Source organism: Rattus rattus, chromosome 5 (genome assembly GCF_011064425.1).
Source record: "Rattus rattus isolate New Zealand chromosome 5, Rrattus_CSIRO_v1, whole genome shotgun sequence".
Classification (NCBI taxonomy): Eukaryota; Metazoa; Chordata; class Mammalia; order Rodentia; family Muridae; genus Rattus; species Rattus rattus.
Window position 1 is genome coordinate 440358 of NC_046158.1, and position 134092 is coordinate 574449.

A 134092-nucleotide genomic window follows, 5' to 3' on the forward strand; every position below is an offset into this window, starting at 1 on the left:
CTCAGCGGTTAAGAGCACTGACTGCTCCTCCAGAGGTCCTGAGTTCAAATCCCAGCAACCACATGGTGGCTCACAACCATCTGTTATGAGATCTGACGCCCTCTTCTGGTGTGTCTGAAGACAGCTACAGTGTACTTATGTACATAAAATAAATAAATCTTTAAAAAAATTTAAAAGGCTTACAGAAACCGAGTAAGAAAATGACTTTTGGATAGTTTTTGGTGTGTAATAATGGTTCAATAACACTGAAAGGTTTCACTTCAGGTGACAGAGAGAAACTTTCTGGTTAGGTATAAATTCATCCCCGAGCAAGCAGTGACAGTTGATGCTCAGTTTTCTCCTGTAGTTATCAAGGCAGAAGCAAAGCAAAAAAAGTGTTTTTTACCTTTGGCCTTGTTTAAGATGGAACTCACAACCTGGTGCATACTGGGTAAGTGTTCTAGGACTGGCTAGAAATTTCCTTGATTTAAAAAATGTCAAAATATGCACACAAGTATAAAAGTGTATGAATGTCTTAGTCATTGCCAATTGCTGTGAAGAGACATCATGAGCAAGGCAACTCTTATAAAAGGAAGCATTTTCTTAATCATTTAAATTTTATTAGTTAGAATAATAACCCCGGAAAAGAGATATTCTCATCAGAATGCACAGCAGGGATCCAGGAATAACTTGTTAGACTATAAAGGATATAACAAAGCTAAAATTCACTTTCCTTACAGTTTTAGAGGTTTAGTGTATTATCATTATGGCAGGGAGTATGGTGGCATCTAGGCATGTGAGAGCTGCATCCTGTTCCTTAGGTATGGAGGGGGGGGGGACTGGGCTGACATGGGCTTTTGAAACTTCAAAATGCACCCCTAGTGACACACTTCTTCCACAAGGCCAAACCTATTCCAACAAGGCCACGCCTCTTAATCCTTCTAATCCCTTCAAACAGTTCCAGTCCCTGGTGACTAAGCACTCAAATCTATGAGCCTGGCGGTGGGGTGGGGGTGGGGGTGATTCAAACCACCACTTTTCATTCCCTGGCCTCCTAGGCCTATAGCCATGTCATAAAGCTGAAATACACTCGGTCCAGTTTCAAAAGTCTCCATAGTCTCCTACAGTCTCAACACTGTTTAAATGTCCAAAGTCTCTTCTGAGACTCTTGGCGATCAAAATTAAAAAGCAGGTCACAGACTTCCAGTATACAATGGCACAGAAGATGCATTACCATTCCAAAAAGAGAAAAGGAAGCACAGTGAGGAAATACTGGACCAAGGCAAGACTGAAAACCAGCTGGGCAAACTCCAAATTCTGCATCTCCATGTCTGATGTCAAAGCACTCTTCAGATCTCCAACTCCTTTTAGCTTTGTTGACTGCAACAGACTTCTCTCTTGGGATGGTTCCACATCCAGTCTGCAGCTTTCCTTGTCAGGTATCCCATGGACTCTGGAATCTCCAACATCTTGGGGTCTCTAAGGCAATCCAGGCTTCACTTTTGCAGCTTCATGCAGTGGCCTCTCTAGGCCTCCATGCAGGGACATCCCTGCCACATTCCTGGCTTCAGTGGCTTTCCTTAGACACGGAGGGTGATTCCACAATCCATTTCTTGTATCCTTGACTCTAAAGCCAGAACCATGTGGCTGAAGCTGCCAAGATCGTCTATTGGCTGGGGATGGAACACATTTTGAACCCCTCGTTGAAACACATTTTTACCAGTTTTCTTGCTTTCTATGGTTTCCTTCACTGTTAAACTTTTCTTTAATTCCTCTTGACAAACTGGAAGCCTTGCTGGGTATGCCTTGCCCTGAGCCACTACTCCGTTTATTCCATTTAGCATCAGGTTTTTCTTTAAACTTTATCCAGAGCACTGGACTTAGCTCTTAGCTCCATTATAATTCCTGGTCCTCCAACTGTGCATTCTGTATTTCTCCCTGCCCCACTTGCTTCTTTTCGTTGTAGATCTGCAGAAGAGTAACCCCTAGTCACCAGGTGACACAGTCAACACCAGGCTGTTTTGAAATCTCCTCTGCCAAAGCCATTAATCCATTAATTCTTCAATTTATCCTCCAGGAAACTTTTAGGACAAAGTGTCACAATGTCACAGACTTGTCAAAATGTCACAAGGATGGACTCTGGGCCACTCATTCTTCCCCTCTGAGACTCCTTGGGTGGGTCCCCATTGTTCAAATTGCCCTCAGCACTGTTTTCCACGTTCCTACCAGGATAGCATATTAAGCCCCACTTAAAAATTTCCAGCCATTTTTCTAGTCCAAAGTCCCAAAGTCTTCCATATTCCTCCAACAAATGGAATGGTCATTCCTGTCACAGCAATACCCTAGTCCATGGTATTATATATGTCACATGGGGTCCATTCTTATTTAAACCACCACCACGAATTAAACCACTGACCTCCAGGATTGCAAGCGATCACCTTATGCTTGTCATATAATAAATGTCCCGTTGAAGTTATTATATGCCAGGAATTTTGTATGTACTGTCTATTTAATTTTAACAAGGAGTCATAGGAATTACACATCACATCCTTACTTTGGAGAAAAGACAGAGAACCTGGGAAATTAAATGTGTATAAAAATGATGTCTATACCGTGTATTTATTAAAACAAGAGACTTGCAGACTGCTACGTATTTTTCCAATGGCATCTCACTTTCCTGAGGCAGAACCAGTTTACAAAACGTTTTAAATGTTTAGAACTGCGACTTTTCTTTGGGGGTTCTGGAAAGGGTCATTTTATCTATTAGGCATGGTAGGGATAATGGTTACAGTCCATAGTCCCTTTGGAGACACACAACATATATACCAAAATCCTTTAAAATCATCGGGGAAAACCTGGGTGTGGTGGCACATGCCTTTAATCTCAGCACTTGAGGATGCATTGGCTGGCAGATCTCTGCAAGTTAGAGGCTAGCCTGATTCACATAGTGAGTTCCAGAGGGGCCAGAGATACTGAAATCCTGTATCGAACCCCACCCCACCCCACCCTATCCCTCAAAAAAAAAAAAAAAAAAGAAAAAAAAAAGAAAAAAATCAACTTCTATGCTGAAGAAAATGCATTGTTATACGTTATTAACCTATCCATCCTTGTGGCGATGTAATTGTAAAATATAAATTAAACGTAAATGTAAAACAAACCCTCATCCAGGTTCTTCAAGGCAAAAAGGCTTAAGACCAAAAAAGTGAAACTGTTACTTTCACCAAGGTGTCTTGGGAAGGTGGTGGCCAAACAATAAAAATGTCAAATTTCCCTCTTCCTGAAGGTTAGGTTAGACAAAGATGAAACACAAGACAGAAAGGGCCACCTCCTAGCTACATGATTATACAAGTGGGTTGGTCAATATGAGCCACCCTTTTCGTCTCTGACCGCACCAGGAGAAGCGTCTCTGGGTGTTGGCCAGCCTTGTTCCTGCTAGTCTCCAATTGGTCGGTAAATGTTGAATAAGTGCAGTAAATATGTGTGTGTCCCAGAGATCGGTATACAGAGGCGGTCCAGTGAGAAGCGGTTACGCGTATTAAAAATAGTTAAGTCTCCAACTGGGATAATTCTGGACACCGGCAACCCTTAGAAAACAGCGTGCGAACCTGCGCAGTAACTCTGCCGGGAGGCGTGGCACACATCTGCGCTTGCGCAGACCCCTTTCCCCGCCCCTTCAGGCGTGAGGACCAGTGGGACGGGCTGAGGCCGAGGCGGGTCTACTCCAAAGGGGCGAACTGAGGAAGGGGCGTGGCCGTCAGGTCGGTCTCCAACACCCTCTTCCGGGCTCCGCTGGCTGCGCGCGCATCCTCCCCCCTTCTTTTGTGGTCCGGCCCATTGCGAGGGTGACAGGAAACCCTGTGCAGGGAGCGCCGCCATCTTGGGCCAGCCCGAGGAAGATCCTGAGGGAGCCGCAGGAGCAGCCGCCGCCACCACCGCGACTACCTCCCGAGAGTCTGCACCCTCAGGCCAGCCCGCCTTCCTGCCAGGGCCTTGGCCGACGGATTCCGGCCGCCCTCCCGCCGCGTCCGCCCTCCGCTTCCTCGTCCTGACGTCCCCCTCCCGTCCGGAAAGCTGCCCAGCCACCAGCAACCCCCCAGGTAACCAAGGCCTTCCGCAGGGGCCGCCCGGAGCCGGCCTCCCAGCCCGGCCCTTCCAAGGGGCGGAGGCGAGCCGAGAGGTAGGCGGGCGGCGTCCCGGGCTGGCCCCGCAGGCCGCGGCCGGCCCGAGGGTCGGCGGAGGGCGCCGGCCTGACAGGACTCTGCGGGGCGAGCTGTCGCCCGCGCTGCCCCGTCGGGCTCGCGCTCCCTGCCCGCACCTCCGCTCCGAAGCGTGCGGGGAGGGTGTGTTCCCACCTCTTCTGTCCGGCCTGCGGCGCACAACCGTGGCCTCCGCAGGCCCGGGTCTCGCCGCCTTTGCCCGCAGCTGCAGACCACCCCCGCAGTGTTTCCCCACGCGTGTCGCGCCGTCCTGCCACCCACGAGCCCCAGCCGTGGCAGTCCCACCTTACAGGGCCTCATCTTACAAAAGGCCCGGCATCGGCATCTCGGGCTGCCTCCCGTGTCCTTGTAAGCAACCGCTCTGTAGTCCCGCCTGAAGATTGGGTGTGTGGGATTGACTGTTTCGCGAGGCTCTCCGAATCCATGTAAAGTCCCTGGCCAGCCTGCACGGGGTTAGAACCTACAAAGTGTCCAGAAATAACGAAGGGGAAAAGTTTGGGCATCTCGAGAATTTGAGAAAAGACGATGGAGTGGGAATGCTAAAACTCCAGTGTGTGCCAGGCACGGGTTTAGGTGTCTTCACACATAGCTTGCTTCAAGTGCCTTTTGAGAGTTTTCCGCATTTTTTTTTACTAAGGGGCGGGGGACGGACGACGGACTGAAGCCAGAAGTTGTCCTGTGGCTGAGTAATGATGGCACACACAGACTGGCTTTTCCCCATACAGGCTGGTATGTTTTGTAGTACAGCATGTGTTCAGCGAGGGCTGAGACACACAATACTGGATCGGTTCAGAGAAGTGACAACCGAACTCCATTTTTTTCTCTCTTTACTCTGGGTGATAACAGATAAGACCCAAACTCTATCATGTCAGCTGTTACTCTGGCAAATGCTCATTGGAGGAGAGGTGGTAGTAGGATTTCCTCTTTATATGTAAAGAAAGCTGTGTTCGAAAGTTTACTGGTCATGGCATGTTGTTTCAATGACCTTTTATGTAAATGTGACTAATGAGTACAAATTTGACCCACTAATAATGCAGCTCCCCCTTTTCCCTTCCCTTCAGCAGGGAATTTTCTTGGGAATTCTGTGTAACTGGGAAATGGCAGTACTAGAGTGAGATTCCAAGGCATCGGGACTCCAAAACCTTATACATACTATGCATGGTCAAGTAACACTTCCTAGTTACTTAGCTGACCCTAATCAAGTTAGTCAACCTCTCAGACTCAGTGTCCTTATCTATAAGGACTCCCTGTCCTTATAAATTGTGCCCACATTTCAGAGTTATTTCAAGGATTAACTAGAATTTAAAGAAAACTCGGGTTTGGCATGTAAGTGCCTGTAGTTTTGCTAGCCATATAATGGGTGTTTACTGTGTTGATCGAGTCCTGTCGAAATAGACTCTGGCTTAACCTAACCTGCCTAATTTGTAGTATATAACCATCAGTATATCACTTCTGACCTGGTTTCCTTATTTGTAAGATGAATGTTTAGGATTAGAGATTGTTTATAAAGTAGCTAGTTTACATTAGGGGCTCAATAAGTGGAGTTATTATAAAGATGTAAAAAGTTTAGATTCTAATTGCTATTGAAAATTCCTTGGAATTAAGGGTGTTTTTTTTAAAGTTCTGCTTTCTGTTTTTCATGTTAAATTTTATATTTGTAAACTTAAGCTTTACAACAGAGCCTGAAAATTTCTTGCAGCCAGTTTTTATAGGTCTTATTTGCATACTCTTAGCAAGATATGTAAGATAAAAATGTTCAGACTATAGCTCTGGAGGTGTTTATGTCATTAAAATGTTAGCATGTGGGCCTGGCAAGATGGCTCAGCAGGTAAAGTCTTTTGCTGTCCCGCTTGATAACCAGAGTTAGATTCCGAAGCCCACCTAGTAGAAGGAGAGAATGGATTCATGTTAGCTATTCTCTCTGATGTCTACATGTATACCCACATGTGCACATACATACAGTCATACACACAAAAGTATTTAAAGTATTTTAAAAGTATGGCAGGAGATAAATTATTAATATTAAGAGATACTATATTTCAAACTTTTTAAAGTTTGCAAAATAAAGCATCAGTATAGTGAACATTAATACCGAATTACTGATGAGTGTCTGCAGTGAACACTCTTGGTTTGTCTGCACTGCTCCTCCCATACCCATCTGTATTTCAGACATATTATTAGTAAACTTTTACTAATCCTTTCAAGTGCAGGTATCATTGTTTTTTCTGTTAAATACTTATGTGGAAGTCAGAACACAGATTTGGGGGCACTTTATTTCTTATTCATAGCACACTATCATTAGTGGTAAGGTTTTTTTTCTCTTTGGACGTTGTTAAGTAATCTGGTATTTTAAATTTTTTATTTACATTAATTTACACAAAAGTGCAACCTTAAATGAGTTATGAAAAGTTGGTTTCAGAAATGGACAGATTGTTTTCCAAAGTTGTATTTCTTTTTTTTTTTTAAAGGTTTATTTATTATATGTAAGTACACTGTAGCTGTCTTCAGACACGCCAGAAGAGGGCATCAGATCTTGTTACAGATGGTTGTGAGCCACCATGTGGGTGCTGGGATTTGAACGCAGGACCTCTGGAAGAGCAGTCAGTGCTCTTAACCTCTAAGCCATCTCTCCAGCCCCAAGGTTGTATTTCTATTATGGAAAAAAAATTGACCATTTTAATTAGATTGGCTATTAGATTGAGTATGAGAGTTTTCTGTCCACCTGACTGACATGTGGCATAGCATTCCGGTTCAGGGGCCTCTAAGCAAGGATTCCCCCACTCTTGAGGTCCGTGAAGGTAGAGACAGTGTTACTCCCTTTTTTGATTATTGTTAAAATCATTCATAGTGGTTTGTGCTTAGTAGAGATGGGGTGTTTTCATGTTGGTGGTGTTTAATCACAAAAGTGGTCTTGTCTCCAGTGTTTATAACAAAGTATATACATAAAGCCTAAAACCGAAGAGCAGCATTCAGACTCCCTGGCACCAGGACTCTTTAGTGGGTTGCTCCCCTGCTGTTGAGTTAGCTAGATAGAGATTGTGCAGTGATTGAGGCAGAGACCACAGCATCTATAAACAGTGAACGACAGCGTATAGACACACGAAGAGTTAAACAATAAGCCTGTGGAAATGCCTGGTATTGAGTCTCCGTGTTTTACTCTGAGGAGGCCTCTACCAGCACCTTTAGAACTAGTTATTTGGGGCTGAAGCGATGGCTCTGTGGACAAAAGCACCCACTGCTCTTGTAGATGCCCCAGGTTTGATTCTCAGTATGCACAGGGTAGCTCACAACCATCCAGAACTCCAGTTTTAAGGGACCTGACATTGTGCTTGACCTTTTTGCCCACAGACCATGTGGGTGGAGCATATACTATACATGTAGGCAAAATGTTCATACTCATACAATACTTTTTATTTATTTTTTTTCTTTTTTCTTTTTTTCGGAGCTGGGGACTGAACCCAGGGCCTTGCGCTTGCTAGGCAAGCACTCTACCACTGAGCTAAATCCCCAACCCCAACAATACTTTTTAAAAAAAAAAAAAAAACTCATTTATATAATCTTATTCAGGGAGAGATCTGATTTGGTTTGGTGTGACAATAACTACCATGCAATATATCTTTAGTAACCATTTAAATATAGATATTTTGACTCAGGAATATGTCTATGATTTCATTAAGTGAAAAAAACACGTTGCATGTTTTATACAATTGGTATGTAAAGCTTATATACCTCCTTAACGTGGTATGTTTCACATTAAGGTAAAGTTGAAAAATACTTTGTTAAAGGAACATTAAGGATGCTTAATATTTAAAATTGGCCACTTGATTACATAGTGCAACAATCATCAGTGCTTATAGGTTAGTGTGTGAAGGTTTCTTTTGATAGCCAAGGACAGTTATTGTCCACCTCGTGTGTCTTCAACAATTAGTTAAGTAGAGAGCATTGTGCTCTTTGGAGTCAGGCCTCTGAGCTCAGGTTCTAGGTCGGCCATTTACTAACTTTAGAATAGTGGCCAAGGGAGTGAATTTCTCCAAATCTCAAGTTCTTCAGTTTTTGCATGAAATAATAGCTTTATAGAGTTGTAGGAATTAAGAATTCGTGTAGGTATTACTGTAACACAGACCATTGTATGATTTATTCTCAGATGTTCCTTATTACAGTGGATAAATAATAATAAATCAATATTACCAATCATCGATAGTTGTTTCTTAAATTTGTGTTTACTTCAAATGTAATTATTTAATTTTTCTTATTCAGAGTATTAAATTAGAAGCAAAGAAGTGAAAGGTCTGTGCCTTAAAGCATCACCTGGAGGAGGCAGGCTGTGCCTGAAAGTAGTCATGCAGATGGCAGGATGGTGCTGTTTGTGAAAGGGAATTGGTATTAACTGTGCTGGATACAGTATAGGTCTAAACTGCCTGAGCTAGATACTCTGCTTTCCTCTGAGATCATTTCCTCTTTTGTAAAATGAGCAACCTAGTAGCTGTCTTATAAGGACGACAGTCAGATGAAGTAGCACTTAGAGTACTGCCTGGTACTTATTAAGTGCCCCAAAATGGAAACATAGCAGTTGTGCTACCAATTTACAAATTGTTCACCACACTTGTTTTCATAGATGCAGCAGTCTCTTTGTTTTTCTTTAAAAAAAAAAAAAAGGCATTAAAGGCATCTTATATCAGTTTTATCCAAGTAATTTTTATTTATAAAAAGAAATAGAAGAAAAGGTAGCACTTGAGGCTGAGGCAGGAGTATTATAAATGGATGATGTAGTGAGTCCCAGGCCAGCTGAGATGATATAAGGAGACCCCATTCACAAAACAAAATGGGAAGAAAATGCATTTTAATCACACGAGTTATATAGGATATTGCTAAGCTTTTTTTTTTTTTTTAAATCAGTGGATACCGCAGGGTTGAGTGACTTGTTCTTTCAGCGTGAACTAACCAGCATTTTCTCCTCACATCCCCCCTCTGCCTTTTTTTGACCTTTGAGCTTTAACAAACTTGCCCTTAAATAACAGAGGAATATTTTTTCTCTTTCCAAAGCTAGGCAAACATATTTTGTTCACTTTTTTGGTGGCATGCTTTGAGAAAGTATGCCTGGCTTTCTTCAAGCAATGGTGGGCATATTTAAAAGGAGCCCCTTACATATGACTTGTAAACATGTAATTTTGACTGAATAGACAGACTATGAAATTACTTAAAATTTACCAGTTTCTTATTTTTTAAGAAAGATGTTTTCTGCCTTTGCAGAAATGAATAAATTTGGTGTTTTGTTTGTTTGCTTTTGAGACAGTGTCTTATGTAGCTAAGGCTATCCTCAAACTCGACATGTAGCCAAGGATGATCTCAAACTTCTTCACTGGTGCTCTTTTCTGAATGCTAGATTATGGGTCTTGTTTATGTGTGAAGCTGGATCTTGGTACATGCTAGTCAAACACTTATCAATTGAGGTACATCCCAGCACTGTCTGCCTGCTTATGCTTTTAGGGTTTTTATTTGTAATTATAAAAGAAACTTGAACCAAAAAATTATTGTGGTTAAGTAAAAACAAAGCATCAGTGTTCATCCTGAAATAGTGATTATTTAGAAAACTACTGTATTAATGCTTATTTTAAAAAATGTCAGGGGGTTGGGGATTTAGCTCAGTGGTAGAGCGCTTGCCTAGGAAGCGCAAGGCCCTGGGTTCGATCCCCAGCTCCGAAAAAAAAGAACCAAAAAAAAAAAAATGTCAGAATTCATCATTTTAGTTGACATTTAGAGGATGCTGTGTGTTGCAACTAGCATGTACACAGCTCAAGTAGAATTGAATTATAATTTCACAGTTACTCCTAGAACACTTGAAGTTTATTGACTTTGGAACTGTTTAAAGGCCATAATTTTTGGGTGTTGTGTGTTGAGGCTTGAAGCCAGGGCCTTGTGCATGCTAAGCATGTATTCAACACTAAAATACACCACAAAGCCCTGTAATTACTTGTTTGTCACCTGCCTGCCCGTCCGTCTATCCGCCGGTCCATCCGTCCGTCTGTCTGTCCGTCCATCCATCCATCCATCCATCCATCCATCCATCCATCTATCTGTCTATCACAAGGTCTCTCTTGCTGTCCTGGAACTCACTATAGAGGAGTAGGCTGATCTCAAACTCCCAGAGATCTGCCTGAGTATGCCTCCTTAGTGCTGGATTTTAACATAATAAAATAGGAAACAAAGTATATACAAAAAATTTTAGTCAAAAGATGGGAAGAAAATAGGAAAATCAAGGGGAAGAGTGCAAGAAAACTAGTTTACAAATGACTACTTTGGAAAGGAGTTAGGAGTTAGAAACTAATTTGAGGAAAAGAATGTACTGTTTCCATATAGAAGAGAAATTAATGTGTTAGGAATTTAATCTTAAAAGTTAGTTAAACAATTAGATCAAGTTTAACCTTGAGGCCAAGTTGTTGTGGGTTTGCTTGCTTGTTGCTTGAGACAGGGTTTTTTTTTTCTCTGTGCAGCCCTGGCTGTCCTGGAACTCACTCTGTAAACCAGGCTGGCCTTAAACCCAGAGGTCCACCTGCCTCTGTCTCCTCTGAGTGCTGGGATTAAAGGCGTGTGCCACTTCACTGCCTAGCTTAAGGCCAAGTTTGAGTGCCAGTAGTAGCTGGAAAAGAGGTAAGAGAAGAGTTACCGAGTCTAGGATATCAGCTGATCCAACTAGAAAAACTCCTCCTGAAAGAACTGGTTAAGGGAGTTTTCTGCAATGTTGGAGGACTGATTATAAATGTGTCACAACATGCTGGGTACATTGGGAGCAAGGCATAGACTTGTGTTGATTGTTGTCTGTACAGCAAAGTAAGGTGACTGCAATTATGTGATTTAGTTTTCTGTATTAAAGGATTTCTTTTTCTTTGATTCTTTTTTATTGCAGATGTTCTTCCTATAGATTCAGTTTTATTATGTTGACATTTTATTTGAAATATAGCATAAGTTATCACAAAATATTTATTAAAACCCTAGAAAGCACACATTTTTGGACAGTTAATAAGTCTTGGTATGTATGATTTTTGTCTTTCCTTAGTTGAAAACTAGTGAAAAATAAATTCATTAGATGATAACGGTATTAGGATATGCCTCTCTAGAACCTAGCACAGTGTTAGATACATTGAGACACAGCTACTCTTAATTATTTAATTATGCAATTATTGGTAAGTTTATTCAACATGTATGCTTGTCCTCCAGAGAAAGCTAGCACATGAAACATTTATATAGCATGTGGCTTGCTTGGGAAGATTGTTGTTGTTGAGACATAGGTCTCTGTTTTGTCCAGACTGACCTCAAAATCCTGGGTTAAAACAGTTCTTCAGTCTCCAGAGTATGAGCCAAGACTAACGTATGTGTAATTGTGCTTGTGAAATTGGAAGCTTAGGAAAGAAATTGGGATTTTTCTTAGGTTAAACCTACCTGATGACTAAGCAGTAGGCTATGATCCTTGGAAGCATCTTGATAGTAAGCTTTTGGATTTCATAAGTGTGAGTACAGCTTTATAGCATTTTTTTCTCCTAGAATAGTGTATAGAACTCAATTCATGTGTTTTTTAATGTATTAAGTTGAGTCATATGAAATTGCTAATTATGTTCTTTTTTAAAAAATCTATAGGAACAACAATTTTGTGTGATAAAATCTAATTTTGATGTCAATTTGATTTGGATACATGATTGTTCTAGACGTTAGATTCTTTGCTAAGTGTTGATTTAAACTAGAAGAGAAAGTTATATTTATGTTAGTGATTACTTTGATATCACAACTTACTGATCAGATAACAAGGAAAAGAACCTTAAAGGGAGAAGGAGCTATCTAATGATGTTTGACTTAAATTTATAAAAATTTTCTTCTTTGAAAGATTTCCAGAATAACTTTTTGTTGATATTACTCCTTTTTTCGTATATTTCCTTGAGTAAAAACTTGGAGTGTTTTGAAACAATTTTTTCATATTTTTGTGGATCACTTGAGAATATTAAAGTAACATTCAAGAGAGTTTGTGATCAGGTTGGGAATTTTACTGACTTAGATCAAAATTTTGTTTGTATAGTCAGTGTGTTTTCGTAATATGTATGATATATTTAAATTATGTGTATGTATTTGTGTGTGTGTGTGCGTGTGTGTGTGTGTGTGTGTGTGTGTTTGGAAAGTGCGGCAGTCATAGGTTTCTATAACTTGTGAACGTTTGCTGAATTAACATAGTTTTCTTTGTTTTCAGTGCCACCATGGCAACTGCACCGTACAACTACTCTTACATCTTTAAGTATATTATTATCGGTAAGTTTACTTAACGTGTATGCTTGTCCTCCAAAGAAAGCTAACACATGGAACATTTATACATCAGTACCTGAACATACTACTGCAGACGTGCATGCTTTTGATGACTTCAGAACTAAAGCTTTTTGATGAAGACACACATGCCTTTTCCATCATGGCCCCGGGTAGTGAAATGATGGTGGTTGTTCTTCAGGGCCACCTGCGAACATGTTAGTGTTGGGGTTATAAAATTAATTTCCTGCTTGTGCTGAAATATCCCAATGTCATAAAAGTTTCAGGTACTCTTGAATTCCAAAATAGATAGAGAGCACCGATTCAGAATTGGTCGTGAAACACACACACACACACACACACACACACACACACACACACACACCCATAGTTTTGTTTCTTTTTAAATGTCAAGACCTTGCTCAGATTGTCTTAATGCATTTATCCATGAGTGGTTGTAAATAACCGGAAAAGCCCAGATGCTAGGCTGAGTCGCAGACCAGTAGAAAAGCTCTTACAAGCTTATCCTGGCTATGGACTTGTGTTTGATCTCCACAATGGAAAATAAAACACAACCTGTAAATAAGAAAAGACAAGAAAGGCCATGTCAAGTTTGTATAGCTTTGTGAGATGGCATCTACTGTAATGTAGAGATAAAACGAGACATAGTGAGCCAAGCTTCCAAATTTTAATTTGTTATTTATTTCCGTTTGCTTTTGTGATAGTTCGTTTGGATAGGCCAATGAATGCACTTGGGATACCCATTTGGAAACCGTTCAGATTACAAGTACTGTTCAACCTTGTTGGCTGTTTACTAGTCTATCCTGCTAAAGTTAGAAGTGCTCAGTTTGCCTTTTGAGGAGGAAGATGCAGGGGCTGCAGTGTGCTGTGAGTGCTGTTCTGTTACGCAGCAGTTATTGCGTACAGTGATGCTGTGCACGAAGGCTGAGAAGTATAACTGTGTCTGCTTTCTTTACACAGGGGACATGGGAGTAGGAAAATCTTGCTTGCTTCATCAGTTTACAGAAAAAAAATGTAAGTTCAATATGAAAGGTAAAAAAGACAAGTAGCTTACTTTATCCTCATGTTCTCTACATTTTAAAAAGCACTATTTTTAGTGTATTTTATGCATTTGATTATAACCTGTCTCCATATTTACACTTGGGTTTTTAAAGTGCCATGATTATTTTTCTACAGTTTGTTTTAAAAGATTTATTTTTAAGTATGTGTGTTTATGTGTGTGCTTGTAGGGTTACGTACATGTGAGTGCAAGTGCCTTAGAGGCCAGAAACAACAGATCCCCAGGAATTGGAGTGACTTACAGGTAGTTGTGAGCCATCTTGATGTGCTGCTGGGAACCAAACTTGGGAAGTCTGTAGGATCAGTATACACTTTTAACTGTGGAATCATTTCTCTAGACCCATGATTTTCTAATAGGTGCAGATAAAATACAGTATTATTGCCAATTAAATTGTTTGTCTTTTAAAAAAATTCATGGTGTATGGTTATATTCATGTTGGTTATACTTATTTACTTATATATAAATAAAGACAGGGTCTCACTGTGTAGCTCTGGCTGACCTGGACTTGACTGTGTAGACTGAGTTGTCCTCAAACCCAAGGACATCTATCTCCTGAATGCTGGGATTAAAGGTGTGCCCCATCATGGCAGCTTGTTTGGATTTGTTTATTTTGTTTTTTTGAGACAGGATTTCTCTGTGTAGTCCTAACTGTTCTGGTACTCACCGAGATCCACCTGCCTCTGCCTCCAAAGTGCTGGGGTTAAACATTGTGAGCCTCCACTACACAGTACGAATTAATTTTTAAAAGTGTAGAATGTTAAATTTAACCCTATCTTTTCTTTTACTTTAAATGTATTTTTTTATCAACTTGTTTGTGTGTGTGTGTGTGTGTCTGTGTGTGTCTGTGTGTGTGTGCATGATCATGCATGTTGGTATATATGAATGTGTATGTTACATGTGGCTAGTACACATAGAGACCAGAAGAGTGTGTTGGATTCCCTGGAGCTGAAAGTTATAGGCAGTTGGGAATTGTTCAGTGTAGGTGGTGCAGGAAACTACACTCTGGTCCTCTGGAAGGACAGCAAATAATGTTCTTCACGACTGTGACATCTCTCAAGCTTCCCACCCCCAAAATCTTAGACACTTTTTCTGTATGTATCATTTTTTCACTATAATCAGTTTTGAAATAATTAATAGAATTTTTTCTGTCTTTATCACTGGCTAAAGTTTAGAATACAATTCCTATTGAGGGTGGTGGAGAAAAAGGTCAGTATGTTGTAACTGATAAGCAAAATACAACTGAGAACATGGCATTTTTGTGCTGTGTTCCACACAAGTTTTCTGAAATTTGGCTATTTTCTTTTCTCCAACAGTTATGGCTGATTGTCCTCACACAATTGGTGTTGAATTTGGTACAAGAATAATTGAAGTTAGTGGCCAAAAAATCAAACTGCAGATTTGGGATACAGCAGGACAGGAGCGGTTCAGAGCTGTTACACGGAGCTACTATAGAGGAGCTGCAGGTGCGCTCATGGTGTATGACATCACCAGGTAAGATGACATCCTGCTTTGGAGTAAACCACTACTTTAGGCAGTATGGTTTCTTTTTTATTGATTTGGGTCTCCTTTAGTTTGTAATTGGATATCCGTAAATTTATTTATTTGGGTTTTATGACTTCTGACTTTTTAACATGCTGATCTTCTCTAGAAGTTGGTGAAAGAAAGACCATGGGATAATGGGGCCTAAAAGAAGAACACAGACTGCAGAGTTAGCTGTCTGAAGAGAGGCGGCTTTATATGAAACTTACACTTCAGGAAGGCAAGCCAGTGCTGAGGAATTCTATTCGGTGTGTGTTAAAATCAACACCTCTGTGAATAGGAGCAGTGAGGCATGAGACACTTAGTAGACTGGTTCTCATCTAGAGGCCAACAGAGGCTCTGTTTTTTTTTTTTTTTTTTTTTTTTTTTTTTTTTTTTTTTTGAAGCTGGGGACCGAACCCAGGGCCTTGCGCTTTGAGGGCGCTCTACCACTAAACTAAATCCCCAACCCAGAGGCTCTGTTTTGATAGGTTGACTTTGACATTTTGGTGTTGGAGTATAATGAATGTTTGAGTATTACTCATTTACTTAAATTCACTTTTCTACCACGAATTGAAGTGACTTAAAACCCTACATCAAGATTCAATTCATGACAACATGGTGTTTTCTAGAAACTCAGCATTTGATATGAGGTCACAAAACAGGAATATAAAGGTTTGACTTTGGAGCATGTAGCCAAACTGCCCCTTACTCGACCTGAACAGTTCTTTCTCTGCTGTGAGATAAAAATGAACTGGTCGCCTCTCATCATGATGCAGAGTCAGCCAAAGCACTCCTAAGAAGAGCTCCTCCCTCCTGAGGGGACAGAGACAGTGAGTGGGACCAAGTGAGAGCTGGAGACTGATTCCGAGAAAAAGCTCTGTGCTGGCTCATTTTGAAGAGTCAGAGAGGCTGAGCATAAGAAGCCTGAGCTGTGCACAGGGAAGGAGCCCCTTGCTGTGTGACTCCTCTGACTCTGACACACTCTTGAAAATGCCGCGTTAGAATATTTATAGGGACCAATAGAATTATATACATAAAGCCTCAGTAGATTTTCAGCAAATAGTAAGGTAAGTTTTAATTTTCTTCATTGTATGGGCAGTTGGTACATGATCAGTAGATGGTCTTGTGGGGAGATTATAAACCTGGCTGTGGTACAGAACTGCCTCATTATGAGTTATTACTGCATTCCTGACGACTTAATTAAAGGTCCCATCCATTACCAATACTCTGAAATATGATGTGTGCTTAACATGCAGTTTATTTTGCTTTTAAATATATATTTTAAGTATAGTAATATTGTGGTAAAATTTATGTGTATTCAAGTGATCAAAAGCACTTCATATGGAAACAGCAGAAATGTCCATCAGCTAAAGGAATGGATACACATCAATCAGGTGGCATGTCCACACAGTGAACTGTTTTTGAGCTGTAAAAAGGATGACTGATACATATCAGATGTAAGTTAAAAGGCCACAGGTGATTCTCTATACTGACCTAGAAAAGGAGGAAGATTGCAAGGGCATGGCAGCACAGACTTTCTCTTCTGAGGGTCCTGTGAATGGTCTAGAATTTGATAGTAGTGATGCTAAAAGTAAATTGTATTTTTAAAGGGCTTATGGTGATTGATTATATTTCAATATTTACTGAAAAAAGTACTTTGGATGTTAGGTTCTCAGTGACTTTAGACAATTCATGGTCTCAGGTTGCTGGAAGAGTGATGACACTTTTCTACCAATTATTTCTATCAATCCTTAACATTTTGCAACTTAGAAGTTCCCGCTTTGATAATAGTTTTTATCTTTGGTGTCAGCTATAACTGTTACAAGGCACTTTCCTGAGCTGACACCGAAGCTTGTTATGTCAGTAGTTTTGCCACAGTCAGAATGCAGTGAGTACGCTTGTAAACGTAGTGTGAAGTCAGGAAGTAGAAAGCTGAGCCATCCTAGCGTGGAGCCTGTCTGCGTGTGGATTCGTTGTGTTAGGGTAAGTTAGATTAGTGCAGATGACATCATGCTTTTTAAATTTGCTCAGATAAAGTAGACATATACCACAGTCTGAATCTCCAGATGCTTTAACCACCTTGCAAGTAAGAGCTGCAAGATAAACAGCTTTCTTTCTGGTAGCTGAGGTCTTGAATTTCTAGATGAATGCATTAAATGCCCTTTTTAAATGCAGTTTTTAATCTCTGTATTAACTCAGTCCAGAGTAGTATGGACAAGGAACTTCTAGCATTTAGGAGGTAGAGGAAGGAAGATCACAAGTTGGTGGCTGGCCTGGGAAGCATTTTAAAAAAAAGGGAAGTCTAGGGAAGATGAGTGGTGTACTGATTTAGTGTGTCCGCCTTGTCTCTGACTAGAGTCGTAACTAGAGGGTAGGTGCAGAGGTACTGAGTGTGTTGTTGGGTACATGTTTGGTACTGTTCTCCAATTTGTGACTAGACCATCTGGATGATTTTAGGGAATGTTTTGAGTCTAAACTGCAAATCTTGGTTCTGAATAGTTTGTGGTTTGCTTGCATATTAGTGTGTTTATATACATTTGCCTTAAATATTTCTGATATCCTTAATATAGTTGGATATTGAGCTATTTAAAAATGAGTTGGTGGCCAGGTATGATGGCACGCACCTGTAATCCAGGACATGGGAGGATTGAGAGAAAGTTGGCTACATTAAGAGAGGGAAGATGGCTTGACCTACAGAGTGAGACCTTGTTTCAAAGCACAAAGCACAAAGTTTGGCTAGAGTTTTGAGAATTAGGTTGGTTCTGTTTACAGCTGTTCTTTGGAGTAACCATCCTGTCAAAGTAGAAATACACAGAGTTTGGATCTTTCAATTAAAGTTTGTATATGTATGTATAGATTTATATGTTATTTGCTTGTTTGTTTTTGAGGCAAGGTCTCACTGTAGTACAAGCCATAATACAAGGGACTCACTTAGGGCCATGACGGCTCAAATTCAGGGCACTTGTGTCCTACCCTAGCCTTTGAGTTGTGGGGATTACAGTGTAAGGCACATCATACCTGGTTCTTTTTTGTTGTTGTTGTTGTTGTTGTTCTGAACCAATGGCAATCATGTGTAGAACCAACACATTCTGATTTTAACTTTGCAGAAGAAGTACATATAACCACTTAAGCAGCTGGTTGACAGATGCAAGGAACCTCACCAACCCAAACACTGTAAGTTAACACCTAACTGTATGAGAGGTTTACAGCTAACTCACACAGGGCAAGCCTTGTACTGGTGAGATCTTGTCATTTGGATTGTATGAATAAGAGACTATTCCCTCATTCTCTTACTCACTCACTCATTGCATTCATATTTTCTTTGATGCTAGAGACCCAGGCCTCAGGTACGCTAGGCAGATATCTGCTATGAAGCTACATCCCCAGTCCCAAGTATCTTGATTTTATTCTTAGGCTAATTGAAGAAAACTCTTAGTTTTGGTTGCTTCCAGGTTTTATTTTTTATGTCTGGATCTTAAAAAAAACCAAAAACCAAAGCTATGAATGAGGTGGTACTCTCGGAGTTATTATAATCTAAAATATAAATTTAAAAAGCTTCTGGATTATGCTTGTAAAATATTACTATCAGAGGAAACTGGGCAAAACTGTGCAAGGGCTCTTTTTGATTTTTTACAGTTGCATGTGAATTTGTAATTATCTGAATAAAATGTCAACTAAAAGTAAGTATTCTACATACTCTAAATAATTAACTTCTTAGCAAGACAGAAAAGATACTGAGATGTTTAAAGGACAGCTGCCATTATTGTCTAGCAGAGAAAACAAACTTCAGGTTTACAGAGAAGCCATAAAACCCCCTGAAAGATGAGTTAGAAATGTGGTGATGGCTCAGTGATGGTGCGTGCAGACGGGCAGGGCCTTCTGCAGAAGCCAGCTTACAGGGGTGTCAGTGTCGGTGGGGTTCCTGGAGGGTGTTTGTTAGAAGAACAGTGTTTCCCTTAGCTTTGTACCTCTTGTGCTGGTAAGAGGCCTGGACCGGTAAGCGAGGATGAGTGGTGAGAGACTAGTTTTGCTAGTGTGGAGCCTAGAGCTTTTGTTTTTATTTATAGTAAACTCGCTGTTGCTATGCATAGAGGCCTATGGATAAATGTCCATAGCAGCTTTATTTGTGATAACTAGAAACCAAAAGCAGGCCAGCTACCACAGACACGTGAATAGCAAAACAGTTTGGTTTTACGTATCCCCACTACAGTGAGCTATTCAGCCACACCAAAGAAGGAGTTATGGTAACGGCATCAGCGCTGGTGAATCTCAAGAGAATTTTGCTGAGTTTAAAAAGTCTAAAAAGCAGGGGTTGGGGATTTAGCTCAGTGGTAGGCGCAAGGCCCTGGGTTCGGTCCCCAGCTCCGAAAAAAAAAAAAAAGAAAAAAAAAAAGCTTACATATTTTATGATCCCATTGGCGTGTTTCAAAATGGCAGTCCTGTAGACAGATAAAGAACAAAGTGATTGCCAAGGGTTGGTTAGTGAAGGGTAGGTGGCTGATAGAACTGTGCAGAATCAGCAGTAGCAGTTTCTTGGTGGTGATGGTAGTTCTGTGCCCAGATGGAGGTGACAGCTGGTGAGTGTTATTGCACTGCACACAACTACATGTGGACATAGCCACAGAAATGGGTTTGAAAAAATGGGTATCTTAGGGCTGTAATTGTACCAATGTTAGTTTTCTGGGTTTGAGAGTATAATATGGCTCTGTGAGTAACTAAAGAATTTAAAAAATGTTTTTCAAAGCCTACTTTATATGACTATGTTTTCTATGAAATTGCCTTTTGTTTTTATGGGCAAAGTATGTACTTTTCATTTTTGTTACTGTTTTGTGCCTCTTTGTTACCAGACCTCTTGGGGGGTGGGCAGTAGAGACTGGAGATTGACGTGTAGTTGGGAAGAGAAAATACTTCTTTTTGAAGAGGGTGGCGGTGGAGGGAAGTGATGGAGACTGTGTGCCTGCTAGGCACATGCTCTGCCCAGCCTTCAGTCTAGGTTTACCTCTTGGTTTGAATGCCTGTCTTATAATGACCCTATCCTAGGCTGGATTTCTCTTTAAGTGTCATTATTTTATTGTTCAAATGACTATGAACATTATTTTCCCTTGTCAGTGGTCACTTGCACTTTGAAGAATGTTTTTTGATTATACCATTTAACTTATATGGAAATAATTGATTAGTTCATTGGACCCCAATATTTGAAAGTAGAAGAGACAAGTACTAATTTTATGTGGACAAAAAAGTTGGGAAGCACTTGTTGGTTGGAATCATTGTTTCCTAACATCTGTATCTGTTAAAAGAGGCAGAAAGGCAGAAGAGGGGCTGACATCTCCCCCCTTTGTGCCTTAAATAACCAAAACACCATTGTTTTCTTACCTTTAGTCTTTAAACAATTTTACTTTGGTAAAACTCCAAAGTAGACGGTGAGGTGATGTTTGTCCAAGGATTCGAACCTATTGTGTGTTTATCCCATCCCAGCTTCTTTCACAGACAGAAGCATTGCTGGTTAGTGATAGAAAGTTACACCCCTCCTGGGATAACATCAGCTAGGACAGTGTTGTCTCTACGTCAGTTTGCATTCTCTAGGGTTCTAATGCCCTCTGCTAACTCTTGTCTTATTTGAATTTAAGGGGATGGTAATTACTGTTGAATGAATGAATTAAACTGGTGGTTTTCAAGTTTCCTCAGGGTTGTAGAATCTTTTGAGAACCTGAAAGCCACAAGCCTCCTCCAGGGAATGTTCATGGTTATGGTGCTTTGCATTTAATTTTAGGGCATTTTTACTAATCTTGCTTACTCTTTGGCCTAGACCAGATATGAACAAACTGGCTTGTGAGCCATCTTCACCTAATGAATGACTTTTCTACTTTTAAGGGACTTGTGACAACAATAAAAATAATATTCAGCAAAACTCGTGTGGGGCTCACAAATCTAAAATATGCCTTCTCTTCCTTACGGCAGGTTGTCAGTCCCCCACCCAGCTTGTTGCCAGGGTCCTTCTTGGTGCTCTTGCCTTTGTAAAGGCCCTGTAGTCCAGGGCACTTAGGGGTCGTTTTTGTCAAGACTTTTGTATTTGAGAATTTTCATAGGTATTTTTGTTCTAAGACACCTTTTCTTTTGTTCATAAATTAGGTAATAATTCTCATAGGAAATAAAGCAGATTTGGAAGCACAGAGAGATGTTACCTATGAAGAAGCCAAACAGTTTGCTGAAGAAAACGGTGGGTTGAAGACTTAATACTCTTCTGTGGGAATTTTAAAGGAGAGGAGTTTTAGATCATGCAGGTTATTTAATATTTAAAAAAAAAAAAACCTTTTCAGAAATCTGAGTAAGGAAATGAAGTGTTTGTTTCTGTGGTACATGTTAGTAGTAATGCAGCTACTGAATGATAAGTGCAGATCTGCCCCTGCCTCAGACACGTGCTCCTTCATAAGGACGGGCAGCTGTGGGGGCCCTGCTCACATGTGACTGAAGAGTGCTTCCGACTCTGCAATGTCCTAATTTTAGTCTGAATTTTATTTTTAGGCTTATTGTTCCTTGAAGCAAGTGCAAAAACGTAAGTATGGCTAAAATGTAGATCATGTTTCAGTTCCACGTAGAGTAGAATCATGTGCTGTGTAAGTGGGTGATGCTGTAGACACCCATGTGAGCTGTGCTGTGTAGTGAGGCTGTGGACAGTGCCCACAGCAGGAAGAGCAGTGAGCAGAAGCCTTTGTTTCACAGTACAAGGGAATGCGAACCTTTGTAATTTAAAGGGTTGTACCTCTTCGTGTCCCCTGGTCCCAGGTCAATACATGAAACTGCTGGCGCAATCTCACAAGTGTCTGACTCTCACAGCCAAGGTTAAGTTTGGTATCTTGAACATGCAGCTCAGCCAGCATGTTCACACAGCATTAATGATCACGTTAAAGAATGATTCAAGGACATACGTACTCAGTGGCTAATGGGGCACAGTGAACACTTCCTGATTGTCCTTGGAGTTCAGCATTGACCCCCAACACTCCCCAGTCATCATTCTATATCCACACCAGGCAAGGACAGGCCAACCTCTTCAAGTTTATTTAGTCCCAAGAAAGCCGAGCTGTGAACATGGTTAAACATGACTGTGTTGCCATCACATGATAAAGATAGCATAGTTTTACACATGGCTGTTTATAAAATACTAGTAAGCCTGGAATTCTGTCAGCACATTTGGAGAAGTTTTATTTGGAGAACCTGTTGTCATTTCAGAAGTGGCTATCTCAGGTGTCATGTAGTGTATTAACAGAGAGCTGCAGTGAGTAGAAGATAGAAGTTCGCAAACTGATTTTAGAAAGAGCTCAGTACTGGGTTGTGTACTCACCACCAAAAACATTTCCTATGTTCTCTTAACCCAGTCTTCTGGTAATCTCTTATCAGATGACAGTGGCTAAGTGGAAGACATGGCAGTTCACTAAAGGTTTGCAGGTCAGCGTAAATGCCTTATATATTCTAGAAAGCTGTGCTTTGTGAATAAAGTTGTTGATTGTCTTTTAGGGGAGAGAATGTAGAAGATGCTTTTCTTGAGGCTGCCAAGAAAATCTATCAGAACATTCAGGATGGAAGCCTGGATCTGAATGCTGCCGAGTCTGGTGTACAACACAAACCCTCAGCCCCGCAGGGAGGACGGCTAACCAGTGAACCCCAACCCCAGAGAGAAGGCTGTGGCTGCTAGTGACCTCTTTGCTCTGGTCCCTCATTTGACCTTTCACCTCTGTCTGTTGGAAGCAGTACTTTTTACTGCTTTCTTGTCTTCTGTACATCTTACTGGGTTTAATTAAAAAAGAAAAAACAACTCTTGTAAAAACAGTTTAACAATACTAAACTGCTAAACAACTAGATGTAATCAGGTTATCAAAGGCAAGTAGAGTAATAAATCTCTCCTGCATGGTAAATCTAGACTTCCCCCTTTGATTGTCCTTGTGATAGGTTTGTCACCAATCTATGATTTAAACTGAGCACTGATGCTGGACCTGATTTTTACCTTCCCTTTGGCAAGGCTTTGTCTCACTGTACGGTTTAAATTTGATCTTTTCAGCCTTTCTCCCATCTTTCAACTGTTGAGTATGTCTGTTGTAGCCAGTAAGTTCACTGCTGTGAAATGACTTCTGATGGTAGAGAAAAGGGTCTGCAACTGCTTTTGTTTTTGTTGGATAAATTCCCTGTTGTAGGGGTGGCATTTTTCTTGATGAGGTTTGCTTCTGTCTTAGCCTTGCACAGGGAAAAATACCCATTTATCTTTTCTTGTGCTTAATAGCTTTATCTTTTTTTTAAATTTTTACACTATCTTATTCTTTTCTCTTTAACAGAAAGTAAATATGTATAAAATTTGAAGGAACCTAACTAACAATACCTTCTGTGTATATTATTTTAATGAAGAAAATAAATTGATTACTGGCATTGGAACAGTATAAAATACCAGTTTGTACAGTGTGACCTATATGTGACCATGTTACTCTCTTCCATTCACACAAGGAAATAGACACAGCTGCAGTTCACAAGTAACACTGGCTCCACTCCTTGGTGCTGGCAGTGTTTGGGGACAGACATAATGCTGGAAAGAGCTCCTGGCATCAGCGGAAACACTAGCGGATTCTATTCCATCTTCCCACTGGGGCTTACCTGCTGACTTCTTTTTTTTAACTGTTCTTGTGTAATCAACGTGCTCACCTGCTTTTCTTTTTGTAAACATTTTGTGTTATAGGCTGCATTCTTGCCTTACTGTATAGAAAAAGGAAGAAGGCTGGGTTTAATATTGCACATTTTAAGCTTTTATACCTTTATCTTAGAATGGTCAACTTCTGGACCAGATAGCCAGAACCACAGGTCTGCTGTTAAGGGATTTTAAATTGTGCATTTTTAACACTACAGTGAAATAATTTGGTATTATCCTTTGTGTTCATAGTTTGAGGGGCTATTTTATGTCATGTTGGCATAAATTGTTTTGTAAAAGGGAAGGTGTTTCTAAATGTGTGCACTGAAATAACGTAAGTCACTGCTTTGCACTGGGTGGTCTGGCCACGGGAAGAACACCACCTTGCAAGAGGAAGCGATCTCGGCAGCACCTGCTTCACTCAGTTCTTCCCTTCTCTTGGTTGGTTTCTAACAGAGTTTAAAATGGCTGAGAATTGAGAGGTCATTGGAAATGCACGTAGGTAAGCCTGAGCATATTATATAAAATGCTCCTAGCTCAATGCTGTGTTTAAAATACACATTTTAAATCCCTCTTTACCAGACACTAATGTAAAAGTACATCTTCTGGATTATAAACATGTTGTGGTTCCAGAGTTTTGTATAGTCAATGTTAAATAAAAGCCAAAACTGGAATGTGCAGAAAATAGGATTCGGTTTTTTTTTTTTTGGTGGATTCACCATTTTTGTCATTGTTTAACTTACAGGAATCTTGGCATAGGCTGGTATGTTCTGTTAAAGACTTAGCGTGATCCATTTGCTTATATACTGTTGCATCACAAGGGATTCACCCAGGGACCATGGCCTGCTGGTGTGTGTATATATTTACAGAACAAATCACCCATGGGGATATAAGGTGGCAATCACAAAGTAAAGACCCTCGGCCTGTTTAGGTGCAATACCCCAGTTCCCAAAGTTAGTTACAGTGGGTCTCAATTGTTTTTGTGACAGAAGGATTTATTCAGACTGCTGTACTCTTTATTTGATGTAACAAAATGCTATTATCTAAATATTTGTAAATAAAGTACCTGTATCTAGATTAAATTGAACATAGTTGTATTATTTTTGAACTGTGAGACATTTTTCAAATGAATATTTGAACTATCAGTTTTTATTGCAGCATTGTGCTTAGTGTATGGTGAGGTCTGGGCAACAAAAAAAACTACCAACTGGGCTGGAGGTTCATCCGTGTATATTGCATCTTTGAGGCCAGCACATTGGTGGCTAATAGTGTTTTCACTCTTCTGTATGTGGGCCCAAATTCTATTTGCATGTGTAACCACTGTAATAAATTTGGGAGCTTAACGATAAAGAAGCAGACTGTCATATCTGGCAACATCTGAGAGCCAGAGACTGGGCAGAGTGGATTTCTGTTAATTTTTAACCCACAGGAGCTTGTCCTTGTGTAGGTGTCTCGCTGTGCTTTTGCTGTGGAGGAGCCCTTCTGGTGTAGTTGTTTTTTCTGAGGTGTTGGATGAAATGATGGCTGGAGGGAGTTGGTTGGAGGTGGTCACATTGTACTAGTAAAGGCTGTACAAAGTTGTTTTTTTAAATGTCTGGAACTGGCAAGTTTATGATGTGTGTGGTGGGTCAAACCCAGACTCTGCACAATACTAAGCAAGCAATCAGGTGTTCTGAAAGCTCAGTTTTGAGGATGGCTTTAAATTCGACCTTAAAAGAAATAGATGGTTTAGTTCCCTCACCATAAACAAAAGTGACCAGATAGTTTCCATTACTATTTGTGTGGTGGTAGAGGTGAAGATTTATGTGGGAATATGAGAGAATACTTCCCCTTCACTAGGTCCTGTTCCCGTACTGTGTCAATAGTTGCCATTAGTCCATACCTTTAAGCATTTTACAAAGACATAAAGTGGAAGTATAAGAATACAAAAGACAAGTTTTGTGTTGGAAATACATGCCTTCTAGATAATGCACAGTAAGTGGTGTGACGTCTAATTTCTCCTGTAATTCTGTGTATTCTGTAACTCTAGCCAGATGGCTGTAGTGAGGGACTGCTGTGCTATGCTGAGCTGACATGGTGCAAAGCTGACTGTGGCTCAAAAGGCTGTGTAGCCAAGACAGTCAACATCTTATGACTGTTAAAGCCACAAAGCTATGACAGTTGCTCTTGCTTCTAAGGAAATGGGTCAGTCATAGAGTTGAATGGTTAGGGGTTGTACACTTTAATACACTCACCATCAAAGCTGAGTCTCTAGAGTATAGTCTTGACACTGTCCACCAAAGAATTACTATTAAATTGGCTAAGGAAAAGCAGCCTAAGGGTGGTGATTTCTTAATAGGTACTTGTGATGAAGCACCCAGTGCTAAGTAGACCAGGTGAAAAGTGGAAGAAATGGCTGGAGTATTGTTATTGTCTTGGAATGAAGGTAACCTGTGAAAAGTTAGATGGCAGACACAAATTGACTGTACCTTTTATTTTCATATTAAAAATAAATTTTGGATCAGAATCAAAAATAATAACTTATTAATTACGCCTAGGGGCTTTTAGTACATTCTTTTTTCATGGTGACTTGACATACTCAGTATATGTGGTTTCACTGGCTTTATAAAAATGTTCCAAGATTGGAAGAGAAAGGTAAAAAGTAGCCCCTTCCGTCCTATGTTACTACACACATCTAGTCCACAAGTGTATGTGGTTTACAGAAACCCCGGTGTAGATGGTGCGAGCTACAGTGCACTTTCATCTTCACAGGGTCTTGATAGTGACATTGACATTCCATTAGGATGTCAGTGAGGTAGGAGAGTAGCCATTTCCTCTACGGTTTACACATGACCATATTCCTGACCGTGGCAGGAGCTTCTTTTCCTACAGTAAGAGAGAAGCAGAATGGATGAATTAAACCTCTGTGGTGGTGGCATGGTGACTGGCAAAATAATGCGCTTTAGGACTGCTTTGGAATTTGTTTTGTAGTGCTGGGGATTGACTTTGGGGACGTGTATATGCTGGGCAAGTGCTCTACCATTAAGTCATATCTCCAGTCCCCAAAATGCTTTAAGATGTTATAAAATGATGAAAGATGAGGTTAGTTTTCCTGGGGCTGCCAGAATTCCAGGTGTTTTAATTGCTGGGTGGCTGACATACCTGCAAGCAGGACACTCAGTGGCGGTAACTGTTTGGTTCTAATGGAACTTGCAGAACTTGGAAGGAGCTCTGAAAAGAAGGGAACTGATTTTAGGCACAGAAGCCAGCCCCAACCCCAACCCAATTCAAAGCTTCATGTCACAGTGGCCCAGACTGAAATTGCCTACAACTCCCGTGCCCCCGACATCTAGTAGAGCACCTCCAAGGCTCATGTGTGTTTCTGTACCCATTGCCTTACAGTCTTAAGCTCTGGTGGGTAATGCGATCTGGGCCTTTACCTGACTTGTCTCAACCACTGGTGTTAAGGTAACCACCCGTATTAGCGCTGCTGCCCATTAGGTGTGTGCCTTAGGCAAGCCATTTGCTCCTCAGGCCAATCAAGGAGGTGACTGTGTCTCCATCCAAACTTGGCTACTAGTGAGTCTCTTTTTCTACCACCTCCACTCCTCTTCTACCCTTTCAGTCTCCCAACACGAGGCAGGAGAGAAAGGATGGAGAGGGGGTTGAGATCATTAGACTACTTTTTGCTGATTAGGGGTATTGAGTTCCCTGGGGCAAGTTTGATTTTTGCAGTCAGGAAATCTTGTTTCTTCTCGATTTTTTTTTTTTTCTTTTTCTTTTTAACACACAACCACTTAACCAAGAGCAGCCAACCACCAACTGGTTCAGCAGCAGGAGCAACTGCCATCCCCCTTGGGGCTCTAGCATTAAATACCCGTTCAAGAGTCCCCAGAATTCCAAGTGTCATACACTTGTGGAAACCGTCAGCAGCTGGCAGGCTCACCCCCTGCTGGAGCATGAGGTAACTCAGTCAGCGCTGTGGGTGATCTAAAGTCACCCCATAGCCCACACCTGGGATCTGTAATTAACATTCCTGTATTTAAAGAAATTCTCACTACAAACTGTCCTTGGATACTCCTTGTGATTTACAGTCTACTCAGGATACGCTGCTTTCTGGTAAAGGTAGGCTGGCTGCTATACCCTCATTGGGCCTTTGCCATACCCTTGACCTGTTATTTACAACTTTTTGTAGTTCCTTACCTACATAAAGGGACAATGCGTAGCTTTCTAGATGGGGTGTTGTATGTATAGTGTTTAGGATGTACATAGAATAAGCACCGGAGTATGGAAGCCATTTTCTGCTCATAATTATGCGTTACTGTTGACCAGTTCCATGGGTTACTTTTTGTTCCTATTAACTGATTGGTAACTAAGTCCCACACAGGAAACCTTTGAGATCCAGAGTTTTAAAGACAGGAAATGAAGAAATCTGCACTCTCTTTGAGAGATTAACCTCCCAGGTCTAAGATGTTTTGAACATGTATGGCCGTCTTGCCTGCGTGGACGTCTGCACTGTTGAGGTGCCTGTGCTTGTGCAGGAAAGGTGATGGTCCTTGGGAAGCTGACATGGCTGTGAGCTGCCATGCGAGTGCTAGGGACTTCATCTGGGACAAGTTCCAGTGCTCTTACCGCTGAGCCAGCTCTCCAACCCTGAAGGTCTGCTCTATACTGATCAACAAGTAGAAATAAATGAATGAATGAAAGAAAGAAATCCAGAGGTCGAGGACACAAATCTCTCCTGGGTCATCCCATCTCCAATTCTAGTTCACCATCTAAGCTACCGGCTTAACCAATTGTTTCTGTACCTATAAACCAGGTAAACTTTCCCCAGAGATGGCAGTCACATAGGTTTTTGCTAAAACAGCTGAGGGTGGCATTTCAATCCCAAGTCTTCTTGGACCACCTACCCCAAAGTTTTCAAGTATTCCAGGTGACTCTAGACTCAAGCTTCCTCTTACCTGACTATGTCCATGCTGGGAGTCCTCTACAAGGGAAGACTCTAGATGAGACAGACTGGGTGATGGTGCTGAGTCCACGGAGGTACTAGTGACCAGTTCTCCTAAAGCATCGACTTGTCTCCTCAGACTGTGTAAGGTGCCCTCCGTCTGCCGCTTTCCTTTGATCAATACTTCTGCTTGCTTAGACATAGAGTCTCGAAGCTGAGCCTGGAAAATGTTATCAGATGTGGGGTTTACACGGAAGAAACGCTCCTGAACTCTCAGCTTTTTCACGTTTGATAAGTAAGTCTGACTTTAATAAACAGGAATGAGGGTAGGGCATGGCAGTAATCACTAATCCTTGCACTGGGGAAACTGAGGCCAGATAGCCAGATAGTTCAAGGCTGCCCTGTAGTTCTAGGATAGTCTAGGGTACACAAAGAGACCCTATGTCAAGGGCCCGCATTATAGAGGTTAAAGAGCCCTTCACACCAGGATTCTAGGTTGGACCCAGTGCCTTGCATGTGCTAGACAAGTGCTGTACCACTGGGCTATATATCCAATGCCCTAGAATTCAAATGGTCTTCAATGCTGACAGCCATTTGCTATCTGTGGTCAGCGTCTACAGTGTGATCTGTAAGTGTCCTTGAGCACTTCAGTAGGGTGGACATGGAAACCTTTTCCCACGCCTGCCAAGTGCCAACTATCTCAGGGGCTTTCTCTGGTTTTTAAGAGTCAACCTTGAGGTGATCTTCACGGTGGCGCAGTCTCTCACGGAGTGCTTCTCCACGCCGGTGTTCATCCTTTTTCAGAGAGAAAAGGAGACCAATGAGTCACCAACTGCTACAAGTGGGAGCCAACCTTCTTTCCCTCCTACCCTGGAGGCCCAAAATCTGTTTTTAGCTTTACTGGGGGAGGTGGGAATCAAACTATCACTGAGGCCCGAGGAGAGCAGGACAAACTTTACCATGATGTGAACTTGGGGAAAGTTGGATTTTTCTTCAAAAATTCTCTCATTTGTGGTAAATGGGAAGTTCTCTTTCACGCTTTCCAGCTCTCTTAAGTTATCATCTCTCTCCAAAATAGCTGTGAGATCTGCTGGTAGATCTGGAAGGAACTGGTTGAGATTCCTCAGACTGGTTCTGATTTCGTCTTTCACCTCAGACTTCAGTGTCCTCATTGCATTGCTGACCTCCATCTGCCTCCTCTCGAAGTCTTTCTGGTTTGCCACCTAAGCAGGTGGTGGGTCAAACAGCAGGACTCAGAACCAAGTCTTGGTTGTACTTACAGTGAACGATCGACAGACACTGGACAGGTAAGTCACTGCATAAGGACCTGAATTCAATCCTCAGAACCCACAAGGCTGGGTGAGGGGGCCATGCTTGCAATTCCAGGACTGGGAAGGTAGAGACAGGTTAATCTTTGGGGCTGGCTGGACAGCCAGCCAGCCTAGACTAACAGTGAGCTTAAGTTTCAGTGAGAGGCCCTGTCTGAAGGCAGTAAGAGCAATTAGAGGAAGACATTCAGTGTCTTTCGCTGGCCTCTACATGAACCATTTTAACTGCATGCAACACCCACACTCACACCAAACAATACTCTTAACAAAAAGGTGGGGCGGTGGTTCAGTTAGTACAGTGCGTGCCATACATAAGGACTAGAGTCTGATTTCCAGTATTCACATAAAAAGCTGGGTATGGTGGCATATGCTTGTAGTCTCAGTGTTTAGGGGCATAAAGACAGGTTGATGTGGGGGCCTGTCCTAATTGATAAGCCTCAGGTCCCAGTGAGAGACTGTGGGTTAGTTTTATGCCCACTTGACACATGCTACAGTCATCTGGGAAGAGGGACTCTCCATGGAGAAGATGCCTCCATAAGGCTGGCCTATAGGTGAGTCCATCAGGCATTTTCACGACTGATATGTGAGGGAAGGTCCAGCACATGGTGGGTGGGGCCACTCCTCGTCTGATGGTCCTAGGCAGTATAAGAAAGCAGTCTGAGCAGGCCATGAGAAGCATGCCAGTAAGCAGTGCTCTTCCGTGGCCTCTGTTTCACTTCCTATCTTGAGTTCCTGCCCTGACTTCCTTCACGGAGATTGTGACCTGAGGGTTGTGAGCTGAAATAAACCCTTTCCTTCCCAAGTTGCTTTTGGTCATGGTGTTAACACATCAACAGCAACTCTCAAGACAGGAATCTTGTCAAAAACCAAGATGACATCTATACTGGCTGATTTTGTGCATCAACCTGACATAAGTTGGAGTTATCACAGAGAAAGGAGCCCCCCCTTGAGGAAATGCCTCCATGAGACCCAGCTGTAAGGCATTTTCTCAACTAGTGATCAAGGGTGGGAGGACCCAGCCCACTGTGGGTGGTACCATCCCTGGGCTGGTGGTCTTGGGTTCTATAAGAGAGCAAGCTGAGCAAGCCAGGGGAAGCAAGCCAGTAAGTAACATCCCTCCATGGCCTCTGCATCAGCTCCTGCTTCCTGACCTGCTGTGTTCCAGTCCTGACTTCCTTTGGTGATGAACAGCAACATGGGAGTGTAAGCTGAATAAACCCTTTCCTCCCCTACTTGCTTCTTGGTTAAGATGTTTGTACAGGAATACGAACCCTGACTAAGACACCATCCTCTGAGGAATGATACCTGAGTTTGATCTTTGGTTTCCACATGTATGTGTAGAGATGTATATTGCTACAGACAAGTGCACATGTGCACATGCACACACACACAACATAAAAAGTTAGCCAAGGGGTTGAGGGAGGCATTGGTCAGTCAGTAAAGCACTGGCAAGCATGAGGACTTGAACTCAAGCCCCAGAACACACAAACACGTCGGGCGTGGGGGCTCACTGCCAGCCAGCCTATCTAAAAACACGGCTGGTGTTCCTGAGAATGATACCCGAGGGGTCCCCAACTCACACGTGTGGCCCTGCACGCTCAGGTGCTGTGCCTGCACACATTTAAAACCAGTTAGTTGACCTGGTGCAGCAGGTAGGATACTTGTTAATCCTGACCACCTTAATTGAATCCCAGAACCCTGTTCAAAGAAGAGACCTGCCTCCCACAGGTCGTCTTCTGACCTCCTCATGCTCACCACAGTGTGTGGGGGCACACACACACGCATGCACTCATACATAACAATAAATGTCGGTTTAAAAAGCTAGCTGAATTTAACTTTAAGGGTATGTTTTCAACCAATCCTTTCTCCTTATGTGTATGTCTAAATTAACCTGAACCTTACAGTCAGCTTTCCACAACTCCCTCATTCCTCTTAAAGAGATACTAACCAATAAACCCTGCCTGCACCCTGCGGGAGGGAGTGTACCGAGCCCACATGGTGGCCTGGGCTAGCCAGCTGGGGTTCTGGGGCGCGCACCTGTTTCTTGAGCTCCAGGTATTCCTGCTGCATCTGGCGGAGCTCCTTCATGAGGCGCCTGGCCCTCTCATGGTTGTCCTGGGCTACCAGTTCAATTGTAGCCATTTCCTTTTGCATGCAGCTGTTCTCCTGTTTCTGTTCCTAGCATAGAGGGAGGCAAAGGACTCGCAGTCACAAACAGCAGGTGTAGTTACTGGGTTCCACACTCACTAGCAAGCATGACCTCAGTTTGTGCAGCTGTAAAATGGAGCACTCTGGACGCAGGTGTAGTGTGACTGGGAGAATTCGAATTCAGAGTTTGAAGTCAGATCTTCAGCACTGCCTCTGACAAGTTACTTTCCCCTTCCTCAGCCCCATCAGTGATCCCTGAAAAGGCAACGATATCTTCATGGGTTGTAGGGATTATCGTTTATTTGAGACAGGGTCTCCGAGCAGCTCTGGGTATCCTGGATCTCACTGTGTAAAACCATGTTGGCCTTGAACTCACAGAGATCCTCCGGCCTCTGGTTTTGAGTGCTGGGATTAAAGGAGTATGCCACCATGGCCAACTTAAATTTTAGACATCTAAATCTATCTTTATGATCGTTCTGTTTAAGTCCCAGTTATAAGCACACCACCTTCTGGAAAACGTATCAGATGTCTTTCATTCAACAGAGAGCATTGAAAAAATCCATTCCTGGGAATCCACTGTGCTCACTGCTCTGATGTAATCACCACCCCACTCCCCTTAGTTCAAGGGTAAAAGCAAGGTGGACCAGGCTTCCTGGTTTTATTATGCTTGATAAAAATCAATGTTGACCGAAAAGGGCAGAAAGTCACCAACAAGCTCTGACTGCAGCTCTGCAAAGGCGCCGACCAACCCAACACCCGGAGCCCGCAGTAGGCTAAGCCAGTGCACAGCTCTCTCTACTGTGCTGTGCGGTCCACAGCATGGCCTCCCTGCTGGCAGCCAGAGCTGCTCTGGGGCTAGTGACCAGGTCTCACTGCGTTTCAACCATTGGAGTTAGGGCCTGGGTTGACGGATAATTTCTCTTCTCCACAGGGAAGCAGTGTAGATGTGAAATGTGTGTGTCAGGTTGGTGTAAACGTCGTTTCTCTCTAGACTCCCAGGGCAGCTTACTTACCAGAAGGTTCTTCTCCAGCTGGCTCCGCTGGATCTTCAGTGCCTCCTTCAGCCCAGCCACCTGCTTCTCTGCCTTCTTCCTTTCTGTTAAGAACTGGTTTCTCAGTAGGCTGAAGTCTGCCCTCATGCCATCGGCCTCTTTCTGCAGGGCCAGCAGCTCACCCGACTTCTCCATCAGCTGCTGCTCCCGCTCTGAAAGCTGCTGTTCTGGGGGGGTGGGGGGGAGTGAGCATGCTCAGAAGGTTTGGCCAGTGGCCCTGGGCCAGCAGTGAGTAGAGCTCAGTGCTCCTCACGGGCAGGCTGCCTACCGAGTGGCATGCTCCCTCCTCTGCTGTCTCCCTCCAGTACTGGCTCTCCCAAGCATACCCTGACCCAACCCACTCCACAGGCTCAAGAGAGGTTTGCCCAGAGAGAGCAAACCGACTCCAAAGTAAATCCCAACTCTGGCCACTCCTGCACACACCCTTCGGCTGCTGATGCTGTGTTTCTGAACAGCTGAGCCCACTGTACAGCTCCCGAATAGCCTGTCCTTCAGAGCCTCTGATTCCCACCTTGATGTCCTACTGCCCTGTGCATGGCTCTTGGAAGAGGCAGACAGGCACATGAGACGCATTGGCCAGTCTCAGGGTCACATGGTCATAAAGACACACTCGCCCTGCTTCCCTGCAACCTTGCCCATCCTTCACAGGGGCGCTGCCTGCCTTCCTGCTTTGGTTCTCCTGCCTCCTCCTTGGGTGGCCAGGTCTGGGTCTTCTCCACCAGACTACAAGGATAGCCCCCCACCCCCACCTGATGTCTGCAGTGAACGTACTGGCCTGGGACAGCATCTTCTCCAGGCTCTGAGTGCACCGCTCCTCTTTCTGCAGGGTCCTGAGGCGTCCTTCAGCAGCCGACACGTCTGTGAACAGCCACTCCAGCTTGCTTTTCTGGTCCATCAGCTCCCTCTCCAGCTGTCCCTGCTGCTGCTCCAGCGACACTTTGCTAGCCGCTAACTTCTGCTCCTCACTTTCTCTTTCTTTCTGGAGTTTTTGAAACACCTGAAGAGAGAATAACCTGAGTCGATCATAAAAGAACAAATGTCCCAGGTGTGATCCTCAGATTCCAGTTTCAAAGAGAGAAGTGCTTACAGAGAGGGGAGGGGAGATGGACAGACAGAACAAAAGCCAGGCTCTATAAAGATGAAGCAGGGGCCTAGCCACTGTGAGAAGAGGACACGGTTGCTAACTAATTAGCATGTGACTGTTAAGCTCTTTACAGAAGCAATGTGGATGACTTAACAGTCATAGATTATACTAACCAGAGTCACACAGTGCACATGGGGCAGCCTGGTCTGGGGTAGGGAGGTGGGAGACAGAGCCCCACGAAGTGAATAGTGACCCCCTTTGAGTACAGTACCATTTCCTGCTGGTCTAGCTGGAGCTTGCTCTCTCTGATCTCATCCCGAAGCTCCTGAAGTTGCTGCTCTTTTGTCTCCGTCTCTTTCTGGCAGCTCTCTAACCGGGCCGTCCATTGGCTGACGTCCTTCTGCAGCTGTGCCTGTTCACTGAGCAGAGCACTCTGGCACTTGGTGGTGTGCATCAGGTCCTTTGGGCAAAAGAGCACAGTGAAATGCCTCACAAAGCCACTCCCTAAGGTGACCAGTGTCAGTCCAGAACCCGCCAAGTCTGACAAGTGCCACCCCCTTTATCCTCTCAGCAAACTTAGAGGAAGGTGCTCAGGACTGGAAGTTCATTCCTGGCTTTCCTTCTCTTAGCGCCGAACACGGAGGGCAGTGAAACCGCAGGGAAAGCTTCGCTGCCTTGTCACAGAGACAGGAAGAAGTCCAAGTAACCCAGGACTGCTGAGAAAACAACGGTGCTAGACACAAGAGTTAGCCTTGTTACTATCTCAAATATTTAGATAAGTTCAAAAACGTTAAAACAATTCTGAAAAAAAATTTTAACACAGAAATATAAGAACCTGACTTCTTAAAAAAAAGATTTTTCATCTTAAAAGTTATATGTCTTAGAAACCTTTAGGAAGAGAAATTAGTATTTCCATTAATTTGCTTGAAGTCCTCTGAAAGCCAAACTGTAGCCCTATTCTCACAGACTGACACTGAGTCACCTAGAAGAAGGTCGGCAGAAGCGCAGGCCACCAGCTGCACTACTCGACACCTGACAGACGCTGCTCTGCACGTGGGTCCTACACCTCAGCATCCCCGCTAAGGCTTCTGGGAACTGCTGTGTGACTCTCGTCTAACTACTACCCTACTTACTCTTAGCTTTGGGTAAACTTGAATCAGGAGCTGGAAGAGGTTAGAGACCCACCCAAGGACCGATGCCTCACCTGAAGGCTGTGCTGTGCAGCGAGATCCTGTGGTGCTGGGTAGGTGACCTTAGGACGCTGTGTAAGGAGCCCTGTGGGGCTATAGTGCAAACTGTAAAAGGCCAATTATACTTTGAGCCTTACCTGCTTTGCTAGGTTCAAATGGTCTTGGGTATTTTCCAGTTCCTTCTGCAGGGAGTTTAAGGCTTCCCGTTTATCTACCAAAACATTCATAAAATGATCTTTGTAAGTATACATACAGCATCTGTGTATACACACTGGATCCCCCTTCAAAGTACATCAGAACTGAGTTTACATTTATTTTTGTTAGAGCAATGATGCCAAAAGACAGTAATATGTATAACCCTGTGGGGTTAAAATATGTCTATACTAACGATCTCATAAACATTTAGCTAACCATGTTGGTGAGATGCATGGTTTAAGAATGAGTATATCCTACACTCTTTCATGAAGACAATGTATATCACCATCTGTAAATGGATAAAATGCTGCGAAGGTTTTCCTTTGGACCATCTCACGATGAACCCAGTGAGCTCTGAACTCCATTCTTCCGCCTCTGCCTACTGAGTGCTGGAATGATAGGTGTGTCACCAGGTCTATTGTGTCGCACGGATTGAATGAGACAGTATATACATCATGACCAGAAGATAATAAATGCTAGAACCCCACACCATTAGCTATAAATACATAGCCACTTATCCTAAATAAATATCAGAAATATTGGTAATAGAAGACATTTTTACTATTGCCTTCATCCACCCTCCCCCGCATACAGTTATGACCTGAGGGTGATGACAATTCATAATTACTGTGTGTACTCGTGTGAGTGTGAGCGTGTGTGAGTGTGAGCGCGTGCCATGCAGCGGTGTGGAGCATGAAGGCCAACATCTAGGCGTCAGTTCTCAGTCCTCTCCTTTTACTGTGACCTTGAACAACAGAACTCAGGTTGTCATGCTTGGTGACAAGTGCTTTTTACCTACTGAACCACCTCGTTGGCCCCAAAATAATTTGTATTTAACCTTTTTTTTTTTGCTTTATTTTTAAACTGTTCCTTAAGAAACATAAAAATTAGATTTAAAAGACCAGCTTAAGATGAAATTCATGTACTATGTGTGTCTTAAACTGTACAATTTAGACTTAGTATGCTCACAGAGTGGTATGATTAAATCCATAATCTAATTTTATAAAGGAATCTCATGCCCCATTCTGCACCAATCCCATTGCCTGAGGGCAAGGCTGTGGGTGGAGTCACAGCCTGTAGGTCACAGCTTGCTCACCTTGCAGCTGCTGTTGCACCTGGGAGCTATCACTGTGTAGGGCAAGCTTGTCTTGTCTCAGGAGCTCCAGCTCCTGCTGCAGCTTCCTGACGCTCACTTCCAGCTGCCCCAGCTTGGACTGCTCCGTGTTGTTGCTTTCCTCTGTAGCTGCTAAAACTCTACCACAGAGTAAAGCAGACTGTTAAACAGAAAACGCCCACACTGTGTGGATGAGGGGCAGCACTGCCTTCCACAGTGCACGGTCAGTGGACGTTGGGGTGAGGGTGAGGCTGGAGATGGAAGATGCCAGAACTCATTTTTAAAAGAAACATTACAGCTTTCCAAATAGGAGATTTAAGAAAAAAAAAAGATTCACTAAGTTAAAGCTTTACAAAAACACATGTCAAAATTCCAAACACAAAACAAGATCAAAGTGAGCGACAAGCAGCCTGCCAGCTCACCCACTACTGACAAAGCAGGGACATAGCTTCAGGTGCAACAGGGTCTCCACGGATCAGCCGTTCTAGAGCACGGATCGACTGCGGCTTTAACTTGGACTTCCCTCGTGATTATTTCCATTATGTATCTTCTATAAAAATATATGTTCAAATATATGTTCTTTTGCCCATTTAAAAAAAATAAGTTATTTTCTATCAAGTTTTGAAGACTTTACACCATATGTTTTGTAGACCTAAGTCCTATGTTACCAGCCTGGTTCAAAGTCTTTTCTCCTAACTGCTGTCATATATCTCTCTTTAGTTTTAATAGTTTTTTTTTCTTTTTGAGTGACATTTAAATGTCCAGTTCTTATTTTTAATTTATTTTTTCTTTTGGCTTTTTGAGAGAGGTTCTTTCTATATATCTCTGGTTATCCTCGAACTGAACTATGTAGACTATGTAGACAGAGAGATCCACCTGCCTCTGCCTCCTGAGTGCAGGAATTAAAGCAAGTGCCACCACACCTGTCTGGTTTCTGATAAGATCACGTGTTTCCTACCACCATGCACTCACCAGAGCACGGGGCAGGGGACAGCCTCCAGTGGCTGTGTCTGCCCTGGCTCACGGTTCTGCTATGCTCTGTTCTCCAGCATGGCTGGGTTTCCAGGTGATTTTCCTGTCTTCCCATCTTGCCACAGAGTGCTGGGATCCCAGGTGCACATGGGCATCTGTCCTTCTTATATAGGTTCCAGGGACTGACCAAGGTCACCAGGATTGCCAGGCTTTGAATCCTCATCTCTTCTGTCCTGTCAGCTTTAAACGACGTTTTGTTTACTTTTGTGTGTATGTGTGAGCTCATGTGTGTAAGGTGTGTTTACCTGCACAGGCATGTGTGAGACAGATGCTCTCTCCCTGAACCCGGAACTCATTCTTTTGGCTAAACTGCTGGCTAGTGGGCCCATGGGGTCCACCTAGCTCCACTGGTCAAGGTCCAGCTTTATATGTGGGTGTTGGTTCCTGAAACGCAGGTCCTCACTGAGCCATCTCTCCACCCTTGTGCTTTAGTATGTGTGTCTTTCTTCTTATTAAGGATCATGCTTCTGGAGTCTAATTAAGAATTCTGTCCTCGGGGCTGGGGATTTAGCTCAGTGCTAGAGCGCTTACCTAGGAAGCGCAAGGCCCTGGGTTCGGGTCCCCAGCTCCAAAAAAAAAGAACCAAAAAAAAAAAAAAAAAAAAGAATTCTGTCCTACTCCAAGTCACAAAGGTCTTATTTTCAGTTTTATATTTTAACATTTATGGCTCATTTAATTTCACACTGATTTATTCAGTGGGAAGGGGTATTCATGTGCCATGGTGCATGTGTGATAGTAAAATGACAACTTAAGGAGTTGGTGCTCTCCTTCTATTTGGTGGGCTCGGCTCTGGGAATTAACCTCATTTAGCCCCAGGCTTGAACCTTTCCTGACTGAGGCGCTCTGTTGCCTTGTTTTATGTGCACACGTGTTCGGCCTGTATGTGTGTCTGTACACTACTTGTATGCCTGGTGCTCACAGTAGCCAGAAGGGAGTGTCAGATTGCCTAGAGCCAGAGTTACACGTGGCCGTGCATTGCCATGTCAGGTGGTAAGACTCAAACTCAGGTCCTCTGGAAGAACAGTCTGCGCTCAAACTGCTGAACCATCTCTCCAGATCCTCCATTTTTTAAAATAGTGAAATATGGATCAAATTTTCTATTTTGGATTTTCAACTCTTTTAACATTAAGTCTAAAATGACTACTTCCCTCTTGAAAAGATGCCTTTCAATCTTTCTCAAAATCTGTACTTCACACATCAAAGTTCATTTGCAGACCCGCATTCCAGCAGTTCTCAACCACTTGGGGATTTAAGAGCCTTTCACAGGGGACTGAGACCACCAGAAAACAGACATTTACATTATGATCCACGACAGTAGCAAGACAGTTGTGAAGTGGCAATGAGGAACTGTACTAATATAAAGGTCAGTCGTAGCATTAGAGAGGGTGAGGACCAGTGCCCTGTTCTGTGCCGTGGACCCACTTATGTGCTGTGGAGTACAAAAGGATTTGATTACTATCATTTATATGAAGTGCTAAAATCAAGTGTGTTAATCTTAAATCCTTTCTCATTTTCTAATATTTTTCTTGATGGTATGTCTAAAGAATTCTATAAATTGTAGGTTCTTTGCATTTTCTTATAAATTTTAGAACCAACTTATAACTTTCTAAAAAAGGAAAAGAAAACAACTCAGTGGGATTCTGACTGCAACTGTTTTGAATATATAGATCAACCTGAGAACAAATGTGTCTTCTCACAGCAGTGAACAAAATGTTCCTTTCCCTTTATTTCCATCAAGACTGTGTGTCCTGGAGGACAAGCTGGGGGGTCTGAGAGCTGCCCCCATTCTGCTCGTCTTTCCCCTTTGGAGTCAGAGTCTCACGGATCTGCAGCTGGTGGAGGGAAGGCCAGTGCCCAGAGATGCACTTGTCTCTATATAGTCCCCATTGCTAGGATTACAGCATCTGTCACCTGTCTGCTGTGTCTGCTTTACCACAGAGACCTAGAGACTCAACTCCTATGCTTGAAAGGTGCTTTTCTGACTGAGCCACCTGTCTACCCCAGGCAAGGTAGTCTGTTAAAAATGTTCTTAAAGGGAAACTTTAGGGAAAAACTAAGAAAAAATGGTATCAGAAAATTATGCTATCACGTTTGTACAATATTGTTTTTTCTGTTTTTTTTGTTGTTGTTATAATTTTTGCTCTTTTGTTGTTGTTTTTTTTTTTTTTGGAAACAGGGTTTTTCTGCATAGCCCTGACTTATCCTGGAAGTCACTCCATGGGTTTTGAACTCAGAGATCTGACTGTGTTGGCTTCCTGAGTGCTGGGGTTAAAGGTGTGCATTGCCATGTGTGGCTTTTGCTGCTGTCTTGAGATAGGTTCTCCTTAAGTAGCACTGATGGCTTGGAACCCACTGTGCAGGCCTGGCAGCCTCAAATCCATAGCAGTGCTCCTGCCTCCTTGGTGGGTGAGGGGATCACAGACACGCACCCCCAGGAGCAGCTCTCCGGTCTCATGTTTACCCTCCACATTTTTATCCCTGCCCTTACCTTTTGGCGTGGGAAGACTTCTTTTCCCAACTCTCGCACTGCTCTTGGAGCTCTTCCTTTTCTTTATTCAGACATTCGATGCAGGACTGCAGTGCCTGGGTCTCAGCCCTCACTCGCTCTGTCTCCCGCCTGTCTCTCTCCAGGAGCTGTCTCTGCCGCTCTAGCTCCCGTCTCTGCTGCTGAGCCGTCTGCTGCAAACTCTCTAGCTCTAGCTTCCCCTGAGGCAGAGAAAAGAGACTCAGACATCCTGGAAGAGAGGCTGGGGTGGCACAGGCTCAGCGCTCTCCTCTGTGCGTACCTCCAGCAGGTCGACCTGAGTCTTCTCCAGCTCCACCACCTTCTGGTCATGCTGTAGCTTCAGACTTTGTAGCTCGTTGGTTTCAAGCTGCAGTATGTCTGCAACATTCTTTAGTTCTGACAGAGAGACCAAGCAGGGTCAATGTTGTGAACCAGGAAACACAACAGAACAAACTATTACTCCTTGTTGACTGAGTAGAAAGTGAAAAAAAATTTTTTGTTGTGTTGTTTAAATGGTATTAATTTCATTAGTAAAGGAAAAATCTTTTTTGAAAGCACTGTTAAAAACATTAATTTGTCCTGGGCACCGGTGGTACACTTCTTTAATCCCAGCACTCAGGAGGCAGAGTCAAGTGGATCTCTGAGAAACCTTGCCTCAAAAACAACAACAACAACAACAACAACAAACAAAATCCAAAATCCAACACAAATTTTTAAAAACGTTGTACCAAAACCAGTAAACTTCTGACTCTAGGAGCATTTATATCCACATAGAATGAGCTAAGCAATTGTATATGAAAAGATAGGAAAAACTTGAAAATATGGGTATTTGTTCTCTGCAGAAAATCTGGAAAAGGGGCAGCAGCCCAACAGCCAATGGTGAGTACTAATGAACATGCTAAGAAATGGATATGAGGGGTTGGGGATTTAGCTCAGCGGTAGAGTGCTTGCTTAGCGAGTGCAAGGCCCTGGGTTCGGTCCCCAGCCCCAAAAAAAAAAAAAAAAAAAAAAAAAGAAAAAAAAAAGAAATGGATATGAGAGACAACTCCCCAAAGCCATCCTGACTTCATGTCCATATCTCTCTCTCTCTCTCTCTCTCTCTCTCTCTCTCTCTCTCTCTCTCTCTCTCTCTCTCTCTCATACACACACACACATACAATTTTGGGGTGCTTTATTTCAGGACTCCACTTTGTTTGACATGGACATGGCCTCCGACCCATAGTCGGGGATTGGGGGAATTGGGAAGCTCTGGACAGGAAGCTGACTTGACTTTCCTGAGCCTGAGTGTGAGTGCTGACGGTGTGTACACATGACAGCTACTACAGCTGTGTCCTCCCAGTCACTTACAGCCCGAGACTGCTATCCAGGCCTACAGAGAGCTCCTAGGAGACTGGGCCCCTCCAGAACATTTCAGAAGAGCTCCGGGGCATCAGAAGAGAGGGGAGGGAGATGTAAGAGCCTGAGGCCCAGGACGTCTATGGTGAGATTGAGTCCTCTAGGATAGGGGAGCTACACTCACGGAGTCTCAACCTCATGGCTGCCAAACCAACACTGGCCCAATTCCAAACATGCTATGCAAATTCTGTAGTGCTGTGCAGAATGATCTGAGCGTCTGGGCTGTAGAGTGAGCATGACACACCCGATCCCTGCTCCTCTGTGTGCCAGTCTGCATATCGCTTTTTCCTCATTCTCTTCCTGCCCCAGTCAGGTTTCCAGGACTCTGCATTTGCTATGTAGGTATGAGGACCCAAGTCTGGATCCCAGCACCCACACACACAGCTGGGTGTGGCTGTGCATGCACCAGTAACTCCCGGTGTGTATGTGTAGGTGTGGTGCAGAGACGAAGGGGCACTGGGACTTGCTGGTGGACATCTATAACTGCAGTGCTCTGTGCATGGGTTGGGGAGGTGTGCAGAGACAAGAGGATCACTGGGACCAGGCTGAGTGCGGGCCCTGTCTCAATGGCATAAAATAGTGATCCAACAGGACAAGTGATGCTCTCCTCTGGGCTGTGTTCATACACAGGGATACACACATAAAAGAAAACAGGGTAACCGGAGTAAGTAAATAGCTGAGCCACCTCCCACACTCAGGACTCACCTCATATTTTCACATGTCATTAAAGTGTAAATACAAGCCCTTTCTTTCCAGTTTCCCAAGTGTGAATCTTGCTGTGACACATATCAGGGCTGACACGCCCTAGATGAATAGAATTGCACTTTGGTTTGGCACGCTGGACTGTCTGGAGTGCGGAAGCCCTGGCCAAGCATCTCGGTCACACCCCTCCCAGCTGTGAGGGTCCTTCCATGCTCACAACCACCAACACGCTTCTTTTGTTTGAAATACTCCCTAACAGATGGAGCGGCAGGAAGCGTCCAGCTCCTTTCCCAGTTTGCTCGTCACTGAGCTTACCGGTCAGAGGGGGCTTGGCTGGGCTCACTTGCTGGGACCTGCAGTGCACACATGGCCAGCCTCACATTCTGTGGCTTGCCTTTTAAACTCACCAGTCTTATGTTTCGACAGCTGCTGTAAAACTACCTCAAGATTCTCTTCCTCCTTCTCTATCTCCTGCTTTATAAGTGTGAGCTGAGTCCTCTTTTCACTGATGTGGACATTCAGTTCTCCTTTCTGAAAACTTAGTTCTTCCAGAAGTGATTTTACTTCCTGTGTGTAAATAAAAATCATCTCCTCTGTGAATCACGAATCAAAATCCCCCTTTACACCAGTCAGTTCTGTTACTGTTCTATCTCAAACATTTATTTTGTAATTTAATTTATATTACATTTTATATTAAATTATAATTTTTTGCCTTTGGTACTTAAGCAAAGCACTATATTTTGCACCAACATCTACATGTAATATGAAAAAGTAACCTATGTTCATGCAGATGCTATTTATCCCAGGCAAAGGTTGTTCCCAGCCTCAGCGACCATCAAAGGCAGAAGGCTGAGGACACGGACAAGGTCACAAAGTGAGATGCCAGGGACATAAGCAGTTATGATTAAATGTAAGATAAAGAAACTCCTTAAGAGCACCCTAGAAAACAACAAACAAACCAACCAACCCCAGCAGGTTGCATGCGGCTGAACCGTGAGATACAGGCAGGATGCAATGCTGCCTATGACTGGGATAAGGGCGTTCCTGGACAGAAGTGCACGAGAAAGCCAAGAAGCAAGAGAACCCAGAGTGCATGCAGAGGCCACACACTGCCTCGGCACCAACACATCAACACCCCAAATGGTGCCGTAGAGGGGAATTCCATCCCCATTTGGGGAGAACCTGGAGCACTCTCAACCTCAGCGCTGCCCTGGACTCCTAGGAAAGCCTGCTGACAAACATCCCCTGATGTGACTGCACTTCTCCTAGGAAAGCCTGCTGACAAACATCCCCTGATGTGACTGCACTTCTCCTAGGAAAGCCTGCTGACAAACATACCCTGATGTGACTGCACTTCTCCTAGGAAAGCCTGCTGACAAACATACCCTGATGTGACTGCACTTCTCCTAGGAAAGCCTGCTGACAAACATACCCTGATGTGACTGCACTTCTCGGCAACTTCCGTCTCCCCCAGTGTCAGGGCTTCCTGGAGGTCAGCTTTTGCCTGGGTGAGGCTGTCCTGGAGTAGCAGCAGCTCTTCCCTTCTGTGCCCCAGCTGTGAGTCTAGGACAGCCAACTCCTGCTGCTGGCTTGTCACCTGTAAAGGGAGATGGCAAGTCCGACTCGAGGACGAATGTATTCTTTACACTTCAGTTTGTATCTTTCCATCTTTTCTACAACCAAATAAGCCTTAGTCAGCAATCCAAAATACATTTAAAATAGTTGTTTCCATGTGTCTGTTGTCATACCTGGCTTTTCAGTGTTTCCAGCTCAGCTCTCTTGGCCTGAAGGAGACTCTCAGATTCCTTAAGAACCTGAAGGTGGTGATCCTCATTGACTTCCGCTGCCTTGATGTCTCTCTGCAGACTTTGAAGCCTACATGGCAGGGCAGGATTTCAGCAGCCCTCCTCTAAAGGAGCCAGATGCCCACAGCTGCTCCAGGACAACTCTTCCCATTCCACCCCTCCCCATCACCCCTCAAAGGCCTTACTCTTCTGTCAGTTTTTCCTTCTTCTCGTTTAGACACTGGAAATCAGCATCTTTGGCTGCTACAACTTTGTTTATTTCTTTCAAGATTTCTTCTTGTTTGATTTTGTGTTGCTCCAAGTCTTCTGCATCAGCCTGGAGCAATCTACAATAGAGCATTCATGCCTCTGGCCCTTAGGGCATAGCATGGAAGGGCCATTTCCCTGAGTGCCTCAGCCTTCAGGTGGAGCCTGGGCCCCACCCACCAGAGGACCGGGCTCCACCCACCTCAGAGGACCAGGCTCCACCCACCTCAGAGGACCAGGCTCCACCCACCTCAGAGGACCAGGCTCCACCCACCTCAGAGGACCAGGCTCCACCCACCTCAGAGGACCAGGCTCCACCCACCTCAGAGGACCAGGCTCCACCCACCTCAGAGGACCAGGCTCCACCCACATCAGAGGACCAGGCTCCACCCACCTTAGTTGCTGCTCTGCTTTCACAAGGTTAAGTGCAGTCTCCTGGGCTCTCTTTTCTAATGCCTCAGCGTCTGACTCAGTTTGTAATAAATTTCTCTTGGCATCAGTGAACTTTTCGACAGCACTCTTTGTCTAGAGAAGAAACTGTCATTAGAAACCACTCGGCTGCAGCACTCACTATAGTTACTGGCAGTATTAACTGGGACAACTCTTAGAAAACAAGACAAGGGTTGGGGATTTAGCTCAGTGGTAGAGCGCCTGCCTAGCAAGGGGAAGGCCCTGGGTTCGGTCCCCAGCTCAAAAAAAAAAAAAGAACAAAAAGCAAAAACAAACAAAAAAAAAAAAAAAAAAAAAAAAAAAAAAAAAGAAGAAAAGAAAAAAAGAAAACAAGACAAAGCAGAGAAATGTAAAAACATTAAACTATTCCTTTGCTGTGAATTTCTAATGCTTAGAAAATTATCCAGAACCAAATAACTACTGTATAAAAATGTAATGAGATAAGATAAATCTTTTTTTAAAGATTTATTTTTACATACTGTGGCTATCTGCAGACACACCAGAGAGGGCACTGGATCTCTTTACAGATGGTTGTGAGCCACCATGTGGTTGCTGGGAATTGAACTCAGGGCCTCTGGAAGAGCAGCCAGTTCTCTTAACTGCTGAGCCATCTCTCCAGCCCCAAGATAAATCTTGATAAATAAAAATAGTGTAATAAAACAGAATACTATCTAGTCTTTAAAAAATCACAATGTCTCAGCATGCAGATGCTAGAATATGTTGGGTCAGAAAAATATCTTAAATGGTATAAGTGCTGTGAGAGGAACTATAGAAAACTACATTTGTGTCAACAAAGTTGGAATACTTATGAAAAAGTCATTTGAAGATGGGGACATCTTTAGTCCAAAACTGTGATTATCAAACTCAGCCAACTCAGTTTGTCATGGGGATTTAGTCTTTAAACATACTCCTGTGCTAGATTTGGCAAAAAACACTTTCAAAAAATCAACTTGGTTTCCTGGTCCATCTAGAGCAAGAGGTTTAATAGATCTAAGATTTTAGTTTGCACTGATGTACAAACGCCCTCCAAAGGCAGAAATCTGTCTATGACTGTCCCACGGGTGACATCTCACTGGCAGGGTCCACACTTAGACATGTCACCGCATCTCTTCAGACAGCTGCTTTCTGCCGGCTCATTAGCAAAGCCTTGGGCAGGGTCCATCATCTACTCAGGGGAGTCCCTGGGAGGAGAGTCTCTCCACTGTGGCCACTTTGCCTCTGTGTGCCCACTGCCAAGGCCACTAATTAAAACAAATACAGGGGATATGTTTTCTCTAGGTCTACAACAGCACGGGAGGAATTCCTGGATAGGAGGTATGCCTGCAAAGGCAGATGGACTTTTACAGCTCTCCTGGGTGAGCTTGAGACACTCCTTGCCCACCTCTGTGTGGTGACCAACACCCTGTTGACTAGCAGAGAAAGCCAATCCAACATCCTGAAAAACAGATTAAAAACCAAAACCAAAAACCGTTTGGGCTGTATTAACAGGAGGCTTCTGGATAGCACCTGAAGCCCGCAGCTGCAGTCTCTCTGCCTGGCTGCCCCTATTTCTCTACTTGAAAATGTCTTGGGTTATGACTTTTTTGTGTGTTGTTACTATAAAAGCTTTATGAAACTATTAGAACATAAAATGTCAGGCCATGGTTCCTTACATTTGGCTCCAGGATAAACAATCTTGTACCTCTTTGAGGTAAGAGCTGTGTTTCTGTAATAACAGTCATAATCCACAGAATTGGATAGGTGAAGCCAATCGCTCAGCCCCAACTACAGGTTTCTGTTAATTTAAATAGACCCAAGTTGAACAACAAAGTAAAAATAGTTCCTGAGGTACTTTGTGTGGCCAGGGCCGCCTTCTCTCTGGAACTGTCATTTAACTAAAGAACTCTAGAGAAGGCATAGCTTCACTATGTTTTTTTTTGTTTTGTTTTGTTTTTGTTTTTTTCTTTCTTTTTTTTTCCAGAGCTGGGGACCGAACCCAGGGCCTTGCGCTTGCTAGGCAAGTGCTCTACCGCTGAGCTAAATCCCCAACCCCTAGAGCTTCACTATGTGACTCTGGGCTGCACGTGTAAGCTGAGTTACCACCACTTCACAGGGCTGCCAGGGATGCTGAAGGAAATGGAGTTCATAAATGCTGAGGAAGTTGCCCTCCCTCTTTGGCTTTCTTCTGCACTGTGGCCTGGGAGTCCACAGAGGTAATGTACCAGCAAAGAACATCTCAGAACCTTTCTTTCTCTCAATTCCAACTTGGCTGTACCTAAATGAATAGAAATCTATAACCCAGGAATTGAAAATAGATCATTACTTTTGTTATCAACCTGACGCAGGAAGACTTGTGTGAGAATCTATTTGGTCATTTAAAAGACACAGATCGAAAGTCCAAAGTTAAAACAAACATAGAGCCACCTCCCCTCACCCCAACACACTCAGCCAGGCATGTAGGACATTCCAACAGCACAGTCTGGAATGTAAAGCATGCATTCAATCCACACTCAGCAGGCCACACATTCTTAGCTTGACTTTACAGACGAGGTGAGCAAACTCAGAGAACCTCGGTGACTGACTCCAGGGCCCACACTCGGAAGGCCAGCGGGCTCTCTGCCATCATTGCTTTCTCTACAGTTTTAGGAGAACAGCAGGAGGCTGCCTGTGTCCCATAGGAGCCCGGCCTGAGCACACTAGACACACCTTCTCCTTGGTGCATGCGAGCTCACTCTCCGCTTCTGCCAGGAGTCGGTCAGCTTCCCTGAGCTCCGAGCGACGTTTCAGGAGAGTTTTCTCTAGGCACTCAATTTCATCTACAATATCCTCGTGATGTTTGAGAGACTTTTCTATTTCTAGTTCAGTCATTAGATTCTCAACGTTTCCATCAATGAAGTCCCTAAAAATTACATAAATATCAAGAGATTTTAAACACAAACAATATGGACACTGATAGCCTATGAAGAATGTTCAAAATGTACTTTGTCTTTTTTGCTTTGTTTTGGAGGCAGAGTTTTGCTGTGTAGCCCTGGCTATCCTGGAACTCACTCTGTAGATCAGGTTGGCCTCGAACTCAGAGATCTGCCTGCCTGCCTTTGTTTCTCAAGTGCTGGGATTAGAAATATGTGCCACCAGCTAAGGAATTTAGGAACTTGTAAAGAGAGTAGCTACATGTTCAACATGCACTCTTCCTATAAACAGAGTATTCCTGGCAGTAAAAGCACACTATGTCACAAGGCTTGATGGACTTGGGTCAGCATCTGGCCAAGACAGCATTGCCACACTGTTTTCCTGAAGAACAGAGATAAAGGAAGTGACCACACAGTGATTGCCAGTCCCTTAGGCAGTCCTCAGGACCATCGCAGAGCATGCAACCCACACACTGCACTGCTCTGTGACTGACTTCTTTTTTTTTTTTTGGTTCTTTTTTTCGGAGCTGGGGACCGAACCCAGGGCCTTGCGCTCTACCACTGAGCTAAATCCCCAGCCCCGTGACTGACTTCTTATGTTGCACTAAAACTGTCATAAAAGATTTGGCAAAAAGTCATGACACAAAATTCAGTAACTTGAGGTTAACAAGACAAAATTATCTGAAAATGGCCTGCTTGGCAGAAAACCCGGAAATCAAACTTAGCACCTTGATGATTTCTTCTTTCTTTAAAGAAAGGCATGCCGATAATTTTGCCTTTTTCTCTGAACATTGTTACCCAATTTTGCTGAAATAAACATTTTATACTGTTACAGTGGGAGAAGTGAAGCCTATGCCCTGCCCGCTCTGTCCTCTTCCTAACGTGTACATCCACAGGAGAAGAAGCCTCATCACCCCCACCCGCAAACAGCAAGTTCCAGTGTCCTCAGTGTGGCTCTCCCTCTCAGCCATTTCAGTCACCCAGCTGTCCACTCCTCGACAGCAGTGACCATGTCTCTCACTCCGCCTGCCCCACAGGCCTCCCTAGCACTGAGGCCCAGGCTGGTCTGCATTAAGTGAGAAAAGCTAGGGAGCTGCCATAGCTCAGGGACTAACACAGAAGACAGCATTTCATGTACCGGAGCAGAAAGCAGAGGCATGTGAACTAGCTGTCCCGACTAGCTGTCGACGACTCTGGCTGGTCACAGCACTGCTCAGCAGGGCTCTATCAATGGTGGCTAACCCTGTACAAGATACCTGAGAAGAAAAGAACAGGCAAGGTAGGGATCCTTACCTTGATGTCTTTAAAAGACTTTATGTGTATGAATGCTTTGCTTGCATGTATGTATGTGCACCACTGAGTGCCTGGTACCCCCAGGGTTCAGAAGAGAACGTAAGGATCTCCTGGAGCTGGAGTTATAGATGCTTGTGAGCCACTCTGTGGGTGCTGGGAATTGAACCTGCATCCTCTGTGAAAACAAGTGCTTTAACTTAAAGTCTGAGCCACTCTGCCGTCTGCCCACTGTCGTCACTTTTGTTTTGAAAGGCAGGACAGACAGGCAGGGCTTGGGGAAGGTGTGTTTTCTTGACAGACTGGAGAGACAGATTCTAGACACGGTGGTGGCAAGTATGGAACCTTCTATGGTGGTCGAGGATCCCCTAATTAAAGGCCACAACATAGAAATAACAGAAAGGGGTCAGGTAGCTTTTTGTATGCAAAGTCAGAAGGACAAGGAAACCGAACAGATGTCTCTGAGATCGAGGGTTTGAAATTCCTGTCATCTGCTTTGTTATGGTGGCCGGGAAGGAAGACAAGTACAAAAAGGGCTGATCTGAATTATTAACCATGTGACCTTAGATGTGCACTGTCCTAAATGGCATTTGCCATGTGGGCAGTACGTTAACTAGAATGAAGTTCTGTTTCTCAGTTCCACCTACATATGGCCAGCATTTGTTACTTCCCAGTTACGATCTAGGCATTTCTAAAATGAGAGAATGTTTTACGAGGCAGCGCTGACTGAGAATTCCTTCAGTGCTGACGCTACACCCTTTGAATTATAAAATAGAGTGGTGAACGCTTACCTCCGTTGTTGATGCCTCTCAACGGTTCTCTGTAATTCCTCTACCTCGAGTTCTAACTCCTTCTTCTCTTGCACAAGGTCATCAATGTTGCGGTGTAGCTCTTCCACCTCTTTCTCAGGATGCTGCCTGGATGTTTTCAGCCACCGCTCCTCCTGCTGTTTTGATTTTAAGTGGTGTGTTATGTCTTCTAGTCTAGACACCTCATTCTCCTGAACACAGACAGTGAATGCATTACAGAGATGCCAGAGGTGTCTCTCCCACTTTGCTGTCCAAAGTTGAAACTAATTGGTTAAAGTGGTTATCCTGAAAAACCGTGGGAAATTCTAAGTCTTCAGTATGGAAAGAGAAATTGAGTCAAGCCAACTTTCTCGTAAGGCACAGAGGAAACTGACAGACTCACATAACTCTTCCACCAGCTGACTATGTTAGAAATTCACTACCCCTCTGTGTGTCCAGAGCTCAGCATCTAGCAGAAGAGACAAGCTGCTCCTTCTACTCTGCACGCCGGGGAACTGTTTAATCGGTGCCCAGAAGAAGAGGTATTTTGCCTGCATTTTGAAAAAAAAAAAAAAAAAAAAAAAAGCCGGGAGGGGGGTGGGGACGGGACCCAGTCTCAAGAAACAAGAAGGTAAAGTGTGAGGAGGTCGGAAAGTACATGAGAGGCTGGTGAGTCATGCACTTCTGGAAAGGAAAAGCAATCTGACAGAGTAGCAGTAAATGCTTAACAGACAGAACTGTCACAAACTGAGTGTACCCCATAATGCCACAGAGAACCTGAGTGATTACTGCATGGGGGCCTATGGACCAAGTGCAACCTGCCAGCAGGGACTGTGGCCTGAACACATATCCTCTCCTCATTATTCCCTCAGCGGCTGAGGAGGGATGAGAACAAAGGCTCCAAAAGCTATGAGCTTTTGTGTTAGAACCAAAAAGTAAGAAAACAATCAGATTGGAATCTAGCCTCGGGAAAGAATAAAAGGCGCATGTAAGAAGTCACACAGTCGTCTAAAACATCTACAAATAAAGAAGCGTATGCAGATATTAAAATGGTGCTTAAAAATTATTTGCAGGGACTGAAGAGATAGCTGAGTAATACTATTCTGTGTGTAACGGTTCCCTCCTTTATTGAAACATTCTATCCTGCAGGAAGCCCCTTAGGCGTAAGGTAAAGAACTCAAAATAGCTTCAGGGCGTCTCTGACACTGACCAGATTCACTAGGCCCCACCCTACCAGAGTAAGCTGAGAGCTGCAAAGAGGCACTGAGGCAGACCAGCTGCCCGGAAGAAGCAGAAACCAATGAGCTGCCTCTGAGAGGCTCAGCTCGAGGGAGTCAATTTGGAAAAGCCAGTCTCAACCCGTTGAGCTGCCTGCCGGCTGTGCAGTTTGCTTCATGTTCCCGCATTTTGTGAAATGTCGCCTGTGCTGGAGCTGGCCTTGCTGCTGAAGCTGTAGGTAGCGCCTCATCCATGTTCCTGTAAGCAGCCCCAGTAAACTCACTGCTCACTAAGTTGGTCTGTGGTGTGTCTGCATTCTGGCCTGTTGTAGCCTCCTATCTGGGGTGAGCAGATGTGTCTGGTGTGTCTCCTGGGAAACTGTCACACAATGTTCGTTCAGAGGACTTAGGTTCTTTTCCCAGAACCTGCACCAGGCTTCTCACAACTGCCACTAACTCCAGCTCTGGGGGTTGTGACTCCCACTTCTGCCCAAGGGCACTGCATTCACATGCATACCCTCCCCAACACATATATACATGTAATTAAAACTAATAAAATCCTAAAATTGTAAAGTACTAGGTATTATTTCTAACATCAAATAGGAAAACAAACCCCAACTGTCAATATAAAAGTAATGAAATAATTTATAATCATCAGTCAACCCAATCTGCATATGTAGGTATACATGTACATGTGGAGCACACTCATATATGTACACTACAGGTTCTAGTATGTGATAGCTTTATATGAGCACTAATGTACGGTTCAACATGGAAAAAGTTGTAACCCCCGCTTACCAGGTCACGGTGCTCTGGGATGTTGCAATGCTGCACACCCATGGAGATGAGGGGAACAGCAAAGTTGGCAGGAGGAGGTCCATATATGATGGGGGCCCCAGCAGGAGGTGGGCCATAAACCACAGTGCCAGGGGTCAGAGGATGACTGCTGTGGGGCAAAGGAGGCGATGGCGCATACAGGGCCACTCCCTGGGGCACAGGAGAACCATCAGGAAGCACAGTATACATTATGTACCCAGGGGGAGGCACAAATGGGGGGTCCTCCTGGTCATCCAGTCCGCTTTCTTCCTGGCTATCTCCTCCATTGTCTGCATCTTCTAAGACACAAGCAGGAAAGTAGGGAAACAGATTTAGGAAGAAACAACAGTACTTCAATCAAGACACCAGAGATGTAAAACAACTGTAAAAATGGTCAACTGTAGTTGTGAGAAGCAGATCGATATGCAAAGTGTTTTCAGCCGCCACATTCCACGTTTGGTTACCATTAATTATGAATGTGTTTAGCCATCACTTGAATATGGCTTTACACATCAACAGAGATGTGTTATGAGATCAACAGAACTCAAAATTGATTACTGCTATGACACGTGCCACTATCTGACTTGATGGCTTACTTCTTTCTTACCTACTGAAGGCAGGAGTCATGTCTGCTAACCTGACAACAAAGCAAGCACACGGTAGGCGCTTTCCCAGTAAAGAGTCCCTGTTTGTTTGCTTTTGTGCTGCTAGGGGTTGGACTAACAATGAGATACATCCCTATCCCAGCAAATACTTCCTTAATTAACAAATTATTAAAATGTAGCATTACCATGTCATGTAGATCAACAATCTCACAGCAGCAAATCAAATGATGCTAGGATCACAGAGGTATGAAGAGCTTGGACGTATTCTAGTCTTACTCTTTGTACAGAGGTTGGATGACTAACCATGACAAAATAAATGGTACAATACCCCCTGATTCAGATGCACAAGCCAAGGCGCTGCTCAGTCGGAATGGAGGAAGGAGTGGAGAGCAGGACCGTGCAGTGAGCAGTCTTACTAAACCACGAGGATGAACTGGTTTGGGATTACAGAAAAGTGGTTTAAAGCGTGAGGTGTAGGGGTGAGACTGTAACTTGGTGGCAGAATGCTTACCCGGCATGTGCTAGGCCCTGTGATCAACCTACAGCACTGAAAACAGACAAAGACAAAGAGGCCCGAGGGACAGGGCAGGCCGCAGGTATCTTCAGATCAGCGGCTCCATCTTCCCAATGCTGTAACCCATTACACAGTCCCTCATGTTGTGCTAACCCCCAACTATAAAATTATTTTCATTGCTACTTCACATCTGTGATTTTGCTACTGTTACAAATTGTAAAGATCTGATATGTGACCCCTGTGAAAAGGTCACTTGACTCTGAAGTAGTTGTGACCAGAGGTTGAGAAATGTGGCTTTAGATAGCGAGCCTAAGGGAAGATCGGTTACTAGTCAGCAACACAGGATCACACAGGATATCAGCATAGGGAAAGACTTTGGAAGGAATGCGGCTGTGGATTGCAAGGAGCAATAAAAGGTTACTAACCAGGTAAGAGAAATGCGGCTCTCCTTGTGTGATGGCCTACCTCTCTTTGAAAATGGCTTATGCGCTGTGCTTCTGATGGGTGAGTAGACCCAGTATCCCGAAGCAGGCAGAGGTCCACTGCTGCCCTTCTCTTCTTGCTGTCCAGCCTGTTGTGATCTAAGAGGAGTAGAGGCTGTACACTTTAGACCCAAACCGGAGTCCTTGGTAGCCTGGGAACTATGGCTGGAAACCTGAAGAGACAGGAGAGTAGCACTGCCTATTATCTCGGAAAGGCTGACCTTTAGATACCTCAAAGACAACGGGAGACACACGACATCTAAGAAAGAATCTGTTATTTCCTTAACACAACTCTCATTTTTGACAGATAGAAATAGAAGTGATTACAGGTATGAAATGCAGTCCATACACATGGCTCAGCATATTAACCTAACAGTGTGAGGAAGGCTGAGCAGGGAGGGCTATGGACTATGGAAGCAGTCGCTGGAGTCCTGTCAGACTGCTGTGTGAAAATAGACGGGCTCTCCTCAAGAAGTTATGTGATAACTTCCATCTCCCACCCTGTGGTTTTGGCCATTCTCTGGGACACAGGTCCTCGTGATACTGAGGTGGTAAAGGTGTGTCATCTGATTGTCTGAGTTTATTTTATGCCACAGTTTCGCATGAGAGAGAAATAAACTCTCCCTAAGTGATCAGACCTCCGAGCATCCTGCTCTCCTCACAGCTGCACTCGGCACTGCTAGCAGCTTCTCTTCTGCCTTGTCCTGCAGGGCCAGCAGCTGCGGCAGAGGACACCACACCTTCAAGGGACCCAGAGAGCAGTGCTCTGCTGCCTGGGCGTGTGCTACCTCTACCCTCCTGCCTTCCAGTCTCTAGGGCTCGTCTCTAGGTGCACACTCAGCACAGGCGGACAGGGGCTTCTCTTCCTGTTTTTGACCTCCAGCCTTGGTTACAGGGTGTTGGCTCCTTCCTGTTTCTGGGAGGATTCTGCTCATAGGTTCTGGCTGAGACTACAGTCAGAGCCCTGGGACCCTAGTGTAGCGTTTAAGCTGCATCTCTTGCTGTTGCCCTACGGCTGATTCTCAGAGTGTCACTAAGGCCCCCTGCTTTGGATAAGTCCTGCTTGGATCCATTCCTCTCTTCCAAGCTCAGGAAGCAAGCTCATCCCTTAATAGTATGTCTTCTTTCCAGCTCCACTCTTCTAGCTCTGCTCTCTTCTATCTTTCATGTGAAGGATTCAAATGGTGCATAGAAAGCTCATCTTGCTGTAACTCTATCTCCCATGCTCAGCTAGAATTCTCTTCTGGACTCCTATTCTATTAACTGTAATCTCATTTCCCGTGACATAGATGATGGCCCCTTATAAGGGATGGCCCTGTGGGTTTAAGCAGCAAGTGCTCTTAACCCCTGAGCACTGTTAAGAGACTTATTTATATATGAGTATACTATCTTCAGACAAAGCAGAAGAGGGCATCGGATCACTTTACAGATGGTTGTGAGCCACCGTGTAGTTAACAGGAATTGAACTCAGGACCTCTGGAAGAGCAGTCAGTGCTCTTAACCACTGAGCATCTCTCCAGTTCTGAGACTGTGGGTTTAAATGGGAATGCCCCCTAGGCTCCTGTATTTGAACACATGGTGCCTAGTCAGTGGTGCTGTTTGGTGCGGCCTTGCTGGAGGCAGGCCTGGGGGCTGAGAAGCCTTTTGCCATTCCCAGTGCACTCTCTGGATCTGTGGTTCAAGATGTGCACTTTCACCTTTCTGTTCCTGCTGCCATGTCTCGCAACCACGACGGACTCTTATCCTTTGAGCAGAGCCGTTTTAAGAAAACACTTTCTTCTCTGAGCAATGCTGGTCATGCTTTGTCACAGTGGCAGAAAGTACCTAAGCCTTCCAGCCCCAGTCTAGAGTTCAGCTTGTGTCCCAGCCCTCCCGACAATCTGTCTAAGCGGGAGGTTCCTTGCTAGAGCCATAGCAACCTTCCTCTTTACAGAAGCCGTTCCTCCCTCCACTACCCCCTGCTGGAAGCTGCTCCCTCTCACCTCACAGCCTCCTCTATCTAGCTTTCCTTCCTGAACTTGCTCATGAGAAGAATCCCTGAAACAGACCTCTCTGCCCCTTGAGCACGGGGCAAACCTGCTGTCAGTCACGTGTGGCTGCTCTGTAATTACACTCACCTGGCCCGCCCGTGAGTTCGGAGTGCAGGGCTGCACTCTAATACAGCACTGGCCTAGACTGGTGAACACCTGAGAGGCTTGTTTTAAGCAGATGAAACCTGGTACCCGGGGTTGGGGATTTAGCTCAGCGGTAGAGCACTTGCCTAGCAAGCGCAAGGCCCTGGGTTCGGTCCCTAGCTCCGGAAAAAAAAAATGAAAATAAAAATAAAAATAAAAAAAAAAAGAAACCTGGTACCCGCTATTCTGTCCACACCTCTGCACGCCTCTACAGTCATTTTCAGTCAGCTCTTTGGGTTTAAGTCATTCTAACCTTTATCTATTTCATGACACTGGCCATAGAAAGGCCATACTATTTTCTGTGGGATAGCTCTATTTTTACACGAATGACACTGAAGAGCCTAAGCACATGTCTCAGCAGAGAAGGGTTTCCGGCACCTGCTCGCAAATGTGGGGAGGAAAAGAAAGTCGCTCTCAAGAAAACTCAGTACAAACTTCTAGCAACACAGAAATCCTACTTTTGATGATGGTGGTGGTGGCATGAAATACCAACAGCCTTGTCTTTGGAAAGGATCTGCCATGCTGCTGATGTACTCATTCTGAGCAGAAACTGCGTGCCGGAGCTCAGCGATTTCCTCTACAACATTCTCAATGCCTCCTTTTTTACCTGTAAAGGAAAGCCACTATATGACGCTGCCATGTAGTCACGGACTTCCCTCCTCTCCCACACAGAAGAGAGACCCCACGAGAGCCACCGAATCTACCAGGTCTCCAAAGCTGACTTTCAGCCTGCTCGTGGGCAATTATTTTTGTTGAACACCAAGAGGACATCCTTCTGTCCACCGATTATAAAGTAATTTGCAGAAAGCTAACAGATGTATAAACACTTTGTCTTGCTAAAATCAAATCCCCTAATACCATACTCTAAAATGCTGTTTAAATTCTCTAACTTATCAGGAAAGCCCCAGCTCTCTAGATCAGGCATGGGACGGACTTCCTTCAGCTAAGTGCTTTTCTCTAAAGGCAGCAGGCAATTACAGAACCACCCGAGTCACAGCCCAACAGTACTTTACCTGTCCCTGTGAGGTTTAATACATCCCGGAGTCTTGTGATTTCAGCCCTTTGCTTCGCCATGGCCTCCTTCAGCGCCTCAATCTCTAACAGCTGTAAGTTTGCTCCTTTAGAGCCTACATGTGCATTCTCCATCTCATCTCGGAACTATTAAAAAACCATACACACAGAGTTGCCAATGAGCACACTCATGTGCATTTACCTGCGTAAGTAGGAAGCCTACTTCTTTTTAACCAGTGAGGAGAGCACCTCACCCCTTTCATTTTTATAGCACTGCGCAGGTGAGGCTAAGGTGCTGCCAGCAAAGTGTGCTTCAGTGCTTTTGAGCAAAGCCCTGCCGTGCTCAGTCTGAGCAACTAGAGGAGCCAGGAGTGCCTCTGGGTACCAGCACTGACCTGGTCCTCTCTCTCCCTGAGAAGGTGCTGCAGGAGCTCGATCTCCGCCTCGGCTCTGCTCAGGTCCTTGGCTGCTTGCATGGCCTCTCTGCTGGACCGCTCTGCCTCCTGCAGCTCCTATGGACAGATTGTGAGAAGGACACTGCTGTCACAAACGCTCATCTCCAGTCCCTCTTCCTCTCAGTGATCCCCTGCTCCCATCCTATAACGAGCCTGGCTTATTCCTGCACATGTGATGTGAAGCCTGACCCACCCTGGGGATTTCCTCCTCCTCCTCACTATCCTAGCCCCCCAAGGCTGTCTTTCTGGGTTCTCAGTCATTGTATCTTCCTCCTATAATCTATTATCTCAAGCTCATTAAAATCTGTGTCCTGTTGAGCATCACTGCCATTACTACACCAGAGCACTAACAGTCTGTAAGGTAAGTTTTCAAATACATGTACAAAATAAACATCTTAAGACTCAAGATGAGCACGGTGATGCATACCCTTAGTCCCAGAACTTGAGAGGCAGAGGCTAGTCGATCCCTGTCAGTTGCAGGCCAGCCTGGTCTACATAGCTAGTTCCAGGATAGCCAGAGCTACACAGAGAAATCCAATCTCAAAAAAAAAAAAAAAAAAAAAAAAAAAAAAGACAAGCAAACAGAAGCAGCAGAAGAGGAAAAGGAGGAAGAAGAGGAGGAGGAGGAGAGGAAAACAGGATTTGAGGCTCAGAGACTGAATGGAGAGCCTTCTAATCTGGAATCCAAGCATGTATTTGGCAGCAATCTCTCCAAGGAAACTGCCATCCTTTTTTTTTTTTTTTTTTTTCTTTTCTTTTTTTCAGAGCTGGGGACCGAACCCAGGACCTTGTGCTTGCTAGGCAAGCGCTCTACCACTGAGCTAAATCCCCAACCCTGGAAACTGCCATCCTTTAATACTCATTTGATGCTCCAAATAAATTCTTGGAGGTTGTGATGGAATATAACCACCAGGTCTTAAGAAAAGCAGACAGAATTGGCAAAGGTGGTATGCCCCTTTAATCCCAGCCTTCAGAAGGCAGAGGCAGGCAAATCTTTTGAGTTCTAGGCTAGCCTGGTCTACAGAGTGAGTTTCAGGATAGCCAGGGCTACACAGAGAAGCGCTGTCTTGAAAAACAAAAGAAAAAAAAGCAAACAAACAGGAAAGAGAAAAGCAGACAGTGTCACAGAAGTTTGCACCAAGGATCGGTACTGTGTACTGCTCTGTTCTGAGACAGTGCTGCCGAGCACATCCTGACAACCCTCTGCACTGACCTCTGCTCGCTCCTGATTAATCCTCATGACAGTTCCATGCAGGGACTTGAGCTGCTCTTTGGCAATGGTGAGCTCGGCTGCAGCTAGTTTATCAGAAGCAGCCACAGCTTTCTTCAGACTTTTCAGCTCTGTATCTAAACCAAGGAACTGCTCCTGAGACCTGGCATCTTCCCGCTTCTTCTAAAATAAAAGAACCATAAGCGAAATAAAAGAATCATTTAAAGCAGTAAATTAAGGTGTCTGCTCCAAGAGAGGCAGGGTCTGTTCCCTGCTACAGGCACATGTGTAGAATAGTATCTGATGCATACATACTAGTGCTTCCTAAAATCACTCAGTATTAACTCCACCAGCAATGAAAGGTTTGTGTGTATGTGAGTGCACCTGAGTGTGTGTACACACATGTGCAGATGTAGAGGCAGGAGAGGGCATCATATGTCCTTCCCAATCATTTCCCACTGAGTTCTTTGAGACAGAATCTTCCTTGGGGCGTGTGTTTTCTTAGCTAGGCTGGAGCCAGCAAGTCCTAGCATCCACTCGTGTCAGCGTCCCTCCCAGCTCAGACTGCAGGTGCATGCACGATGCCGGTTTATTGTGTGGGTTGCTAGATTTGGAACTCTGATCTTCGTGACTGTCAGCACTGCTCCTAACAGCTAAGTCATCTCTCCAGCTCCCCACAAATGTAAACCCTTTTAAATAATGTTTTTCTTAGTTAAGAATGTTGGGCTAGGAAGATGGCTCAGAGATTAAGAACACTGACACTGTGCCAGAGGACTCAGGTTGGAATCCCAGAACCCACATGGGAGCTTACAACCTGTAACTCAAGTTCCTGAATTCAACACCTCTCCCGGACTTGGCGGGTACCAGAACATATGTGATACATAGCATAGACGCAAACAAAACACCCCTACACATAAAAGTGAATAAACAAATACATAAAACTTAAGCAAGCAACCTCCCAAAACCAAACCTTACTTCTTAGTTGCATACCAGATGGGCAAGTCTTCAAATAATAGTACCTGGTCCTGGGTGTGTGACAGGGAAGACCTTGACATTTTCCAGGGCATCGAAATCGACAAATCATGCAGGGTCTTAGGCTTAAGAAGTTTGGTCTTTAATAGTGAAGGCTGGGAGACAAGGAGGGTCTGACTCCAACTATTCTCTCATTTTACAGGGCAGACTGATTGCTCTGTGCAGTAGGGTCATGTGTAGAATTGGGAAATCGGCTAGGTAGGCACAGCGGTTGTCCAGGAGGATGATGGGTAGACAAGGGTAGTGGAAGTCAACAAGACTTGGTGACTAAAGGTTCTTATAGGGTAGATCACTTGCTGAGAGGAGGAGAGAGGGAGGGTAGATGAGGGGAAGGTGGCTTCCCTCACAGTGAGATGGGGCGAGCTTACTGGTACAGACTGATGCCATGTGAAATGTGACAGTGAGACTGTAGTGACATCACTGTGCTGGAGTGGTGCTCTACCTCTCCCAGGGCATGCAGACCCCAAGAATGTACGGATCTAAGTTTAGTCAGGGAAGCGAGACAGGAGAAAGACAGGGAACTTGAAGCTACTTACTTATAGGTTAAAAAAAGACTCAGTAATTGGTTGTGGATTTTGGGCTGGACAAGAAGGAAAGCAGAGACTGGAAAGCCAGAGGCTTAAGGAGGCTGGAAAAGCGCTCACATGTGGGGGCTAGGAAGACAGGCTGGGATTAGAACAAGATGCTGCAAGCTGTGGTTTAAGAGGTGTGGAGTGAGGGAGATTTCTGAACGACTCAGGAGATGACACTGGGCGGGTGGAGAGAGATGGAGAAAATGCCACCGGAGAGGCCAAGGTAGGATTAGAAGGGAGATGAAGAGTGTACCTGCAATCCCCATGGATGTACCCACGTGGGCAGTGTTCCGACGGTGGTAAGCCGTCCTGTTATCTTTCGGTAACTATCACCTAAGTGACCCTACGGCTGGGCCTCCCATTTCCCAGTCTCTTGTTTTCCTCTGTCCTGACAGCCTCTGGCCCGTGACTGAATAACAAGTACCTGGCTGTGAGGTGCTGCTCAGCACTGTGGGGCAACACTGACAGCTAAGTGTGGGCTCCACCCCTGACCCTGTCACCAGGAAGGACCTGGAAAACAGGTCCCTTACTTTTCTAGGCTCCTCACCTTTTTCTCTAACTCCTGGAGTTGGGCCAGAATTCTTTCCTTCTCTTCATCTGCTTCCTGAAGCTGGAGGTCTGTAAGGCCTTGGATTTTTTCCATACTTTTTAGGTTCTCTTGCAAATAGTGAATTTCGTTTTCTAATTGCTGGATTCTTGCATTATGTTGTCTTTTATCAAACTTAATCTGTGAGGAAATACAATGAAGAACTTTTTCCTTTTTTTGGGACAGGCTCTTGGTATACAGCACAAGCTGGCTTTAAAGTTGTGATGCTCCCACCTGTATACCCTGAGTGCTGGGATTGTAGACGTGTGTGTGTGTGTGTGTGTGTATGTGTGTGATGTATATATTACGTGTAGATATACATACACACAAACACACATGTAAGCACATATATGTAAACAGACACACATATGTATACATACACACATGCATACATACATACGTACATATCTGTATGTTTAAGCAAACTGAGAATGCCATGAAGCTATCGTCTCCTCACTAGGGAATGTAACAAAGTTCTGTCCTAAACAGTGACCACAGGTGCTTCTATCTTGTTCTCTGGGATTTGATGCTTGTCTCAATGTGAACATCAGTAGGTTAAAACAAACAGATTCTGGTACAACGCTATACTTCCTGTTCATTATAAGATGTCTCTCACTCGCATTGCAACAAGGAAACCACTGCTACAAACAGGCCCGGCTTTGACATCAGCAGCCATATTCGGCAATGGACCTTAGCACGGCAGTGAGACACGCTGTGAGTGATGGGAGTGAGCATGGTGTACATGCTGCGGGCATTTGCTGACGGCCGCCCTCTGGCTGTCTCCGCCCTTTCTTACTCTGGCTTCAAGTGCTCTTTCACAGGCCTGCTTGAACTCCTCTTGACCATTTGCCAGTTTCTCTTGCTGGAGAGCCATTTCTTCATGGAGTTTCCTCTCTCTAACCTGGGCTTCCTCTTTTTCCCACTGGGATCGTGCAAGGATTTCACTGAACTGTTTCTGTAGATCAGCAAGACTTTTCCCTAAGACATCTGAAGGACTATGGATTCTAAGGAGAAAAAACAAGAAGGTATAAATTGACACAAACGTGTTCATGCTAACATCAGGAGGAGAAAGCACTGTATAAACTATCAGTGTATCAGTGTAAACCATTATATCAAACCCCTGCTGCCACTCTGAAGACACAGACTAACAATAAATGTCCATGAACCTGACTGTCCTGTTGTATACTGGTTCTCTGCCCAAAGTGCACAATATGGCTGTTCTCTCTGATCACATACAATGTTCTCTCAAGAGAGACTCTTAAATACCTTAACGCTATTATCAGAATTAAGCAATCTTGCACCACACTCTCAGAAACGTCAATCAGTATTACAAAGCCTGAGGAGGACAAGCTCATGGCTGGTCCCAGGCACGGCTCTGATGTGGGAAGGAAGGCTCATGCTTCTCCTTACCTCATCTCCCCAGCTCCTAGCTTCAACCTTTTCCTTAGCTCATCCACACGAGCTGCTACTTCCTCTGGATGAATCAGCCCATCAACCACATGGTTAAGGTGACTCTGAAAGTCTTTCAGCTGCTTCTTTAGTAGGCTGTTGTCGTCCTGCACGCAGAGGTAAAATGGAAAGACACTTATCACCAGCAAATGCATCCACCACTGACAAATGCACAGACATATCTTGACTACAGAGTGAAGTTCCTATGATGCCTCTTTCAAATACAAAGAACTGCTAAAATGTCCCTACAGTGTTTCTATATCCTAAGCAATGAATGCTATTCCCTTGTATGTCCCTAATACTCCCAGTGTTACTCTACTGCAAATCCAGGCAGCACTCTAATTTCAATGGAGGACCTAAAATGGCACATATATTTTTAAGGGCCTTGGCATCTAGAGGTCTCACCTGTAGACTGACACCCCCCTCCATTACCCTGAGATAGCCTTCTCTAGACAACAGATCGTCCTCCCCCACTTAACAGGTTTTCAACTTCCAGAAGAAACCATACTTTGTGGTTCTCTCTTGAGAAGAGAGAAGTCCCAGCTCCTGGACAAATAGGCCGTCAGGGTAACAACAACTCCACAGTGCCCCGAGGGAGGTGCCCCATTCTTTACATCTTCTCTTGTGATTTGTATACCATCATGTTTCTGACAAATCACATCAGAGTGTCGACATTTTGTTATAAAGGAAGCTTTGTGTTAAGGAAACTTTTCCTTACACTGAGTGTGCAGGAGACCCCCCATACAGTGGGGGCTCCCTTTCAGACCCCAGTCAGCCACAGACCACACCCAAACGCCCATTCTCACTTTACTAAGTGGGGGGAAGAAAATTAAAGTCACTATTCTCTGACACAGGCAAAAACAGCAGCAACTGACCTTGCAGGTATAATTTAAATAGAGAGAAAGGGGTGGTCTGTGTTAGAATGGGCTACAATTCAGTAGTATATTTTAATTGGGCATGTTAATTAGGTGACCCAAAGGGGGATTCTAAGGGTTTCTTTCTTTTCTTAATGTATGTAGATACTCTACTTGCATATATGCCTGCGTGTCTGCCTGCGTGTCTGCCTGCGTGTATGCCTGCGTGTCTGCCTGCGTGTCTGCCTGCGTGTATGCCTGCGTGTATGCCTGCGTGTCTGCCTGCATGTATGCCTGCATGTATGCCTACGTGTCTGCTGCGTGTCTGCCTGCATGTATGCCTGCATGCCAGAAGAGGGCATCATATCCCAGTATGGATCCTTGCAAGCCACCATGTGGTTGCTAGGAATTGAACTCAGGATCTGGAAGAGCAGCGAGCAGCCAGTGCTCCTTATCTCTCCAGTCCCCAAAGGGGCTTCTGATTTCTGGACCTTGGTAGTCAGCCTCAGGAGGAGGAAGGGACCAAACAATGGAACAGACCTTGGTAGCCAGCTTTAGGCATGCAATCTAATGGTTTTAGCATCCAGAGCCATGTTTGCCAAGCTCACAGTGGCCAGCGTCCCTTCAAAATGCATTTAGTATACGCTACAGTGTCATCTTAAGGTTAGGCATCGCAAATGCATTTCAGTAAAAGTTGCACAGTAAGTATTTCTAGGTAAAAATATATTGGTCTTTTCTTTTCTTTTTTGAGACAGGGCATCACTATGTAGCCCTATTGTCCTGGAACTCACAGAGATTCACCTGCTTTTGGCTCTAGAGTGCTGGATTAAAGGCAGGAGCCACTACTCCCAATTTGAATTTTTCTTTAAAATATTTCAAAGAAAGAGGTAAACTAAAATGAGACAATGTTAATAACTGAATAAATCAGGCATTGGTCCAAAGGGGTTATTCTGGTTTTGTGATCATTTTAAATTTTCATAGTAAAAAATAAAAATTATGTATTTTTTTTGATTGTGAGCCTAGCCTTTAATGGCTGAGCCATCTTTCCAGCTCAATAAAAATTAATCATCCAGTAAAATCCCACACACACAGGGATCTGTATGATCCCACACAAAGATGAGAAACCGATTACATTTTTAATAGCATCTTTACTGAGAATACTATGAGAACTGCTTATAATTTTTAAGAAATCTTAAAAAGAATGTAAAGAAAGAAAGAAAGAATAAGAAAAGGTCAGGTGTGGTGGCACAGGCCTTTAATCCCAGCACTTGGGAAAGTGTTCCAAAGAAACTGCCCCAGAGGTCATTTCTACCTAGTAACTCGAGCTGCTTAGCACATGTCAGAGCTGGCTGCTAAATGCCAGAGTAAAACCAGCTTTGGGTGGTCCGAGCACAGATCTTTACCTGAAGCTGCTTAAGCTGTGCACGGAGCTCGCTGTTCTCCTGTTGCTTCTCTTCTGAGGACTGGGCTTTGCCCAGGGCATCCCTGAGGGACTGTCTTTCCTTCTCCAGCTCTGTTTGAAGCACCGATTGTTCTAGCTATTGTCAGAGGAAGCAATGATATTAACATGCAAAAGTCATAGTTTACATCCCTAAACAGCAAATATACATTCACACATGTGTCATGCATGGCTATAGTTCTAAATTTATACTCTCAAACTTGAAAACCCAAGATCATTTTCCCACATGCCCTTCTGACTATCAATACTTAATAAGGAATGCACATCAGAATTAGCTCAGCCTAGATACCCCATTAGAGCCTTTAGGGTAGTCCCCAGCACCCACCTTTAACAGTAAACTGTGGTCCTCAAATACTTGTATCAAAATTTCACATAGCTATTAAAAATGAGGGGGCTAGAGAGATGGCTCAGTGGTGAAGAACACTAGTTGTTCTTCCAGAGGTTCTGGGTCAATTTCTAGAACCTACATGGTGGCTCACAACCACCTGTAACCCCAGGTCCAGGGGATTAGACACCTGCTGGCTCCTGCGGGTTACAGAAAATGCATGTGCTACACAGACACACCTGCAGGCAACACTCACACTCATATTTTTGGAAGCTTGGCATGGTGGTACATTTCTGTAATCCCAGTACTGGGGACACTGAAGCAGGAGGAGTAAGAAGTTGGCCTGGGCTACAAAATGAGACCTGATCTCAAAGAGAAGAAAGAAAAAGAAAGAGAGTTAAAGATAGGGAGGATGCAGAGGAAGGAAGGAAAAGAAGGAAAGGAAGGAAAAGGAAAGCAGGAGAGAGGGAAGAAGGAAAAAAACAACAAAATAAAGCAAAATAGCAGCTGACCAGTCTCTGTCTCAGATCTGACAGGTCAGCATATCGACGAACTCTGCATCTAACCAAGAGACCAGATCCTTTATGCTCTATACTTTCTATGTGGTCTGAAGGTAGAGTACTGCTTTCAATACCAACTGAACGTCAAGGTTCTTAAAACATTTCTGTCAAGACTTACCTAAAATAAAAGTGTTAGGCTAGAAACCCTGTTCACCACCACCACCACACACCCTCCAAAGCCCCCACTTGCACAAGCTGGGAAATACTGTCTGCCCTTCCTCTCCTAGCCCCACCCACACAGAGAACACTCTGGGTTAACTTCTTGTCTCTCTGTTTCTGGCAACCCACTCAAGAGTGCCTCACAGGGAGGTCAGTGTTTGACCCTGTATGGACACAATCCCAGCTCCTCTTGCTTTAGCCTGGATGTGTGACTTCACTGACCTCTACTGTGAGATCAAGAAACCCACCGGAGAGCTGCCTCCTGATAAACCTGCCTTTATCTACTTTAGTATGGTCTAATCTGGCCTATATCTGCGTCACCGAGGGAGAGAAAAAGCCTTATCATCAAGTACAAAAGACAGCAGTGAGGGCAGACGGAAAAAAAAAAAAGACTTTATTCTAAACAGATGGCATTTAGAAATTTCATTTACTGTTATTAACAAAAAACCATATTTACTTATACTTCATTTTCTCCCAACCTGCTGCTTTTTGTTACTCTGATCCTGCCAAGGGTTTTATAAAACTCAGTGCTCTTGAAAAACACAATACTGACACTTGGCAAGATACTGATCTCTGGTAAGAAACAAACATAACACTAATCACTACAGCACAAACCTATTTTTGGTTCCTTTCCTAATCACACAGATACTCTGAAGCATGTGACTTTATATTTTATTACTTTATTACATTTGCTATTTATTACATTTTATTATTTTATTATGTCTGTGTTTGCTAGCATAGATGTCTGTACCTGCAGAGGCCAGAAGAGGACATCGAATCCCCTAGAACTGGGATTTGATGGTTGTGAGTCACCACGTGGGTGCTGAGATCCAGCCTGGGTCCTCTGGGAGAGAAGTCAGGCAGGCGCTCCTAACTGCTGAGCCATCTCACTCTGATGAAGGACAGGCTACCGTGCCCACCTCCACTCTTCCCATTTAACTGTTACCTTCTTTTTGCACTTTCTTTGTCTTGAGGTATAAAGTTCTTGCAGCACCCTGCCCTCTCTAACCCTTCATCAAGGTTTTCCACCTTCCTTTTCTATCCCTTTCACTCCACTTGACCCCGTGCCCCAATGAGGGGTCCTTTCTAAAGGTGGTTATCCATGACTGGCTCTTTCAGAACTGCTCTTTCAGAACTCCCCCACCCCCAACCTGTTTAACTTGCTGGACTACCAACTCCTCAGGACAGATCCTCAGAGGCAATGCTTACTGAGTGAGTATTATTTCCTCTAAAGTATAAGTATATAACAAACGAGTGGATCTTTCAACCAATCATAAAAGGAAACAGCAAACACAATCTAAAGTCAACTTAAACAGAGCTATTCCAAGAAGGGAAGCCCAGGACGTATCAACTCCTACCTACCAAGGCTTTCGTGCCCATGGTCTCCTGTATCTGCTATCTAACAGAGGACTAGGCTGGGGGTGCAGCCATGAAACAATCTGGCCACGTTTTACACAGGGCTCCTGTTTGACTTCAGAATGTCAGACTCCCAAAATATGCTCTTTCACGTGTTCCTCAATTCACATCCATCATATTAAAAGCATTTAATATTAAGACTATGCCAGGTCCAGTGGTGGCTCATGCCTGTAACCCCAGCACTACAAAGCTGAGGCAGGATGAGTTCCATAAATTCTAGGCCAGCCTGGGCTACATTATCTAGTGAGATGCTATCTCAAAGGAGGGATGGACTGCGCAGGCTGCTTAGTTTGTATTTGGCGTATGCTCCTACTTACCTGAGTGCGCCTTACGAGGTTTTCTAACTCCTGCTTGAGCTGGCTGGTTTCTGCATCCTTTAGTTTCAGCTGAGTCTCTAGCTCAGTTTCATAGGCGCTGAGATCTCCCTGGGCTTGCTGCAGGGATGCGTTCACCTCATGCTGCTCCTGGAGGGCATTTTCCAGCTCTGCGAGCTCCTGCAAAGGTTCAGCATGTTTAAAAGCAGCATCCTGAGTGCTGCATAAGCAGCTGCAAGCCACCGTAACCAACCTGAGCACCAGATGCTGGCCAACTGCTACTGCCCAGCACAGAAAGACTTTATGAACAGGATGGAGGGCCATGCTGGCATATCCAGGTTAAAATCCAAACTCTTCTACTAAATGTCACCTGAAAATTCACCAAGTTACTGACACATTGCTTTCCAAAGTAATTATCTCTGTGACTACAGTCTGAAAGTATATGAGGAAAACAGGAGTGGGAAAACATTTACAGAAAAGAGAATAATGAAGTGTAAGTAAGGCCTGTCCTTCCCTGGACTTCGCGTTTTCCCATTCACTGTTTCATCTACCGGTTATAACAGCTCTGAGTGGGAACTTACAGTTTACGGGTAAACGACTGGAGAACTGTCTCAGAGATCACACATCACTGTGCAGCTAGAAAGAGGTGGTGAGTTATGAACCCAGATCTCTGACTACGAAGCCCACATCTTTCTGATTAAACCAGAGTGTATTCCCTTAACAAAAGAACAAGAAAGCACTGGCATTCTAAAGACGGCAGTCACTGGATCGAGGGCTAACGACAATCCAGTGTTAGTCACTAAGAAAGACAAACACTTTCAGTGCTAAACTTTCACAATGACACACCTTCAGGTGTTCATAACAATTTCTACCTATTAATTTGGGTATGAAAGAATTAGCTCAGATAAACACAAATACTCTGAATAAACACAAAGACCCTGGATAACCTCTACTTAGTTTTTCAAGGACAAGTTAGCACTGCTTTATGAAATGAGATATTGTATGTATTCAATAAAGGAGTAACATCCAAAATATAAAGATCTTGCAAGTCATTAACGAAAGAAAGATGATCCGATACAAAAATAAAGGTCAAAGAATTTTATGAATAGGAATCCACTAGGCTGATGAAATCTGAACCGTAAAGAACAAATGAAGAGTGTGTAACCTCTCCAATGTCTGGAGAAAATAAAGCTAAAACAAGACACTATTTTATATGGAGCATAGAGGAATGAAGTACAATTGCACAGCGAAACCATCAGGCAGAAATACAGAAGGAAGAGCAATCCAAAAGTTATACCAGACTAATCCGTACACACATACACACACTTACACTTGCACTTACATGTGCACACATATACACCTGCACCATACACATACACTCTCGCGCGTGCACACACACATACACACACATACACACACCCGACACACACCACTATAAAAGACATTGTGGGGATACTTGTCACAATCTGAAGGTGGTTAACGGTTAGCTGAACCTAAGAAGAACCCTGAGTTGTCCTAGGTGTAATAATAGCATTCATTGCAGTGACTCTGGAGCCTAAGAGCAGACTGATGAAAGGGTGATGTGTGAGACTTTCTGAGCAGAGACAAAAGGAATGTGCTTATAGATCCAAGCTAAAATACTTACTAGTCTAAGGAGGTACTTTGCCACTCTTTCAATACTCCTGCAAATGTGAGATCCTTCATAACACAAAGTTGGGAGGAAGACACCTTTTAAAATTCAGCAGATTGACAAACATGAAATTGACAAACTATTATATTTTCTGCTGGTGTGGTGAACTCAGGCAGGAGGGGCAGGAGTTACAAGTTCAAGGCTAGCCTGAGCTTCATAGTAAGATTTTATCTGAAAAAGATCATTAAAACGACATAGGGAAATCCTCGAAGCATCGAGGATGGGCAACAATGGAAGGTGTAATGTAATCGTGTCTGTCCACTGTAAAGGATGACAGCTATCAGCAGTAACAGGAAGATGGGCCACGTCACCCCTGTAATTGCTGCATAAACCAAACCCAGCCATGTGATACGCATCGCCTCAGGCAGGAGCACCTTCACGGGTGCAGTTATTTGGTGCCTGCTGCTAACTAGACTCAGACCTCATTTCCTTCTGAAGCTCAAACAGCAGAAAAACGAACCATACCTTCCTCATATTCTCTGCATCCATGGCAACTATTTCCAGTTCGTCCTTCTCCTGCTTGACTTCCGTCAGTCTCTGCAGCAGTGTCTCTTTCTCATCCTGCAGCTTCCTGCATTCATTTTGGGCCTGAGCTGCCTGGCCTTTGATGGTCCCCAAGTACTCTTGCAACCCACTGATGACACCTTCCAAATCCTTCTTCAGAGCTTCATTTGCTGCTATCTGGCCTACGCACAATGAAAACAGAGGGGTCGAATGTATTTTAGAGAAGTTTGTCACTTTAGTGATTGGTTATTAGCCCACAGTGAAAGTCTAAGCTTCTTATTATATCTAACCTTTGAAGATAATTTATATCCTATAACACAGGGATATTGTACAAGTATGCATAAATAAGACAAGCATATTTATGACCAATGTGTACAGAATGCCTGAATAAGGCTGTAAAAATCTAATATCTTTTAAAAGAATAAAAAAGGCATTGTCGGGTGGTGGTGCTACCCAACTTTGATCCCAGCACTTGGGAGGCAGAGTAAAGTGGATCTCTGTGAGCTTGAGGCCAACCTAGGCTACAGAGCAAGTTCTAGGACAGCCAAGGATACACAGAGGAACCATGTCTATCAATAAATAAATAAAGTTAGTAAGTATAATAAAACTGTAAGCTCTTCCTGAATATACAATAGAAGACCACTCAATATATAAGACTAACACCAACCTCGTACTTGCAGCATAAATATATACCTCGAAGGGTAAAAAGGTATCATGGGCTGGAGAGATAAGAGTTAAGAGTAACTGGCTTCTTGTCATAGAGGTTCACGACTGTCTGTAACTTCAGTTCGAGGGTATTCAACGTTCTCTTATGGATTCCATGGGCACGGCATGCACATGGTACACAGACAGACATAAGGCATAGCACCCAAACACATACATTTTTTATTAAGTACTTAAAAAGTGTGTGCTGTCACCTGCTATTATTTTATGAAAACTTAAAAAGCCTCTCTCAACAACTAATTATCAGGGCAGAAACAAGTTGAAGACACAGAATGACAACCAGGGAGTGGAACCTTTCCTTATACTGAGCTCAGGCTCTCGGTGCCACACCCGATTTACTGTCCCCTTCCTCTACTCTGAGAATGTATTTAAATTCGCCTCCTTTCTACACACCTTCTATAACTAGACAGTAAGTTTCCTATATCAATGGGCTCCTGGAAGGACTTTATGCCACAGAAGACAATCAATGACCAAGCTTTTCCTGATCAGACTGACTTCTTGCCTACTGAAACCTGATTCACTGGTCATCAGTGTAACAAACCATAATAACACAAAAGACTTTAAATTTTATTAAACATTTTGGATATATTCAGCCAAATTTCCCTATCAAACACTAGTAACAAGAGCTGAGCTGTATCCCACTAAGCCTTGGACTGTCCGTGTGGGCGTCTTCTGCTCACATGGAAGCTATGCTCCCTAAGTCACACTGGGTTCTCACCATCAGTAAGCTGCTGTTCAAGGTCCTTGATCTCTTCAGTCTCGGTAGCAATCCTACAAAGTATCTCGTCCAGGCGGCTTTCCAGTTGTGTGTACTGCTTGTTCATGATGTCGAGCTGCTGCTCTTTACCCCTCTTCTGGGCTTTCATATGGGACTGAATGTCAGGGAAGGAATAATCAGTACAACCCAGATCTTAAAACTCTTGAAAATAATAACCCATAGCAACATTTTAATAACCAGTATTGAAAATAAAATGTGAAGGGCCTGAGTTAGGCCCTTTAGTATTCATATAAATATAAATATAAATGATTCTTGTTTAACTCTAGGGTGATCTAAGATGAGAAAACAGAGCTGAGCAGAGAGGGGAAGCCATTTTTCCCTTTTTTTTTTTTTTTTCTCGGAGCTGGGGACTAAACCCAGGGCCTTGCGCTTGCTAGGCAAGCGCTCTACCACTGAGCTAAATCCCCAACCCTGGGAAGCCATTTTTCAAGGACACATTATAGATGTTTCAGTGTTATATGCATAGCACTAAAATATGTTTTTTTTTTTTTTAAAAAGGCTTTTAGAACACTGGTTATACTGACAGTATATTTATAGGGAATATCCAAAGGCTTATTCCAAAGTATAAATAAGCAATATATTTGTGTACAAGAACTCTAAGAGATTTTACTTATTGATTTGTAAAATTTACAAAAATTTTAGGTTGGGAGTTTTATAGCTAAAGTCTTTTTAATTGAAAAAAGTATATTTAAATGTACTTCTAAAGGTTTCTTGAGGAGGCTGGGGAAATGGAGACTTCTGATAAATAAACACGTGGGATTCAAGTTTATTTTCCATTTCCTATGCAAACATTTTGTTTTTAGATATAATTATCTGGGAATGGAGAGAGCTCGAGCTCAAAAACCATTTATCTCAGCAAGGATTCAGTGGTAGGGCCCCGGGAGGCATACCCCTTACACTAGCCACGCTCTGGGGAAACACAGTCCTCAGGGGCCCATACACCCTCTAGTTCCTGCACCCTGACAATTAGGGCATTATGGAGCCTCTGCTAACTGAAAGGAACATATCCCTCTCAGGTGTGCTGGAGAAAACAGAACCAAGGATCCAGTCTAACCTTCCACTCCACAAACGTAAGCCTGAATCTCAGATCAATCATATGTCTTGACCAGTCTCCTTGGGCAACAGTTCATTTGGAGACACAGTAACTCCCCAGAGAAATGTGCCTTCCTATTCATTCCATCCTTACGCTCAGGACTCCCAAGACTCCAACCTTATCCAAGAGGATCAGAAGAACAGAACAATAACTGAGGGGAAGTCGTTAGGAGAACAGTTAGAGCGGAGCAACAAGTGCTAAGGTTTCAACTAAGACATGCAGTTTCTACAAGAACGTGCTTAGTTTGAGAGGCCCCTCCTCTCCAACAAACGGAGGGCAAATGAGTGGCCACACCACCTTCAATGCCAGCTTTTATTTACTACTGGTAAATTTGACGGGATGCTCAAATCGCCTTTCTCCACTCCCCAAATATCCATCTTAAAAACAGTAGGTGAGAGTTTATATCCTAATAGTAATCAAGCACTTTTGTGGCTCAAGAATGAAAAATAACCCTACTGTACTCAATCAACAGCTTAAAATTCACTATTAAAAGTACACTGCAACCTCTACACGCAGGACAAGCATGCGGCTCAAAAGATGCCAATGCCATCATTAAACACGCGGTGCCACAGCAGGATCTGCAGTGTTTCCACGGCAGTGGAGCTCACAATAGGGTTTCTGTAAAAACAGGAACTTACAGATCTGACTCCTCCTCCTTCCAAGCCCTTTCTTTATACACAGAGGAATGACCATACCTTAACTCCGAATCTTTCCTGTTACAACTGAGCCGTGGAGAACAAAAGCAATGTGCAGAAAGCTTCCTAAGTTTGTCTTCAAATTCACGTGCACTTCCCTCTCTGACAGCCACATCTTTGCAAGCACCTCTGTGCCCAAGTAACTTCCCAGCGCCTCAAACCATGTTCCTCGTCAAGCGTGAGTGACAGCGAGCTAGTCCAGTCACCAGCAGTCTCTGGGCAGGCCCCGCCCCCAACTTTAAATCAAAACACAGGAAGCTCCCGAGGGCCAATCACGCCCAAAGCCTGAAAGATCAGTAGGCTAATTCCCTCTAGGAAAGCAGGACAAATCTTTATTACGCTTGCCCGGTGATAACTGTTCCTCTAGATGGGAAGGCTTGGTAACTAAAACGGGATTGATTCTTAAATGCCATTTTCCCTTTTGAAATCTAATAAAATGTTTACGTATTTTTAAAAAATCTGACCAGGCTTGGTTCTGAGCTGAGATTTTATTTTTCAGTTTTATTTTTGGATTTTTAAAATCCTTTTGTAAAAGAGAGTTGTTGTACTAGCTTGGGCTAGGGCTCCATCCCTTCCTAAGAGTGATGAGGGACAAGTAATTTGGTTTTCCTAAGTCACATTTCCAACTCTGCAAGTGGAAAACTTGAGAACTGGGCTGTGGCATCAGACTAGAGCCTGGTCTGTGTGCCTGACTCCTACCTGAGCACCTGAGCAAATGGATTCTAGCAACCCTCAAGGCTACCCGGAGAAACTATGTCTTGAGGCATGTCCCCAAAAACAAAAAAAAAACACACAAAACTCAGGGAGTTTTTAATCCCCACACTGAGAGGGAGAGGGAGAGGGAGAGGGGAGAGGGAGGGGAGGGGAGGGGAGGGGGAGGGGAGGGGAGGGGAGGGAGAGGGAGAGGGAGAGGGAGGGAGGGAGGGAGAGAGGGAGAGAGGGAGAGAGGGAGAGGAGAGAGGGAGAGGGAGAGAGAGAGAGAGGGAGAGGGAGAGAGAGAGGGAGAGAGAGAGAGAGAGAGAGAGAGAGAGAGAGAGAGGGAGAGAGAGAGAGAGAGAGAGAGAGAGAGAGAGAGAGGGAGAGGAGAGAGAGAGAGAGAGAGAGACAGAGAGGAGAGAGAGAGAGAGAGGCAGAGAGGGAGAGGCAGAGAGGCAGAGACAGGAGAGGCAGAGGCAGAGAGAGGCAGAGAGGCAGAGGGAGAGAGAGAGAGAGGCAGAGAGAGAGAGGGAGAGACAGAGAGAGAGAGAGGAGAGAGAGAGAGGGAGAGGCAGAGGCAGAGGCAGAGGGAGAGGGAGAGGAGAGAGGCAGAGAGAGGAGAGGGAGAGGAGAGGCAGAGGCAGAGGGAGAGGGAGAGGCAGAGAGAGAGAGAGAGGGGCAGAGGCAGAGGCAGAGGAGAGAGAGGCAGAGAGAGCAGAGAGGGAGAGAGAGACAGAGGACAGAGGCAGAGGCAGAGGCAGAGGCAGAGAGAGGCAGAGAGGCAGAGAGGCAGAGGCAGAGGCAGAGGCAGAGGCAGAGGCAGAGGGACCTCTCTGAGTTCCAGGACAAGGCAAGGCTACACAAAGAAACCTTGTCTCAAAATACCAAACCTAACCAAACCAAACCAAACCAAACCAAACCAAACCAAGAACAACAAAACAAGATGTCGTTTTAGCCCTTTCCTCTATGTGATACTGCACAGAAATACAGTGAAAATTAAACTCTCCTCACGCCTAGAACATCATGGTCACTTGCTGAATGAACAAACACTTCAGGCTTTCACCTGACTCAGGACCACCAGGCTGCTTCGGTCTTGCCTGCTGGAGGATGTAGTTTTCTATTGTTACTGCAACCCTTTCATAGATGAAAGGTAATATATAAACATGATCAGGAAGATACTGCTGACTGTGATACATCACGCTATTTAGAAAATCTCTGATTTTTGACATCTGACAAAAATTCTTGAAAATGATCAATCAAGACTTTTGGGGCTGGGGAGATGGGCACGTAAGCATGAGAAGTTGAATTTGGATATCCAGGCCTCCTGTAAAGCAGGTACAGAACAAGACCATGTAACCCCGTGGGGGCTTAGGAGGAGGGGAGAGATGCCAATCTCTGAAGCTCTTTGGCTGGCCAACCTAGCTGCATTAATTAGCTCCAGACTCAGTAAGAGAGCCTGTCTCAAAAATAAGTGAATGAACGAATGAATCCATTAATATACAAACAGAAAGCAAATGAGGGTGCAAATAGACACTGACCTCTGCCCTCCACATACACAATGCTGTGTGCACACACAAATGCACACTACATATGCATGCATACACAAATAAAACAATACCTTCAGTATGACTACTAAGGCTTAGGTTTCTTTGTAGAAAATATTTCATACTTATGACAATTAGTTTATCCTTGTCATAATTCCATGGCCTCTACAAGTACATACATACATATGTACATACATATATACATATATACATACACACATACATATGTATATACATATGTATATGCATACATATGTACATACATACAAACAAAACTGATATGCTTAAAGTGAAATCTGACAAGAAATTAAAGCATTTCTAGTGCACTGTCCTTATCACATTAAATTCTGATTTCTGTTACTTCAGAGATCTTAATTTTTTTAATTATAACTTTACAATTCCACCTGCAACAATAAAATATGAAGGAAATAGTTTTATCTTATTTCAGAACAGTGGCTAAAATATACGTCATGTAAGATTTCCTAGGGTGTTGTTGACAGAAAGAGACAAGAGTCTGACCCTATCATTCAGCCATCTTGATTTCACAACACAGGAGGGCAAACTCCAGAGAAATGTTTTATTTTTAAGGACAAAATAAATAGAAACAGCAAACAACGTTTGTGTATTATCTGCATGAAAACTTAGAGATACAGAAGTCCTCTGACCCTGACCCAGCTTCAGCACTTCCTGTTTTTAAGGAGGAAATTTATAGAACACCTTGAAGAAAATTTCTCTTGCTCTCGAATACAACAAAATTCAACCATTGCCCCCAAACAGTGTGCCATGCAGCCCTTCATTTACTGAAAACCAATTTGTTCACGACTAGGCAGTTTCGTTGTAGACATAAATGTTTGGCATGAATATTCATATCACATTAGATCTACTTCTAATTATATGTATACATATACAAATAATGTATGAATATATACACATATTATCTTACTTAAATCCATATTGCAAATGAAGCCTTTCAGGAAGGACCCTGCCATTAAAAGTGGTGAGGCGTTCACCATCTATGCCCAGGTACAAGTCACAGTAGTCTCTGTGGAGAACGTCAGGGCCCACCTCACTCACCTGCTTTGGGTCTTTGGAGTCCAGGAGGTCTGTGGCCAGCTGCGCACTGTTGATCTCCTCATGCTTTTCAGCAATCTCTTCTCTTTGCTTTTCCAACTGGGCTTCTAGATCCAGAGCTTCCTGGCGTAACTTGTTTAGGTGTCGTAGTCTACCACTCAACTGCTTGAGAAGAAGGTCTTTCTCTGCTTCTGAAATCTAATTCTCCCAGCCCCCAGCACATAATTAACAAAGGAAGGCAACAACAATTTATGAAGCTTGCAACTCTAACTTCAAAATTACTGTTATGTAAAACTTTTAAAATAAGAGATGTGGGAACTGGCTAGCATTGTGGTTTGAATGAAAATTGTTTCCACATGCTCATAAATTTGAATATAGCAACTTCCAGGTCATCCTAGGTTATATGAGACCCTGTGTCAAAAAAAATCCAAAATACATAAAAAAAAAATTAACCTATGCAATTACAACATGGATTTGAACTACTTACTTCTCCATGAAATACTCTGGTAATTGCTGAAAGTAATTTCTGTCACCCCACCCCTGCCCCCACCCTCACCACCACTACTTGGTGTTTGACAATGTCCATGCCACAGCAAAGGTGTTCTTTAGTTCTTAACCTAAGTCCCAGGTAAAGAGTCTTAGAAGAGACGAGTAAGGAAGCAACACAGTATAGGAGACCAAACACATCTTTTTCTGTAATTTTTTTAAAGATTTGTTTATTTCATGTATGTGAGTAAGTACACTGTTGCTCTCTTCACACACACTAGAAGAGGGCATCGGATCCCATTACAGATGGTTGGAGCCACCATGTGGTTGCTGGGAATTGAACTCAGGACCTCTGGAAGAGCAGTCAGTGCTTTTAACCACTGAGCCCTCTCCCCAAGCCCTTTGTGTAACTTTTTAAAATGTATTTTTCTTCTTTCAATTATGTTGCATCTGCATGTGAATCTGTGCATGTGAAGGTGGATGCCTGTGGAGGCAGGAAGTGTTGGACGCCTCTGGAGCTGGGGTTCCAGGCAGCTGTAATTGTTAGCTGCCTAACGTGGGCGTTAAAAGCCAACCTCTGGTCCCTTGGAAGAGCAGTAATTGCTCTCATCTACTAACCCACCTCTCAGCACCTTTTGTCAATTTTAAGTAATATATTATTTGTTTGTTTGTTCTGGGGTTTTTTGACACAGGATTTCTGATGACAATGTCTCTTTGTGTAGTCCTGGCTGTCCTGGAGCTCTTTTGTAGACCAGGCTGGTCTCAAACTCACAGAGATCCTCCTACCTTTTCCTCCTGAGTTCTGGGATTAAAGGTGTGTCACAACTACTGCAGTTTCACAGGCAGGAAGCAACCCCACAGTAACCGTGACTTGTTCCGCATGATCCAACCCCACAGTAACCATGACACATGAGCCACATACCTTTTTTTGTCGTATAGCTTCTTCCAGTTGTTTAAATTCTTGAGTAGCCCGTAATACTTTCTGTTCTGCTGCTTCTATTTCATGGTGTAGTTCTGACAGTCGAGTTTGTGCTGCAAATTTAAAAACAATTTTCACATATACACATGCTGACTTCGAAAATTTTTAGTACACGTTCTTTCTTTGCAGTGAACGCCAGCCAGTTAAGGTGCTCCACTGCAGAACATGGACGTCTTACTTAGGTCGGCTTCCATCTCTATTTACCTGTGCCTACAAAAGTCCAATTAATCCTAACACCAGAGGGACGCGCTTGATCTCTCTTGCCACTCTGAACTGTTTTAAGATGACAGGACTATATTGTGAAGTGGTTACTTCACATGTTACTGTCATAATTCATTCCCCAAGGCTACTGACAATGGTTCCGCTGCCTGTGGTAGAGGCTAGTGCTTTGTGATGGAGCGTAGAATTAACAAGCTCACTATTTGGAGCTGGGAATGGTGCTGCACACCTTTAATCCTAGCAGGTAGAGGCCCAGGGCAGACAGGCGCAAAGGGGCAGAGGTAGGCAGATCCGGTAAGTTCGAGGCCAGCCTATTAAGTTCCAGGACAGCCAGGGTCACAGAGAGACCCAGTTTCAGGAACAACAACAACAAACAAAACAAAACAAATACCCCTGACTCTTACCAAAAAACAAGCAAGCAAACAAACAAACAAACAAGCCCAAAACCCAAATCTGAAACAAATGTGGCCTCCTATTGGGGGGGCTAGAGCTGGCTTGTAGAGTGCTTGTTTCCCAGCATGTAGAAAGGAAAAGGAAGGAAAGGAAAGACAGAAACGGGAAGTAACAGAGAAATCAAGACGGACGACACTCCTGTCTGGAGGGGCCCCGAATCAGCTAACGTCTACTTTAGATTTCACCTTGCCTTTTCCCTGCTTGCACTTCATCCTCTCAGCCGAGCCTTGTACAGCCAGCCTCTACACACAGCCCATTTTCTTCTGCTTCCCCTGCCAAAACTTTCCATAAAATACGTGCCCCAAAAAAAAAAAAATCAGTCTCCACCTTGGCCTCCTCTGTTAAGCAAGGATGTGCTAATAATCTGCTTAGCGGGGGCCTACAGTGGGCCAAGGGTACTAAAGTGCACAGGCTCAGTCAGGGTTCCCTTTCGTCTCTGTCCACACAGCCAGTGAGTAAGTGGATTCGTAGCTAGCACAGCAGAGTACCTTTAGTGTCTCCTGGCTGACCTTCTTGGTGTATGTGGTTTGCCAGGGGTGGTAAGGTCCCTTGAATTAGATGGTGTGAGTGTGCGTGTGTGCACACGTGCATGTGTGTACAGTACGATTGAGGAAATAGATGTGCAGGGCAGGCATGTCAAGCAGAGTCTGAGGCCAGCCTATTGGAAGGTTCTGGTCCCTTCACATAATGAGAATGGTTCTTTACTCCTTCTGTGGTTACTGACTATGCTTCTCAGTGAGTAGTTTCAGTGCATGCTGGTAAGATGAGATTTACACTCTTATTAGACAGATTCCCTGAACACACTGTGTCAATTACTGTCAGAAACGCAACTGTCAACCACACACAGGAGGAATCATTAAAAAGCAGGCTCATTAGTCACTAGTTAGGCTTCATTTTCATGTAAAACAACAACCTTTAATGTTTAATTAAAACTTGTAAAATATATCAACCCACACATCCAGCTAGTAGTGTGTGTGTGTGTGTGTGTGTGTGTGTGTGTGTAAGTCTGTATGTGTGCACGCATTACCTTTGGCAGTGCTGGACCCTGGAACAAGAGCCTTTACGTGCTCAGCAAATGCTCCACCCTGGAGCCACACCCCCGTCTCATCCTTTTCTAAGGACTTAGGAGTAACTGTTTACCTGCAACTATTTGTTTTCCTGCGTCTTCCAACTGCACATCAGGTGGTGCTTGGGCTCTCGGAGACGCGTGCTCATGTCTGAGCTGTCCTCCGTCTGGCACCATCTTCCTGACCTGAACTGCCTGGGCGTCGCTGACAATGTAAGTCTCGGTGGCAAACATATTTCTCTTGTATCTGGATTTGCCAATGTAAGGGCTTTCATCTGGGGATTTGTCGATTTCAGCATACTACAAGCAAGCATATTAATAAGATTTATAGATTAAGAAGCAACTTCCAGTCAAATGACATTATTTGCAAACCTAACACATTAGTAGCAAATCTAGCACAGAATACTTCTATCAATCTTACATGTCCAGAAGCTAAAAGACACGTTATTCTTTATCTTCCTTTTCATACAGTGAGAAGGAATTAGAATTAAAAATGGTCTTATGAGGGTTATTCCCTCTATTAGCGAGTAGATCATCTTTACATCAGAAGCCTGGGGGAATCACGTTGCTTCCCGACTGATGTAAGATCTCTATGTCATCAAGTTTTAGAAACTACACCGTGCATGCACTGTTGGACTCCCGGCCTTGGCCACTGGGTAGCTCCTTGTTTCTATGGTGTTACTAATAGCAGCTGACTGTAACTGATGCTGATGCGAGAGCAGTGAGCACGCTAGGAGCTCTCTCAGAGGTGCTTCTGCCGAAAGCCTGCATCCCACTGATCTGCACCTAGAGAGGGTGACAGACGCTAAGATGATGGCTTTGGACTATAGATGTGGCGGCAGGCAGCGATCTCCTTGGAGCTTTTATCTCTTTAGAACACCATTTTCATTCCAAGAGCCGCATAACTCACACATACAACCACAGTACAGAATACTTTGATGATATCCTTACATCTCCAGTAGACTGGAGATGGCTCTGCAGGCAGAGGTACCTGTGGCCAAGACTGTTGACCTGAGTTAAATCTTTGGGAACTACACAGTGGAAGCAAAGAAGTGACTTCCGAAAATTGTCTAACCTCTGTCTACATGCATACATGCATGCCCTCCCCTACACATCTGAACATATACATACACATCACATACATATACATATATAAAGGTAACAGAGGGATTAATGGTAAAATACCTTTGATGTTCCTGTCACTTGTCTTCTTCCTGCCTCCCCCAATCCTAGCTTTAATTTTGGATTACTAAAAAATATAAGCTTACCTCTGATGGATAATAATATAAATATAAAAATATAAACTCACCTCTGATGGATAATAATTTAGTGGCTCAAACTTGGCATCAATTTTGTAAAAGGCCAGTTCCTGCTCCAGCTCATACTGCTTCTGACATGCTCGCGTCAGTTCCACTGTTTTCTGTTTTAGCTATTGGCCAATGTGAGATGGATAAGAATCAGTGCATTAGTGCAATCCTACAATGATATGGGCAGTTCTCACATAACTACATCAAACAGCACAATACTGAGAACATTTTATCTCAATCCCATATTGCAGAAAATGAAACACAGAATTATCATTTCAGAAGAGGTCACATAAAAGGCCTTTGATGTGTCATTTCAGGACACAGTGAGTCATAAAGAACAATTCAGGTTGTTTCACATGAACATGAAAACAAATGCCAGCCATCCTGCAGTGCTTTGTGTCCTGATCCTAGTCACTAACACAAATGTATTAAACCCACTCTCTGCTTCAGTTCATGGAGGGACATTTTACGGAGGACGAGAAAGATTGGCTTTAGCTGATGAATCTGAGCTGTGAGTGTTCGGTATGGGTGGGAGGGGTGCAGGGGACCTTACTATGTTTGCCCGGAATGTGTTATGCAGCCCAAGCAGCCAGAGCATGTGATCTTCCCGTCTAAGCCTCTTGAGCACCAGAAGTATAGACTTGTGCCTCAGTGCTGGGCCAAATAGCAGTACTCTTTGTAGCAGAAGTAAGAAGTGTAAATGAGCACAATCAGATGCAAATATGTGATATTAGTAACGTTTAACACTCCAGTGACTTTAATTACCACTTTTTGGTACTCTTGGAGATTTTGGCACTAGGAGGAAAATGTAAGAATTATCTAATCTAATTTCTGCATTTGCAAATGCACAAGTTTCAGTCTCAAGTTTGGTGAACTGCCTTGCCACAGGTGGCCTGACTACCAAACAGAACCTTTGAGTTCATCCAAAGGTCCAGTAAGTGACTATTTTACCTTTTCTTTTCTTTTCTTTTTTGTCTTTTTTTGACAATCTGAGGATTCCTTTTAGACAGAAAAGCATGCAGAAATATTTCATCAAAATGCAAGTTGAAAAGAAACAAGCATACACAGGAACATTTTACAAGGCCAGGAAACCAAACTCGTGCAGAAGTTAGCGTGCAGTCCCCTCCTGAGAATCCATCAAATGGAGTAACACTGAGCTGTGCTCTCCCACCAGCTCAAGTAACCTGGGCTCAAGGCTAGCACTCTGTGCTGTCCCACACTGCCATCCATGTCCTCTTGCTGTCTAGCACACTGACGGGTTTAGTCAGTGTTCAAGAGGACCTGAGTCTCAGAGACAATTCCCATCAATGCATCATTACGTTTAGGGTTTTCCCCCCCAAAGCAAAGGGACAATGGGGCTAAACAAAGGCAAGCACGCCTGGGCTATTTTCTACAATAACCTTTGCTTTCAAAGTACGTTTGTGTTCTCCATAGCTCTGGACTTAGTGGTGATAAGCCTTCAGCAAGTGTCTGCTGGCGGAAGTGCACACGTGAGAGCAGACAGCAGTCGAGGCTGTCGGCTAGCTGTGCACCGGCTAGCTGTGCACCGGCTATGAATAATCAAGAGATGACTGCCGTTAACATATTACAACCGCAACAATGATACTAATTTCCTCTCACATTCAAACTGACTGTCCCGTATACAAAGTCATTTATAACACATCACACACACACAAACACATTCCCAAAGAGGCAAGCCGGTTTCAAAACGTAAAGTGTAAACGAGCACACTATACAGGCTTCATGCAACACCACAGAACACAGTGTGCGGTGCAGTCTTGGAGGAGCTACCTTAAAGAGGAATAAAGACTCAGCAGGAAATGACCTGCAGGAAACCAAGATGTGGGCTAAGAGAAGGAAGAAGCAAACAGACATGTCACCTGGAGGGCACTGGAGAGCTAGGCTCTGATGCCACTGGGTCTCTCTATTGAGGACCCACTGCTGAAGGAAGCAGTCATCAGTACTGGTGTCAATCTGCCTCTAACACACGGCTTCACTGAGCAGAAACACCACCTGGCATTCCTAGCTTGCTTCACCCAAAGCTATTTTCACACTCAGAGCCTCAAGTCCTCACAGTCGTGAGGGTGGCAGGACAGGTAAACATTTCCATTTAAAAAGCAAGAACAGTGAAAGGTAAAAGTTAAGTAGCTTGCAAAAAAACCCCAAAAAACAAACGGACAAACAAAAAACCCAAAAAGGACAAAGAACAAGTTGGGTTAGTATTTGTTGATGGTGAGGATAGCCCTCAAAAGACTTAATTCAACACAACTTTTCTTTTATTAAAAAAAAACTAGTTTAATGCCCAATCACTTAATACAACTGCAAATCACTGAAGATGATGTTATCATCAGATTTTCTGCAAGAGACAAAGGAAAATGTAAGCTCTCAAAATAAGACCTAGAATTCTCTTTTTAAATATAGAGTAGTAATTTGGAATAACAAAAAAGAGAGAAAAATAATGAAATGGGTAATTTAAAAAAGAAAGATAAATGACAATGAATACATATATAACATTCACTTCTCTAGTAATTATAAAAATATAAGAATAAAACTGTAACAAGATTCCATTTTCTCCCCTGTAAGTTCACAATAATAAACCCAGTGTGACCCTTTTACTCAGTGCTGTGGAAAGCATAAATTGGTAATAAGCTTTTTGAAGTGGACAGTGGCATTTATCAAAATGCATTGCATATATCTGCGTGTGTGCATGCGCACGCATTGACACTTACTTTTACACATTACTGCTACCATTTCTATTGAAAAGAAGTCCCATGACACAGGGTGTGTTATGTTTAAACTTTGAGTAACTCTGCTAGGCTCTAAACTTTTGATAATGTACAGTCTTATCTGTGATGCTATTTGAAACACGTCCTAAGCAGTATGACCAGCTGCTCCCGGTGCATGGCATCATGCGTCCCTCGTGCCAGACACCGTTCTTCCCATGTTATCCTTTGGGCAGCAAATCACAGTCAACTACAGCTCACGAAGCCCTTGTCCATGATCCTGTCAACCCCCTCTTCCCAATGCTACAGTCAGGACACTGTGCTTCTAAATGTAAGAGCAGAGATTTCTCAACCTAACAGAATACAGCCAAACCAAGGCCCAACAGACTCACCAGCTCCTTTTTTGTGTTGAGGTCACTTTCTAGCTCCTCACAGCTCTGTTTTTGTAACATGGCTTCTTCTTTCAATGACTTGTTTAGTTTATCCTGATGTTTTATTTCCTCGAGAAACTTTGTTTGTTTGTTCTTAAGCTCTTCTGTTTCCACTGTCTTCTTTTCCAGGTCTTTTTCCAGCCTTTCTATCTCCTCTGTCAATAAAAACGAAGTAGCTCATTGGTCATTATACTCCTGTCTTGGAAAACATAGAGCATGCTCCGAACACTGGCAAAACAAGTCTAAGAACTGTGTAACACAACTGACTTTCAAACTCAGCGGCCATGGTGTTTTGGGAAAAGGATGGCCACTTTGAATTTGAATCTGACCTATACTAAGAGTTAAGGTATGGTAATTGGAGGGGATTTTTAACTATAGATATTATCTGTGTGTATATGCGTTTGCATGCGTGAGTACACACACACACACACACACACACACACACACAAACATAGAAGCCACAGTGTGTACACGGAAGCATGACAACTTTGTGGGACCGTCTCTCTTCTCTCTCTTCACCTTTTTGTAGATGTTCCAGGATGGGACATGACTGATGAGGCTTACACATAAAGCAGTCTTCCTCACTGAGCTATCTCACTGGTGTGAAACTGCCACTCTTAAAGGTCAAAAGTAGATTAACCCTGATTACAAATTCAGTTTCAAACTCAGATCGAACAGAGGCTGATCTCCCAGCACTAAAATGGCCACTTCATATCCTCCTTTCTCTTGGAACCTCCCATCCTCCATCCAGTCTTTCTCAGCAGACAGCGTCACGTTTCATTAAGGGAGAGCCCTAATTCTCCTACCACCAAGACAACAGAAGCACTGACACACACATATTATTTTTCCTTTTTTGACAAGGAAGTATTCCTCCTACCAAAAGATGATCAATGACACCCATCCCCACCCTCTCTCTCAAAATCTAATCCCTTTGGACCGCATTTTTATGAACTAAAGGAATGAAGGCATGATTTGTCTGTCCCTTCTGATCTCAGGAATGCTGTTTCATTACTAAAATCTCTGAGGTTTAATTGCATTGCATCTCTTCATGTTTCCTTGAAGCTATGGGTATTTAATCTTAGATCTTTCTTTACCTTTAATACTTAAGAATTACAATTACTAAGTATTGGAAGAGTGAAGCCGCTGCAGGAATTTCAAATCTTCGATCGAATATCTCCTCCCCAATCCTTAATCTGCTAAACTACCATCCGTTCCTATCCCTCTCCAATTGCTCCAGGCAAGAACACCAATCCAAAGCAATGTTTTTGAGACAGGGTTTCTCTGTTATACTGGACTGTCCTGGTCTCGAACTCAGAGACCCACCCCCCACTGCCTCCCAAGTACGGGATTAAGGTGTGCACCACCACTGCCTCCCAAGTACGGGATTAAGGTGTGCAGCACCACTGCCTCCCAAGTACGGGATTAAGGTGTGCAGCACCACTGCCTCCCAAGTACAGGGTTAAGGTGTGCAGCACCACTGCCTCCCAAGTACTGGGTCAAGTACGGGGTTAAGGTGTGCAGCACCACTGCCTCCCAAGTACGGGGTTAAGGTGTGCGCCACCACTGCCAACCACCACTGCCAAGCCTGAAGCAACTCCACAGCCATGTCCCTGTTGATCTTGCTTACTCTTCTGTCAGTCCACTCAGCAGGGTGAGCACCTGCTGTCTTGAAATCTTTTCTGGGCATGAGAAACTGTTTTCTGTACTCTGATCTTGCTAGCTTGCCATTTACTGTTTTCTTGGCTCATCCTTCTTCCTCTTCTCACACCTACACACACACACACACACACACACACACACACACACACACACACACACACACGATCACTTTGGAGGCAGGGAACTTTTGGTACATAGTATATGGTCAACAGATACTTGTTTGATTAACCAATTTATGGTGCCATTTCCATGTACATTTTAATAGGATTATAAGGTTTATAATTTATCCTTCTTTAAAATGTCTGATATGGTAATATGTCCCTTTTAAAATTGAATATTTGTTCCTTTACTTACTGGCTGTGAATAGGAATGCACACTGACCTAGGGCAGACAATACGGGTAGGGCAGCTTGCAGGAGTTGGTTCTGTGCTTCCACCAAGTGGGTCTCAGGAATTGAACTCAGGTCCTTACCCTCTGAGGCATTTCCCAGACCCTCTCCTTCCACATTCAGGTTTGGTGTTCTTTAAGTATCTATCATCTTACCTAAACTGAATCTCTCGAAAGCCTCTTGTCTATCCTGAGTGGTTACTGGCTGACCTTCCAAACTTTCCAGGGAACGGAGGTGGAAAATGATGAACTGGAGGTAATGAGGAAGGGCCACAACTGGATTGTCAATGAGGGTTAGAGAAGTCAGATCTTGAAGTGGCTTCAACTTGCTTACATCCTGGAGCTGAAATGGTACCACAGCGGTAAAGGAATGATTACATGAACAAAGGCAGTAATAGATCAACAGCATTGCTTTTAACATGTCAAGAAACCTATTTATGAAACTCACTGCCCCTAAGAGCAGCGTGAGAAAGGGACAGCAAGGGGTGTGTAAGCACTGGTGTATCAGACAGTAGCATGCATTGTCAGGGTTCAGAGGTATGACTGCCTTAGCTCAGAGCCTGTAAGAGATAAAATGTGGGGTTGGGGATTTAGCTCAGTGGTAGAGCGCTTGCCTAGGAAGCGCAAGGCCCTGGGTTCAGTCCCCAGCTCCGAAAAAAAAAAAAGAAGAGATAAAATGGGGGTTCAATCTCAGTCTACATTACAATGTCTTTATTTTGGATTGTTCAAGTAAGCATAAAATGAATTGCTATGAAGGATTTTGGTAAATCTTGAGATAACTGAATTATACTTGATGGTTAAAAACCATAAAAACATGTTAAATACCCATTCTTTGAAAACTCTTCTGTTTATTCTGAGAACTTATGTACGTTGGGAGACACTACTTTAAATAGCTAGTACAAGTACCTATTTCCTCCAAAGAAACATATATCACCTTAGTGATGTCAATGCCAAACATATAATGACAAGATGGTACATGATTTCACATCACAAATACTGAGCAGACGTCCTATGCTTCAGCAGACACTGGGTGTGGCCTAACATCAAGAACTCTGAGAAGACTGTAGATCCAGGATTACTTCTTCCCACCATCCTGTGAGTTTCGAGAGCTGTGCAGTGACGACCAAACGGCAAAAGGCTTACACTCTGAGGCTCATGGGCTGTGGCAGTAAAATGGAGAGTGTCCTTCCCAGACCTTTTTAACAATGGAATAAGAAGGGAGGGTTCTTGCTGAGTGTGGCAGAGCACGCCTGCACCAGCATGTGAGGATGGAGGCAAGAGAGATGCAAGTCCGAGATGTGCTTGGTTTACAGAGAGAGGCCTCACCACAACCTCAGTGTAAGTAACAAATAAGTGAGATAATCAACAATAAAATGGAAAAGATGGGGTGTATTCTAATATGTCTTCATGCTTGAAGGAATAAAGAACACGGCTTAGCCATTCATTGTTCTAAAGCTTCTGAAGCAGTCTCAGTCCCTTGGTTCGTCTGAGCCTCTTAGAAAATATTTTCTCTATTTTAGAAGTTCACAGAGATCAAAGGACTCTCCAAGGTCATATTAGGGCAGGCTAGCCCTGTAGACTTGCCCTTCCTCATCTATGACAATTATCATTAAGTTATAATCATGATTGTTCCAGTTGTAACAGCCAATGAATTAGGTGTTCAGAAGGCATTTTCTAACAAAACATGAGTGAAATTAAGACTTCATCTGAAAGATGGGGGTCAAACTTACTATCTCAGAGTAAGTTCACATAGATGTCTATTACATCCTTATTACCTGTAAGGATGGACTAGACACCAGGAACGTGAGGCAGTGCAATGAACTGACAGACGGAAAACCCTGAGACATCAATTCCAGGTTAGCCCTGAACCTAAGAACCTGAGGGCAGTCTGTTTAACACATGACAAATCCTGGGTTCTATCTGAATATGGCATATGGCAAGGAAACAGGGACGCTAAAAGAAATCTATTTTTCAAATACTTTCCCAACAAATAAAACATCTGAATAAAGAAGTTTTTAGGAGGATAAAGGGGAATAACTACAGGAGGAAGGGGCAGGAAAAGACAGGCTACTGGGCATGAGGGACCATGCTCAACGTAAAACATACGCACGGACAAACCTTTTATAATCCAAATCACTTAAGTGTTGGGAAAAATAAATTGTGCTATTTTGAACAACTTACCGATGATATCTTATTGCCTTTCAGATTGAGGACTCGCAAAGATTTCAGTTTCTTTGAGAACCACCCAGGAATGTGCTCGATTTCATTACCTGCTAGGTTTAGCTTTTGCAGGTTACACATGTTTTCTAGTCCTTCAATCTTACTGGAAAGCAGAGAAGAAAGTCAAGCTTAGTAAGTAGAGTGATCAAGCCCTTTCACTGTAGTTTATAGTGAACAGCCTTAGCGACAGGGCTACCTCTCATAACTGTAACTCATTAACTCTTTTCCTGAACACCAACCACGTGGCCAAAGACAAATTTCCCCAAACTGCCAGTGCTCTATGAATATGCCTGGTAACCCTGCCCATCTCCCTATACACATATTCTATACCATACATAACACAGGAGAGAAGAGGGTGCCCATGGCCATACCAACGAGAGTGGAACACTCGACCCCACTGTGCACCGCAGTGCTCCCAGATGTGGACTATACTTAATAGCACTGTCATCACCAAAGACGCACTATGCTAGCAGCATGTGTGGCACTTTCTAAAATGATACTGCTAACGAATACGTGTGCTGCAGTGAAAATATTTAAATTATAAAGCCCTTGCTACTCGCCCTCTAAGCCATCGCTGACGGCCTGCTCGTCATACTGCCAGCCACCTAGCTGGCACTCTGACCCCTAGTCAATCTGCTGCACTGAGCAGACATTCCTGAGCCTCTAGCTTCGTTTTCACTAAGAAATTACTTTCATTAGATCAACTCTTTTCACATCATGACCTGGATTTGCCAGGGTGTTTTTTTTTTTAAGTTTCATTTCTGTCTGAGTTAGAACTTCCCCAGGCCCATGGCTGCTGTCGCTTCACTTGTCAGAAGTCTGAGTTGGGGAAACCGTGCACAAAGGTTTTCAAGATTTGATCTTGCTTCATCTTCCCCGTCACAATTTTCTGTGTGGCTTCAGTCGTCACTGGGTTTTACCACACTGATTCCTCCCAGCACTTGCACGTCTGTATATGCATCTGAGTTAGAAATGCGGGGCACGTTCCTGAGTTCTGTAGCAGCAGCAAGAACATAAGGATACATGTACAGGACCAAATTATGTGGAGTATCTTCAGGATCAAAATAGCCTTTTCTTCACATAGCATTATGTACGTAATAAGGCAAGGAGTCACGGGTAAAAACTAGACAAAGTTACTGCTAAAAATAGAATTAAGTTGGTACCAAGAAAATGTGTCTGCCTTCACAATGCTAAGTAAAAACCTACTCTATACTTACGCGACACTGAAACATAAAGTCAGAGGAGACATTCCAGAATCCAGTAAACAAGAATCAAAACTCCTGCTCCTTCAAAGGACTCTTTCAATAACACAGATACTGTTAGTCCATCTCTGACAGGAAGACCGTGCAATGCTACCTAGAGCAGCAGTGACTCACCTGATTTTGTTATACGATAAGTTGAGTTCACGTAATCGTAACAGCTTGTCCACTTTCTCTATCTTCGCTATTAGATTATAGCTGAGATTTAGAACTTCAAGTTTAACACACTTTTCCAGATTTTCGATGTACTAATTGGAAATAAATGGTAAATACTTTTTATCACAAACTTCTGACGTACTTGGGCTTTCCCTGACCATAGTAGTAAGGCTCTGCTCACATTCTCCCTGACCACCGCACTCCTACAGAGCAAGAAGTAAAACTACTCACCAGCATTCCTCTGATCAACCTTCCCATGCCCCTCCCTCCTCCCTCTTCCCTCCCACTGTCCCATTGAGCAGCTTCACTCTTTTTTCCATTAATTAATTCATTTATTTACATCCCAATTACAGCCCCCTCCTCCCATTCTTCCCTCACATAACCTTTCCTCTCAACCCCCCTCCTCTTCTCCTCTGATAAGGGAGAGGCCCCTGGGTATCAACACGCAGGACTAGACATATCCTCTCCCACTGGGGCCAGACAAAGTGGCCCAGTTAGGGGAGCAGGATCCACAGGCAGGCAGCAGAGTTAGGGACAACCACCACTCCAATTGTTGGGGGACCGCAGGAAGAGCAAGCCTTACTGATTATAAACAACTACTGCACTATCTAAGGGCCTCCTCTCAGTCACTGTACAGTAGATGTGCACTGCGCGGCTAACATGTGATACCACGCAGGAAGGCTATGGCAGTGACCCAGGTCATTTCCCCACTGCAAAGCTCATATTCACCGTGTTCACATTTTTCTGTGCTCAGGAAGTTGCACTGTACTGTAACGGAGGCGTTTCCATTGTGCCTTCCTCTTACCTCCCTCATTTGTCATGAGTGCTCTCCCAAGAACTGTCCACCTTGGCTTTTCTTGCCTTCCCTATTTACTGCTAGTGAACTGGCACATCACTGCCTTTCCATCATCATCTGTCCATTCAGCAAATATTTATCCACATGGATTAGGTGCCAGGAGCAGTTCTATGTATATGAAATGTCTGTGCATATGAAATACAGTGGCAAATAAAGAACAAAGGATGTCTTGACTTTACTGGAATGTACAAGCCTCAAACAAGATTTTAGACAGTGAAAACGCAAAGACAATCTCGTGACAGTATACAAGGCTCTACAAGGGCAGATTTTGCCTGCTGTGCACACTGCTAAGTACTGCTGACACAGACTAGGTGCTAAATAAGTATCTGTTAACTGAGGAGGAGAGGGCGTCTGTCTACCACTGGTTGGTAAGGAAAGGTTGACAGAGGACAGACGTATATCCAGCGCCATGTCAGTTGAGTCAGTTGTGGGTACAACCAGGAACAGAGAACATTGGGCTGACTTTTAAAAAATTAACAAGAACCACAAACAAGGGTCTGGAGAGATGGCTCAACAGGTAAGAACACTTGCTGCCCTAGAAAAGGGATATGGTTTGATGCCCAGAACCTTCATGGTTGCTTACAACCATCTGTAACTCTAGTTCCAGGGGATCTGGTGCCCTCTTCTAGCCTCTGTAGGCACAAGGCAATGCATAAGGCACACAGACATACATCTGGGCAAAACATATAAAATAAAATAAAAATAAATAAACCTTAAAAAAAGCAAACAACCCTTGAAAGAATAGACTTGGTGGGTTTGAAAAACGGAAGGAAAGACTTTAAATAGCCAAATCTTGTGCCACTGTCATTCTTCCTGTCTGAGGTTTCAGCCTGCAGCCTTGTGCTCTTGGGAGATTTTGTAGCACAACAGATCCTTCAGACTTTCACATCGGTTTGGCCTCCCCAACCCATTCTCTCTGATTCTCCCTATTTCTACACTTAATCCTAGACACTTTTCATGCAAACTCTAAATTCCCAGAGATTACAAGCTAGACTTTTTTGCCCCTGTATCTGCCTCCTTAGACTGATGTGTCTGGTGCACATAACAGCCACAGAGCATCATTTCTCCAACTTTAAAACTACTCCAAGTTTCCTTTTCCTCTTTAACTGTACAACTGAAATCTGCATGCACTTTAATAACACTTTCAAACAAAACATAAAACATCCTTATTGAGGTCTCACTAAAACAGGAAGAATCACACTGCCCAGTAAACCACCATTAAGAGGCTGATGTGTCTACACTTAGACTTTTCTATTCCTTTCTGTCTGTATATACAACAACAACAACAACAACAAAAGCTTGAGATTAGACTAAATAAAACACCTGAGAATTTTGAAAAAAAAAAAAAAGTCTTCTTTGAATGAGATTGGTCCCATCAACTCATAATTGCAAGCTTAGTTCCCAGTAGATGACCTGTCAGGTAAGAATCAGGAGGTGCAGCCTTTTGAAGAAGGTATGTCACTAGCAGGGTGTGCTTTGAGGCTTCAAAAGCCTGTGTGTCTTGTTCTCCCTCTGCCTGCTGGCTGTGGATCAGGATGTAAAGCTCTCAGCTATCTCTCAACACGCCTGCTGCCTGCTGTCTGCTGCCTGCTGCCTGCCTCCTGCCTCCTGCCTGCTGCCTGCTGCCTGCTGCCTGCCTGCCTGCCTGCTGCCTGCTGCCTGCCTGCCTGCCTGCCTGCTGCCTGCCTGCCTGGCTGTCTGCCTGCCTGCTGCCTGCTGCCTGCTGCCTGCCTGCCTGCCTACCTGCTGCCTGTTGCCTGCCTGCCTGCTGCCTGCTGCCTGCCTCCTGCCTGCTGCCTGCCTGCCTGCCTGCCTGCCTGCTGCCCTGCCTGCCTGCCTGCCTGCCCGCCTGCTGCCTGCCTGCCTGCCCTGCCTGCCTGCCTGCCTGCCTGCCTGCCTGCCTGCCTGCCTGCCCGCCTGCCTGCCTCCTGCCTGCGCCGCCTGCCTGCCTGCCCGCCTGCCTGCGGGCCTGCCTGCCTGCCTGCCTGCCTGCCTGCCTGCCTGCCTGCCTGCCTGCCTGCCTGCTGCCTGCTGCCTGCCTGCTGCCTGCCGCCTGCTGGCTGCCTGCCTGCTGCCTGCTGCCTGCCCGCTGCCCGCCCGCTGCCCGCCGCCCGCTGCCTGCTGCCTGCCTGCTGCCTGCCATTCTTTCCCATGAAATGAAAACTTGATGTTTCCAAACATGATACTTGCTAAATGGGTGCTGGAGAGACAGCTCAGCAGTTAAGAGCCTCCATTATTGTTGCAGAGGACTTGAGTTCAATTCCTAGCACTCAAGCTGGGTAATTCACAAACATCCAGAGCCCCACCTCCAAGAGATCCACCAACTCTGGCCTCCAAAATTATGAACTCATGTGCACTCATGTGGGTGTTAAAGCAAAAAAAAAAAAAAAAAATTCCTAAATAAATTCTGGCAGGCCTCAGACCTAAGACAGTGAAATCAATGTTTATGTTTAGAAACAGCTTGAAACGTACCCTAAATTTCTTGCCACCATCTTTAGAAAGTGAAAGATTCAGAGACTTCACCAAGGCCAAATTGTCCTGTTTAGTGAGTTTTTTGATGAGGGTCTCTGTAATATACCGGACTCCTACGTATGGATCAGCTCCTGAAACCCAGAAACAATTCATTATCAGTAGGCAGGTATGAATGTCACCAAATATAAATCATCTTTACACCATACGTAAGGCAAACTTAATCCATGCAGTATATAGATGGTACCTGGCTGGCTATAACCACAGTACCTTAATCTGTCACTTTCTATCACTTCATTACCATGATGAACACACTTAGTCTATCACTCTGGACTTGGCAATAAATGTTCCACATTTAAATATGTAATTTGTATAAACCTCTGAAGAAAAAAATAACGTTCATATTGATAAAAAAATCACTTGATCACGAGAGACGGCTCTGTGGTTAAGAGCACTGTCTGCTCCTGCAGAGGACATGGTTTGATCCCAGTACTCACATGGCAGCTCGTGAACGTCTGCCACTCCAGTGTTAGGAAGACCCTCTGGTCTCTGAGAACACCAGGCACACAAGTACCATACAGATATACATGCAGGTAAAGCACCCATATACATAAAAATAAATACATATTTTAAATTATTTGCTCAATATCCTGCAACCAATATAGTACAAATTTCAAAATTTCAACTCAAGCAGATACATTTAAAATTTTTATTTGTTTTATGTGTGTGTGTGTGTGTGTGTGTGTGTGTGTGTGTGTGTGTGTGTGTGTGCGCACATGCGCACGCTCAAGTATATACTTGTAACACAGTATGGAGATCAGAACCTAAGTTTTGGAAGTCAGTTCTTGCCTTCCACCATGGTTCCTGGAAATCAAACTCAGGCCCTCAGGCAAGGGTTTCTACTTGCACTTTTAGCCATACACAGCACTGAGGTTTGTTTCAAGCTCTATTCTTCTCTCTTGTTGCTTTATGAAATAGAAAGTATCATAACATTTTATGGACATAGGTTATCAATTTGGTAGATAAGATATTTCTTTATGGCCTCTGTAGAAAGTGCTGGCATATTGCATTTTATAAAGAGAAAATAGACTCTTGACAAACCAACATTCTGGAATAACGATCCATTCAGAAATGACCAGGGACCAATAGGCAGTAAAGCTGCACAGTAGAGTCTGAACTCCATGCTCAAAGTGTTTTAACATAAAAACGTCAGCTACTCAGTCAGCAGAGGCCGATGAGATTTCACAACCTAGCAAAGAATACAGCATTTCTGAAAACAAACTAGAATGGCAGCAAGTTATTTTTAAGAAAAAAGCTTTTAAAACATTGGTGGGACCTGTGTGTGTTCTGTAAGTGGAAGTCAATGCCACATATAAGAACATACATATAAGAAGCCAGAAGAGCCCAAGCACCACTAGTATATTTAGAGCAAATTTTTATCTTGAAAGTACTCTACTCTCAGGTGAGGAGAGATGTCCAACCTCAACTACGGTGGGTGGAAAACTTCTAGTAAGTGCTTAAAGGAACTCTCTATGAGAAATCCAACTTCCTCTCCTAGAAACTCTCTACTCCAAATCCCTTCTCATCCACCTTTACCTCATCCAGAAGCATTAGTCCCCTCTCCATTCTTTTTTCTTTTTCTTTTTCTTTTTTTTTTCTCGGAGCTGGGGACTGAACCCAGGGCCTTGCCCTTGCTAGGCAAGCGCTCTACCCCTGAGCTAAATCCCCAACCCCCCCCCCCATTCTTAAACAGTTTCTACCAATTAAAACAGCAATTCAAGTTAGTTCAGGATTCCACATTTAAGCTCAGTATTTCCCGTCTCTACTTATGTGTAAGACAAGACATTTTTAGCAATACCTTTATGTTGCTGGGACTCCAAAGGCATGGTGTTTTCATCTGTAAGCTCAGCCTGTGCAGGGCACTGTCCACCAGGATGAAAAGGCGGAGTCTCAGATCCAATTAAAGGGGACAGTGACCTAGATCGCATGCTGGACCTAAGAGATGATGGCCCAGGAAAATGAGATGACACTGGCATCTTTGCTTTGGAGAGCTTTCGTTCAGAACCTTTCTTCATTGCAAGAATAAAACCAGGTGGCCATCAAAACCTGTAAGAGTTTTCAAGCTATTTAATAAGGCTACTCCATAGCTACTGAGAGTGTTACACTCGCTCTAGAACTTTAAGATCATACTCAGTGAATGCAAAGGCCGTGAATGCAAAGGCCATGAAGACTTGCTCACACTTCTCAAAGCTTGTGGAGCAGTGTTCTCTTACCTGCTGATCACCCTCCACAGCGAAGAGACCTGGAAGGTTTGTCACTGACACAAGCTCAGCTCAGAGTGTCACTAGTAACTTCTTTTCTCAGTTTATCAGCTCAAACTTTGCACAGGTCCTTTCCATATAGGGTTGCATACAGGAACATTAGACAACCAACACTTGTAAGAAGCACTCTGTCCTCCAGAAACTGGTCTGGGACACCATGTCCTACTGATATTCTTCTGTCCTCCTGGCTACTCCATGGCCTCCTTTGCTGGTTCATGTCCCTCTACTTCCCCTGAGTGCTCATCTACGTTTGCTTTATGTTCCCTTTAAATATCACCTTGGACAGCTGATGTATATCCTGGGCTCTCAAATGTACAGCTAATTTTTACCCAAAAAAGTTCAGTGAGATAGTATATTAAGTAGTTTTCAATCCAATGACAAGTTGGTATCAGAAGAGGATATTGTAATAGAATGTTGCATACAAATCTTTACATAAATTGAATTTGGCCTGAGGTTGCTTTCCTTTGGCCGTGAGTTTCCCTGTAGCCGAATACTATCTTCACGTATAAGACTAAATCGAAAGCCCAGTTTAATATACTTCTGAACCAAATAGCTGAATCTCAACAAAGCTGTCCTTAACCACAGGGTTGCTGTGTATCAGACCATCTTCAAATAAGACAGATGCTGGCCTGCAACCAATGAGGCTGTCCCTGCAGATTCTACTTCCGTTCATAAGGGCTGTCCCAGGCTCCATTCTCAGAACCCTGGTTCACTGAGATGGCCAGCCTATGAGATAGTGTGTGCTTCTACATGCAAACTTCATGGGATTTATGGCAACTCAGGGAGGGAGCCAGGAGTTTGGAACCATCACTTAATCTTTCAATGATCCAGGTATCCACTGAATACTTTTCTAATTCTATAGGAATCATTACTTGTAAATAATAATTTACTTATCAGGGGATGTAGCATAGGACTTCATAATATCTAGTGAGGTGATTGTTAGGATTTGACAAGAATAATTCTAGATGGTTTACAATTTCAAAGTTTTGAAGAGAATACTATGATGTAGGATACAAAATAATTGAGTTGTCTAATGATATAGGATGTTTTTTAAAACAAAAATAAAAAAATTAAAAATATATCTGGAGTACATGACATATTACTCTATTTCTATAATCATAGATATGCTGAGATAGGGAAAAAAAAGGTTGGTCCTAAACTTCCCTGTTTTGATTTTAATATCTTGTTTTTATGAAAACTGTAACCTCGTGTCATCAATTAATTAATTTTATCCAGAAGTATCTTAGTTACTTTTCTATCACTGTGATAAGACACTGTAGAAGAAAGACTTTATCAAGGGCTTGCAGTTCATGATTACCATGGCAAGGAACACGGCAGCAGGCAAGCAGGCACAGTGCTAGAGCAGGGGCTGAGAGCGTACATCTTCATCCACAAGCAGAGAACTAACTGGCCCACCCCTACTGACCCTCCTCCAAAACAGCCAGAGCTCCTAATTCTTCCCAAACAGTTCAATCAGCTGGGGTCCAAATATTAAAATCCACAAGCTCATGGGGCCATTCTTGTTCAAACCACAACAAGGACTAATATATTTTATCTAAGTGTTTGCATCTTAGTTTTTCTCAGGCTCGGGCGAACTGTTCATATTTGAAGTTCGCCTTAGCATAGACTCAATCATATAACCAAGACATCATTTTCCATGAAAGAATAGTGTATGAGACACAAAAGGGCTTTTGTTATTTTAGCCACACTTTTAAAATTAAGAGCAAAAGCTTGTGATGGTGGTATATAAACAATGCTTTTTTGAGTTCAGGAAAAGCTTTTCTGACTCATGCGGTTAATTACATATTTAAGAAAAGTGAAAAGGTATAGACACATGTAGTTAGCAGTTTAAAGTAGTTGTGTGTGTGTGCACACGTGCGTGCGTGTTGGACTAAGTATACTGGAGTGAGGCAGAAGTCATTTATAGTTTTTGTGTAAGATAGGATGGTGCCCTGTAGGCCATGATGAAACATAAGATCTGCATCCCAGAAAACTCATTCAGCAATGGGTTTCGGATCAAAGGAGGAATAGGTCTTGGCTTATCCTACTGGTGTGGAACTTTGGGCAAATGAACTCATCTGTAAAATATGAACCAGTATGCATTCAGTTCTTCCAATGTGACGCATCAGTCTATCCCAGCATCTGGGCCTTGATAAACCTCTGTAATACTGAGCACTACCATTACATTTTTTTTATAGTCCGTTAGCTTTGGTGGTAGCCACCCGTTTCTTAAGGGAGAAACAGGGAGGACGTCTGACCTGGGCTGTTGTTTGCAATGGGTTGAAGTGTGACCCCAGAATGAACGGATGGAAACAACAAAAAAGAAAAGACAGGGCGGAGAGGACAAGAGTGAGGTGTCAAGAACAAAATAAAGACAAGAACACATGGAGGTTCATGTTTAAAGGCCTAGAAGATGTTCAAGAGAGGAAGAGAAAGCTTTTAGGATGTTGTGACAATTAGACTCATCTGACTAAGCTATAAGATGCTACTTACCCTACCATCCACAAACCCAGATACTTGCCCTGGTAGAACAACCCATAACACCTTTCCCCAACCCTTCAATATCCTTGTACTTTTCCTGATGCTCTCCATTCCATACCCTCTGGCTGATTTAAATATTCTCCTTAAACTTCTGAGCCCTGTCCCTATGCCCACTGTCCTTCGAGGTCTCCCTTCCAGCCATCATCGTCCTTATTGTTAAAGCCAATGTACCGCTCTGTGCTGCCTACTTCTGCCTTTTATTTTTTGACTACCATTTGAACTGTAAAGCTTTCTCCACCGAGTCTGTCCCAGTTACCAAACACTATAGTATTCTTCCTCCATTTCTCCACAGTTCCAGCACAGCCAGGATTACACAGAGAAACCCTGTCTCAAACAAACAAACAAGACTCGCAAACCCAAAACTTTCCATCCTTTTCTGTTAGCATATTTAGCCTTATTGAAGTTTTTATGATTTGAGGAACATGTTGGACTCTAAGAAAACGCAGAGCTAAGAAGGCAAGGTTTCACACCTGCACACTGGAAGAGGGCACTGACTCCCTTTATAGACAGCTCTGAGCTGCCATATGGGTGGCTGGGAGTCGAATTCAGGACCTCAGGAAAAGAAGCCATTGCTCTAACCTCCAAGCCATCTCTCCAGCCCCAGGGCTTGCCAAATTTAAATCCTTAAGATGCTATATAAAAACAGAATTATCCACCTCATTTACAAGCCATAGTTAGCAATCAAAACCTCAAATTCTAGAGCTACCTGGCCTAAATAAAACCTCCATTTTTTTCATTTACTATGTGACATAAGACAAATTACTCGCTCAGTTTTTAAGAGTGAATGCCACTTCCACGGTTTCACTGAATTCTAAGCAACTTTATTCTTATGTGGTACTTAGATCCGTGTCTGACACAGGCTGAGCACTCAAACGTGATTCGTTCCTTACATCTGAAGAAACATGATTGGGGTTGGGGATTCAGCTCAGTGGTAGAGCGCTTGGCTAGCAAGCACAAGGCCCTGGGTTCGGTCCTCAGCTCCGGAAAAAAAAAAAAAAAGAAAGAAACATGATCAAATGTGCTGATTTTTGTGTTTTGTTTTGTTTTGTTTGTTTGTTTTGTCAACTGGACACACAAACCTAGACATATCTGTGAAGAGGAGATTTTCATTGAGAAAACGTATCCATCAGACTGCACTGTAGGCAAGTGGGCATTTCCTGGAATAGTGATTGTTGAGAGAGGGCCCAGATCATTGGAGACCGTGCCACCCCTGGGCACATCCTGGGTAGTATACGAAAGTAGGCTAAGCAAGCCATGAGGAGCAAGGCAGTAAGCAGCATATCTCCACTGTTTCTTCTACAATTCCTTCCTTGAGTTCCTGTCTTGATTTTCCTCAGTGCACTGCAACCAGGGACATGTGGGTCAAATAAACCCCCCCTTCCTCCCTGAGTTGCTTCCAGTTATAATGTCTTACCACAGCAATAGAAACCTTAACTAAGACATCTAGGAAGTGGTTAAGGAACGTGCCCAGAGCACCAGTGAGATGGCTCAGTTGGTAAAGGCATTTTTATTTTTTTTTGGGGGGCGCTAACTTGATGTCCTAAGTTCTGTATCTGTAACCCATGTGAAATGGAGAAAACTGTCTCCACAAAGTTGTCCTTTGACCTCCATATGCTCACCACGGTTATGCCCCCCACCATCATGCACATACGCTTAAAAAAAAAAGAAAAAGAAAAAAGAAAAAAGGAACATGCCCAGAGTCACAAAACCGAGAGGTTAAGTTAAACAGTAGAATCAAATGTTCAGGTCAGTTTGGCTTCCATATTCACTGTTCCCTCTTTCTCAGGTATGATACTCCCTTCCATGCGACCCTCAGGACCATCTCCGTCGCAGACAGTGACACACCCCGAAACTCTTCCTCTTAGCGGGAACCTCATCCTTCCAGGCGCCGCACACCAACTTCATGACACTGCAGCGCCCAGTGCTCGACCGTGCACGCCTCTCCGCCCCTGACCTCCCCTCCCCTGCCCACTCGGCCCTCCTCCTTCCCGTCCAATCCCCTTTCCAAGCACACTCCCCCGCCCCGAATGCGTCCGGAGCCGGCCCACCTCACGCTGGGCCGGGGCCTTCCGGCCTTTGCCGCCCGCCTCCCCTGCTCGGTCCAGACGCCGAAGGACGACACTCACCGCCTCAGCACCGGAAGGAACAGCCAAGGGGGAGAGGCGATGCGGAGACGCTGGGATACTTCCCCTCAGGCGACCGGCGGCATCGCAGCCATTTTGTTGTGTTGTGCCGGTTGCCGAGAGGTCCCGCTTGGTGTGGGCGGGGCTTGTTCTCACCACGCCTCCAGCACGGAGCTAGTGGGCGGGGCGGAGGCGCTTCCCGCCACCCTTGCCGCCTCCGCGCGCGCTCAGCTTTGGGTGCGAGGTTTCTGGGTTGTGGTCAGCCTTTTGGGCGCTGAGTCTTTGAGGAGAGGTTTCCCGCTGAACCAGTGGGAGGGAAGGCTGGTCGTTCCTTTCCCTAAGGCAACAACCGGAGGGACCAGTATAGAGGTGTTCACAGCATTCTGTCTTGGGATGATGGAAGGCAGGCCTTGAGCTCTCCGGTGACTCAAAGCACACTATCCTTTACGCGACTATTTCAGAGGCAAATTGTCCTTGTTGGGAACCGATCGAGCCGGATTTGACTGCACCTAAGGATTTCTTGGTCTCCAGCTGCCATTCACTTGAGGTTTAGGGAGATATATGAACCTAGAATTCACAGTCAAAAAGTGGTGCTCCTTCTGTTAGCACAAAGGAACTAAAACCATAAGCATTTACATAGATTTGCGCGGGGACTACCCCAAAATGCTGCCTTCTGCTGTAGTTCCTGTTTTCCTTGCATGTTTGTCTTCACCATGTGCTTGTGGAAGCCAGAAGAGGACATCGGATCCTCTATAACTGCAGTTACAGACCTTCGTGAGGTGCCATTTGGGCGCAGGGAATCGAACCTGGGTCCTCTGGAAGAGCACAGCCAGATGCTCTTTAGTACTGAGTCATCTCTCCACCTCTCCATCATACCTCTTTAACTACCTTATCCTCCAGTCAGGCATTAACGTTTCCTTTCTTTACCACAAACTTCCTGGCTCAGTTAGTTTTTTCTAACACTTTTACAAATTTCCTCTCTGCCTCAGTTTCCTCTCCCATATAACAGATAACCATCCCCATTTCCAGGAGTTTCCCTTAATGGTTTGAAAGAACTTAGAACAATAGCTGATATGTAGTTCTCAGTTAAGTTCTAATTGTTTTATTATTAAGCAAGACTTGTTAGAAGTCAAGTTTCATCTTAACCCTAAGAGAAGTTAACCAAGGGGCAGGTGCGTTTCCTTGGCAAAGAGAACAACTTGTATAAACCCCAGAAAGGAATGGGAAAGTCGACAATGAGCTAGATATTAAGTAATTTAGAGCAGTTTGGAGAAAACATGAGTAATACACAAACGTAGTTTAGTATGAATTGTACAAAAGTCTGGAGTGAAGATGCTAAATATAGAAGAGGAACCTTTTAAGCAGCATTAAGCCTGTTTGTAGAAGCTGAGGTCATTTAACCTAATGGGAAGTTCTGATAATTCCCAACAGGGGGCACTGTTGACTCTGATGTGAATGACACTGCCTCCCCAACACTATACAGCACAATTGTCTTTGCCATTGAAAAGCAAACTCTATGCAAGCATCCATTTAACCTTGAAAGGATGTCGTATCCATTTTTAGTCGAAGTTCAGATGTATTAGTTCAGTATGTGTACTTTGGTGAGATTCAGTTCTGTTCCTTGTTTGGTACTTGTCTTTCAAACAGAGACTTGGATTAATTGAGCAAACTCGTGACTGTTTTTCCCTAATCTGTAATGATATGCAAATGAGTTCCATTGTCAAATTATACTGTGCTAGAGTTAATTCATCAGTCCTGCCAGTAGTCCTCAAAAAAAAAAAAAAAAAAAAAAAAACAAAAAAAACAACAACAACACACACACACACACACACACACACACACACACACACACACACACAGAAAATCCAGGGGTCTCTCTCACAACACTCATTTTCCTCTGCTTTCATGCTGACCTATTTTTCTCCTACATACGGATGTAGAACTAAGCTTCTGGGTCTAGCACGGTGAAAACCTTGGTTGTACCTCCAGCCTTAGAGACGTCAGAAGAGAGTCCGTTGGCTGGTTATGAATATCAGCAGTCTTAGCACACTGAAAGAGCCCCAACAAGAGTACGCAAAAGAGAGGGCAACCCACATTCCATGCAAATTCATTCCATGATACGAACTTGTCTGGTTGGTTGGTTTGGTTGCATCTAAATGACAATATCAGTATTAGCTGGGAAGGCGTGAAGGCCACGTGTCTGTGACTTTTCTCCGGGGTTGGAAGATGAGCAGGGGCACGGTGATGTATGTAGTTCTCTCTAGATCTTTTGTCCAAACCCTAGCAAGGCTATTGAGGCAGTTCTCACTCCATTCTATTTCATAGTCCACACCAATCACTGCGTGCATCTCCTTTAAAAGAGAATTGGAGGAACTTGTCAGGCAGACAGATGCCCAGCTTCTACCATTGCCATTACTGTGACTTCCTAGTGTGACTTTAAAAATTGACTGAATTATGGCTGTATTTTGAAATAAAGGTTGTTCTGTTGGTTGGAGATTTAATACGTTCATTTAGGGCATTTTATCTATCTATCTATCTATCTATCTATCTATCTATCTATCTATCTATCCTATTGTTTTTTTGAGACAGGGTTTCTTTGTGTAGCCCTAGCTGTCCTGGAACTAGCTATGTAGACGAGTCTAGCCTGAAACTCACAGAGATCCGCCTGTCTCTGCCTCCTGAGTGCTGGGTTTAAAGGGGTGCGCCACCACCCAGCTATGTAGTTGACCAAACACAACCTCTTCTCTCCTTCCCCAATTCCTGCCCTGTTCCCAATCACACTTTTCCTTTCAAAATTAACGTCTTGTTTTGTTTTTTTCCCTGCATCCCACTGAGTTGATCAAGTGCTGTCAGTATGTGTGTGAGCATACGGTTGCCTTCTGGAGCATGGGTAGCCTCTCGGGGGCCTCGCCCATGAGGAAAGTTGAGTCTCCTAACATCCATTGGTTGCCAGTACCTCCTCAGCTAAGCTTGAGACTCTGATTCCCCCATCCACGCTGGGATTTTTGTCTGACTCGCTCATTTATGCTTTTAACCCCCAAGTCTCATGGAGTAAGTTATAGTTTACAAAAAATGTTTTCCATGATAAATATAAATTCTGTCTTAGGTGCTTGAGAATGTAGATTTGAGAAAATGATCTCATTCTAAACAAAAATATCAGCTCGCCTGTCGCCATTTACTAAAGATCAAATTTCACCGATTGCTTTTACTATCTTCCCCCAATTAACCCAGCAGTGGCCAGTTCTAGTGTGGCACCACGCCATGTTACCTTTAGCTATCCTCTAGCCCTGGCAGTCTCACCATCCCGACATTGCTAGCCGCCCTCTCCCGACTGGCTAGCCGGGAACTCTCTGGTCCCAGCAACCCAGTAAAATCAGAATTCCAGAGTCCCAACAGCAGCTGGTCCCCGAGGCTCTGTGACCCGCTCTAGCTCTCAGCTGATGCTCTGTTTACATTCCCAGCATCGCCCCCTGATAGTCATGGTATAAATTCCCAGCAACCTGTTAAAATCAAGACTCAACAAGCTGTAATTTAGCAATCAGATTTATACGTTAAGTTCTCAATTCACAATACATCCACACAATAAACTCACAACCAATTGATACAGATATAAACCGCCCACGTAGATAAGATAAGTTGACCTATAGAAATCCATCCCTCAAATACTCATAACTACCTATGACCATTTAGGGCTACACGGATCTGGGTCCTCCTTCTTGCCTCCATCTTGGTTCTTCTCTCTTTCCTCTTCTTTCCCGCTTTATAAAAACTTTGTTCCCGCCTAACTTTTTACTGTCAATCATGGGCCTTGACCTAACTTGTGCCAGCCCTCACCTTCATATAGACATCAACCTACACGATTTCGGTGTTTAAGAGAAAGGCCCAGGAAATCAAGTGAAGGTTTGTTAGTATTAATGTATTGTGGAACCAAAGGAAAATTCCACAAGCTACACCCCTCCCCAAAGAAAAATTCACCTGCTGGGGAAATCCCACCACCCATTTGTGGTTTTATGACCTAGTTACACCCTGTCCTCATGGTAGTCACATGACTGACAGGACTGGAAGGGACTTTCCACCACCCAAAACCACAGCATTGCTCCAGGCACAAAGGACAGTGTGACCATGGCGTGGACCAATGAAGTTAAAAGGCAAATGGTTCCAACCAATCCTTTCGTGCCTCAATGTACCCATCCCCATTCCTGTGGCTTTTGTGGTTCTTGTGCTTAAAAGTAGCATGTATCTGTAGGACGGGGTTCTTCGCCGCCTTCTCCCACTTGAAGGCTGAGGAACCCCAACACGCCGAAATTAATAAACCTCTTGCTGATTGCATCGGATCTCGGCTCTGGTGGTCTTTGGGGACAAGCGGATCTTTGGTGGTGGTCCTTTGGGTCCAACAGTATCCTGGTCAAATGCATTCAGTTGGATATGACGACTTAATGAATGTGGATAGAGAATAGGTCACCGCACTCCAGCGTTGGAAAGTGAGGCCTATAACGGAGATGTGAATTTGGTTGTCATCCATAGAGAAATCACAGTCTAGGTGATTTTATTGCTCCAAAGGTTCTACTGACATCTAGTGGGTGGAGGCCAGGTTTGCCCAGCAACCTGCTGTGCCCAGGATAGCTGACCATAGCAAAACCCCACCCATCAATCATTCTGCTACCCTGCAGGAGTGCTGATGTCCAGAAACATTAACATTAGCTAAGCTGTTTTTCTTCTATTTGTCACAGGTTGAAAGAAAGAACTTTGAAAGTTGCAACATTTGAGAATGCTAAAGGTCTGTGTACTAAGTTACACAAGCACTGGGAACAGTGTGAAACTTGACCTGAGGACCCGTTTGGGCTCCCAGTGTTTGCCCCTGCGTTTGCTTCACTCCTAGTGATAATGTGGGTCCACGTACAAACATGAACACATAACGAGCAGCGTAAACGATCCCTCCGTGGCTAACAGCTTGAGACCAGCACATCACAGACACCTTTGAAGGAAACCTCACGTTGTGTTTTTTAACTTATCCGGTTTGACTTTTACCCAAATGATGGCAAAAGCCCTCTATTTAAATTAGATTCATCTTTCACAACCCAGCGGAACCCTTTTACAGACGTCCTTCTGAGAGAATGCACTGGGCGGTCAAGACAAAATTTCTCGGTTTACATCACTTCAGGGACGCGTGTTAAGAGATGCCTTCAGAGAAATTTGCACATAAGTCCTGCTTTTTCTTCCTTTATCCCTCCTAACAAATATAAACGTGCTGGTAACTAGCTGGGTGCCTTGGTGGCTGCCAGGGAAGAATCCAGCTTTTTAACTGGTGTGGCCCCTGGTAGGTTGACCAGGGTTCGGTGAATAGTCCCACACCCATGCATATATGGACAGCACAAATTAGACCCAGTCCCTTCTCTGGGCTGGCAGACTGAGCAAGCATTCCTTGTCCCTCCATGAAAGATGTCGGGTTGTTCATAGACTGTTTATAGGCGTCCTGGACCAAGGATGCCATCATTCAGGTGTTCTCTAAGAGGGATCGCCTTGGCAGCCTTGTCCGATTCAGACCCATCCTCAAATCATGTTGGCATGAAAATAAATACAGGTAGGTTTCCGTCAACATCAGAAGCAAGTAGAAGCCATCAGGTATTATTAAGGTGTGGTGGTTTGAATATGTTTGGCCTATGGGAAGTGGCACTATTAGGAGGTGTGGCCTTATAAGAGGTGGAGCCTTGTTAGAGGAAGTATGTCACTCTGGGGGTGGGCTTTGAGACCCTCCTCCTAGTTGCCTGGAAATCAGTCTTCTCCCGTCTGCCTTTGGATCAAGGTGTAGAACTATTGGCTCTTCCAGTCCCACATCTGCCTGGATGCTATCATGCTTCCTGTCACGATGATAATGGGCTGAACCTCAGAACCTGTAAAGCAGCCCAATTAAATGTTTGCCTGTATAAGAGTTGCCTTGGTCATGGTGTCTGTTCACAGCAGTAAAACCCAAACTAAGACATAAGGTTTGAAGCTGCAGCATCAAATCTAACGCTTACATGTTAAAGGCTTCTTTGCCAGCTGATGTGTGTAGCAACAAGTTTGGAATTCTGGTTTCTATAAAAACACAGAAATATAAGAATGTGTTTTCATTTTAATCCCAGATGTGGGGATTCGGGGCTGCTTCAGGCTGTCCACAGCATTGGACTATCATTTTGCATCATTCTGTACTAGAAGCATGGCTTTGCCAGCTGCAGATAGTATCAGCAATTGTGTGACATTTGGAATTCTGGGAAATTTCCAGAGATACATAAATGCAAGGGTCCCAAGAGATACGTGGGCGGCTGATGGTCGTTTAGGGAGGTTAGTTGCATTTTGTGAGTAGCCATGGTCAAAGAAGAAACTAAAGGAAAGAAATTGGATTCAGCGATCTTTCTAGTTGTTCTCTCCCCTCACTCCTTGTTCCTCTTCAATGTAGTGTTAGTGGGTGGGACCAGGAATGGGGGCGGAATAAAGGGTGGGAAAAAGAAGAGTCTACAAAGTAGCAAAAGCCCGCTACAGATGAGGCTTCATGGGAGCAGCTGGATCCTCAGTGCTCTGACCTATCAACGGGTGATTCCATTATGGGGCCATAATTTGATGGCCTTATTGGAAGGTGGTAAGGACTGAAGAGATGGACTTATTTATAGAAGTAGATGACCAGAGACATGCCTTTGAAAGGTATCTTGTGTCTGATCCTTGCCCGTCATCAGCTCTCCTGTCAGTTACGAGGTGAGGATGCTCCGAGGTGAAGATGCTCCGATGTATGCTGCCACTCTTCTGTGTGACTTACGATGTCTGGGCCAGAAGCAATGAGGACAACTTGTCATGGGCTGAGACACCATGAGTAAAATAATTATCTTCTCCTTTAAATTGTCTCAGGTGGGGTTGGGGATTTAGCTCAGTGGTAGAGCGCTTGCCTAGCAAGCGCAAGGCCCCAGGTTGGGTCCCCAGCTCAAAAGAAGAAGAAGAAGGAGGAGGAGGAGGAGGAGGAGGAGGAGGGGGGAGGAGGAGGAGGGGGGGGGGAGGGGAGGGGGAGGGGGGAGGGGAGGGGAGGGGAGGGGGGGGGAGAGGAGGGAGAGAGGAGAGGAGGGGAGAGGAGAGGAGAAGAAGAAGAAGAAGAAGAAGAAGAAGAAGAAGAAGAAGAAGAAGAAGAAGAAGAAGAAGAAGAAGAAGAAGAAGAAGAAGATGAAGAAGAAGAAGAAAGAATGTCTCAGGTATTTGTCACAGGTGTGCTGAACAAGGCCAGAGTATCAGAGCAAATGAATGACCAGGAGAGAAAGCCAAAGGCACTCTAGTGCCGAGCCTGTCTTCAAAGGGCCAGGCTCCCTTGGTTGAGTCCTTATTTCGCACTAATTAAAGTAAGTGCCCTCGTGAAAATTCCTACACAATACCTTCTGCCTGTGTTCCCGGGCTTGAAATGGCTGTTTCTGTTCTGCTTTCAGTTGTCTTTATTCTCATTTTTTTTTCTCATTTTTTTTTTTCGGGGCTGGGGATCGAACCCAGGACCTTGCGCTTCCTAGGCAAGCGCTCTACCACTGAGCCAAATCCCCAGTTGTCTTTATGTAGCAATGCCCTTTCCTTGTGTTAATAATTAACACGACCTAGTTGATCCCCAAACTTCATGTTCACTTTACTTAAACGGAAAGTAACTTCGAAGAAGTGACATATTATGGTTTTGGTACCGTTTCAAGCCATGGGCTTTTGGGGAACACTTCTGTTTTTGATCTTCCTTGAGCCAAGTTGGGGACAGGAACAAACGTAAGTAAAGCAAAGCATCTTTGATGTATGGCGTGTGCGAGCTGTGATGACCGGTAAGTGCGTTCTGTCCTCAGACTGTGAGAATCTGACCATTTTGGCTCCTTTGAGATGCCCGGTGTGCAAGCTCATCTGAATGAGAAAGTCCTGCCTAGTTAGAGTCAGTGAGTGACTGCCTGTAAGGAGGAGAGAGCAATTACAGTACTAGCCAACAAAAACTTAAGTAAAGGCTACACACACACACACATACATACACACACACACACACACACACACACACACACACACACACACACACACACACACACACACACACACACACACTGTGGATTTTTTTTTCTTTTGTTCATTTATCTTTGGTTCTTAGTTTCTTTGTGGTTTTTTGATACAGTTATGCCACAGTTACTTGGGGATCAGTTTTTTTGTTTTTGTTTTTGTTTTTTAGTTTATTTGACATTCAAAAAAATTTAAAAAACCTTTTGATCATAATGTTTTACCTTCCCCAATTCCTCCTACATGCTCCCCTGTCTAACTTTATGTCCTCTTTCTCACTTCAAAAACAAACAACCAAACAAGCAGTATCTAGGAAACTCAGGTCAGAACCTTGGTTCCCATGTTTCGTGCAGAGAAATATTCTTAATTCTTTCTATGGGGTCAGTTGGCCCTTATTGGAAGGCAGCTCCTCCATTTTTGGAAACAGTGACAGAGCTATTATGAATAGTATGGGAATCAATCACTTCGTGGATACATTGTTTCGTTCAATAACTGTTGGACACTTCCTATGTGGACGACAATGAGGGTGTGACAAGCTTTCATCATTTAAGTTATAAGTTGAAATATAACGGTATAGCTTGAAAGTATTATAATATTGGCACTTGCCTGCAATAATTCTCAGGTTGGGTGAGGGGCGCACCCCTATCTGTTGGGGCTCTTAAATGACTCTGTTGTCTGAGTCCTCTGGGGTTAATACATACTTCTCTTCTGCATAGTTTCTCTTCAGTTTTTACTATTCAGATTAGATGCCATCGTGATTTATTATTGTTATTGTTTTTTTTAATAAGTTCCCACCTCATAAGATAATTAAGAAAACCGTACAATTTAAAATTTTGTATTTCAAAACCAGGCATGGTTGGGTGTGGTGGCACATGCCTTTGATCCCAGCACTTTGGAGGCAGAGGCTAGAGGATCTCTTGTATCCTAGACAGTCTCATCTACTAGGCAGAGAAACTCTCTCCATGAAAGCAACAACAGAAAATGTGTTTCAAAGCTGGCCTTCAAATAGTTTTGTTTTGTTTCGTTTTGTTTTTGGTATAAATTCCATGCAAAAGGAAACTGAAGAGTCGATGTAGGCTTGTAACCTTGACCCTAATTATAAACATAGAAACTGGAGTAAAACCCTGCCCCATTTACTAATAAACCATCTGGCCTTGATCGAATTGCTTTTGCTCACATGTGGCGTAGGAATCAGTCGTGCCTGGGATGTCCCTGACTTTCTGTAGGCAGTGAAAGAGTTAAAGACTTGGTCACATGATGAGCTACTGCAGATTAGCTCACACTCAGGACTCTGTCCATTGGTTTGCAGATAGACCCCTGGCTCATCTGTAGTGTAAATGTACCTTTACCCACGGATGTAACAAATGTCTATGATCTCTTTCTTTCTCGAGTAGTAGCCTGCTAATACTTTGTAGACATGCTCTTATTTAGCTCACCACAGAAAAAGGTGACAGAACAGGCTAGCAGGGTAACCTCACTCAGCCATTGGAAGACAGAGCTGTGTTCAATGACCAGTGCCCATTTGATATTTTTCTTCACTGAAGAACAATGACCCCACTTAAATGTTCTAGTCAGCCTTGTTTTTGTGTGTTTTTATTTTTATGTCAGCATATGAAACGTTAGTGCTTTATGGTCTTATATAGTCCTCTTCAGGTAGTGTAGAACAATGACCCACTGTTACTAGCTTCTTAACTGCAAACCAGAAGATTCCCTGCTCTGCTTTTCAGGACTTAGTTTCAAGTTATTCCTTCTCGGAAAGTATGCTGAATTTGTCGTAGATCACAAAATGAGTGTGGTTTTCTAATCGTGACTATTAGAAAATGTATCTATAGGCTGGAGAGATGGCTCAGTGGTTAAGAGCACCCGACTGCTCTTCCAGAGGTCTGAGTTCAATTCCCAGCAACCATATGGTGGCTCACAACCATCTGTAAAGAGATCCGATTCCCTCTTCTGGTGTGTCTGAAGACAGCTACAGTGTACTTATATATAATAAATGAATAAATAAATCTTTAAAAAAAAGAAATTTTTAAAAAAAAATTAAAAAAAAAAAAGAAAGAAAATGTATCTACAGTGAGATGACTATGAACAAGGGGTACAAGAATGTGTCCCTCTCTTAGGGTTTCACTGCTGTGAACAGACACCATGACCAAGGCAACTCTTAAAAGGACAGCATTGAATTGGGGCTGGCTTACATGTTCAGAGGTTCAGCCCATTATCATCATGGAAGGAAACAGAGCAGCATCCAGGCAGACATGGTGCTCAAGAGGCTGAGAGTTCTACATCTTGTTCCAAAGGCAGACAGAAGACTGGTATCCCCAGGCAGCTAGGAAGAAGCTTACTAGCCCACCTCAACAGTGACACACTTCCTCCACAAGGCCACACCCACTCCATCAAGGCCACACCTCCTAATAGTGCCACTCCCTGTGGGTCAAGTTTATTCAAACCACCATAGTCGTCAAAGCTACTAAGCCTTTTTCCTGTTCCAGCAGATATATCATTTCAACCCCAATTGTCTTCCGAGTTGGAGCTCCTGAAAATGTTACAGTCCAAGCCTATGGCTACACCGAGGCATTTGACACAACCATCTCTGTGAAAAGTTATCCTGATAAAAATGTTAATTACTCTTCAGGCACTGTTGAATTATCACCAGAAAATAAATTCCAAAACTCTGCTATCTTAACAGTAAGTATTTGTCTTTCTATTGAAAATATTAATATAAAATTCTTTTTGGTAAAGTATTTATAATTTTGAATATTGATAGCATAGAGATCTGATCATTTGTATCAGTCTATCTACCATTGTGTGATTATTACATGACTATCCCTAACTGATAACAGTATGAGTTTATCGAAATTCCTTTTTCATATATTTGTTGAATGATTTCTTTATTTTTATTTTATGTGCATTAGTGGTTTGCCTGCATGTATGTTTGTGTGAAGTTGTCATATGTTCTGGAACTGGAGTTATAGACTGTTATAAGCTGCCATGTAGATCTTGGGAATTGAACCTGGGTCCTTAACCCCTAAGTCCTCCAGCCCCTGCCCAAATTCCTTTTTTAAACAGATCTATCTATCTATCTATCTATCTATCTATCTATCTATCTATCTATCTATCTATGTGGATGTGCCTCCATGAGTTTATGTGCACCATGTGCATTCAGGTGTCAACAAAGATCAGAAAGGGTCAGATCTCCTGGCCCTGGAGATGTAGGTGCTTGAAACAGAACCCCAGTGCAAGAGCAGGGAGTGCTCTTAGCCACTGAGCCATCTCCACAGGCCCTGACTTAAAGGCTATTCTAAACAGACTTTTGTTTCCTTTTCAAGTAACACATCCAAATGTTAAACAGTTTTGATTAAAAAATAAAATTGTATCGATGTGGAAACATTTGGAGATGATTTAAAAATAGTTTTGTGTACAAAGTTATCACTAAAACAAACATGCCTACTTTAAGCATTTGCCCAAACTTCAGTAGTAGTCGCATGCATTGTGTCCCAAACTAATAAAATCATGGTTTCCTTTTTTCTTTAAACAATGCATGACTTCCTTCCCCTTTCTAGTGATAATGGGGTGCTGTGCGTGGGACCCGGGTCTCAGGTTAGGTCAGAGCTCTGGCACTGAGCTACGGCTGCAGCCCCCAGTGAAATGATTGTTCTGCAGGGAACAGCTCTCACTGGCAGTCACGAGAGAAACAGCAAGCTTAAGCAAATGACATTTTCTTTCATTACATCATTTCCAGGCAGAGGATATAGCTCAGTGGTTGAGCACTCGTCTGGCATACCCGAGGCCCTGGGCAAATCCCAGGGCAATGAAGAGTCATTTTAATACATTTGTTTGGAAAAGTACTTGCAACCTGTCTTATTATAGATTTTTACTGTTTCAAATTTTTGTAATAATCACATAGCAGTTGACTGCAGTAATTTACTACATGTTTCCAAACCCTAAATTATCGTAGGAGTACCTTTCATCCCTTGGATTATTTACGGTCATGTATTCAATCCCCAAAGCATGGAATATAAAGGTGATGAGGTGATCACAGACACATATGGAATGCACGTATCTGGACTGTGATTGCAGAAGCAAGTAGGGTAATGTCAGGTGTCCACGCTATTGGCCAGGATATTATACAGGGGAAACGGAGAAACAAGGCATCCAGAAACCTATATGTAGCCCTGGTTATCCTGAAACTCTCGCTGTAGACCAGGCTGGCCTAAAACTCTGGTTATCCTGGAACTCACGCTGTAGACCAGGCTGGCCTAAAGCTCACAGAGATCCACCTGCCTCTGCCTCCTGAGTGCTTGGATTGATGATGCACTGCGTCACACCTGGCTCATTGTTGTTAATTTTTTATTTCAAGTATACAGGTATTATGCCAGCATGTATTTTTGGGTGCCGTTGTGTGTAGTACCCACAGAGGCCAGAAGAGGGCATAGGATTGCCTGAAACTGGAGTCAGGGTGGTTTGTGTTACCATGTGTGTGCTGGGAACTGAACCTTTGTCTCCTGGAAGATCAACCGGTGCTTCTAAGTACTGCCATCTCTCCAGCTTTCCAAAAAAAACCAAAAATGGTGCAATACTCAAGCTCAGTTTTGGTCTTAATGAGATTAGAATTTTTTTTGTTTTTTTTTGTTTTGGAGTTGAGGACCTAACCCAGGGCCTTGCGCTTGTTAGGCAAGCGCTCTACCACTGAGCTAAATCCCCAACCCCAAGATTAGAATGTTTATTATTATTACATTATATTATTATTATTATTATTATTATTATTATTATTATTATTATTATTATTATAGGTCAGCACACTTTACAATTTTACAGTCACACTTTCTCATTGGTGGATTTTGTTCTTGTCTTACAGATTCAGGCCCAAGAGTTGTCTGAAGGACAAAACTGGTTCTCAAACGTGTATTTGGAAGTCGTGTCAAAGCATTTTTCAAAATTAGAAATAATGCCAATCGTCTATGACAACAGCTCTCTCTTTGTTCACACTGACAAGCCTGTGTACATTCCAGAACAGCCTGGTAGGGTGTATGATGCTTGCTTCAGGGGAGAAAATTGACAGAAATATGTGTAACATCTGGAATTGAGTGGAAACAATTTCAACTTAAGAGAAACTCAAATCCCAGGATGTTTATACTCTCCAATAACATTTTCATTTTTAACTTATAGAGGAACTTCTAAGTAAATCACAAAATTAATGATCATTTAATCTGCCCTATTTAAAAAAATGTTTATCAAAAATACAGAAGACATATTGCAAATACAACTTTGGCACTGGGAAATAGATGCACTTAAAATCTTGTTTATAAAACATTCTTGGGGGCTGGAGAGATGGCTCAGTGTTAAGATCATTGACTGATCTTCCAGAGGTCCTGAGTTCAATTCCCAGCAACCACATGGTGGCTCACAACCATCTGTGATGGGATCTGATGCCCTATTCTGGTGTGTCTGAAGACAGCTATAGTATACTCATATATAATAAAATAAGCAAATCTTTAAAAGAAAATTCTCAGATTCAGTAGCCAGTCATGTTAGAAAAAAGACATCTAAAAGAAGAGAGCTCTGAGTTTCGCAGGGATTAAAGTACGTCTTAGGAGTGTCTAGATGCTGATTCTCTATGTTTACCCACCTAAGAAAGGATCCGTCAAGCATGGTCTCATATTTTCACTGTTTCTGTTAGAGGGGGAGCAGCAGGAGTCATGAACTCCATGACTGAGTTCTTTCCACCCACAGAACCGAAAATAAGACACAGAAAAATGTCAACATTGTTTATAAAATATTCTGCTTTTTTTCATCCGCCACTTGTCATCACTAGCTTTTTTTTTTTTTTTTTTTTTTTTTTTTTTTTTTTCCTTTTTTTTTTTCGAGCTGGGGACCAAACCCAGGGCCTTGTGCTTCCCTAGGCAAGCGCTCTACCACTGAGCTAAATCCCCAACCCCATCGCTAGCTTCTAAACCACAGTTAGAGATGGATTTATACAAGGTCCGCATGCAACCGGAGGAACCTGGGATGCTTCATTGGTGGCACTCTGTGGGAAGGACCAACAATGGCAGGCAGAACCACCCTGTTTTGCTTTGTTCTGTCTTTTAACTTTGTACATAGTAGCTATCTCCTAATTTTGGTGGACGCTGATGATGTCAGTAGAGAGGTAGACTAGCCACCACACCACTCAGCAAGAGCACAGGCTACACTGGCTGAGCAAGGAAAGACCTAGAAAGGGTGAGGATGTTGCCACCAGCTTAGCCAGAGTGTCATTGCCAGAATCACTGCTCTGACCCCAACAAGACGATTTGGTGTATGAGACCATAACTTCTGCCCATAAGAATGTTCTAAAGTCCTTTACCCTATTGATGCATGTAATGTGAAGATACGTGAAGGATTAAAGCTTAAGCATCATAGAATAAAGACTTAAGTCTTGGGGCTGGAGAGATGGCTTAAGAGCATGGTCTTCCAAAGGACCAGGGTTCAATTCCCAGCACCCACATGGCAGCCCACAACTGTCTGTAACTCCAGTTCCATGGGATCTGACACCTTCTCATAGACATGCATGTAGGCAAAACACTAATGCACATAAAATAAAATTAATAAATTACTTTAAAAAAAGACTCAAGTCTCTAAGGCTTCCTTAAATAAAGGGCCTTAGAATATTCTTGAGAGTTCTTACGTTCTGTAAGCCTATGTCCTGACCTCTTCCTCAGCTCCCTTATCTGCTATGCCCACCTGACCCCTAACTGTGGACTCAAGTCAAACTGACCTCAGCTCAACTGCTTTTCCTACTGTTTTCTCATCCATACGGAAGTGGTGAAATGTGCTATTACTTCTGCTTAGAACACTCTTATCCCTTTCTTTGCCTCAGATACCTCCCATAGGAGCCATCTTACAGACAGATCCCTGGGGTTGGGGATTTAGCTCAGTGGTAGAGCGCTTGCCTAGCAAGCGCAAGGCCCTGGGTTCGGTTCTCCGCTCCGAAAAAAAAAAAAGAAAGAAAAAACAAAAAACAAACAAACAAACAAAAAAAAAACCAGACAGATCCCTGCAGGACCCTGTACTTAGAGCTTGCCCGGCCACCCTCCACCCCACCCCCACTCACATCTTCACACACTCTGTCACCCAGGGCCTCCTATATCCCAGGCAAGCGCTTCATCTCTTGTTCTCTCAAAAACATGTAGGCAGATGTAATAAACATGGACACTGTGAGCAGTGATGTGTGGTAGAAGAGCCACAGGCTTGAGAAGGAATGAGGAGAGAGATTAGGAATCATTTTAGCGATTCCTAATGCCAGGTTAGAAACTGCAAATAACAGTCATTGAAATAATGAGGGCAGTGTAAACATGTTCTTTCTTTTGTGCTGAGTCACGTGGAAACTGTTTCTTTGTATCTGTGAGTACCCTGGTGGAGACAATGTTCCCATGTTTACTAATCAGCTAAAATTTAAAGGTCAAGCTAACCCTGAACAGAGGAAGCCAGCACTGAGAGGAGACCACAGTTTGGAACTTCAGGACCTGTTATCTTAGCTTTGTCCACATACGGCTAACAGTTCTTTCCTAATAACTAAACGGGGAAGGTGGATTTGTCCCCAGTCAGGAGGGGACATTTGAGGTAGATGACATGGAAGGAAGGAGAGGGCAGGATGTAGGGGACTTAACTGATCATAAATTTTACTTTGTTACCTTGGTAAAGTTTCAATGATGCTTCTTGGTAGAGTTTACCAAGTGCTGGCAAAGAGTGGAAACAGCGTTGAGCTTATGATACTATTTCTATTGTGTGTGTGTGTGTGTGTGTGAAGACTTGGCTGTGAAATAGTTTGAGAACCCTTGAAGAATGAAATTGTGTCACTGTGCCCCCAACGAGCTGAGTTAGAAGTTCCACCATGTAGCTTTGTAGTTTAGGCAACCACATTATTGAGATTTCTGAGACATTCTGCCTTCCGGTCCACACTGTATCCTGAATTGTAGGTAGGGTGTTGTGTTTTAGATGTGCCATTTGGGACTGGGCATCCCATGGTCATGGAATCTCTGAGCAGCTGATATGCCAACACAGATGAGGGAAAATTTAAAAGGCCTCAATCCTAGGAGAAGAGCTACAGCAGTCAGTCAATGGCTGATGAGATTCTCCCAAGTTGACAATACTAACCATAAACGTGTTCTGCTAACTTTGTGGAAGAACACTTACCAGCCCTCCAAATGAGCATTCTTTATTAAAGAATTGTATTCAACGAGTTCCAATGCAATGTGGTAAACAACTAGACTTGTGAAAAAGTCTAGAGCCTTTTGTGTCCTGTCCACACAGAAGTCACCAAGCTGTTAAGCACCTCTACTCCCAGCCTTCTGGGTGGAAAACAGGTTATAAAGGCTCTCCCTGGGAAGACAACCCTGCGTGTTTAACATTCCTGGTTTCCCAAGTGCTTGCTTGAGCACAAAGAGCTACAGGTCTCCTGCAGAGACAGCCTTCTGTCCAAGAAAGATTAAGACAAAAAGTGGTTTTGGATAGTGTGTGTGTGTGTGTGTGTGTGTGTGTGTGTGTGTGTGTGTGTATGTTTGTGTAAATATAATAATAGGAAGGGGTAGAAATGGTGCAATTATACTACTTATGCTTGTAATTCCCCCAAAATCAGAATGTTAAGAAAATATTGAACACAATAAACAAAGACAAAGAAGATATGTTAAGGACTCAAATTCAAAATTGTAGAGATTAAAAACTATACTGTCCGAGATTTAAAAAAAAATGCCAACGTTCCACTAATGTTTTTTCCCTGTGAACCTGTTTTTAAAATGTAAAAATAAGCAAGCAAATTTAAAAAATAAATAAGCTTTGATACACATAATTTAAAAAGGAGAAGTCCTGGTAGGGTATTGGGGTGTGGCTCTAAGGCCAGAACATGGACGGCAGATGTAGGAGGGTTGTGAAGCACAGGCTAACCTGGGCTACGTAGCAAGTAAAGAAGGTTTAGTGATGTGCCTTCTGTGACAGAACGCTTGCCTAGTGTGGTCAAAGAGACTAGCAGTTCTGAGATGCTGCTACCGTTCTTTTAAAGAGGAGGGAGCAATCATAGGACCCAGTGCACAAATGTAACACAGTCACACGATCATGGTAATTTTGCAGGAAGAACTAATTTGGAGCCCTGTTAGTTTTCATAGTTGGGAGGGTGCTTGCTATTTGAACCAAACTCCCAATTTCCCTTTAAACTCTTCAACCCTGAGGTAAGGTAGTATTGGATGCTTTCATATAACTCACAGGAGATTTCATTATTTTGATATTATGAAACCCTGATAAATGGTGGCCTAATTACAGATGCACATCATTTTCTACCATATACATGTTCTCAGGAGGTTTTACATACGTATTTTTCATACAGTAAACTATCTTATTCAGGAGAAGTAACTCATAAGGATTTGCTTTAAAAGGAAGGAAACTTTAGTAATGTATATGTTTACCAAACATTTTCCTTTAAATGTTTTTATCTATAGGTTATATAGCTTTTAACGAGATTTAGCTCATTAAAGATGTGTCTAAAACATATATTGCTTTATGAACCCTTGAGAATGCCATCCAGTGTATTTTAGATCATTTTCACCCTGAGGGTGTTTGTTTCAAAAATTAGATGAGTCCTCGTTTAACAAGATTTTTGATGTCACTTATTCCTGCAGTGAAGGTTGCCGTCTACTCAGTGGATGATGACCTAGAGCCTGTCACCAGAACAACAGTCTTGACTTTCATAGTAAGTATTTATTCTTCTCACTCACTCGGGGCTTTCCTCACAGATGTACGGACTGAGAAGAGCAGTTCTCAGGAGACAGCGCTCTCTTGGAGGGCCTGCCTGTCCTAAGAACTAACTCTTCATAAATGCTTGCTTGCTATTCTGTGTTTCCATCCAGCGTTGAAGCCACATGGCTCTCCTGTCCAGTGTGGGCTTCTTTCAACCCTAGCTTCCAGAATCGTGGGCTAAAATAAGTCTCTGTTCTTTAAAGCTTACCTGGCACCAGATACTCTTTTATAACAACAAAAAAGGGACTAAGGCAGGGGTGGATTTTCATGTTGTCTGGTTTGGTTTTGTTTCCCCAAAGGACCCCGAAGGATCCGAAGTTGGCATAATAGAGGGAAGAAATGGCACGGGAATTGCCTCTTTTCCTGACTTCGAGATTCCTTCTAATCCTAAGTATGTAAAAGTGGTTGTTATTTTCTGAACTTGAACTTGTGTTGACAGGCAGAGGTAATTCAGTGGTGCCACCTACTGCCGACAAAGGACAGCACAGACGTGAACACGGGAAACCTCCCAAAGTATTGTAGAAGTTAGGCCAATTCTTGACAAAACAAAAACGAATCCCAGATACTAGAGCACAGCGTCAGCATACCAGAAGTCTCAGCTACCCAGGACACTGAAGGAAGAGGATCGCTTGAATGTTTTACCAGCCAGTTAGGGAAGCATAGCAAAACCTTATTTCAATAAATGGACACACACACATATATGCATGCATACATACATACATACAAAGTTCCCAAATTTTCCCATTTGTTCTTTTCATAGAGACAACAGTGAAAGACAACAGAGAAAAGAATCTTTGCGTAATCCTTTTTGATTTTCCAATAAAACCACCAAGAGCTGCCTCTAAAGGAACCTAACAGAGCTTACGTCTATAGGCCAGTGGGGGGTTGGTTACAGCCTAGCAGAAGAGCACCTTTGCCTAGACAGTACAGAGATTTGGTTTAAGAAACGTGTGTGTGTGTGTGTGTGTGTGTGTGTGTGTGTGTGTGTGTGTGTGTGTGTGCGTGGCTTTTGGATTTAAAACAGGAACTGATGAAATACATGTTTAATGAGCACCCCTGGTGTGTAAACCACAATAAGAGAGCAAGGTCCCAAATAGAAATTAAGCACGCACGATCTCTGTTCTCAAGGAACACAGAGCAAGATGTCTAAGGCCAGGGCAGCAAGAAATACATGGCATAAACTTACAGCAGAACCGCCTTACACTCACCTTTCCTCTAGCCTCTCTAGGGGACTTTCTATGAGTTCATTTTGAGAACATTTTTCCTACACACGTGGACTGAGGTTGGGAGGTTAAAATAATCTGGACAATTTAAAATGATAGAATTTCCTTAACTCCCACAGATTCCCTACTGCAGAATTAGGTTTGTTACATAAATTACTACTCTTACTTCCTAGAAATCTCATGCCAGTCGTCTCCTAGCGGATTATCGGAACCCACCATGGCTACACTCTCCTGCTTAAACAGCTTGGCACCTGTTGTCCTCTTTGCACAAAATGCACTGTCTCTTACGCTGTTTCTCACAGTTCTCTTCCTCAGGATATGGGGAATCAATACTTTACACAGATCCGTCCCTGGGTGTGATGTAATATCCCCTTTACTCTCGACCTCTGAATCTTGTGTATGTTCTTTTATCTCTGTCTCTCTGTCTCTGTCTCTCTCTGTCTCTCTCTGTCTCTCTGTCTCTCTGTCTCTCTGTCTCTGTCTCTCTGTCTCTGTCTCTGTCTCTGTCTCTGTCTCTCTCGCTCTCTCTCTCTCTCTCTCTCTCTCTCTCTCTCTCTCTCTCTCTCTCTCTCCCTTACCCCTGTTCCTCCCCACTAACACTAGACTGTAAACTCCCTAAGGGCAAGGTCTGCGTTGTTCATTTTACCTCAGTAACTGGACATCATAAGGACTTGGTTAAACTCTTGTTGAACTGCTGATGAGGTAGCATTCCTCTCCTTTCCCAAGTGAGAGGCTGTAACGTGTCTGACAAACATGCTGGGGAAAACTGTGTGACACCCTTGAGTTTCCTCTGAAAGTCTGTGGTCTTCCGTCTTCTGTGTATCTGATCTTCGTGAAATGCTCACTAAATAGTTCTGGTTGAAATTTGCTGGCCGAATTACTTTACTCTTTAAACAAGCCGTACTTGGCTTCCAGATAGAATTTTGTTTATATGAGGTGTCAATTTCATCACTGACCTGCCATCTTTCTGGAGACATTATTATCAGGTTTTTTTTTTTTTTTTTTTACTATATTGTGAATTTAACTTATATGTTCTTGGATTAAGTAAATTCTGAATTGTCATCAGCTCTCAAAACAAAATTTCTGTATCAAAATAAAATAGGTATGGAAAGAGTACAATATGAAAGACTGTTGCTAAGCAACCTTTGTTATCTTTGAAATGTTCAGTTGTGTCTATTTATTATTTTAAAGTCTTTCCTCCAAACTTTTACTTAGGGTGTGTGTGTGTGAGAGTGTGTGTGAGTGTGTGTGAGAGTGTGTGTGAGTGTGTGTGAGTGTGTGTGAGTGTGTGTGTGTGTGTGTGTGTATACGTGTACACATGTGCACGCATGGGCACAAACACGCCTGCAACCATGTACATATATTCCCACCTTCCTAAATAGAAACTATTAGATAGACTCTTGTTAACTAAAACTACCCAGTACCCTCTATGATTTCAAACATTTGGCTTTCACAGACTTGGTAGATGGACTATTAAGGCTAACTATAGAGAAGACGCTTCAACAACTGGAACTACACACTTTGAAGTTAAAGGACATGGTAATCCTTGGCCATTTCAACTTATTTCTAGAGAGTTACCCCCCCCACACACACACACAAACAATCCTTTTAGTAATGTAGGTTTACAAACCACTCCCAGGTGCAGATGGTGCACCCTGCTGGGGCGAGGGGAAGTGCTGGTTGGGTATAAGGCTGGGCAGTTAATGGTCGTTACAGGTTGTTTGAGGGTCATCGAAATGTAGAATAGAATACTGTCAAGGGACTGTTTTAGGTCGATTTGATGTCTCCCCCTACTCCCTTCTCTCCCTCACAGAGAAAGCTTTCAAAATGGCTGTCATGCCCACAACTGATCTGCAACACAAGATGGAAAATCAAGGTACTCTGACGCTCAGGTGGCCCTGAGGAAGCCAGCCAGCCTTTGTAGATCCATGTTCTTGGTCATAGATGTGGTACAGTCCTCAGGGTAGCCTGGCTTCCTGTGACCTCTCTAGGCTTATGGTTTTAGGAAAAACAAGCAATTACAGATGAGTGAAGTAGTTACGTAGACAGATGATTAATTCTAAGTTGATCAGTGTTGAGAGTTGATCCTGGGGGGACAAGATGAATTTTTAAGCGATATAGCAACACTATAACCCTAAACACTCCTCCTCCATTCATTCTATCCCTCACAGATAAAGCACATGTCATGTGTCACCAGACAAGCGATTGTTTGGTGCAGAAAATGAATGAACAAGGTACCGTACAAGCTCAGTGAGGCTGTAAACCTCAGCGATTACAGCATTTGATGACCAGGGAAAATAAGACATGGGGTTTCCCCAATTAAAATGCAGTGGGTGGGAAAAGGGCAGATGTCAGGGATTAATTCACCCCTCAAAAACATTCATGAAAGTGAATTCAAGGTTTTATTGGCCATAATCTTAAACTGAAACAGTTCTCTATTACTTTGACGCCTAAAACTAATCTGAAAGACTTGTTTTCCACAAATATATTTGGGGAGGGAGTCCTTTGATGGCAGAGAAAATAGCCATAAGATTCTCAAGCCCGAGATGCCATGCATATTGGTGATAAGGACACGTGTGCTGCCACCATTTCAGCTTCTAAATACAAGCATCGAGTGATAAAGAAATGCTGTTACGATGGGGCCAGATACAATGAGCATGAGACCTGTGTGCAGCGAGCTGCCCGTGTGACTATAGGCCCGAACTGTGTCAAAGCCTTCAGTCTCTGCTGTGAAATAGCACACCAGATGCTAGAAACCTTTAAGCATATTCACATGTCAAGTCACCGTAAGTACGACATTTTCTATCAGATCCTTGCCAAACATGGGTAATTTCTAAGAGAAGCAGTTTTCTCTCCCGGATCCCTGGCTATCTCTAAATTATTTTTTTTTTATTGGTTATTTTATTTATGTACATTTCAAATGCTATCCCCCTTCCCAGTTTCCCCTCCACAAAACCCCTAGCCCATCTCCTCATCGCCCCTGTTTCTATGAGGGTGCTCCCCCACCCACCCACCCACTCCCACCTCAATGCCCTAGCATTCCCTACACTGGGTCATCGAGCCTCCACAGGACCAAGGGGCTCCCCTTCCATTGATGCCAGACAAGGCCATCCTCTGTTACATATGCTGCTGGAGCCATGGGTCCCTCCATGTGTACTCTTTGGTTGGTGGATTGGTCCCTGGGAGCTTTGGCAGGGGTGGGGGGGGTCGTCTGGTTGATTGATATTGTTGTTCTTCCTCTGGGGTGTCCTAGCCAACCAGTGGACTGAGCGAAGGGACCCCAATGGAGGAGTTAGGGGAGGGACTGAAGGAGCTGGAGGAGTTTGCAACCCTGTAGGAAGAAAAGCAGTTTTCATGCCCTAGTTGCAACTGAGAGTTGAAAGGCAGATAACTTGTAACGCCCAGAAGAAAAGTCTTGTTTTCTTGGGAACTGGAAACACCGCAGCACCCAGCAGAGAACACTAGTCCAGAGCCAAGGCTCCATGAAACCATAGGCAGCTCATTATGCAGAAACTCAGAAGAGTGTTTATCCGGAGTCTCAGACAAGAACCTGAGGTTAAGTGTCTCCGGTTGGGCCTCCAGATGACAAAGGGAGATGATTCTGTCACCGTCACTAGAAGCTGAAATCATCTTTCTGTGTCAGCCTTACTAGATGTTTCAGAATTAAGGGACTTTCTTAATGTTCTCAAAACTTTAACGATTCTCATTTATACACTGCCTTTGAGAAAACAAACAAGGGGAAGGACACAGTTCTGATTTTGCTCTCAGTTATTTTTTAATTATTTCTTTTATTTGTAATATATAATGTTATACAATGTTATATATTACATGTACATTCTATACCTATTGTATATGTATATATTGTATGTATGTGTATATGTGTATTATGTCTATATTATTATATTCTGTATGCATATATTATATAATACTATATATTGCATAATAATGTTATATGATATATAATCTAATCACATCATTTCCCCTTTCCTCTGCCTTCTCCCAAACTGCCCGTATATCCCTTTGCTCTCTTCCAAATTCATTGTTATTGCATTCATGTATGTGTGTGTGCATATACATATATATATACATATATGTGCGTATATACTCCTAATTATAACCTGCTTAGTTTGTATACTTGTATGTATGTTTTCAGAGCTGATCGTTTGGCATTGACTAGCCATTTGGTATGTTCTGCCCTGGAGAAGACTGTTGCTCCTGCTACAGCATTCCCCTTTGTGTAGAGTTGAGGCCTCGTGGTCTTTCTAGCCCCTCCACTGTAGCCGGTCCACTGCTTTGTCCGTGTTCAGCCCACATGTGGGCAGCCCTCATGTTGGTGAGACTGTCTGAGATAGCTCCTGACATTACCGGGTGACAAAATCGCACAGCAGAACCCTTGACCCTCTGACCCACAACTGCCTACGACTCCATCAGAGTAAACCCTCTTTTGGCCACTGAGAGGCCTGCTCATGTGTACATACCCACGCACAGACACCCAAACATAGGCACGATCGAAATAAAGTGAATCTTTAAAGCGAGAAGGAAAGGGTGCATATAAGCATTTGGAGTATGGGGAATAGTAAGTGTTTTCCATAGAGCACTTCGTTTCTGACCTTTCACATAACCTGCTGTGTAAAGTATGATCTCAGAAGCACCAGTGAGGAGACCGAGGTTGGGAACTGCTGAAGCCGGTGGTATATCTATGTAACCTATTCTGCTCTGACCTACTGTGTGTCTATAGGTGGAACAGAGCAAACACGAATTGTTATAAAAAACGACTTAGGTAAATTTCCAGGTAACTGCACCGTAATTGATACCTTTAAGGCTCTCAGACTATGTAGACACACATATTCCAAGTACAGTTCTTAAGTTTGTCTGAGGGGAGTTTTGAAAGGCTGAGAAACAACACGCCAAATGGCTAAAACAACTAAGCCTTTTCTCCCAGCTGGGTGGGCATAACCCTTAACGGTGCCAGTATCAATACTAGCAAACCAGGTGACACTGTTTTATGAAATTGGAAATAATAAATAGTTCCTGGATGATTCAGCTGACAGGAAATAGCACCTATTGATCAACTATTTTTAGGGAATATTTGGAACCCACTCTGGATTCACAGTAACCTCTTCCTATCATCCATTAGACTTCAGGGGCCTCAAAGTGACTTCAGCAAACGAGGTAACAGGTGTCAGATGCTCTTAAATTAAAACCCATGAGCATAATTAAGAAGTTGACATTGACCAGGGGGCACATGGGGACAACTCTAGCTGAGACTCCTAGCGGGGAGGATTATGGTTCCTGAAGTGGACACTTCCTCTAGCCAGGCAGGACTCCCAGTGGAGAGATAAAGACAGCAACCCACCCACGCACAGAACCTTCGACCCAAACTGTGTCCTGCCTACAAGACCTGCAGGGCAAAGGTAGAGCAGAGACAGAGGGTACGGCCAATGAATGACTGCCCCAAATCGACACTATTAATGATACTCTGTTATGATTGCAGACAACAGAGCATAATTGTCCTCTGAGTGACTCCACCCAGCAGCCAATGGAAAGAGAGGCAGAGACCCACAGCCAAACATTAGGTGGAGCTTGAGGAGTCTTATGGAAGAATTGGGAGAAGCACTGAGGGACCTGAAGAGGACAGGGACTCCACAGGAAGACCAACAGAGTCATCTAACCTGGACCCTCGGGGGTTCCCAGAGCCTGAACCACCAACCAAAGAACAAGCACGGGCTGGACCTAGGCCCCCAGCACATGTGTAACGTACGAACAGCTTGGTCTTTATGCGGGTCATCCAACAACTAACTGAAGAAGCTGTCCCTGAATCTGTCACCTGTCTGCCTGTGGATCCTGTCCCCCTAAATGGTCTGCCTTGTCTGGCCTCAGTGGGAGAAGATGCACCTCGCCCTGCAGGACTTGATGTGTGTGGGGTAACACCCAGAGTGGGGATCCCACTTCACAAAGGAGAAGGGGAGGGTGGAATGGGGGGAAAGATCTGCATGGGGAGGTACTGAGAGGAGAGAAAGGTTGTGGTTTGGGATATAAAGTGAATAAACAAATTTGATTAAAAACAATATGGCGTTGAATAAACATTTTATTGGCCTCTGTAAGTGAAGCTTAAGACTAATCTTGTATTTATTTGCTGTTTCAAATTTTAATGCATGTTGACTTTCTTTTTTTAAACTTTTCATTGGAGCCAAGTAATAGCCCAGCAGAGGATTTATTTCCTTTAATTACTTTGTGTGTTTGTATGTATGTATGTATGTACACATATATATGTGCATGTGGCAGATGTATGTGTTCACGTAGGTGAGTGCACATATTTACAGAGATGGACGTCCACATGTGGAGGCAAGAGGTCCATGTTGGGGTTCAATCCTTCCCCACTCCATTTATTTTGACGGGATCTCTCATTGAACGTGGAGCTCCCTGATTTGGCTAGGTGACCAGGGACAGTGACCCAGGGATCTTATGTCTCCCCAGCCTCTCCCGTGCTGGGAATGCAGTGCTGCACTCACGTGACCGTTAGGAAAGCACTCAGGCCCTTATGCTTGCACAGCAAGCACTGTACTGACCGAGTGTCTCCCAACTACAGATTTCTCTGACTTAAAAGGGCATTTTCAAGGAATTAGGGATTCCTCCTTTTATTATTGTTATTATTTTACCTAGGGTCATAAAAGAAAGCTTAGGCCAACAGATCCTGACTAGTGCTCTTTAAAGGTAGCATGATTTCTCTCAACTTTAATAAAAATTCCACGAATGAATTTTGAATATCTTGGGAAACAAATATTGAATATCTAATTGTAAATAAGCCAGAAGAAATTAATAAATGATTTGCTAATATGCATAATTTTTATTAGTAAATTATTAGTTCTCTGAATTTATTATCAATAAATTTACTTATTAATCATCGATTATACATTATATACTTATCCTAATCTATCATATTTACAAATGTATTTATAATATCTGTAATGTTATTTATAATAGCAATAGAATATTATGCATAATATGAAGGATATGATACATAATTATAATTATATTTCATATAATGCATTATGTTCATATGTTATGTTATATATAATCAATATATAATATATAATATAACAATTATATAACACTATATAATTTTATAATAATCATTACAATTATATTAATTATAAATATTATATTTATATTATTAATTAATATTAACCTTAATTATAAACATTTTAATTATATTATATAGTATTATATAGTTGTTATATTAATAATTAATTATATTATGTGTAATTATATATTCATTATAATATGTTATATTATATCTATTATATTATTTCATAGTATATAATATCTATATTATTCTAGAAAGTATTATATTATATAATTATATACAATCATATAATAAAATATATTATATCTATATTATTATATAGTAATCACATTTGTCACACATATATTATAAAGTATAACTATTATAAAAATATAAATATATATTTAGATATTATAGCATATTATATAATATTATAGTAGTATAATGTACAATATATAATATAAAAATATATAATTTATAGAATATATTGTAATATTATAATATAATGTATAATTTTACAATATATAATGTATAATGTATAATACATTATATTATAATATATATTATACATTCTATTATGTATTACAATGCATTTAATATGTAATATGATATATAACATGTCATATATAATATGCATTATATTATGTTATATAATGTATATAATATATTATATACAATATATACATAATACATATTTCTTTATTTTTAAATTAATTATTTTATTTATATCCCAAATGTTGCCCCTCCTCCCAGTCTCCCCTCCACTTCGCCTCTGAGAGCCTCCCACACACCCCCATGACATTTCCTTTCCTTGGGGCATCAAGTCTCTATGGTATTACATGCATCCTCTGATATATGTGTGCTGGAGGCCTCAGACAAGGTGACGTATGTTTTATGTTCTTTGGTTGGTGGTTTAGTCTTTGGGAACTCTCAGGGGTTCAGGTTAGTTAACACTGTTGGTCTTCTTATGGGAAGATTGCCATCCTCTTCAGTTCTTCAATCCTTCCCTAACTTCTATGTATAATATATGATATATGGTGTGATTTACAACATATGATATAATATACAGATAAAATATATGATATATAATAATAAAAGTAGGTAACTATATAACTACATATAATATATAGTAATATATAATATATAATTTTAAACTCTAATGTATAATTAATTTTATAGTCATATAATTAATTACATATCATATATAATTATAATATCTTAAATATTAGTATAAATAAGAAAACATAATCAGTAAATTGTGTATCAATTATTAACAAATTACTAATGAATAAAATTATTAATGACAAATATATTATTTATAAATAAATGAAATAAATTCATTGCTCATAAATACAAAGAGCATGTGTTGTTACATGATGGTCATTATAATAAAAAGGTGGCTCTGCTGTAAAATCCTTTTACTCAACTTCTTCTCACATCTGACACTGTAACTTTGCTATTCAAACAACTTTGTAACAAAGTTATTCAAGTATAACTTTGAGGAAACTTTATCAGGAATGAGAAAGCAAGGCCATGTGAAACTGTTGCTTTGAACTTGTAATGAGCTTATGGAATGATACACTGCTTTGAACTTACTGTCAACAACCTTCTGTAATTCCCCTTTTACATAACATTTTATCTGTAAAGTAATTTTATAAAGAACTTTCGTCTAAGAAGGTATAAATTACCAGAGAGAAGAAATAAAGTATGGCTTTTGGGGCTCTGCTCCATACACCGTGTGTGTGTGTGTGTGTGTGTGTGTGTGTGTGTGTGTGTGTGTGTGCACATCTTCTGATTGAGCCTCTTGCCTGACCAGTGAGGGGCCCTTGAGCTAGACAGAAAAGAGCCCAGGTAACTAACTAACCCTTTTTTTATCCCCTGCTGTTATCAGTAGGAGTTAAATTGCCAGAAGCCAGTGACTTTTGGCTATAGAATAGCAAAGAATTAAAGAAAGAGTTAAATTGCCAAAAGTAAGCAGCTTTTGTCCATGCAGGCGCAGACTCCATCACACCCCACCACCACCGACAGAGTACCTGAAGATTACAAGTATTTTCTGTGTCTTCCCTTTTGCTGGAAACTAGTGGGCAAAATCGAATTTAGTTCACACAGCAGTGAGGTCTTCTGTAGGATGATGTCACAGGTGAGGCAGGTACAGGATAGAAGGAGACCTGTCATTGGAGGAGAAGGATGGGCGGGATAGAAGTTTGAAGGAAGAGGAGGAGACTAAGGGAGAGAGAAGGAGAAAGGGAGACGAAAAGAGGGGAGAAGCCATGGCAGGTGATGTTAAGATTCCGCTCTGTGTATTTCCAGGTTGTTATTAATGTTCTCAAGGGATGGATGGTACTGGGCTTTGTATGTTTAAGTGGGCAATTATATCTTACCAATTGGATCTAAGATTACTGTGTTGTGTGTTCTTTCATGTGAGGGTTTGAGTGTAGGAAAGTGTGCGGCTGGGCTGTGTTTCCGCCAAGATATCTAGCAGATATCTTGGGGCACCGCGGTGCAGGACCCAGCGGGGTAAAAGACAACTATACTTTTTTATTTTTATATTTTTACATCACAGTCTTCCATTGTCACTTTACAGTAAATAGCCTTGGCTGTATGGGGGTCACTTCATCACCATAATCAATCAACTGGTCTCGAAAGGGAACACGTTGTAAAAATAAATTCACCAGAACAGCTTGATTGCTGTGCCAACAGGACTCTCACTGCCACCAAGAACACTGACATCCAACCTGGGAGAGCTGTGGACACAACAGCACAGACTCCCGTGGGCTACCATGCTGCCCAGACGTCTGGAACTACATTACATCATCAGGCGCGATCCGTTGTGCCCACAGGGTGTGGGAGCCTCTGAAATGATGCTGCGTTTGCACATAAATATGCATTGTAATCAAAATACTTGAATCAATAAAATATTACTACCCATGCTGAGAAACTTCCATTGATACATTTGTCCCTCAGCATTTGCATCTTAGCTATCGATTTATACCCCTTGGCCAATTTTTTTTATCCTAGGCGACTGGTTTTTCTCCTTCCCCATTTTCATTTTTATTTTCTCTGCAATGAATTATTTCTATCATCTTTTCATATGACTCATTTTAGGTCAAACTTATTTATTTTTTTATTTACTTTTTGCTTTTTGGGAACTTCATCTATTAGTTTTTTTATTTGCCGTAATAATTGAATAAATATAGCCTGAAGGGTGCATAGATAGCAAAATTTTCAGGATTTGGTGGGATGGCGGTAAGAAAAGGTACTTAGCTGACCAAAGCCCTCAACTTAATCCCTGGCACCAATAAATACATTCAAGATTTAATTCCTGTGCCATTTTTATTATTACGTGATTTCTGCATGCAGTGTCCCCCATCATCTGTCTTATTACAACGTGTTTCCTGTGTGTAGTGCTGCCCATTGTCTGCTTTGCTGCGTTTAGTTCGCAAAGAATGCACATTTTGAATTAGAACCAACATCGAAAGCATATTTCTTATAGCAGCAAGAACATGAAAATAAATGCAATCAATTGAGTTGACCTTCTTTCTGTTTTTTGCCCCCCCCCCCCGTTTTCTGTATAACCCTGGCTGTCCCGGAACTCGCTCTGGAAGTCTGACTTCTTGGAAGTCTGGCTTCAAACTCAAGAGATCTACCTACCTCTGCCTCCTGGGTACTGGGATTAAAGTCATGTGCCACCACTGCCTGGCTGAGTTGAATTTCTTTAGTATTAAAATTCTTTGTGGAGGGTTGGGGATTTAGCTCAGTGGTAGAGCGCTTGCCTAGCAAGTGCAAGGCCCTGGGTTCGGTCCCCAGCTCCGAAAAAAAGAAAAAAGGAAAAAAAAAATTCTTTGTGGAATGAAGCAATGCATTGTAGACAGCGTCTGGGAAAGGCTCCTGCAAAAATTCTATTAAAATAAAATCTGATGTTCTAAAATGCTTTTGCTTTCTCGTAATGGTAGGTATGATTTCACACATAAATAATCCCGTAACATAAGGGCAGTGATCATATGTAAAATGCTAACTTGTCAATGCATATGCTGTTTTAAGTGTTTCAGTAAAATGGGTAGCATCAATGTGCCTCTGTGATAGGGAAGGCCCTGCTAAACTATTTAAAGAAATAGTTACCCGACTTTTGTTGCATAATAAGCTGAATTCATATAATTTTAATAATTTTTCCACTTTCTCAAGCTTCCCTTCTGGACTATAGCAATAAAAATACCATGATTTTAACTCACGTTTCCTCAAATTCTCTACATGTTAGTTGGAAACAAATGAGTGAATACTTTATATATTGGATGGCATAAAGTACAACACACACATATACGCGCCACGGGCTGTTGTGATCCATCAAAAAACAGCAGGCCCTTTGGTGGGATGGTGTCATCCTGCACAGTCCCTGGTATACTGTACTTGACCACGGTAAGTCTCCTAGAGTCACACTCTCTGGTGACCCTCAGTGGAAGGTCGTGCTTCATACTAAGAAGCTCAAATTATCCAACACAAATCCCCCACGTTGTTCTGCCTATCCCAATATTCCTATTGTTGGTATTCTGTCTAAGCCCCACCCCCAGAACTACCTGGCAACAGCCAGGTAAGCTCCGCCCCACAGTTGCCTGGCAACAGCCAGCTGTGCCTGGCTATAAAGGGGGCTGCTTGCTCCCTCCTCTCCCTCCTTGCTCTTTGCTTTTCTCTTCTTGCTCTCTTACCCTTTTGCCCTCTTCCCCTTTGTCCCGGTCCCTTTTCTCCCCATTTCCCTCCTCGCTAATTCCTCTCCTCCCTACTCTTCTTCTCTCAATAAACCTTTCCACGTGGAACCATGTTAGCTTGGTGTGGTCTGTCTGGACGCGAGCCGAGATTTAAACCCCAACCACTATGCCTTTCCTTCTTCTCTTCTCTCCTTTAAGAGATAGCGTTCTTCTTTAAAACTGTTCTCTTTAATCTCATTCTCATTCCCAAGTTTAAGGCACTCAGTCTCCCCTTATCAATCTTAGTCTCCAGGTTAAAGGCGGTCACTTTATCTGACATGCGTCAAGCCTTACTGCATCCAAAGCGGAAGCAGGAAGCAGTGGGGCTAAAGGAGACAATTAGACACAACGAACCCAGCGCGTGGAGCTCACATCTCTTTTGCAGAGATCCTAAGGCTTTATCTTTACTTATAAACAGGGTCATAGCAGACACAAATAGCGTGATAGTGGCACAAAACCAGATGTACAGATCTATCAAATAGCGGACACAGAAATGAACACATGAAGCTACAGCCATCTGGTTTTAGACGGAGGCTCCAACCGATGTGCAGCAGAAGATGGCCTCTTTGACAATCGCTATGGGGAAAGCAGTATGCCGCGGACAAGGGTGACGCTAGATCCATCTCTTGCCTGGTACAGAAGTCAAGTCAGACTTGAACGTTTGAAACTCCAGTGAAAAATCTAGGGGAAACACTCCGAGATCTAGATAGAGGCAAGGATTTTCTGAATAGAAAACAACAGCAAGCGTTGACAAATGGGCAAGAGACGAAAAGACTGCACAGCAGGCTTGGGAGGTAACTCCAGGGCCGAAAACACTCGCTTTGTAAACGTGAGGACCTACGTCTAAATCTCTAGCACTCAAAGGTTTAGGTGGTTTCCTTCCTTCCTTCCTTCCTTCCTTCCTTCCTTCCTTCCTTCCTTCTTCTTCCTTCCTTCTTCTTCTTCTTCTCTTTTTCTTCTTCTTCTTCTTCTTCTTCTTCTTCTTCTTCTTCTTCTCTCTCATTTGTTTGTTTTTTGTTTTGTTTTTCCTTTTTTAAGCCAGGTGTATTACGCACCTCTGGGATGCCAGCATTAGGAGGTGTGGCAGATCCCACGGTCTATCCAACCTTGTGGAAGTGTCAAGCTTCCTATTCCCAGACTGTCTGGACCTGCCAGCCTCCCAATAATGACCCAGAGACATATTTATTTATAAATGCTTAGGATTTACAATTTAGCCTTGTCCCCAGCTAGCTTGTATAACTTAATAACCGGTTTATACTAATCTATCCTTGCAATATTGCCTGTTACCTCGAATTCGGTCCCCATACTTCTGACTTCCTCTGTGGCTGGCTGGCAAGTCTCACCCTCCTGATTGTGAGTTCATGTCTCTGTCCTGGAGCCCCACCTTTCATTTCCTGCTATGACCCATCAACTCTTTTTAAAAAAGATTTATTTATTTTATGTGTGTGAGTACACTGTAGCTATCTTCAGACACACCAGGAGAGGGCATCAGATCTCATTACAGATGGTCGTGAGCCACCATGTGGTTGCTGGGATTTGAACTCAGGACCTCTGGAAGAGTAGTCAGTGCTCGTAACCACTGAGCCATCTCTCCAGCCCCATCGACTCTTTTTAAAGCCAATCAGAAGGTGATGGAGAAGAATGTTTACAAAACACTGAGGCAGGAGATGCTTCATAAAAATAACAATACCAAAGTCCAGTCAGTGCTCAGCACTCTGTCTGCACAGAAGTCAACATTTGGAAAATACAAAGACAACCTTTATACAGGGCCCAAGGGTTTATCCCAATAGCTTCCAGTTCACGGAGAGCCTTCCCCTCAAAGTAGAACACAAGAGAAGGCAGCCAACATCCTACTCTCCTGCCCATGTGTGTTCATAAGCAGGTGTACCCCCACACTCCATGCACAGGCCACCCCATGCATACATACATCACACACATAAACATGCACCAAAAAGAAGTTGTACAGGAACGTAGGGGCACTGTATAGAGAGGGAAAAAAAATAATTGTCATCCATTAATCTCCCAGGTAATTCATAGTCAGAGTGTATAAAGAGCTAAAAACTTAAACGCCAAACAATCCAACCAATAAAGGAATAAATGAGTCAGATACAACTTTATATCACCACCACCATCATCATCACCACCACCATCATCACCATCATCATCATCACCACCATCATCATCACCACCACCATCATCACCACCACCACCATCACCACCACCACCATCACCATCACCATCACCATCACCATCATCACCACCACCACCACCACCATCGTTACTTTGTGTTTGTGTTTTCAAGACATGGAGGGAGGGACTCACTCTGTAGTCCAGGCTGACATTGAACTCAGAGATCTGACTGCCTCTGTCTCCAGAATGCTGGATGACATAAAGGTGTACACCACCACCACCGCCCAACTGGATGCAGCTTTCAAAAGAAGTACAAATACCAAGAAGTACTTGAAAACATGTTCATCAGCGTTGTGTGAATTCCCGAAGAGTCATGAACAAACATCTACGCACCCATATCCATGACAGATCCATGACAGTTTCTCAAGTAGAAACAACTCTACTCAAGTCTAACTTGGTAAACTGCAGAGTTCATTGGGGTTATAAAGAGCATGGAGTGACTTTGGAGCAACTGAATAGATAAAGACCCACCCTAATGTGGATAAAGAATCAGGAAAGCTACATCCTTGGAATTTCTGGCCAAATCTCCAGGCAGCTCCACTATCAGTCTCTTGTCCTCTAGCAAATATATATTGCTAAGAAAAACTCCAGTAGGGGATCCAGTGAGTCTGGGAACTTGAGCCTAGTTTCATGAGCTTCCTGAGTCTCATGAGTTTCCTTAGCTATTGAGTCTTATGACTTGTCCACTCATGTCCAGAATGATTCAATCTGAAGGAAATGGCTACATAGCTGCCATCTTTAACCATCAGGAAAGCATAAATCAAAACCATGTAGAGGTTCCATTTCATCAGTCAGAGTGGCCATCATCATGAAAAATTCTGATGAGGTCATGGGGGAAAGGAAATCAGAATCAAAGTTTCTCAAAAAACTAAAAACCGAACTGCCTTATCATCCATACCAATCCTGAATATGAACCCCCCAAAATTCAAGTCTACCTATGATAATCACAAACCCAATTTATTACAGAATTTATTACAAATTTATTACAGAAGTACTTCCAACAGTTGATTTAGAAGAGCAGACTAAGAGCCCAGCGCTGGATGAAGGATAAAGAAAATGTGGCATATGGTTAAAAATGGAATTTTATTCAGTCATAAAGAAAAACAGAATTGGGGCTGGAGAGGTAGCGCAGTGGTTAAGAGTGATCAGTTGCAGAGGATCCAAGTTTCTACCTACATGGAAGACAGCATCTGTGCCCTCTCTGGATTCTAAGATTCTAGATTCCCACATATGTACATAGCTACATGCAGATACACATACATACACAATTACAGTGAAAATAAAGTGAAATAAGCAAGTCTCAGAAAAACGAACGTATATTTTCTGTAATATATTGAGTCCGGGGTCTTAGTTACTTTTCTATTGCCATGACAAACACCATGACCAAGGCAACTTATAAAAGAAAGCACTTACTCTGGGGATCACAGTTCCAGAGGGTTAGAGTCTTGGACCCACATGGCAGCCAGAAGGCAGGCATGGCACTGGAGCAGTAACAGAGAACTCACATTTGATCCACAAGCACAAGCCAGAGATTGAAAG

The 134092-nt window shown here is 43.3% G+C and overlaps 3 protein-coding genes across 3 annotated transcripts; 2 read left to right on the plus strand and 1 right to left on the minus strand.

The window, feature by feature from the left end:
- The first annotated feature begins 3969 nt into the window (after positions 1–3969).
- Positions 3970–24836, plus strand: Rab14 (RAB14, member RAS oncogene family). The gene is made up of 8 exons (XM_032902667.1): positions 3970–4076; positions 12430–12488; positions 13461–13514; positions 14874–15051; positions 18189–18255; positions 21211–21298; positions 21604–21634; positions 22594–24836. The coding sequence occupies exons 2-8, from the start codon at positions 12437–12439 to the stop codon at positions 22769–22771; spliced, it is 648 nt and encodes a 215-aa protein (XP_032758558.1). The 5' UTR covers positions 3970–4076; positions 12430–12436; the 3' UTR covers positions 22772–24836.
- A 1367-nt stretch (positions 24837–26203) lies between these two features.
- On the minus strand, positions 26204–99682 carry Cntrl (centriolin). The gene is made up of 43 exons (XM_032902666.1): positions 99552–99682; positions 94422–94669; positions 92567–92697; positions 89200–89330; positions 87785–87926; positions 85760–85946; positions 83519–83712; positions 80406–80525; positions 79171–79396; positions 77302–77411; positions 75897–76091; positions 70735–70888; positions 69255–69475; positions 67103–67279; positions 64270–64404; positions 61974–62119; positions 61360–61567; positions 60525–60704; positions 58377–58556; positions 57104–57220; positions 56711–56855; positions 56156–56304; positions 53507–53696; positions 51905–52221; positions 49893–50101; positions 47609–47801; positions 44868–44998; positions 44413–44553; positions 44171–44297; positions 43855–44019; positions 42830–42989; positions 40606–40721; positions 40308–40525; positions 36770–36927; positions 35616–35689; positions 34560–34748; positions 33976–34201; positions 33166–33371; positions 32042–32182; positions 29636–29899; positions 29409–29471; positions 28690–28896; positions 26204–26959 (listed from the first exon to the last, which is right to left on the minus strand). Exons 2-43 carry the CDS (start codon positions 94636–94638, stop codon positions 26906–26908), a joined length of 7014 nt encoding a protein of 2337 aa, XP_032758557.1. The 5' UTR covers positions 94639–94669; positions 99552–99682; the 3' UTR covers positions 26204–26905.
- A 7525-nt stretch (positions 99683–107207) lies between these two features.
- On the plus strand, positions 107208–128481 carry LOC116899990 (complement C5-like). The gene is made up of 10 exons (XM_032901800.1): positions 107208–107306; positions 110066–110258; positions 112429–112591; positions 117218–117288; positions 117635–117726; positions 120015–120097; positions 120372–120434; positions 120730–120792; positions 121153–121384; positions 128325–128481. Exons 1-10 carry the CDS (start codon positions 107218–107220, stop codon positions 128479–128481), a joined length of 1206 nt encoding a protein of 401 aa, XP_032757691.1. The 5' UTR covers positions 107208–107217.
- Positions 128482–134092: the final 5611 nt, after the last annotated feature.

Bases quoted from the DNA above. Each gene is read 5' to 3' on its own strand.
- Rab14 (XM_032902667.1), top strand. From the start codon at position 12,437: ATGGCAACTGCACCGTACAACTACTCTTACATCTTTAAGTATATTATT. The intron at 13,515-14,873 runs GTAAGTTCAATA...TTTCTCCAACAG, and splicing joins TCAGTTTACAGAAAAAAAAT to TTATGGCTGATTGTCCTCAC. The intron at 15,052-18,188 runs GTAAGATGACAT...TTAACTTTGCAG, and splicing joins ATGGTGTATGACATCACCAG to AAGAAGTACATATAACCACT.
- Cntrl (XM_032902666.1), bottom strand. From the start codon at position 94,638: ATGAAGAAAGGTTCTGAACGAAAGCTCTCCAAAGCAAAGATGCCAGTG. The intron at 44,999-47,608 runs GTGTGTCTAGTG...TTTCTTCTCTAG, and splicing joins TCGCATGCACCAAGGAGAAG to ACAAAGAGTGCTGTCGAAAA. The intron at 44,298-44,412 runs GTAAGGCCTTTG...CCTGCCATGTAG, and splicing joins AAGGAAAAACTGACAGAAGA to GCTTCAAAGTCTGCAGAGAG.
- LOC116899990 (XM_032901800.1), top strand. From the start codon at position 107,218: ATGGTTTTGGTACCGTTTCAAGCCATGGGCTTTTGGGGAACACTTCTG. The intron at 112,592-117,217 runs GTAGGGTGTATG...TTATTCCTGCAG, and splicing joins GTACATTCCAGAACAGCCTG to TGAAGGTTGCCGTCTACTCA. The intron at 117,289-117,634 runs GTAAGTATTTAT...GTTTCCCCAAAG, and splicing joins CAACAGTCTTGACTTTCATA to GACCCCGAAGGATCCGAAGT.